The sequence below is a fragment of the Odocoileus virginianus genome, chromosome 31 (genome assembly GCF_023699985.2).
Source record: "Odocoileus virginianus isolate 20LAN1187 ecotype Illinois chromosome 31, Ovbor_1.2, whole genome shotgun sequence".
NCBI classification, from domain to species: domain Eukaryota; kingdom Metazoa; phylum Chordata; class Mammalia; order Artiodactyla; family Cervidae; genus Odocoileus; species Odocoileus virginianus.
This window is the reverse complement of record NC_069704.1, coordinates 38995009-39139187: the sequence shown is the minus strand read 5'-3', so window position 1 is coordinate 39139187 and position 144179 is coordinate 38995009. Positions and strand designations below refer to the sequence as shown.

The 144179-nt window shown below is 39.1% G+C and overlaps 1 protein-coding gene across 1 annotated transcript; it reads left to right on the top strand.

Annotated features, from left to right (window-relative positions):
* The first annotated feature begins 71360 nt into the window (after window positions 1-71360).
* Window positions 71361-133445, top strand: ADAM28 (ADAM metallopeptidase domain 28). The gene is made up of 18 exons (XM_020900956.2): window positions 71361-71472; window positions 79298-79401; window positions 84873-84949; window positions 86370-86448; window positions 87964-88040; window positions 89814-90003; window positions 94324-94395; window positions 95653-95724; window positions 101089-101258; window positions 103609-103693; window positions 108811-108941; window positions 112117-112294; window positions 114049-114138; window positions 123979-124174; window positions 126020-126122; window positions 128203-128362; window positions 129300-129380; window positions 132998-133445. Exons 1-18 carry the CDS (start codon window positions 71421-71423, stop codon window positions 133028-133030), a joined length of 1950 nt encoding a protein of 649 aa, XP_020756615.2. The 5' UTR covers window positions 71361-71420; the 3' UTR covers window positions 133031-133445.
* Window positions 133446-144179: the final 10734 nt, after the last annotated feature.

The following is a 144179-nucleotide window of genomic DNA, read 5'->3' as shown; positions in this document are numbered from 1 at the left end:
AAAATATCTATCTATCTATCTATATCTATATCTATCAACCTATATATGTAGGTATGTATCACCTATCTGGTGACTCAGATGGTAAAGAATCTGCCTGCAATGAAGGAGGCCTGGGTTCTATCCCTGGGTTGGGAAGATCCCCTGGAGAAGGGAATAGCAACCCGCTCCAGTATTCTTGTCTGGAGAATCCCATGGACCGAGAAGCCTGGTGGGCTACAGTCCACGGGGTATCACAAAGAGTTGGACATGACAGAACAACTAACACAACTGAGTGACTAACACACACACATCATCATCGTCATCATCATCTATCTGTTAACTGAATATCTGTATTCAGGCAAAAGTGTGTTTCTTTTTATTTTCTTTCTCCCTTCTTTGGAAAAGAAGTGAAGTGAAGTTGCTCAGTTGTGTCCGACTCTTTGTGACCCCGTGGACTGTAGCCCACCAGGCTCCTCCATCCATGGGATTCTCCAGGCAAGAATACTAGAGTGGGTTGCCATTTCCTTCTCCAGGGGATCTTCCCAACCCAGGGATTGAACCCAGGTCTCCCGCATTGCAGCAGACTCTTTAACCTGTGAGCCACCAGAGAAGCCCTCCTTTGGAGAGGGTATGTGAAATTGTGATGCAACCTCCATCTTAGCACTTTCAGAAGATGGAGAAAGTTTTTAAAATGACACACCTGTGTCCTAATATTTGTTGAGCCTGTCAACCCATCCTGAAATTGCCTGCTTCTAGGCTTCCTATATCAGACATAGTTCATTGCTTGAGAATTACTCTTTGGCAGTTATGCTACTTGTTAGCAAAAATATCCTAAGGGATGAATGTCATAAGTCCAACCCTTATTGCTGCCTCTTGGCCTTAGCAGATGTCATTGTTTCCTACTTTACTAATAAGGCCCAAACTATTCTGCAAGGGCACAGCTGGATCACCATCCTCCTATTCTCCCTTTCTTCTATTTAATAGGATGAAATTCTCTTTCTTGGCAAAATTAAATCATTTATCTTTCTGTTGGAATCCATCAGCTTATCTGTGCTCTAGGATATTGTTCCATCAATCTTCCATTTCACTCAAACCTTAATTTCTTTTTTAAAAGTTAATTTTTATTGGTGTAGTTGCTTAACAATTTTGTGTTAGCTTCTACTGTACAGCATATAATGGACCAGCTATACATGTACATATACCCCCTTCCTTCCCATATAGATTACCACAGAGCATTGAATAGAGTTCCCTGTGCTATGCAGTAGGTTCTCCTTAATTATTTATTGTTTTACATTTTAAGTTAGAGGATAATTGCTTTGCACTGTTGTGTTGGTTTCTGCTGCATAACAATGTGAACCAGGTGTAAGTATACATATACCCTCCCCCCTTCCTGAGCTTCCATCCCATTCCTACATCCCACCCCTCTAGGTTGTTACAGAACACCCAGCTGAGCTCCCTGTTGTTTCTTTTTTGTTGTTTGTTTGCTTTACTTGCCTCTTCCTAACCATATTGGTAAAAGAGGGATCCCCACTGCAGGGTTATGGGGATGGTCAAACACATACCATCTGACACTGTACAGGTCTGCTTGACAACAGTTTATTAGCCACATGTACTCACAGCCCAGAGGAGGAAAACACTGGCAATACAGGGTACATGGGGGTAGCAGTCAGAAGAGTGAATAACCAGAGGCTGGGGAAGGAAGGCTTTGTAACAAGAGGGTGAACATATTGTTTACATAGCAAAAAACTTAACATGTAAACATAAATTGCAAATATAGTCTTGATAGATTTTAAAACTTGTTTTCTTTTAACTTTTTGAATATTTTTCTGTTTACGTGTATTACTTATGATCATATTGTCTTTACCCAAAGGACAAATTTTAGATATTTGTTTCTGAAGTTATACTCTTATTATACTTTTTGAGGAATATTCTTATGGCTAGGTATTTACACATGTAAGTGATTTTTTTTTTTCTTTTGAATAAACACTAGGAGATAGAAAATTTGTCAGAATTGAAAAAAGCACTAGCTACATGTTAGTTAGGCAACCTAGAGAACAAATGTATGGACACCAAGGGGGAGAGAGGGTGGTGGAAGGAACTGGAAGGTTGGGATTGATGCATGTATCACTACTACTATAAATCACATGTATTTATACTACATATAAAATAGGTAAGTGATGAGAACTTACTGTACAGCGCGGGGAACTCTATACACTGTGATGACCTGGATGAGAAGGAAGCCCAAGCGGGAGGGGATAGATGTATATGTATGGCTGATTCATTTTGCTGTTCAGTAGAAACTTATACAACATTGCAAAGCAAATATACTCCAATAAATATTAAAAACTGCTATGCAAAAAGTTTATTCTAGTTTATACCCTCAAAAATGTACTAGAGTACACCTTTCCCAAACTTTTGATAATACCAAGTTTTGTACTATTTTAATTTACTTCAATATGATAAGAAAACTGTCACTCTGTTCACATCTTTGTTTCTCCATATGTTTTTGGATATTTATATTTCTTCTTTTGTAAACCAATGATTAATATTATTTCCTATTTTCCAAAGTTATATGTTCATATCATTTTCTGACTGAATACTTATGGGATATTCTTATTCTAGAAATATTTTTTAAATTTCCCTATAAAATGTTTAGTGACAAAAATATTGTTGGAGTGGGTATGATTTCATTAAAATTATCTAGTTTTTAGTTAGGAACCCTCTGCATCTAAATATCAAAGTTTTCTTATCCTTGGGCAACTCTCCCTTTTCTTTATTATGTCTTTTCCTCAATTCATTTCTTTAAAAACTCCTGTTATAAATATATTTGACCTCTTTGTTCTGTGATCTATGTTTCTGATCATTTCTTTCTGAACTTTTACATCCTTATTGCCTTACTCTGATTTTTCTAAGTAATTTATTAAAATGTCATCTCATTTTAAGTTTTATTTTTAAGTATACTGCCTCCCTTATACTTTTTTTGTTTAGTAATCATGTGTTTAACTTCTTTTCTGTTGGGAATTTCTTGTTTCTTTTTTTAATTCCATAGCTGCAGTGTTTGCTCAGATTTCTTTGAAAGTTCAATTAAAGATAGTCTAAAGTTTTCTTTTACTTCTTTCAGTGACTGTGTTCCATAAGATAAATTTACTTACTGATTTCTCCTCTATTTATAGTGACACTTCTGTTTACTAATCTAATAGAAAGAGATCATGTTTTTAGAGAGTTGAAATGGGCACTTTTGGATAACGTTTGGGCCCCTATTTAAGTCACTGATACCCTACAGGAGGTGGAAAAAATTATGTTTATTAGAGTTTAACTTTGCCACATCACATATTCAAGAACTTTGGATATTATGGATAGAGGACTGTATGTCATGGAAGCAGCTTCGATTCTGTGCTTAAAATTTGCCTTTACAAGGCTATTATCAGGACTTCCCTGAAAGTCCAGTGGCTAAGACTTCACCTTCCAATGCAGGGGTGTGAGTTCAATCTCCAGAGGAAACTAAGATCCTACATGGCTTGTGGCCAAAAACCCAAACATAAAACAGAAGCAATATTGAAAAAAATTCAATAAAGACTTTAAAAATGATCCATATAAAAAATCTTTAAAAAAAAAAGGCTATTATGGCCACCTATTTATATCTTAGCCAGTAAGATCTAATTATGTGCTAAGATGTTGGTGATGGCCTGGGAAGCCTGGTGTGCTACAGTCCATGAGGTTGCAAAGAGTTGGACAGGACTGAGCGACTGAACTGAACTGAGGATAACCCATAATTATTCTCTCTTCAGTTCAGTTCAGTTCATTTCAGTCTCTCAGTTGTGTCTGACTCTTGGTGACCCCATGAATCGCAACACACGAGGCCTCCCTGTCCATCACAAACTCCAGCTAACCCCAAATGTGACCAGTGGAATATTGCTACTACCCACACTTCATTTAACTTGTTCTTTCCTTAGCAAGTAAAAAGTGTGACTTTAAAAAAGGAGTCTCTAAAAAAGGGCGGGGGTGGGGACTCTACCTCTCCTGGCACTCAGACAGTCAAGAATCTGCCTGCAATGTGGGAGACCTGGTTTCATCCCTGGATTGGGAAGATTCCCTGGAGAAAGGAATGACTACCCACTCCAAATTTCTTGCCCGGAGAATTCCATGGGCAGAGGAGCCTGGCTGGCTATAGTCCATGGGGTCGCAAAGAGTCAGACGTGACTTAGAGACTAACACTTTTACTTTCACTTCATTTCCCTATAAAGGTCAGTAGGATACAAAATAGACTTCTACCAGTTCCACTGGAGACTTCTTTCCTTCCAGTGTGTTGTTTTCTGCACGAGGAGATGTTACTAGAGCTCTGTTTGGTAGTGAATTCTGTGTTCCTCAAAGACAGGCTTTTTCCATTCTGTAGTAAACAGCAGGCCACTCAGTAATTCCCTTGATCCTGTCTCACACCAGGTATATTTCAGATATTTTCCTTCAATTCTGTTCAACGTGTTGGTGTGTTGCTGGAACTGTTCTTTGTTTTTAGTGTCAATATACTTTCTCTCCCACTATTTTCTTTCCTATGCTTATTTTAAAAGAAACTTTGATAGGAATGAGAAGAGATGATTCTCTTCCTTTTGTGTAAAATATTTTAAATAGGTAGTTGGTATTCTTTGATCATAAGTTTTTTCAATAACTCATTATTAAGTTTTAAAATCCACTTCCAGTGTGGGAGCATGCAGTTAAAAATTCTGGTTATTTTAATCAGTCTTATCTAATAAGCTCTTATGTCTTCTTACTTTCTGTATCAGTCAGGATAAGCTACCTGTATGCTACGGTAACAAACACTCCCACATGTATGTTTTTAAACAAATGAGATGCATTTCCCTTTGTGGATTGGCAGGGGAGTCTGATGTGCACACACTGTTTCCTCACGCTGAGTCCCCAGCCAGTGAAACAGCCCTTATCCAAATCTTCCATTACCATGGTAAAGAAAACGAAAGCAAACATTGGGAAGTTCTCACTGACACTCAAAACTTTCAATGGAAAATAACACGCATCACTTACAATCACATTTCAATAGCCAAAATAAGTCTGGAAAACACAGTCTTTAGTGTACCATGAAGAACAAAAAGCTAGAATATTTATGGACAGTTCTAATAACTACCACATTTCCCATAATTTTTAACCTTTAACACTATTGCCAACCCAAACTTCTAAAAATTTACTCTTTATTTTCCATGACACAAACAATCCCTATCTGTTTGATTGTTTATCATATTTTCCTCCAACTTATTTCTTCACAATGACCTAAGTGTAGTTGATCCTTAAATTTCTGTTACTGTTCATTTTCCATTTTATCTCTTTTGTCTGTCCTTGAGTGACCCTATAGTAACATTTAGACATACAACATTTCAGCCTGATCTTTTATCATTCTTTTCAGTTCAGTTCAGTCGCTCAGTCGTGTCCGATTCTTTGCGACTCCATGAATCACAGCACGCCAGGCCTCCCTGTCCACCCCCAACTCCCGGAGTTTACTCAAACCCTTGCCATTCTTTTGCCCAGTACTTATTGCCAGTCTTACATGTACTATGTGACATAAAGATGATCAAGAAAAAGCTCTATCTTAATTGAAGACATGGATTAGTTACAATGGAAAATATCAAATAATCTTCTATAAAAACAAGCTGTATGTTTTATTAAATATATATTATATGTGATGTGTAGTAGTGGTAATGATGGTTTAGTCACTAAGTTCTGTCTGACTCATTGTAACCCCTTGGACTGTAGCCTGCCAGGCTCCTCTGTTCATGAGATTTCTCAGGCAAGAATACTGAAGTGGGTTGCCACTTCCTTCTCCAGGGGATATTCCCAACTCAGGGATCGAACCCACATCTCCTGCATTGGCAGGCAGATTCTTTACAGCCTAGCAACCAGGGAAGCCCAGTTCTAATGAGGATAACTAATTTGAAATCTGATAATATTCAAAGTTATTCATATAAAATTACACTTAAAATACGAATAACAGTGGCTAATGCTCTCAAATTTTGAATGAAATCTTTTGCTTAATCATTTTCAGGTAAGCATGTTGTTTGAACATTTACATGAAAGAACTCTAAAGGAAAACTATCTTGGAAAGGAAGTTTCAAGGACATGCTATTTTTAATTCAATGTTACATGTGGATTCTTCCCAGTGCTGAAACACTACTAATAAGGAAATTTAAATCTGCAGATGCCAAGGTTTATTTTTTCATTTTCTCTAAATTGATCAGAAGATGTAAGAAATAGTTTTGACTGGTTGAGAGTCAAACTCTACCTCTTGGTTTCCATGTGAAGCAAAACAGCATAAAGAGTAGTGCCTCAAAAATATTTATGAAATAAAATGGAATTTATTTTCCATCTTAGGAAAATGTAACTTTTTCATCCTACTAATTACCTGGAAATTAAAAATCCACATGGAATATAAAGATTAATGAAACAGTAAAGTAAGGGCTATCATAGAAGAACTAGATTGGAGACTTGAGCAAGTTATTCTCCCTTGCTGTGGTTTGGCTTTCTAGCTTCAAAGTTTGAGAAATCAATTATTTTTAATTGGAATGGGATGAAGATAAGAACAAGTCTGAGGCAGTACCACTTTTCTTTTTGTACCTTTAGATGTATGTGTATTTGAGCTGTTCAAAGATTCTGTGTGTTGTGTATGTGTTAGGCACTCAGTAGCATTCCACTTATCGTGACCGCCCGTGGACTACAGCCCACCAGGTTCCTCTGTCTATGGAATTCTCTAGGCAAGAATACTGGAGTGGGTAGCCATTCCCTTCTCCAGGGGATTTTCCCCACAGAGGAATCAAACCAGGGTCTCCTGCATTGCAGGAGGATTCTTTACCGTCTGAGTCACCAGAGATTCTAACTCCCTAAAAACCCTAACTTCCAGTTCAAAAATCTGTGTTATATATTGTGTTGAGAGTGGACATGATCTACAATTATAGGTAGTTTATAGAAGTCAATCTGTACCCATCTTAGAAAAGTAGACATCTGAGGTTAAGTGTCCAAATCAATAAAGCAAAAAATATTTTCCTGTTAAACCCAATAAATCATTCAGTTCAGTTCAGTTGCTCAGTCATGTCCGACCCTTTGCAACCCCATGAACCACAGCACACCAGGCCTCCCTGTCCATCACCAACTCCCAGAGTCCACCCAAACCCATGTCCATTGAGTCAGTGATGCCATCCAACCATCTCATCCTCTGTCGTCCCCTTCTCCTCCTGCCCTCAGCCTAACCCAGCATCAGGGTCTTTTCAAATGAGTCAGCTCTTCTCATGAGGTGCCCAAAGTATTGGAGTTTCAGCTTCATCATCAGTCCTTCCAGTGAACACCCAGGACTGATCTCCTTTAGGATTGGCATCTCTCAAATTTAGTATAATGGGGACCTGGGAAAGAGGTAAGTAAGGGAGAAAGAAGTGGTTTGATTAATTTCCATTTCAAGATATGCAAAGTCTCTGGATTGTAGATTTTCATAAAATGAAAGTCAGTTAATTTCAATCATATTAATCCTGTTACAGGCTTCCCTGGTGGCTCAGTGATAAAGAACCCCCTGCCAATGCAGCCGATGAGGTTTTGATCCCTGGGTCAGCAAGATCCCCTGGAGAAGGAAATGGCAACCCATTCCAGTATTCTTGCCTGGGAAATCCTATGGACATAGGGACTTGGCAGGCTACAGTCCAGGCGGTCTCAAAGGGTCAGACACGATTGAGCAACTGAGCACATATGCCAGTAATCCTGTAACAATTGGAGAAACCCTTTGTATGACAGACATGTGTTAAGATCATTTGAACTATTAACAAAGCCATACTCAAGCATCATCTGAAATTTAAAGACAAAAAAAAGTAGGGACTTGATGAAAACAGGTGACCCTGGAGGGTGAATCTATTAGGTTTAAACCTGTAATGGAACAGCCAGCCTCAAACACAGGGGTGAGTGAGTGAGTGCCCACGTTCTAACTCAAAGGTTAAAGGCATATGTTTAGTATTTGGAGAAAACGTGACACTTTTCAATGACTGCAGGAAGCTAACATATTAATCATGGATTACACATCAGCCATTAGTGGGAACTTTCACTATAGCAGTCTTCTCAGTAGATGACTAAGCCAGACCTCACTGTCTCTGTTAATTAAATGATCTGTCATGATGTTTCTTTACTAAATCATGTTGGAGTATTTAATTAACACATTAAAGTCTGTAATAATATTTTCTTATGTGGGACAAATATTTTCTTATGTGGAACAAGAGTTTAGTTTTTTTTTTAATGCGACTTAATTTTTTTTTTCTTTACCCTCTTTTGGTCATTTTTGGCAGAACATGGATAAAAGATACATGATTTATGACACAGATCTGGGATTAAAAGCGTAGTGGACAATTGAAGCCATATTACTTTTGTGATGTGCTTTAGAATCAATACATTCAACTTGCCACCTTTAATTACACTAGGTAGGTGAAAATGATTCTGTTTTGGTTCCCTCTTTGGCACTCAAGTATGCCATCCCTTTTCCTCATAGAATTTATGAACCTTTCCATTAAATCTGAGTTTGGGACTCTGATTTCTCAGCTTATTGTTTCTAAGGAAATGGCTCGGAAAGGTCACCCTCAGCTTTTTCGTGCAGAAATAATGAATGGACGTCTGAAATGAGGAGGAATCGTCCTCACCCTCTGTCCCGCCTAGGCCACGTGTTCGCCTTGTGCCTCATTTCCCACAACTGGAAGCTCCCAGCTGAATAATCACATCCAAACATGCTGAGCTAATTGAAGAAAGGTGCTATGTAAACACAAGGTACTATTATTATGGTCATTTTCCCAGGCCTTGGGCTCCCCCACCCACTTCCTTTAAACGTACAATGAGGTGGAAGGCATGGCTTCCTCCAGAGGCGGACTCTGAGAGTAATGCCTCTGGTGCCCTCAAGTGGTTTCCTCTGGTAGAAATCACTTAGCTGTGGAGCTGAAGCTCACCGCACAGAAAAGATTCCCTTGAACTGCCCGGTTTAAAGGGGGGATGATATGTGACAAAAGCATATAAGGCCTTTTAGGTTAATATTTTTTAAACAAAGTGATTTACATGTATAAAAATGCCAGGCAGTCTTCACTGTATTCCTCTGTCCATGGAATTCTCCAGGCAAGAATACTGGAGTGGGTAGCCATTCCCTTCTCCAGGAGATCTTCTTAACCCAGGTATTGGATCCTGGAGTCCTCCTTGCAGGTGGATTCTTCACCATCTGAGCCACCAGGGAATCTCATTTAAAAATAATATTAGTGGGCAGAAACATTTTCTAATAAAAATAAGAGAAGGGACTTCCCTGGTGGTCCAGTGGTTAAGACTCTGCACTTCCACAGCAAGGGGCATGGGTTCAATCCCTGATTCCATCTCTGGTTGGGGAATGAAGATCCCAAAAGCCATGTAGTGTGGCCAAAACTAAAAGAATTTAAAAAGTAATATTAGTATCTCTTCTTAAAGGAAAATATAGGTACAATAATTTTTTTTTCTTAATATCTAACCCCTCTAAAGGTTGTTGAGACAAATCTTTCTATCCCTACAGTGAAGGCTGCATTGTGGATGCATGAGGGCATGGGCAGATACTGAACCGGCAACCAGTTCTTCATAAATATTTCCTGAATCTCTCTTGTCTCAAATCAGCCACTATCTAGCTGGGTGAGGTAAGATAGTTACTTGTCCTAATTGACCTATAATTTCTTTATTCTTAAAAGAAAAGCACTTAACCAAATGAGTGGTTTTTGAAGTTATCTATTGGTTTAATCCACTGAGCCTCTCTTTATGAAAGACATATTCCTTATAACTCCAAAATGTCAAATAAATGGGGGTGGAACCATTCTGGCTTAGGCTTTGCTGAAGAAGCTGATTTTTACATGCTTAGTCTCCTTTCCTTTTGTTTCTCCCCAAAGTCCTTGATACACCTTAGAGAATCTCAGAACTCCAAGGAACACATTTTTTAAATCATTGTACTAGTCATCATTACTATTTATTGACTCTCCAATTTAAAAAATTTTCCAAAATATTATTTAATTATTTTCATTATAGTTTTCTACAGTTTTAACTTTTCTGCTGTTCTATAGTAAAACTATTTTCTCACTCCAGTCATCAACATGCACACAAACATAATAAAGTAGAAAAGATGAACTTCCAAGGTTCATGTCTATCCTCATGCTTTTGAGACTTTATGAATCTATAAATGATTCTATTTAATCACACACACTGTTGAGTATCAGATACTCAACTTGATGTTGGGTTTTTGTCAGGATAAAGAAACTGGTTGAGGCGTAAACTAATTGACAAAGCTTTTGAAAGCTATAAGGTACTGCATCATAAGTAATTGGATCATACTAAAATATATATGTGTTGACATTCATGTGATAAAGTTGTCTAAAGTTTATTGCTGTCCAGAGGAAAAGGGGGCAATTTTGGCAGGAGTCAGAAAAAGAACAAAGTGAGATGAGCTCAGACCAGAAGAAACCATGACTTTGGACAGACAGAAAGGAGCAGAGGTTAATGAGATCTTTGTACAAGTTTGGTGGGGGCACTGAATTCACGGAGACCAGCTGTGTGAGGCTGTGTGATATGCAGGAGGACCAACAGCAGGGGTCAACACCTCTGTTGCTGGGCCCTGACTTTCCTTCCTGGCCAGTGAAAGAATGTTTGTGAAGACATAAACAATATTTGGCACTAAAACCAATTACTTTCTGTTTCTCTCTTAAAGAGGGGTGTGAAGAAAAATATTAATCCACTCACTCTCCTTCCACTTACACATTATTTTTACCATGTGAAACTACCGGAAAATAACAACACATTTATGGCATAAGTACGCACCTTATACTTTGAAATGTATTTAAGTCATAGCCCTTACTCTAAGCAGATAATTCATTTTTTATTAAGCATGTCAACCAAAAGAAATTCACAACTTAAACATAGAGAGTTATGTTTTACTCAGTGGAGATTTTTAGGGGCTTCCCAGGTGGTTCAATAGTAAAGAATCCACCTGTCAAGGCAGAAGTGGATTCAATCCCTGGATTGGGAAGTTCACCAGGAGAAGGAAATTGCAACCCTCTCCAGTGTTCTTGCCTGGAAAATCCCGTGGACAGAGAAGCTTGGTGGGCTATAGTCCATGGAATGGGGATCACAGAGAGTTGGGCATGACTGAGAAACAACACACACGTGCAAGTCTAGGAGGTGGCATCTCAAGGAACCCTGAGAGAACTGCTCTGTGAAGGTGATGGAGGGAGCCAGGATAAGCAGCAGTTTTCCAACAAAAGGTGGGTAGCTGGGAACATTGAAAAATTATTGTTAATTAAAGAAAACCAGATATCCCAAGTTAAGGAATTTAGTGCTTTCCTGTGTATGGGAAAATACGAGAGCTTGGGCTCACAGAAATCATTTCTTTGAAGTACACCTCAGTTATCTGGGGCCAATATCTTGTGTTTGCATATCCGGAATTTCCTCAGGGCTCACTGTGGGGAGTGACTGCAGTCTGATAGCTGCTAGATGGCAGATGTCCTTTCCTTCCTGAGTTCTCTCAGGGCTCCTCAGAACTATAGGCTGTGGCTCCAAATGCTGATGACTGTGACATCCTTTGTTTACTGATAAGGCAAGAAACACCCTGTTTCTCATGTAGATCAGTGACCTTGAGAGTTGGTATAATATTTTCAAACATGAGTGCTTACAGTTCTGTGAAAATTTTCTCACTGTCAGGTAGTCAAGGAACTCAGCCTCCGAGGTCAGGGCTGCCTGAAACAGATGTCACAAGTCATCAGGTGCCAGCTGTCCCAAGAAGTGAGATAGGTTATGATGGAAATGTAGCTTTTCACATGTAAGAAGTGCAACATGACTAAAACAAAGAGTCAAGTGACAACTTCAAGGAGCAAAGCTCAGATAGATAAGGTAAGAGGTAACACAAATTTTGTTGTTGCTCAGAAGCGCAGTTGTGTCCAACTCTGCATCCCCATGGACTGCAGCACGCCAGGCTTTCCTGCCCTTCAACATCTCCTGGAACTTGCTCAAACACATGTCCATTGAATCAGTGATGCCATCCAACCATCTCGTCCTCTGTCGACCCCTTCTCCAGCCTTCAGTCTTTCCCAGCATCAGGGTCTTTTCCAAGGAGTCAGGTCTTCACATCCAGGGGCCAGAGTATTGGAGCTTCAGCTTCAGCATCAGTCCTTCCAGGGAATATTCAGGATTGATTTCTCAGTATGGAAGTTAGTTGATCCTTATAAAAACACTACAGATCCTATTTGGTGAAGGAACAATAAAAATCTACCCCTCCACAAAAGTTGGTGGTGTTTCTACTCTTAAATGGTTATTATTTTTCTTTTTCATTTTATACCTTGGCACATTGACTTTCTGGCCCTGAAACAGGTTGAAGTGAAAACAGGAAAACATCATTTCTCTTTTCTGTTTTCTGCCAGATCAGAGCTAGGAAGTGCTAAGGACCTGGAGGTGTGGACTTGAGTCAGTTCCTGAAATCTTCCTCAATCAATCTGGTTAATCCCCTGATAAGAAGACTAGCTGTTAATAAAATATTGTGACCCAGACCCAAGAAGAACATTGATAGAAAATCAATTAATGTATTATTTTCATCTTAATAGGCTAAACAAAAGAAAATTGGATGATCTCAAACAATGCTGAAAAGCTATTTGAAAATATGAAAAGCTCAACAATTATTCCAAAGTGGAAAATATTTTAGGACATTTGGAATTAAAAGATAAATGGGCTTCCCTGGTGGCTCAATAGTAAGAATTCACCTGCCAATGCAGGAGATGTGGGTTCAATCCCTGGGTAGAGAAGATCCCCTGAAGAAGGAAATGGCAACCTACCTCAGTATTCTTGCCTGGGAAATCCCATGGACAGAGAAGTCTGGCAGGTCACAGACCATGGGGTCACAAAAGAATCAGACATGACTTAGAGACTAAAAAACAGCAACAACAATAATTAGAACAAATGTGTAATATGTTTTCTAAGGATAATAATATATATGTAATGGAAAAGAGGACAAAGAATTATTATTATATGTAGATGGTGCACCAATCAGGAAAATGAATAAACTACTTTGACAATTATTTATTTATTTATTTATTTATTTTTAAATTTTTTTCCATTTATTTTTATTAGTTGGAGGCTAATTACTTTACATCATTACAGTAGTTTTTGTCATACATTGAAATGAATTAGCCATGGATTTACATGTATTCCCCATCCTGGTCCCCCCTCCCACCTCCCTCTCCACCCGATCCCTCTGGGTCTTCCCAGTGCACCAGGCCCGAGCACTTGTCTCATGCACCCAACCTGGGCTGGTGATCTGTTTCACCCTAGATAATATACATGTTTCAATGCTGTTCTCTTGAAACATCCCACCCTCACCTTCTCCCAGAGTCCACAAGTCTGTTCTATACATCTGAGTCTCTTTTTCTGTTTTGCATATAGGGTTATCGTTACCATCTTTCTATATTCCATATATATGTGTTAGTATACTATAATGGTCTTTATCTTTCTGGCTTACTTCGCTCTGTATAATGGGCTCCAGTTTCATACATCTCATTAGAACTGATTCAAATGAATTATTTAGAAACAAGAGATTTTAAGTGTGTAATTATAATACTTACATATGAAAATTATTAGATGTTCTCATTATAGCAATAACAAGTTGTAATGAGAAAATTTCATTTAGTATAAAAAATGAAAATATCATGAATAAAACATAAGAAATGTTTTAGAAAAAATTTGAAGGACATAATAATAGGAAATGATTTAATGTGGGTATAATCTATTGTCTTACTGAAACTTGCAAAGTTTATTTCTTTAGCTGTCCTTGCCTTCGGGTGCAAGAGGTAAGAGATTATAACTGTTAATATTATTAAAACTCTCTGTTTTTCAATTTATGCCTTGGGTTGAGAATTCTAGACTTGCAAATTGTTAATTCCTATCTTTAAGCTGTCAACTACTATTAGAAGCCACCAGTTCACCTCCAATCCCTTGAAATTCTTTTGCACTATATACTATATATTCTTCCATGCACAGGCCACTCAGACTTTCCTGTGTTGCCTGTTATGTACTGTTTATTACTTATGATCTCAGACAGCCATACATGCCTCTAGATGCCAGAGTTCTAGCCCTTAATTGCACCAAGAGTTTTCACTGCTGTCAGCATCAACTGAGCCAGTAATACATCCTAAATTTCACTGACTTCTTTGGTGGAATTGTTGTTGATTGCTTTAGTTTAGTTGTAAACATGAGAGTATAACTTATAATATTAAGAGTCCAAAAAAACATTGTTATAAACAAAAGGATGATAGGTTTATATAGATTGGGAAGGATTATTAAAAGGATGTTGGTAACAGATGGAATCTTTTGAGGTGCCATAGAAACAGGTGTACAAGTTACACAGGCAGGAAGAATGCTTCAAATCCTTCCCAGCACCCTTCTATTACTACAGGAACCTAGGTATTCAAACTTGGTACATGCTAAGTCCTTCAGTCAAGGACTGACTGTTTGTGACCCCATGGACTGTAGCCCACTAGGCTCTTCTGTCCATGGGATTCTCCAGGCAAATATACTGAAATGGGTTGCCATTCCAGGGAATCTGCCCAACCCAGGGATCAGACCCACATCTCTTATGTCTCCTGAAGTGGCAGGATGGTTTTTTACCACTAGTACCACTGGGAAGCCCCAGGGGATGTAGGTATTAGGTATGAGTAATGCTGACCACTCACTAATGCCCCCAGCATTGCTGTCACTGCAGCTAATGGAAACGACAAGTAGCTACTGTTTCTCCTCCTACCTATCAACACAATGTGAATTTCCAATTAGGACCTGAGGAAGAGTGTGTCTGACTGGCTTGGCATAAACCATGTGACTGCAACTTGAGCTTTGGAGGCTTGGAATGCAAATATTTCACATTTACAAGGCTTCTAAGGAAGCAGCACTGGCTTCTTCAGGAAAAGGAGCCCCTAAGCACAGAAAACAGTTCTGTTGCTGGGATGCAAAAACAGTGACAAATAGCAGGTAGGGGAAGTGCTTGCTCACGTATTCTTTCTGAAAAACAATTCTTCTCAACATTTCAATCTTACTGTTTCCAAAGGGATCATAAGGTCACATGATACATTTTGAAACTATTAAGTAGAGTTCAGATTTTCATCACAATAAACTTGAATCAATGAGATAAATTGAAAAAAAAATTGCATTTTATAATACTCAGTATTTCCATCTAGGACTATGGCATGATGTAACTGATTCACATATTCATTTATAATTTATAATCAAATGTGCATATATTTTATGTGAAGATAAATTACTAAATTTATTCCAAGGTGATTCTTCTGTTTCAAATGAGGTCTTTGTATGCTTTTAAACTTTAAAACTATTTACCAAAATATAGAAAATTCTTTGACTTGTAAAAATTGTTTTGTTGAAATACAATATGCATTTAGAAAAGTGTATATGTCATATGAATTTTCATAAATTGAATATAAACTCATAATCAGCAACTAGACCAAGGAACAAAAAATTACCAAGTTTACCACCAAAGGCAAAATCTTAGCATAATTATTTTGATCTCTATGTATGTATCAATAATTCATTTCTTTAGAGCTGAATAGTATTTTATTACATGTGTGTATCACAATATATTTATTCATTCATCCGTTGATGGACATTTGAGTTGTTTCTAATTTTTGATTGTTATGAATGAAACTGTTATGAATATTATGTCTAAGTCTTTGTATGGACATATGCTTTCATTTCTGTAGGATTAATACTCTGCACTGAAAATTTGCCTCAGATTCTCATCTCCATCTTCATAACTCAGGGAAAATACACATCTGAGTCTGCCTTCTTGTGCTTTGTCATAGAAAATCTTTCCAGGCTGGAGCAGATGTGGGATTTACCTCCATGTTTCTCATCTTTCTGGGATCACCGTCTTTAAATTGCTAAATAACCAAACACTTGAAAACTGTTGTGCAATAATTTTTTTCCAGTTTTTTGTGTCTGCTAGAAGGGTTGATTTTTATGTCTGCTAGGAGGTTTATGTCTGCTAGGAGGGTTGAGTCTATATTGTTCCATGCTGACTTAAGGTTGAAGTCCTGATAGATTTTCTTTTTTAAAAATAATAACCTTATTGAGAGATACTATTGTTGTTTAGTTGCTCAGTCATGTCTGACTTTTTTCACACCATGGACTGTCACCCACCAGACTCCTCTATCCACGGGATTCTCCAGGCAAAAATACTGGAGTGGGTTGCCATTTCCTCCTCCAGGGGATCTTCCCGATCCAGGGATAGAACCTACATCTTCTGCATTGGCAGACAGGTTTTTTACTACTGAGCCACTAGGGAATCCCATCAAGAGATACTGCACATGCTAAGAGGTTTATTATTTTGAAGTGAAGAATAATCATTCTGTAGGTTGCCTTTTCATTCTATGAAATGTTTTCTTTGCTGTGCAGAATCATTTTTTAGCTTTTTTTACTTTCTTATTTCTGCTTTCATTGCTTTTTGCTTTTGGTATCAGATTAAAAAATCATCACCAAGACCTATGTCAAGTAGTTTACCACCTATGTTTCCTTCTAGGAGTTTCATGATTTTAAGCCTTACATTCAAGTTGTTAATCCATTTTGAGTTAATTTTTGTGTCTGGTGTAGGGTTCTGTAGGTCTGGTATGGTTCAGTTTCATTCTTTTGCAGGGAACTCTCCAGTTTTCCCAATACTGCTTATTGATGGTGTTAGTTCTAAAAGGTCTTACAGGTCTTCATAGAACTGTTCAACTTCAGCTTCTTCAGCATTACTGGTTGGGGCATAGGCTTGGATTACCATGATATTGAATGGTTTGCCTTGGAAATTAACAGAGATCATTCTGTCATTTTTGAGATTGCATCTAAGTACTGTATTTCAGACTCTTATGTTGGCCATGATGGCTACTCCATTTCTTCTAAGGGATTCCTGCCCACAGTAGTAGATATAATGGTCATCTGAGTTAAATTCACCCATTCCAGTCCATTTTAGTTCACTGATTCCTAGAATGTCGATATTCACTCTTGCCATCTCCTATTTGACCACTTCCAATTTGCCTTGATTCATGGACCTAACATTCCAGGTTCCTATGCAAATATTGCTCTTTACAGCATGGCACCTTGCTTATATCACCAGTCACATCCACAACTGGGTATTGTTTTTGCTTTGGCTCCATCCCTTCATTCTTTCTGGAGTTATTTCTCCACTGATCTCCAGTAGCATATTGGGCACCTACCGACCTGGGGAGTTCCTCTTTCAGTATCCTATCATTTTGCCTTTTCATACTGTTCATGGGGTTCTCAAGGCAAGAATACTGAAGACGTTTGCCATTCCCTTCTCTAGTGGACCACATTCTGTCAGACCTCTCCAAAGTAATCTTCAAAATTCTCCAAGCCAGGCTTCAACAGTACGTGAACTGTGAAATTCCAGATGTTCAAGCTGATTTTAGAAAAAGCAGAGGAACCAGAGATCAAATTGCCAACATCCTCTGGATCATTAAAAAAGCAAGGGAGTTCCAGAAAAATACCTATTTCTGCTTTATTGACTATGCCAAAGCCTTTGATTGAGTGGATCACAATAAACTGTGGAAAATTCTGAAAGAGATGGGAATCCCAGACCACCTGACCTGCCTCTTGAGAAACCTATATGCAGGTCAGGAAGCAACAATAAGAACTGGACATGGAACAAGAGAATGGTTCCAAATCGGGAAAGGAGTACATCAAGGCTGTATATTGTCACTCTGCTTATTTAACTTCTATGCAGAGTACATCATGAGAAACACCAGGCTGGAAGAAGCACAAGCTGGAATCAAGATTTCTGGGAGAAATATCTGAGAAATATCTCAGATATGCAGATGACACCACCCTTATGGCAGAAAGTTAAGAGGAACTAAAGAACCTCTTGATGAAAGTGAAAGAGGAGAGTGAAAAAGTTGACTTAAAGCTCAACATTCAGAAAACTAAGATCATGGCATCTGATCCCCTCACTTCATGGCAAATAGATGGGGAAACAGTGGCTGAGTTTATTTTGGGGGGCTCCAAAATCACTGCAGATGGTGACTGCAGCCTTGAAATTAAAAGTCACTTACTCCTTGGAAGGGAAGTTATGACCAACCTAGATAGCGTATTAAAAAGCAGAGACATTACTTTGCCAACAAAGGTCCATCTAGTCAAGGCTATGGTTTTTCCAGTGGTCATGTATGGATGTGAGAGTTACTGTGAAGAAAGCTGAGTGCCAAAGAATTGATGCTTTTGATTCATGGTGTTGGAGAAGACTCTTGAGAGTCCCTTGGACTGCAAGGAGAGCCAGCCAGTCCATCCTAAAGGAGCTCAGTCCTGGGTGTTCATTGGAAGGACTGATGCTGAAGCTGAAACTCCAATACTTTAGCCACCTCATGCAAAGAGTTGACTCATTGGAAAAGACCCTGATGCTGGGAGGTATTGGGGGCAGGAGGAGAAGGGGACGACAGAAGATGAGATGGCTGGATGGTATCACCGACTTGATGGTCATGAGTTTGGGTAAACTCTGGGAGTTGGTGATGGACAAGGAGGCCTGGCGTGCTGTGATTCATGGGGTCTCAAAGAGTCGGACATGACTGAGCGACTGAACTGAACTGAACTGATTTATTGATGAGATTGTTCTTTTTCCACTGTATAGTCTTGGCTTCTTTGTCACTAATTAATAGACCATATCTGTGTGGGTTTGTTTCTGGGCTCTCTATTCTGTTTTATTAATCTATATTTTCTTGCCAATATCATACTCTTGATTACTCTAGTTTTGTAATATAGTTTGAAATAAAGAAGCATAATGTTTGAAGCTTTATTCTTCTTTCTGAAAATTACTTTGGCTATTTGGGGTCATTTGTGGTTCCATACAAATTTAGGAATGTTTGTTCTATTTCTGTGAAAAAATGACATTGAAATTTTTATATGAGTTGTGCTGAATCTGTAGATAGGTATTTTTTTTATTTAAAAAATTTACTTATTTTAATTGGAAGCTAATTACTTTACAATATTGTCGAGGTTTTTGCCATACAATCACATGAATCAGCCATGGGTGTACATGTGTTCCCCGTCCTAAACCTCCCCTCCTACCTCCCTCCCCATCCCATCCCTCAGGATCATCCTGGTGCACCAGCCCTGAACACCCTATCTCATGCAATAAACCTGACTGATGATCTATTTCACATATGATAATACACATGTTTCAATGGTATTCTGCGAAATCATCTCACCCTCGCCTTTTCCCACAGAGTCCAAAAGTCTGTTCTTTACATCTGTGTCTCTTTTGCTGTCTCACATATAGGGTCATTGTTACCATCCTTCTAAATTCCATATATATGTGTTAGTATACTGTATTGGTGTATTTCTCTCTGACTTACTTTGCTCTGTATAGTAGGCTCCAGTTTCATCCACCTCATTAGAACTGATTCAAATGCATTCTTTTTAATGGCTGAGTAATATTCCATTGTGTATATGTACCATAGCTTTCTTATCCATTTGTCTGCTGATTGGCATCTAGGTTGCTTCCATGTCCTGGCTATTGTAAACAGTGCTGCAATGAACATTGGGGTACACGTGTCTCTTTCAATTCTGGTTTCTTCGGTGTATATGCCCAGCAGTGGGATTGCTGGGTCATATGGCAGTTCTATTTCCAGTTTTTTAAGGGATCTCCATACTGTTCTCTATAGAAGCTGTACTAGTTTGCATTCCCACCAACAGTGTAAGAGGGTTCCCTTTTCTCCACACCCTCTCCAGCATTTATTGTTTGTAGACTTTTGAATAGCAGCCATTTTGACCAGTATGAGATGATATCTCATTGAGGTTTTGATTTGCATTTCTCTGATAATGAGTGATGTTGCACATCTTTTCATGTGTTTGTTAGCCATTTGCATGTCTTCTTTGGAGAAATGTCTGTTTAGTTCTTTGGCTTATTTTTTGATTGGGTCGTTTATTTTCTGGAATTGAGCTGCAGGAGCTGCTTGTATATTTTTGAGATTAATTCTTTGTCAGTCGCTTCATTTGCTATTATTTTCTCCCATTCTGAAGGCTGTCTTTTGACCTTGCTTATAGTTTCCTTTGTTGTGCAAAAGCTTTTAAGTTTAGTTAGGTCCCATTTGTTTATTTTTGCTTTTATCTCCATTACTCTGGGAGGTGGGTCATAGAAGATCCTGCTGTGATTTATGTCAGAGAGTGTTTTGCCTATGTTTTCCTCTAGTAGTTTTATAATTTCTGGTTTTACATTTAGATCTTTAATCCATTTTAAGTTTATTTTTGTGTGTGGTGTTAGAAAGTGTTCTGGTTTCATTCTTTTACAAGTGGTTGACCAGTTTTCCCAGCACCACTTGTTAAAGAGATTGTCTTTTCTCCATTGTATATTCTTGCCTCCTTTGTCAAAGATAAGGTGTCTATAGGTGTGTGGATTTATCTCTCGGCTTTCTATTTTGTTCCACTGATCTATTTTTCTGTCTTTGTGCCAGTGCCATACTGTACTTGATGATTTTAGCTTTGTAGTATAGTCTGAAGTCAGGCAGGTTGATTCCTCCAGTTCCATGCTTCTCTCTCAAGATTGCTTTGGCTATTCGAGGTTTTTTGTCAGTCAGTCAGTTCAGTCGCTCAGTCATGAGCTCAAAAACAGAAAATTTCTCACTGTTTCCATTGTTTCCCCATCTATTTGGCATGAAGTGATGGGACCAAATGCCATGATGTTAGTTTTCTGAATGTTGAGCTTTAAGCCAAGTTTTTCACTCTCCTCTTTCACTTTCATCAAGAGGTTCTTAAGTTCTTTTTCACTTTCTGTCATAAGGGTGGTATCATCTGCATATCTGAGGTGACTGATATTTCTCCTGGCAATCTTGATTCCAGCTTGTGCATCATCCAGCTTGGCATTTCACAGTGGAAGTGAGAAATAGATTTAAGGAACTAGATCTGAGAGACAGAGTGCCTGATGAACTATGGATGGAGGTTCGTGACACTGTACAGGAGACAGGAATCAAGATCATCCCCAAGAAAAAGAAATGCAAAAAAGGAAAATGGCTGTCTGAGGAGGCCTTACAAATAGCTATATAAAAAGAAGAGAAGTGAAAAGCAAAGGAGAAAAGGAAAGGTATACCCATTTGAATGAAGAGTTCCAAAGAATAGCAAGGAGAGATAAGAATGCCTTCCTCAGCAATCAATGCAAAGAAATAGAGGAAAAAAATAGAATAGGAAAGACTAGAGATCTCTTCAAGAAAATTAGAGATACCAAGGGAATATTTCATGCAAAGATGGGCTCAATAAAGGATAGAAATGATATGGGCCTAATAGAAGCAGAAGATATTAAGAAGAGGTGGCAAGAATACACAGAAGAACTATGCAAAAAAGATCTTCACAACCCAGATAATCATGATGGTATGATTACTCACACTCACCTAGAGCCAGACATCCTGGAATGTGAAGTCAAATGGGCTTTAGGAAACATCACTATGAAAAAAGCTAGCGGAGGTGATGAAATTCCAGTTGAGCTATTTCAAATCCTGAAAGATGATGCTGTGAAAGTGCTGCACTCAATATCCCAGCAAATTTGGAGAACTCAGCAGTGGCCACAGGACTGGAAAAGGTCATTTTTCATTCCAACCCCTAAGAAAGTCAATGTCAAAGAATGCTCAAACTACTGCACAATTGCACTCATCTCACATGCTAGTAAAGTAATGCTCAAAATTCTCTAAGCCAGGCTTCAGCAATACATAAACTGTAAACTTCCAGATGTTAAAGCTGGTTTTAGAAAAGGCAGAGGAACCAGAGATCAAACTGCCAACATCCTCTGGATCATTGAAAATGCAAGAGAGTTCCAGAAAAATATCTATTTCTGCTTTATTGACTATGCCAAAGCCTTTGACTGAGTGGATCACAAAAAACTGTGGAAAATTCTGAAAGAGATGGGAATCCCAGACCACCTGACCTGCCTCTTGAGGAACCTGTATGCAGGTTAGGAAGCAACAGTTAGAACTGGACATGGAACAACAGACTGTTTCCAAATCAGGAAAGGAGTACGTCAAGGCTGTATATTGTCACCCTGCTTATTTAACTTATATGCAGAGTACATCATGAGAAACACCAGGCTGGAGGAAGCACAAGCTGGCATCAAGATTTCCAGGAGAAATATCTATCACCTCAGATATGCAGATGACACCACCCTATGGCAGAAAGTGAAGAACTAAAGAGCCTCTTGATGAAAGTGAAAGAGGAGAGTGCAAAACTTGGCTTAATACTTAACATTCAGAAAACTAAGATCATGGCATCCAATCCCATTACTTCATGGCTAATAGATGGGGAAACAATGGAAACAGTGAGAGATTTTCTATCTTTGAGCTCCAAAATTGCTGCAGATGGTGTCTGCAGCCATAGATTAAAAGACACTTGCTCACTGGAAGAAAAGCTATAACCAACATATTAAATGACATATGACAGCATGTTAAAAAGCAGAGACATTACTTTGCTGACAAAATTCTGTCTAGTCAAAGCTATGGTTTTTTCAGTAGTCATGTATGGATGTGAGAGTTGGACCACAAAGAAAGGTGAGCACTGAAGTATTGATGCTTTTGAACTTTGCTATTGGAGAAGACTCTTGAGAGTCCCTTGGACTGCAAGGAGATCCAACCAGCCCATCCTAAAGGAAATCATTCCTGAATATTCATTGGCAGGCCTTGTGCTGAACCTGAAGCTCCAATACTTTGGCCACCTGATGAGAAGGCTGACTCATTAGAAAAGACCTTGATACTGGTAAAGACTGAAGATGGGAGGAGAATGGGACGACAGAGGACGAGATGGTTGTGACATCACTGACTCAGTGGACATGAGTTTGCACAAGCTCCAGGAGTTGGTGCACTGGAAGTAGACTCAAATTTCAGTTCAGTTCTGTTCAGCCTTAGTCGTGTCTGACCCTTTGCTACCCCATGGACAGGGAAGCCTGCCATGCTGCAGTTCATGGGGTAGCAGAGTCAGACACAACTGAGAGGCTGAACAGAACTGAACTGAACTTTGAGTCCAGTTCCAGTCCATGGATTGATTCAAACAAGCCAATCACATCCTCCCAGGTATCCTATTTTCTTGATACTATGAAGTCTGTTCCCTATAGTCCCAGGTTGTTCACCTTGTTCCTAAATGCAATCCCTGTGTGGCCCTTCATAGCAGAGTTCTCCTCTTACAGGGTGTGAGTATATATGGCTAATATGCTGCTATTGATCTCGTCTGTGCAGTATTATATGTTGTGTGTCTCATAACCCTATAGTAGGAATCTTTCCTGTATGAACTGGGGAAAACCATCAAAATTCAGATTGAATTTTTTATTTGCTATATGTGTATATTTATGTATAGAAAGTAAGACCCTTAATAGATAAAACTCTTATGAATTAGTGACAAAATAAAACAAATAAAAATGGGCAAAAATTTGAATCAACAGTTTACTGAAGGTCTTTAAAGGCTAAAATGCATCTTGAAAGATTCTCAACACCATTAGTCACAAGGAAAATATCAAGATGAATCTGTAATGGATACTACACAGCCTCTAGATGTTACTGACCAGGCTTCCCGGCCTTCTCTAATCAGTAAGTCTGACTAGAGGCCAGACAAGAATTCAGGCAAGGTTTTATTGGGGCTTCTGCTGCAGCAGCGGGGAGCAAGAACAAAAAATAGGTTCCCTTGTTTCTTGCTCCCTAGGTGGGGGCAAGTCCCCTCCTTATATGTGGTGAGGGTATGGGTGGGTCCAGGAGTCGGGCTGGAGGGACAGCTTAGGTGTTTTGCTCACCCCTTAGGTGTGCTGTATACAGGGGACATTCTCAGCAGCTTGCCTTTGCTTCCCGACATCTTGCTTTTGTTCCACACTCCTCAAAAGGGGCTCCTGTGTTCTCTGGTCTCTCTGTATCTCTAGGGTTCAGAATTTGCCCAGACTGCACATGCACGCAGCCATTCCTAGTCCCATGCAGTTTCCCAGTATTCTGCCACTCCAGGAGAGGTGTGTTCAGGTGCAAGCACTGCAACAAAGGGATCCAGGTCCCAGGCCTGTCTCATATGTAGTCTCCGTGTACATGCATGCTCAGTAGCTCAGCTGTGTCTGACTCTTTGCAACCCCATCGACTGTAGCCCCCCAGGTTCACCTGCCCTTGGAATTTTCCAGGCAAAAGTACTGGAGTGGGTTGCCATTTCCTTCTCCAAGGGATCTTCCTGACCCAGGGATTGAACTTGAGTCTATTGCATCATCTGCATTGGCAGGTAGACTATTTACCACTAATACCACATGGGAAGCCTCGTGATTACATTGTTATATTCTATATAAAGCAGATCTTGATATTAACAGAAATCGGATCACTAATTATTTAAGGCAATGGAAGAATATCTTTAGAATAATTAAAGGAGATAACTTTCCATGGTGAATTCTTTAAAAGCAATAACAGTCACCTGAATCTTCAGACTCTGCACTGTTTAAAATACATATATTCTCACTTGTTCAAAATATATCAAATTTGGAAGTAGCTGAGTTCACATCCCACCTAAATCACTAATTGTGTGATCTTAAGCAATCCTATGGGGCTTCCCCAGTGGCTCAAGCAGTAAAGAATACTCCTGCAGGCGACACAAGTTTCAGCCTTGGGTCAGGAAGATCCCCTGAAAGAGGAGATGGCAACCCACTCCAGTATTCTTGCCTGAGAAATCCCATGGACAGAGGAGGGTGGTGGGCTAAAGTTCACGGGGTCACAAAGAGTTGGACACCACTGAGCCCACAAGCAAGCAAGACTGTATCATCGCCGAGACTCACTTTTGTTAGAGTTAATTGTGTGATAATATAATGTCTTTCATAAAGGCATGGTGTGAGAATTATGAATATAATTTATTAAAAGCACAAATCCTGACACAGTGAAACTGTTCTTCACATGGTAGTTATTTTATTTGTTCCATTGTATTTGGTATCGAAAGAACCAAAGTAAGAGCAAACGTAAAGGAATTATCATTCCACTCACATTGTACTATTTTCAATTTTGTGAATCAGTCAATTTGAAGCTTTTAAAGAATAGGGCTTATGCATCTTCCATAGAACCTAGATGTATAATGAGTATGGAAGTTATTCAATAAACTTGACTCATTTCCTATTTTGCTGTTGGGCACTTACTGTGCTCATGAGTGTGTGTTAGTCACTCAGTCGTGTCCGACTCTTTGCGACCCATGGACTGTAGCTCTCCAGGCTCCTCTGTCCATGGGGTTCTCCAGACAAGAATCCTGGAGTGGGTTGCCATTCCCTTCTCCAGGGGATCTTCCCAACCCAGGACCAAACCTGGGTCTCCCACATTGCGGGCAGATTTTTTACCATCTGAGCCACCAAGGAAAAGTAAAGCTGAGTGTTTGGGTCTGTCTTGGGGCTTCTCAAGTGGCACAGTAGTCAAGAGTCCACCTGCCAATTCAGGGACCCTAGAGACTTGTCTTGGTGTGTCGCAGGAAGATTTGACCACTAGGGGGCAACAGCATACAGGGAAGAACATTAAAGACCTGACTGTCATATAAATTAGCTGGCCTGTGGAAGCATAAAGAGCATGTCAGCTTCCCTATCGTTGGTAATGGCCTGAGTTACTTCTTATGGTCACTATGAATGCATTTCACATCTGGTGTTAATGAAGCAAAGCCATAGTTTCCCTGTGGGACCACCTCAATAGGATAGAGTGATATTTGGGAATTACATTTTTTTTTAATAGTGAAGATTATTGCTAAATAAACAATATTCTCCAAAAAGGCTACCTCTCTTACAGCTCAGACTAGCTTGTCCTCCATTTTTTTCTGTAGCTGTGTCACAAGCCCCTGGTGAGAATATACATATATATTTTTACCTTTATAGGCTTCCCTGGAGGCTCGGTCTTAAAGAACCCACCAGCCAATGCAGGAGATGTGACTTCAATACCAGGGTCAGGAAGATCCCCTGGAGGAGGAAATGGCAACCAACTCCAGTATTCTTGCCTGGGAAATCCCATGAACAGAGGAGCCTGGTGGGCTACCATTCATCGGGTCACAGAAGAGTCAGACACAACTGAAGCAACATGATGACAGGTATGGAGCCCTATATCAAGGACACAGGTGCAAGGCCTTGTACCAGGCCACGGATGTAGAGCCCCACACCAATGTCATCTCTGGAACTGACCACGCCTCACTGTAACCACTACCAAAAGCTCCCTGCCTCCAATCCTTTCCAACCAGCTTCCTTGGCAAAAATACTTACCCTGGTGGTCACCATATAGCACCTTAACCAATCACCTAATGCCACGCTTCCAGCAGGCATTTTCTTTGTCTTGAGACTATAAAATCTGGCTACTAGCCCATGAGGAGTGTTGGCTCTCCCGAGCCTGTCTGCTGTTCTAACAGCGTCTCCGGCTCTAGTGACCTCCACTCTCCCTTCAGGTGGCTCTCCCTGGTCTGTCAGGAGTGCTTGCAGTGTCCGGGCTGGCTCTCTTCTTTGTTCTTAATGAGCACACTCCCTTCTGTAATGCTCTGTATCTTAAAATTCTTTTCCGGCCATGCTTGGGCCACTAAAACAGCAGGCAATATCCCATTTCTCAGGTTCAGTCATATGCCAATGTCCTGATGAAACCTGCATCTAGTCACTGTCCAGAGAAACCCACCGATTAAGAGGCACCCTTGTTTGCCCAAGACTTTAAACCAAGTTGTCTCTTACTGCCATTTCCAAACTCCTTTCATAGTCGCCTGTGTGTGTGTGCGTGCGTGCTAAGTCACTTCAGTCGTGTCCGACTCCTTGCGATTCTATGGACTGTAGTCTACTAGGCTCCTCTGCCCATGGGATGCTCCAGGCAAGAATACTGGAGTGGGTTGCTATTTCCTAACTCAGGGGATCTTCCTGACCCAGGGATCAAACCCACATCTCTTATATCTCCTGCATTGGCAGGTGGGATCTTTACCACTAGCACCACCTGGGTAGTCCTTTCATACCTGCCTATTTGCATTTTATTCCCAATTCTCAAATGATTTTAATGTAGTTGCTCTTTACTGCAAACTTTATGAATAGATGCAATAGGCATTACTCCGTCAAGTTTACAGATTTTTGCATTTTTACAGATCACTAAAGAGACAATTAGAGAGTTTAACTACACTAGACGTAAATCAGTGTAGGAATTTATACCTAAGAGTTTGATATTACTATTCTATCTTCTCTACCTCGTTGCTTTTACCTCTGTAGACATATAACAGATTTGTACGTGTGTGTGCTCAGTCATGTCTGACTCTTTGCAACCTCATGGGCTGTAGCCCACAAGTGTCCGTGGGATTTCCAAGGCAAGAATACTGGAGTGAGCTGCCACTTCCTCCTCCAGGGAATCTTGCTAACCTAGGGATCAAACTCACATCTCCTGCATCTTCTGCATTGACAGGTGGATTCTTTTACCACTGAGTCATGTGGAAAGCCCTTAAAGACCACTGCTACCGCTACTGCTGCTAAGTCACTTCAGTCGTGTCCGACTCTGTGTGACCCCATAGACGGCAGCCCACCAGGCTCTGCCGTCCCTGGGATTCTCCAGGCAATAATACTGGAGTGGGTTGCCATTTCCTTCTCCAATGCACGAAAGTGAAAAGTGAAAGTGAAGTCGCTCAGTCCTGTCCCACTCTTAGTGACCCCATGGACTGCAGCCCACCAGGCTCCTCTGTCCATGGGATTTTCCAGGCAAGAATACTGGAGTGGGGTGCCATTGCCTTCTCCCTTATAGACCACAGGGGCTGCTAAAAATTCTACAATGCAAAGGGCAGCCCCGGACAGCAAAAAATTATATACCTCTACTCAAAAGTATCATTGTAGAGTATGGGGCAAAAAAAATATTATTACCCTTCTTAGTGGATCATATCCTATAATCCGTGAGATTCGATGAGTGTCCTTCAGAAGGGGTGTGTGTGTGTGTGTGTGTGTGTGTGTGTGTGTGTGTGTGTGTGGTGTTTGAGTGAACAGTTACCTACTGATTAACCAGGAGGACACAGAGGTATGTTACCTAGGGCTAGACTGCATTGGATTTGTAATGTCACTGGCTTCCAGTTCCTTAAGCTCACTCTCTCTCTCTTTGTTTTTTTTTTTTTTTTGTTGTTGTTGTTAAGTTCTCTCATAGAAAAGGTTGAAGATCTTAACCAATACTTTCATGTGCTTTGTCACTCAAGAATTTCTGTGTTTTCTCCTCCACCCCACTCCAACTAGGGGCTTATATAAGATGAGGGCTCACAGTCTGGAGTTAATGATGAGGAACAAAGGTGTAAGGCTCTTGATTTCTTCCTCTTGCACTGTTTCAGAGTTATAGGCTGGTGTCAGTATCCCAGTAGTTGAGTCTGGCAGTTTGGGTGGCTCTGAGGCCTTCTTAGGCTCTGAGGCCTAACAGAAGCAGAAGATATTAAGAAGAGGTGGCAAGAATACACAGAAGAACTATACAAAAAAGATCTTCACGAAGCAGTTAATCACGATGGTGTGATCAGTCACCTAGAGTCAGACATCCTGGAATGGGAAATCAAGTGGGCCTTAGGAAGCATCACTAAAAACAAAGCTAGTGGAAGTGATGGAATTCCAGTTTACCTATTTCAAATCCTAAAAGATGATGCTGTGAAAGTGCTGCACTCAATATCCCAGCAAATTCGGAAAACACAGCAGTGGCCCCAGGACTGGAAAAGGTCAGTTTTCATTCCAATCCCAAAGAAAGTCAGTGTCAAAGAATGTCCAAACTACTGCACAATTGCACTCATCTCACACTCTAGTAAAGTAATGCTCAAAATTCTCCAAGCCAGGCTTTAACAGTACATGAACTGTGAACTTCCTGATGTTCAAACTGGATTTAGGAAAAACAGGAACCAGAGATCAAATTGCCAACATCCACTGGATCATTGAAAAAGCAAGAGAGTTCCAGAAAAACATCTAGTTCTGCTTTATTGACTATGCCAAAGCCTTTGACTGTGTGTAACACAACAAACAGTGGAAAATTCTTATAGAGATGGGAATCCCATACCACCTGACCTGCCTCTTGTGAAATCTGTATGCAGGTCAGGAAGCAACAATTAGAACTGGAAATGGAACAACAGACTGATCCAAATCAGGAAAGGAGTACGTCAATGCTGTATATTGTCACCCTGCTTATTTAACTTCTATGAGAGTACATCATGAGAAACGCTGGGCTGGATGAAGCACAAGCTGGAATCAAATTGCCGGGAGAACAATCAATCACCTCAGATTTGCAGATGACACCACCCTTATGGTAGAAACCGAAGAAGAACTAAAGAGCCACTTGATGAAAGTGAAAGAGGAGAGTGAAAAAGTTGACTTAAAGCTCAATAATCAGAAGAGTAAGATCATGGCATCCGGTCCCATCACTTCATGACAAATGGATGGGGAAACAGTGGCTAATTTTATCTTTGGGGGCTCCAAAATCACTGCAGATGCTGACTGCAGCCATGAAATTAAAAGATGCTTGCTCCTTGGAAGAAAGTTATAACCAACCTAGACAGCATATTAAAAAGCAGAGACAAACAAAGTACTTTGCCAACAAAGTAATAGTCTAGTCAAAGCTAAGGTTTCTCCAGTGGTCATGCATGGATGTGAGAGTTAGACCATAAAGAAAGTGGAGACCTGAAGAATTTATGCTTTTGAACTGTAATTTTGGAGAGGACTCTTGAGAGTCCCTTGGACTGCAAGGAGATCCAACCAGTCTATCCTACAGGAAATCAGTCCTGAATATTCATTCGAAGGACTGATGCTGAAGCTAAAACTCCAATACTTTGGCCACCTCATGCAAAGAACTGACTCTTTTGCAAAGACCCTGATGCAGGGAGAAAGATTGAAGGCAGGAAAAGAAGGGGATGACAGAGGATGAGATAGTTGGATGACATCACTGACTCAATGGACATGAGTTTGAGTAAACTCTGGGAGTTGTTCATGGACAGGGAGGCCTGTTGTGCTGCAGTCCATGGGGTTGCAAAGAGTTGGACACAACTGAGTGACTGAACTGACTGACTGAGGCCTTCTTTCTGATATGTAACTACAAGGGGATGGGTGTTGTAAAGGTAAACACCAGATACAGGATGTATTTAGTGTAGAGTCAAAGGAAAATAGGTGCAGCTCATGGAGAGTTAGGGGGCAGAAAATAAAGTTACTTATAGACATGCAGAATTAGAGCAGTTAAAGTTAAAAAAAAAACAACCTAGGAATGTTCAGGCCTGCTCACTCTTCTCTTTGTTGTCAGAAAAGGAAAAGGAAAAAGAAAAAATTCACTCCTCTTTTTTTTCTTTTTCACTGCAACAGATTTACATTTCTAGATTGATCCAAGGTCTGAAAAGCAGACCTGAGGATCGAGGTGCACCAGGCTTTAGGAGAAAGAAAACCAAAAATATGGAAGTCCAAAGAACAGATCTGGGGTGGAAGACCTTAATGCAGTATGCTCTCACACCTGGCTGGTCATCATATTACCTATAAAATTTATAAAACATACATGTCATGCCCCACCACAGATATGATCAGTGAGAAGCATCCATATTAAGATTTAAGGATCTCAATTGATCTCAAGGATGTGTATTTTTGGAAAGCATCCCAGGTGATTCTGAAGACTGATCAAGTTTAAGAAATTGGGTTCTGTAGATTTCAGGTGAAGAGCTGCCTTGCAGGTATGATTACATTTGTGAATCCTGTGATACCGGGGAGAGGCTTACAAAGTTTGTGAGATGCAATATTGTTAGCCCCAGAGTTCTGCTTGGGCCCAGCCTAATTTTTATCATGCACTCTCCTGTACTCCAACCTTGGGCCAGGTCCTCACTGCCTGTGTTCCTGAATTTAGGTGGAGCACTGCTTTATTGTACAGATTCCATCAGTTTGGACTGGACCTTACTGTATTTCTCTTGGCTTACACTCATGGCATAAAAAAGAGATGAGAATAATTTGTTAGATTAGCCACAATTCCTATATATATTATTTTTCCATAAAATCCATCCCACAAAGAAGGAGCCATTTCAGACCTGGGCAACCTCTAACAGTTGGCATATGTGGTTCTGGTACTGAATTCTGGTACTGCTCCTTCTGAGTGCTTTGGCTCATCTCACTGCTTGCTGTTGGAGATTTTTAAGTTACAGGATATTAGTGTATGATTTTCAGGGAATTGGCACAGTTATGCACAATGGGACATCCTATTATAAAAGATCCTGCCCCCATATAGTATGTCCCCTAATCTTACACTCAGGACTTCTTTTAAAAATTTAAACATCTCATTTGTTTTTCTGTTTACCACACTTTCCTGTTTTTTAACTATCATATGATTAAGAACACTTTCCTGTTATTAAAAAAAATCAATGATTATAGATTATAGTAATGTATGACTTAAAAGTACAGTCCTCCCACAGTCCGTTCTGATTTAGACATGTTTAATATTCTTCATCCGGGACCCTGTTGTATAAGTGTCATGTTGCCTGGAGAATCCCATGGACAGAGGAGCCTGGCAGGCTACAGTCCATAGAGTTGCAAAGAGTCAGACACAAGTGAAGTGACTTAGCACGCGTGCACACGTACAATGTTTGGGATTCCCAGGTGACCCTAGTGGTAAAGAACCCATCCATCAATGCAGGAGATATAAAGATGCGTGTTAGATCTCTGGGTTAGGAAGATCCCCTGGAAGAGGGCATGGCAACCCACTCCAGCATTTTTGCCTGGAGAATCCCATGGACAGAAGAGCCTGGCAGGCTGCAATCCATTAGGTCACAAAGAGTTGGATGCAACTGAAGTGATTTAGCACTCACACGCATGTAAATATGTTTATAAAAACACAGAGACTCATAATTTGAAAACATGAAAATAAAAGCTAACATGGTAAAAAGAAGACTTAGAGTGGGTATTATTGAATGGGTTCTAGGATGATATGTGTCAACAAGTAAAAGGATTGGCTTACCCGCAACATCTCAGTATTGTATCTTTGGAGTTTGGTATAAAAAACCAAGATTATATGAGATTACAAAGAAATTCAGGGATTCTGATAGTATTTTATATTTGGTGAATTAGTGCCTTTATAAAAGAAGCCCCAGAGAGCTTGTACCCACCAGTCTAGCAACCTGAAACAGGGCCTTCACACTACCTGGCTGGCCCCTGATCAAGAATTCTAGCCTAGAGAACTTTGAGAAGTACAGTCTATTGTTTATAAGCCACCCAATCTGCTACTTTCTTGTAGCAACCAGAAGGGAGTAAGACACTTAATACAGTGGTCAGTGCCTGGTCCTTATTGTATCTTTATATCATGTCCTTGCTCCACCACTGTCTTTAGTTCCTCGTCATCCATGGGCAAAAATTAAAATTATCTAGTTTCATGCTCTCAATAATTTCAAACATCTAGCTATAATTAATCCAAGTCCCATTTTCATCCAATTTTCTCTAAGAATCTTCTATTTCACCCAGACTACACAATTTCCTCATTCTTAGGGAAAATATCTTTGTTCAAGATTTCCTACTCTTCAGAAAGGTCAGTCTAACTTTTCCCATATGTCTGAGTCCTACTTAGAATTTAACACCTAGTTTGCATTGGACCCCAAACAAAAGGACTTTTGACATCCCAAGACCAAAATATTCTTTTCTACCTTTGAAGGTTCATTTCATTCTTCTGGCCATTAAAATATGCTGTCCTGCACTGTCAGAGAAATTTAAAGCTATGTTTTTATGTTGTAATCTTAGTTATGTTGAAAGTCCCTAAGGATAGAAATTTGGAGATGTCTTCTTTGTAATCTCTCATAGCATACAGAACGGTGCCTCTCATATTGCATTCAAATACATATTTAATTATTAATATACCCAACCGAAGTAGGTATAAGTGCTATTGAATTTCTAACTGCTTGTTTATAACAGTATTTTCCCTACCTATGAAAAATGTGTTAGTATTCGTTCCAATCACTTATTTTTTTATTTTCATAAATCTTTGGATAGCATGTGAGTTTCTTTTTCAGTTGTTTTTGACAACTCCTTATTTTAAATGTTTAAGCACAGTCTTTAAAGATGTTAAATGGTAATTCTGGCTAAAAATAATTCTCATCGAATGGGTCTGTTTTTGGACCAAAATTTGAAAGGAATAAAAATCCATGGTTTTTCCTTAGAGTTTCTTTTTAAAAGGATAATACACATTCCCAGAATTGTGGAGAAGTTATAGCACAGTTCAGTTTATTTGCCTGGAAGCCAAAATTTCAAAAGAACATATGTTTGGCAAGTTAGTGGACTGTCAGAAGATGGGTTTAAATAATCATAGGATAATTCTGTAGCTAAGTTTTTCAGGATTTGGACATTTTAGATGAATGTCACTGGGACTGGGGGACTGCGGGAATGAGCAGAGCCTATAATTGTGGTCATTTATTTTATATTTTATTACACTTACCATGATTATGTGTGCCTTTGCCACAGCAAATAGATGTCTGTTCTGTAATATTCCATTACTCAGTTGGAAAGTAGAAAGCTCCATATTTCCAGGTTTGTTCAGTAACACACTATATCATGGCCAACCAGCCCAGCTCGTTCTGTCTTCAGAGATAATTACCATTATGAGACCATTGTATACATCACCAAGTCAACACACTGGAAATGACTGAGCTGTTTTTCCAGCTATTCATACCTCACCTAAATAACCTGAGAGAACCAAATAGAAATAAGGGGACTTGACTTTCTTGTTCAAGTCTTCAGAGAGTAACTTGGCATTTATTTGTTTCACTCTCAGAAGAAAAAAAAGGAAAAACCCCATAGCTTTATTTTAAAATCTAATACAGACTCATAATAGATAATTTGGAAACAAAAGACTAGAGAACAAAGAAAAGAAAATTTTCTTGTATTTTCATCCATCTGTCATGATCCACTGAGAGCATTTTGTTGCATTTTCTGTTTGTTCTTGGAATATACATCATATTTTTAGATAAAATTAGAATCACACCACACTATTTTACAATTTTCTTTTAAATTTCACAATATGATGTGCATGTTATATCATGATATACATTATTTGTCTTCTATAGTGTCATTTAACATGTCATTTAAATATTTTTGTAAGTGCAAGCACTTTTCTTCTAAATACAGGACAATTTCTCAAGTTTGCTTTCTAATTCTCTCTAGTATCCAATCTAATGTATTCTGCCTCTTCTACACAGTAGTAGACATTATATTTTCCATCCCTAGAATTTTCCTTATTTGAGCTTTTCTCCTCCCATAAAGGTCTGGCCTAATTTCAAGATGTAATAGTTTCTCAGATAACTTGATGAGCAAAAATCAAATATTTACTAACATTTCTTCTATTTCACAATTTTTCTGTTTCCTTGAAGGCTATTTGTTAACATCTTAATCAACTCCTTTCTTTGAATATCTGCCTTTTCATATGTAGCTAATTCTTTCCCACATGATGATCCTATGTACTAAGCCATAAAATGACACATGATCTGAAAAAATAGTTTGATGCAACTGCTGGTGACAAAAAGCATGTTAAGAGGCATACCCTAAATGTTAGAATATCTGCAAGGTCTGGTCTCTACTATAGAGACTGTCCATCAAACAGTATTCTGATAATAATGTTTTTCCTAAAAAATGGACAGGGTTAAAGTTTATAGAGGAGACCACTGAAATTGTTACAGCAGGAAAGTAGGTGAGTGTGAGCAGAGAACTGGGGGCAGGGGCCAGAAGGCAGGAAAACAAGCATCTTGTGAACAACAGGATTCCACAGGGCTTCCCATGGTGGCTCAGTGGTTAAGAATCTGCCAGCCAGTGCAGGAAACCCGGATTTGATTCCTGGGTTGGGAAGACGCCCTGGAGAAGGTAACGGCAACCCACTCCAGTATTCTTGCCTGGGAAATCTCATGGGCAGAGGAGCCTGGTGGGCTACAATCCACCGAGTACAGGAAGAGTTGGATACAACTTTGAGATTAAACAGCAACAATAACAACAACACAGGCAGACAAGGGAAGCAGAAGGAGAAACCTCCAGACTGGCAAGAAATTGGGAGGTAGAGGTCTGAGTAGAAGACAAGGAAACATGGGGAAAGGCGAGAACCTTCTGCATCCAAATGCAATGTCTTGCTCATGATGTTCTCACTGCTATGAAGTTCCTTAGAGACAAGAAGTACTCATCATACACTGATGCCTTGACATTTCTGATCCAAGCTAAATAGGGACAGAAATCCCCCCTTCTTTTTGGAGCTGGGAGGAAGAGTCAGAGAAGTTGACCCCTGGGCTCCTCCTTCCCCAGTGAGTATTCCTCCCCTTCATTTGTACATCCCTCATAACAGCCTTGACAAAGAAACTCAGAACACGGCTCCTAACCTGCCTGCCAGCTCTTCCTCCTCCTAATCTTTGCTTGAATGAAACTCTCACTTTACTTTCTTAACCTCTCTGCTTTGTCTCCGAATTCTTTCCCGATGAAGAAAGAATCTCAAATTCACTGGCAACAAAATCAATGAAAGGAAACATAATTGTTAATGCATGCTGCTAATTACATCAGCAAATTTTTGTGAAGTTTTTTATTAACATGGCTGGTAAATACAACATTAGGGATATTTCCAAGAGGCAGAGCTTCTTACAGAAGCAAGGTAGAAATCCATGGTTTATCACATCAGGAGAATTTTTTTTCTGGTTTCAGTTCTGTCTTGTCTTAATTTCAAGACAGTGCTTTTTTATTTTTTAATTGGAAGATAATTGCTTTACGAAGTTGTGTTAATTCCTGGTGTACAACATGAATCAGCTATATGTACACATAAACCCCCTCCCTCTTGAGCTTCTTTCTTCCCTCCATCCCACTCCTCTAGATCAGCACAGAGCACCAAGCTGAGCTCCCCATGCCATAAAGCATGGGATCTTCCCTCCCTTCCCCTGGAGGGAAGCTCCTCTGGAGGATCTTCTCAACCTACACATTAAACCCGTGTCTCTTGTGTCTCCTATATTGGCAACCAGGTCTTTACCACTAGTGCCACCTGGGAAGCCCAATACTAACTTTAGGTGCAGGGCAAAACATCTCATTAATGTCTATTTCTCATTGGCTACAAATTTTTGTTTTGTTTTTAATGTTTTGGAGGAAGAGCGTCAGAGGGTATGTGTCTTTGTGTGTGGGGGTGGGTGTGCTTGCACAACCTTAGGAGGCAGTAGAAGAGAAAAAGAGAGATGGGGGGATTGTTAAGAGATGCTCTAATAGAGAGGATCAATAAAAGACGCTTTGCATTGAAATCACCAGGAATGGTACCATCTAAAACAAGTGAATAAAGAGAATAAGAAATGACTTGGTTAGCATTTGTAAGAGAATGAACACTCATCAAATTATAACCTTTGAGGGAGGGTGGATTTGATGCAGACAACTGGAGAAGCATGTTATGCTGAGGCACTAGATGGCTGCTGACAGCTTATGACTTAACAATGAATGACAAAATTATTTTCAAATTCTATTAAAACTGATTTGAGAAAAACAAACATTATCTCTCTATGTTACTATGGTATTGTGTTATCATATTACAAGTTGTCGGGGCAAGAAATAATTGCTTTATTTGGAGACCAAGAATTTTTTAGTGGACTAGGATCCCAGAAAACCATTTTGCCTAGGTTTGGATGTTATTATACATAGTTTCTCTTACAGAACAAAGAAGGGGAGATAAGGAGGTAAAGTTTTTAAAAAAGAAGGCGATAAGGTGTTGCAAATATTTCCTGGTTCTGCTAGGGAAACACACTGATCAAAACCACCCCCACCCCCCACCCCCCTTGCCGGGCACCACAGAAACAATTTGCATAAGCTGTTCTATGATAGGAGGTCCTGATAAGGAACACAGAACTAACAAGCCACAGCCATTGGGAAGAGTTCCGGAAAAGTCAAAAGGAGACGCCACGTATCCTACCACGTCCCAGAATCCTTCTCCCTGGCAGCCATCTTGGCTGAGAAATGTGTGTGCCACCAGGAAGGACCTTGAGTCAGAATTATTGGCCAAAGCCATCCAGAAACTGACCCCGTCACCATAAAACCCAAGACTGTGACCCATGAGGCAGAGTAGTCCTCCTGGATTCCCTTACGTCCTGCTCTCCACCCGGGTGCCCCTTCCCAATAAAGTCTCTTACTTTATCAGTACATGTGTCTCCTCAGACCATTCATATCTGAGTGTCAGACAAGAGCCCACTCCTGGGCTCTGGAAGGGGTCTCCCTTCTTACAACAGTTCCAGACAGCCTTTGGTGGGAATGTGTTAATTTCTTTCTTGAAGCCATCCACAATTTGGCCTGGTCAGGATACTTTCTTTGGCATTAAAGAAGGGTATTTTAGCTTAAGGCTCAGGCCTGGAAAGTAGAATTCCCATAGATGGACCATTATATATACTTTAAGTTATAGGCAACCTTCCTTTCAGTTAAGTTCAGTCATTCAGTTGTGTCTGACTCTTTGCGACCTCATGGACTACAGCACACCAGGATTCCCTGTCCGTCACCAACTCCCAGAGTTTACTCAAACTCATGTCCATCAAGTCGGTGATGCCATCCAGCCATCTCATCCTCTGTCGTCCCTTCTTCCACTTTCAATCTTTCCCAGTAGCAGGGTCTTTTCCAGTCAGTCAGTTCTTGGCATCAGGTGGCCAAAGTATTGGAGCTTCAGCTTCAACATCAGTCCTTCCAGTGAATATTCAGGAATGATTTCCTTTGGGATTGATGGATTTGATCTCCTTGCAGCCCAAGGGACTCTCAAGAGTCTTCTCCAACACCACAGTTCAAAAGCATCTATTCTTTGATACTCAGCTTTCTTTGTAGTCCGACTCTCACATCCAAACATTACTACTGGAAAAACCATAGCTTTGACTAGACAGACTTTTGTTCGTAAAGTAATGTCTCTGCTTTTTAATAGGCTGTCTAGATTGGTCATAGCTTTTCTTCCAAGGAGCAAGCATCTTTTAATTTCATGGCCACAGTCACCATCTGCATTGATTTTTGAGCCCCCCAAAATAAAGCCCTTCACTGTTTCCATTGTTTACCCATCTATTTGCCATGAAGTGACGGGACCAGATGCCATGATCTTAGTTTTAAGCCAAGTTTTTCACTTTCCTCTTTCACTTCCATCAAGAGGCTCTTTAGTTCTTCTTCACTTTCTGCCACAAGGGTGGTGTCATCTGCATATCTGATGTGATTGATTGTTCTCCCAGCAATCTTGATTCCAGCTTGTGCTTCATCCAGCCCAGAATTTCTTGTGATGTACTCTGCATAGAAGTTAAATAAGCAAGGTGACAATATACAGCCTTGATGTACTCCTTTCCCTATTTGGAATCAGTCTGTTGTTCCATGTCCAGTTCTAATTTTTGCTTCTTGACCTGCATACAGATTTCTCAGGAGGCAGGTAAGGTGGTCTGGTATTCCATCTGTTTAAGAATTTTCCACAGTTTATTGTGTTCCACATAGGCAAAGACTTTGGCATAGTCAATAAAGCAGAAGTAGATGTTTTTCTGGAATTCTCTTCTTTTATTGATGATCCAACAGATGTTTGCAATTCCTTTAGTGAACAATTTACAGCAAAAGGTATGGAATACAAAGTTTAAAGTAAAAGAAACAAAACCAATGTGGAATCAGATTTGTTCTTCCCTATTACAATAGTAAGAAATATATATCTTGATCTTTATCCTTGGCCCCTGGCCAGACCTCTCCAAACCCCTGTAATTTCTTAAATAATAAGAGCAAAAGAAGCATCTTTAGTTGCATTTCCTTTTTGTCCCTAGTTCTTGAAATAACTTTGGAGCTATAAATGAAATTTCAGCTACTTAATTCATAATAGGCCCATTTCAACCTTTATTATGTTAATAAGGTGACCTTTATAAAGCCTCTCAGGATACAGAGCTGGTTGCCAGGAGAATCAACCACATGATTAGAGGATTGGAGCTTTTAGTCCCACTCCCTGACACCTGGGGAAGAAAGAAGGGCTTGAAGTTGATTTAATCACTAGATCAAAAAACAGGCAGATGACCTGAATAGACCTTTTTCAAGAGAAGATATGTAAGTGCATGAAAGTGTTCATCAAGGAGATGGAAATCAAAACCACTGTGAAATATCACCTCACACCTGTTAAGATAATTATTGTCAAAAAGAGAAGTAACAAGTATTAGCAAGGGTATGGAAAAAATGGAAACCTTGTACATGTTCACAGGAATGTAAATTAGTGCGGCCTCTATGGAAGACAGCATGGAAGTAAGTTCCTCAAAGAATTAAAAACAAACTACATATTATCCAGCAACTCCACTCTGGGAATATATCCACAGTAAATGAAACAATTATCTTGAAGAGATATCTGTATTTCCCTGCTCATTGCTGCATTATCCATAATAACCAAGTTATGGATATAATCTAAGTGATCATCAATGAAATGGAAAAGCAAATCATACATATTATTATAATATATACATACATATGTATATATACTCAATGAAATATTACTCAGCCTTAAAAAGGGAAGAAATTTTGTCATTTGTGACAACATCTAAGAGGTTGGAGGATGTTAAACTTAGTGAAATAAGCCAGACTGAGAGCAAATACAACATTGTGTTACTTATATATGAAATCTAAACCCCCCAAAAGTCAAACTCAATGCAATAGAGAATAGAGAAATGGTTGCCAGGGTGGGAGAAATAGGGAGAGATTAGTAGAAGGGTACAAAGTTATAAGATGAATAATGTCTGATAGTCTAATGTATAATCTGATGACTATTACTTATAGCTTTGTATTATGTAGTTCTATTTTATTTGCTAAGAGAGTAGAATTTAAATGTTCTTACCAAAGAGAATAATTATAATAATAATGAGGTAAATATGTGGGATGATGGGCAGATTAATCAGCTCAATGAAGGCAACCCTTTTACAATGTATACATACATATATCAACTCATCAAGTTGTATACCTTAAATATCTTATAATTTTGTCAATTACACCTCAATAAAGCTGGTTGAAAACACCCTTAATGACCAATGATGTAATCATTCATGCCCATGTAATGAAGCTCTTTATAAAAACTTTAAAGGAATTTGGAAACCTTCTGGGTTGATAAACACATTAATGTCGTGGAGGGTGGGGTGACACATTCAGAGAGGATATGGGAGCTCTGGGGTCCTTCCCTACACCTTGCCCTAAGCATCTCTTCCTTTTGACTGTTCTATCTTTTGGGAACTTCCCTGGTGGTCCACTGGTTAAGACTCCAAGCTTCCACTGCAGAGGGCACAGTTTCAATCCTTGGCCAGGGAACTTCCCTGTGCAGCACGGTGAAAAAAAGGAGAAAATGAAGTACAAACTCTAGGTTTCATCATTTATGATAAACAGGTAATAATAAGTAAACTTCTTTCTCTGAGCCATTCAAGAATTTCTTTGAACCTGAGTAGTGGTTAAATCGGTGTCTATTTATAGCTGATTGGTCTAAAGTATGGGAAACCTCAACCTGTGGATGGGATCTGAAATGAGAGTCATTTTGTGAGACTGAGCCCTTAATCTGTGGGATTTGAAGCTAACTCCAGGTAGATAGTGTCAGGATTGAATTGTAGGACACCCAGCTGCTGTCAGAGAATGGTCAGTGTCAGAGGAAAAAACCCCATGTGTGGTGTTAGAAGTACTGTGAGATGAAGAAAGATTTTTTTTCTGTGTAAATCTGCAAATATGCATTAGTTATCCACATATGGGCTCCTGGGTGGCTCAGTGGTAAAGAATCTGCCCACAATGCAGGAGACACAGGAGATGTTGGTTCTATCCTTGGATTGGGAAGATCCCATGGAGGAGAAAATACAACCAACTCCAGTAGTCTTGCCTGAAAAATACCCTGGCCAGAGAAGCCTGGCGGGTTAAGAGGAGTCAGACACAAGTTGGTGACTGAGCATGCATGCATACCTCCACACTGTAATAATCTCTATGGCTTGATGTAATCTCTTTAAGAGAATTCAGTCTGAAATACTGCCACTACTATCACTGCTAGGATGGTTTGTGCCAAGCTCTATGTGCCAGACACTGTTTTGAAAGCTTGACATATATTAAGTCATTTACTTTTCACAATAATCTAGTAAGATAGGTAACATTATTACATCTGAGACAGGTAAAGAGAAGTGCCATAAGCATAATTTGTATGTGGTGGATCTGAAATAAGGCACACAGTGGAAAAATTATTGATGTTAAAAAAAAAAAAGAAATCACACTAAATGTCACATCAGTGTTAGAGGCAGTAAGTACAATAGGTGTTCAGTGGAGCAAGAAATCCGCGTGGGTTCTGTATGGTCAGAGCGTGTGTCTTGGAAGGTACAGGATCATAAAAGATAAAAGTATCTTTTAAGCATACTCTGAGCTTACTGGAGCATAGCTAAGACAATGTCAAGCTCCATGATTTTTACCTAACCACATGTTTGCAGTGTGAGTTCAAAAATGAGGACAGAGGTGGGCACCAGTGGCATTTGGTCACTTCCTGTATTTCTTATCTATTCTGCTTTTTTCAGAGGCAATATTCTGTTTTGTGGTTTGGGAAATTTAAGAAAATTGTAGAGCAGAAATCAAGGTGAAATAGATTAGGTTTGAACACTAGGAAATTGTTTATAAGACTCAATTGTTTTGTTTCTCTTCATTCTCTTTTTTTATTTTTAAATTTATTTCTTAATTGATGGATAATTGTTTTACAGAATTTTGTTGTTTTATGTAAAACCTCAACATGAATCAGCCATAGGTATACATATATCCCCTCCCTTTTGAACCGCCCTCCCGTTCTTTTTTTTAAGTCACTAAATAAATCTGAAATAGCTTTACCCAGGTCTCTTAAGATTACCTGAGATTAAAGTGACTGAGTCAACTTTGGAATACACTCAGTATGTGGACCATTTTCAGTCTTTACTGTTGTTACAATACTCTTTCTGTTTTATATTTTGTTTGTTTGTTTGTTTGTTTTTTTGGCTGGGAGGCATAATCCACATTCCCTGTATTTGAAGGTGAAGACTTAACCACTAGACACCAGGGAGACACCAATAATTATTATCCAATAATTCTTTTATTTAATTTTTGTATTCTCTCTGTTGCATTATCTAAAATGGCTGTTTCAAACTTTTTTAATTTCCCTCAAATCTCTTCTTCTGTCTCATTTCAGCTCCTGTGAGTAGCTGATAAAGACCATGATAAAGTCTGTAACTTCTTGCTGCTCTTGACTCTTATTATGACGGATGATTAGTTGTTCAGTTGTTAAGTCAGGTCTAACTCTTTGAGATCCCTTGGACTGTAATATACCAGGCTTCCCTGTCCTTCACTATCTCCTGGAGTTTGCTCAAACTCATGTCCATTAAGTCGGTGATGCCATGTTGGGTCCATCCAATCGGAAGCCCCGTGAATATTTTTGCATTTTATCTGGATATTTCCTTGGATTATCATATTTTCTGTCCCTCTTTGATCCTGCCCAAAATTCCTTCCCAAGATCAGGTTGACTGAAGCCCATCTCCTCCTTCTCCTACTAAGTCCTAAGTCATCTCTCTGCCCAGCCTCTTCCCTCACTCCCTAGTCATTGACTTATTGCCTTCAGGCATGTTGAGGTCTTGCCACCTCAATATAAACTCTCCTTCATCCTAGATCTACTTATATTACCAAGATATCGTCCTCTTTCCTAGATCACAAATCTCCTAAATGAGCAATCTTTCCTCAGTTCAGTTCAGTCACTCAGTCGTGTCCGACTCTTTGCAACCCCACGGACTGCAGCACGCCAGGCCTCCCTGTTCATCATTAACTCCCAGAGCTTGCTCAAACTCATATTCATCGAGTTGGTGATACAATCCAACCATCTTACCCTCTGTCATTCCCTTCTCACCATCTCATCCTCTGTCATCCCTTCTCCTCCTGCCTTCAATCTTTCCCAGCATCAGGGTTTTCTCCAACGAATCAATTCTTCACATCATATGGCCAAAGCATTGGAGTTGCAGTTTCAGAATCAGTCCTTCCAATGAATATTTGGGACTGATTTCCTATAGGATGGACTGGTTGGATCTCCTTGCAGTCCAAGGGACTCTCAAGAGTCTTCTCCAACACCACAGTTCAAAAGCATTAATTCTTTGGCACTCATCTTTCCTTATGATCCAGCTCTCACATCCATACATGACTCCTGGAAAAATCATAGTTTGACTAGATGGACTTTTGTTGGTAAAGTAATGTCTCTGCTTTTTAATATGCTGTCTAGATTTGTCACAGCTTTTCTTCCAAGGAGAAAACATCTTTTAGTTTCATGGCTGCAGTCACTATCTGCAGTGATTTTGAAGCTCAAGAAAAGAAAGTCTCTCACTGTTTCCACTGTTTCCCTATGTATTTGACATGAAGTGATGGGACTGGATGCCATGATCTTAGTTTTCTGAATGTTGACTTGTAAGCCAGCTTTTTCACTCTCCTCTTTCACTTTCATCAAGAGGCTCTTTAGTTCTTCACTCTCTGCCATAAGGGTGGTGTCATCTGCATATCTGAGATTATTGATATTTCTCCCAGGAATCTTGATTCCAGCTTGTGCTTCATCCAGCCCAGCATTTTGCATGATGTACTCTGCATAGAACTTACATAAGCAAGGTGACAATATACAGACTTGATGTACTCCTTTCCCAATCTTGAACCAATCCATTGTTCCATGTTTGGTTCTAACTGTTGCTTGTTGACCTGCATACAGATTTCTCAAGAGGCAGGTCAGGCAGATTGTTTACCATCTGAGCCACCAGGGAAGTCCAATAATAATAATAAAACCAAATTGAATACATGAATCTCTTTTACAATAACAAATGCATACTGCCTTTGGTGTATTTTAAAAGTTGTCTCATTTTATATCCTCATTTGGAATGTTAAGTGACAGCAGAAAGTATATCCCATTCATCTCTGTTTTATCTGTGGTGCCTAGAATTTGCCCACATATAGTAGGCAATCAATAAACATTTACTAAATTTACAAAGATATTCATGAAGTTCTTGAGGTATACAATGCCAAATGCTGTTCCCAATATAGGATGGTTGGTGGAGCAGTTGCAGACAACAGAGTAGAAAGGTTGCAAAAAGCAATCTTTGCATATTTGTGTATTTTTCCCTAGGTCCAGACATTACTGTGACCTCTTCAGTAAGAAACAAAGGAAAGTAATTTAAAAAATGGATACATTTCTACCCATATAAACACTTTGTTCTTTTTAAATCCCTTTGTTTTCTTTGTGATTGGGGAGCCCTACATATTTAGATTAATGTCCAGTCTGGGTATACATCCAGAAATATTATGGGATTAGTTCATGTATGAAACTTAAGAAATTTTTGTATATGATTATTACTACTAATAATAATAATTAGTTAATAAAGAGAACATTGATTCAAGACCAACAGAGCTCTAAAAACCATTCAGTGTTTGCCATCCAAATAGAGGTGGTACTTGAAGAGTCAATGAGTGTGAGCCAAGAATTACAGAAACATAAACTTTAGGGAAACTAGCTTCCAACTTCGTAAATTTCCTCTTTAAGTTTCAAAATTGCTTTTTTAAAAAAATTATAAACTACCAGCACTTTCCATTTTATTTTGGAACTAAACTCTCAGAATCGAGCCACTGCTGTTCTCTGGGCTTTGGTTGGTTTAATCCTGCCTTTTCATTAGTGTGTCTGGCGCTGGCTCTAGCATTATTCCTAAAAGTGTGGGCTCATCAACAAAATTCAATTTTTTGTTTTTGTTGCCAACATGTTACTTGTATCCTCACTGAATACTTACTGGGTAAATGGAGTAGTCTCCATTCTCTGTGGCAATAGGAATTATTTTTGAAAGAGTCACTTGCTGTAAATGAATGTGCTGATGTGGGCTACTGCTCATACCAGCAGTATGTAAAATTAGAAACATATTTTCAAAGAAACCTTAATATGAGGACATGATTTAAATCTTGGAAAGGTTTTAGATTGATATTTGACTTCTTAGACTAACACATGATGTATGGAGTATTTACCAGGGAAGAAATAAGGAACAGAAAGAAAAAAGACTCACAAAAACCTTTTCTTTGACTTTTATTTTTTCTTTTAGCCTATACAGACACAAGAAAGTTCAGAATTTACTGCTAAGCACTTGTCCCACGAGTTCAAATTAAATGAAGTCAAATTAAATGAAGACTAGTTAAAAACAGCACTTTGTAAAGTGATAATTAACTAAATAAATGAAAGGTATTATTATATTGCAGATCATTTAAAGTAATATTAGACAATATGGAGCAGTTTAGGAAAGATTTGAATTTATGAAAGATTGTAAAGTCCTCAATGCTAGGAAAGAAATTCTGCTTCATTTTTGCATCTATTCAGAAAAGTGGTATACTTTAAATGAAGATATACATGTGAATGTATTAATATAGGATTTTATATGTGTATATAAAATATATCAATATTTTAATATTATAAAATATTTAATTAATATTGAAAAATATAATATGCACATATGATATATATGCAGAGTCACAAGCATATGCTTCTATTGCTTTATGGAAACATAAAAAGTTAAATTCAGGAAAGTAAGAGAAAAAGAAGCCCAGAATTCTCCAATGTGACACATTAGAAATATTCCTACAAAACAGAAATGTCTATGGATTGACGGCCTGATCTGAGAATATGGCCCTACAAAGATAATAGAATGAAGAAAACAGTTTGTTGACTCATCTGTTTTCAATAGATGTTCCTACATAGTATGGTGAATGAAAGGCATTCCCACTCCAAAATAACACACCCAGACTCATTCAATAAAGTCAACTTCATAAGTCCATTTCTTTTTTTTTTTTTTAGTATTTTTTAAATTTATTTATTTTAATTGGAGGCTAATTACTCTACAATATTGTGGTTTTTTCCCTACATCAACATGAATCAGCCACAGGTGTGTATGTCCCCCCACGCTGAACCCCCCTCCCCCCTCCCTACCCACCCCATCCCTCTGAGTTGTCCCAGAGCACCAGATTTGGGTGCCCTGCTTCATGAATCAAACTTGCACTGGTCATCTGTTTTACATATGGTAATGTACATGTTTCAATGATGTTCTGTCAAATCATCCCACCCTTGCCTTCTCCCACAGAGTCCAAAAGTCTGTTCTTTACATCTGTGTCTCTTTTGCTGTCTTACATACAGAGTCATCATTACCATCTTTCTAAATTCCATATGTATGTGTTAATGTACTGTATTGGTGTTTCTCTTTCTACTTTACTTTATTCTGTATAATAGGCTCCAGTTTCATCCACCCCATTAGAACTGACTCAAATGCTTCTTTTTTTATAACTTTGAGTGATATTCCATTGTGTGTATGTACCACAATATCTTATCCATTCATCTGCCAATGGACATCTAGGTAACAGTGCTGCAATGAACATTGGGGTATTTGTGTTTCTTTCAATTCTGGTTTCCTCGGTGTGATTGCCCAGCAGTGGGATTGCTGGGTTGTATGGCAGTTATATTTCCAGTTTTTTAAGGAATCTCCACACTGTTCTCCACCGGGGCTATAACAGTTTGCTTTCCTACTAACAGTGTAAGAGGGTTCCCTTTTCTCCACACCCCCTCCAGCATTTATTGCTTATAGATATAAGTCCATTTCTTTAGAGAAAATTATAAAGCCAGTTGTTAACACACTTTGGAGACCTAGTAAAGATTCACTTAAAGAATAGAATTGGCTCAGATGGTGAAGAATCTGCCTGCAATGCAGGAGATCTAGGTCAGGATGATCCCCTGGAGAAGGGAATGTCAACCTCCTCTAGTATTCTTGCCTGGGAAATCCCACAGACAGAGGAGCCCGATGGGGACAGAGGAACCTGTGTCCATGCGGTCACAAAGAATCAGACATGACTGAGCAATTAATGTTTTCGCTTTTGTCTGTTCATTAATCCTAACAGACCCTCCAATCCCAGGTCTCACCTTCTCCTGGAGACACCCACTCTGCAGAAAGGAAAATTAAAAGCCATCTTATTTGACTGTGTTATTTTACAGGCTAGAGGACTGAGCTGGGGAGAGGTGAAGTGAATTGCCTAAAGTCACAGTCTGTTGTTCTAAAGCCAGAATGCAAATCTTCAAGTCCAAGTCAACTTCATTTCCCCACTTCCTCACCATCTTTAGTGAATTTCTCAGGCTTTGAAAACGACCAATAAATACAGCTTAGGGATGTGGTGTTCTCGGAAATGGGTAAAATGTTTCAGGGCCAGCTCCCTAGAGGGTGTCGTCCTGACAAAGGGAATAGATATAAGAGGCTTCTTAGAGGCCAAACCTCACTTTTTCCTGGCTGATGAGTTGGAGTGGGTGATGACGGCAATTATAACAGAGTTGGGACAACCTCCTTGCCAAGTTATGACAGCTTACCTTTGATATCAGGAACTGGTGTACGTTCTAGAACACTGACTTTGAAAATGAATCTATCAATGGACTTCACAAGCTCAGTACCTCTCCTGAGAATCTATGCCAAATTTTGTTAATTTTTTTTTTTTGCACTTTCCAAGGGTAAGTCCAGAGATTTCCTCATATCATCTAAGGATTTTGTGAACCAAAGAAGATATAAAAATTACTGACCTAGATTGTCAAAGAAACTAAATCTCACTCTAAAACTGCGAAGTTGATCCAGCCTCTGTTTTCTGTAATATTTTGTCTCCATTAACAATATTCTGTTCTAGTCATTCTCTGCTGTTTCAGTACTTTGTTCTTATGGTTTCCCCCCCACCCCACTTTCAAAGACTGTCTTCAAGGAAAAAAAATTCGAAACTCTTTACTCCCCACTGTGATGTTTGTAACCATAAGGTTAGCATTCACCCACTCTCTTCTGTTTAGTTAAGCTGGAGGTTTAAGTGTCTCCAACCACTTTCTGCTTTGGTAATGAGAGGATGTCCTTGACATTCCTTGGCTATTTGCCATCCTCTTTGTCAGACCAACTTTAATGGTTCTGCTGCTGCTGCTGCTAAGTCGCTTCAGTCGTGTCCGACTGTGTGACCCCATAGACGGCAGCCCACCAGGCTCCCCCGTCCCTGGGATTCTCCAGGCAAGAACACTGGACTGGGTTGCCATTTCCTTCTCCAGTGCATGAAAGTGAAAAGTGAAAGTGAAGTCGCTCAGTCGTGTCCAACTCTTTGTGACCCCATGGGCTGCAGCCTACCAGGCTCCTCCGTCCATGGGATTTTCCAGGCAACAGGACTGGAGTGGGGTGCCATTGCCTTCTCCTTAATGGTTCTAGGTGGGATATAATTCTTTTCCTGTGTTTATCAATTTAATCTTCTAAAGAACATGGAGTTTTTTGTGAAATGATTACCAAAATCAAACTCATTAATATATCCAATCATCTCCCATAGTTATCATTCTCTGTGTGTGTGAGGTCTGCTATCTTGGCAAATCTAAAGTATACAATAATGATGTATTGTTAATAATTTCAAGAACAAAACTCCATGTTCTTAAGGAGATTTGCAATACCAAGACAGAGACACAGATGCAGAGGACAGACATATGCATACCAAAAGAAGGGTGGGAGAGGAGGGTGGGATGGATTGGGAGATTGGGATTGGCATGTATGTACTACTGTGTATAAAACAGACAGCTAATGAAAACCTTCTGGATACCACAGGGAAATATTCCATGCTCTGCGGTGACCTAAACGGGAAGCAAATACAAAAAAGAGGGGATATCTGTATGTGCACAGCGGAGTCATGCTGCTGGACAGCAGAAACTAACGCAACGTTGTAAAGCAACTCTATTTCAGAAAGGATTAAAAAAAAAAAAAGTGTACAAAAGGCATCAGGCTTCCCAGGTGGCCCTAGTGATAAAGAACCAGCCTGCAAATGCAGGAGACATAAGAGAAGCAGGTTCAATCCCTGGGTCAGGAAGATCCCTTGGAGGAGGCAGTTGGCAACTCACTCCAGTATTATTGCCTGGAGCATCCCATGGCAAAGAATCCTGACGGGCTACAGTCCATAGGGTCACAGAGAGTGGGACATGACCGAGACGACTTAGCATACAGGCACACATTCATCAATATTAACTCTGACTACCATGTTTTACCTCAGATCTCCAGAATGTATTCATTTTACGACTGACAGATACCATTTGATGAATTTCTCCCCTCTTCCCTTTCACCCTCATTCTCTGTTTTCTATCATTCTATTCTCTACTACTCTGAGTATGACTTGCTTTTTTAAAGATTCCATTTATACATGAAGAAAGGGCTGCTCGACTAGCCTGAAGAGAAAGGATTTGCTTTGGGAATTATAGGAAGTAAGGCTGAGCACCTACCAGAAGATAAGTTATGTAGGGTTTTCTATTCTCTGATGAATTTGAATAGTGTTATCTTTACAGATTTAGTATGGAACATGCCCTCTTTATGGGGACTTATGGCAAAAAAAAGATGCTCAGAAAAGTGACTTACCTGCAAGAGTGACCCTATAGGTGCAGATGGGTGGAGGGGACAGTGTAAGATTTGGAAAATAATTTAGGTGACCAGTGAATCAGGTATTCAGAACAAAATAATAGGGAATTTAGGCAGAGGTTAGTTTTCAGATTTCAGCAGAAAGGTCAGGAAGTAGTTGTTATTTGTGAAAATTCTTCATGGATGGCGAGGTTCTTCACACTGACTTGGGTTGAGTATAGAGCTCAAAATTTAAGGTGGGACTATGAGTCACATCAGGATCTCTCTTTACAAACACACGTGTGCACACACATACACACACTTGCACATTCACAAACTTGAATGGACACAGCCCTAGATCAAAGACACAGAATAATAGGCTAGGCCAACATTTTGGTCAGACAGGAGAAGGAATTATATCAGTTGTACAACTTGTATCCAGAACTCTTTTCTGGGATTGCAAAGCTCTGCATTAACAAAAGGGTTACAGAGAAAATGGCAACCCACTCCGGTATTCTTGCCTGGGAAATCCCATGGACCGAGGAACCTTGCAGACTCTCAAAGAGACAGACACAACTTAGTGATTGAACAACAACAACAAATATTACAGAAGTCCAGGTGTGGTAATGGTAATTGAGAAGGGGATGGTAAACATGATATAAAAACTGCAGGTGAATTGAAAGTCTAGCAGGTATCAGATTGAGGGCTTGGTTATAGGCAAGTTAGTATGGAACTTATCATCCAAATCAAGACATCTCTGAGAGTGAAAGAGCAATAGTTAGGCTGGGACAACAGGAGTAAACTAGGGTTGTCCCAGGCAAGCTGAGATGGATGGTCACCTTGGGTATGGAATCCAGGCAAAAGAAGGAGTCCAAGTGAATTCTCAGATTTGATCAGCTCAAGGGAAACTTCCACTCAGCCTACAGGGAAGTTCAGTTCAGTTCAGTCACGCAGACGTGTCCGACTCTTTGTGACCCCATAAATCGCAGCACGCCAGGCCTCCCTGTCCATCACCAACTCCCGGAGTTTACTCAAACTCATGTCCATAGAGTCAGTGATGCCATCCAGCCATCTCATCCTCTGCTGTCCCCTTCTCCTCCTGTCCCCAACCCCTCCAAGCATCAGGGTCTTTTCCAATGAGTCAACTCTTCGCATGAGGTGGCCAAAGTATTGGAGTTTCAGCTTTAGCATCAGTCCTTCCAATGAACACCCAGGACTGATCTCTTTGGGATGGACTGGTTGGATCTCCCTGCAGCCCAAGGGACTCTCAAGAGTATTCTCCAACACCACAGTTCAAAAGTGTCAATTTTTCAGTGCTCAGCTTTCTTCACAGTCCAACTCTCACATCCATACATGACCACTGGAAAAACCATAGCCTTGACTAGATGAAATTTTGTTGGCAAAGTAATGTCTCTGCTTTTTAATATGCTATCTAGGTTCATCATAATTTTCCTTACAAGGAGTAAGTGTCTTTTAATTTCATGGCTGCAATCACCATTCGCAGTGATTTTGGAGCCCCCCAAAATAAAGTCAGTCACTGTTTCCACTGTTTGCCCATCGTATTTCCCATGAAGTGACGGGACCAGATGCCATGATCTTAGTTTTCTGAATGTTGAGCTTTAAGCCAGCTTTTCACTCTCCTCTTTCACTTTCATCAAGAGGCTTTATAGTTCCTCCTCACTTTCTGCCATAAGGGTGGTGTCATCTGCATATCTGAAGTTATTGATATTTTTCCTGGCAATCTTGATTCCAGCTTGTGCTTCATCCAGCCCAGTGTTTCTCATGATGTACTCTGCATATAAGCTAAATAAGCAGGGTGACAATATACAGCCTTGACATACTCCTTTTCCTATTTGGAACCAGTCTGTTGTTCCATGTCCAGTTCTAACTGTTGCTTCCAGACCTGTATATAGGTTTATCAAGAGGCAGGTCAGGTGGTCTGATATTCCCATCTCTTTCAGAATTTTCCACAGTTTATTATGATCCACACAGGTAAAGGCTTTGGCATAGTCAATAAAGCAGAAGTATACGTTTTTCTGGAACTCTCTTGTTTTTTTGATGATCCAGCGGATGTTGGCAATTTGATCTCTGGTTCCTCTGCCTTTTCTAAAACCAGCTTGAACATCTAGAAGTTCACAGTTCACATACTATTGAAGCCTATTGGAGAATTTTAAGCATTACTTTACTAGCATGTGAGATGAGTGCAATTGTGCAGTAGTTTGAGAATTCTTTGGGATTGCCTTTCTTTGGAATTGGAATGAAAACTGACCTTTTCCAGCCCTGTGGCCACTGCTGAGTTTTCCAAATTTGCTGGCATACTGAGTGCAGCACTTTCACAGCATCATCTTCCAGGGTTTGAAATAGCTCAACTGCAATTCCATCACCTCCACTAGCTTTGTTCATAGTGATCCTTTCTAAAGCCCACTTGACTTCATATTCCAGGATGTCTGGCTTTAAGTGAGTGATCACACCTTTGTGATTATCTGGGTTGTGAAGATCTTTTTTGTGCAGTTCTTCTGTGTATTCTTGCCACCTCTGCTTAATATCTCTGCTTCTGTTAAGTCCATAGCATTTCTGTCCTTCATCAAACCCATCTTTGCATGAAATGTTCCCTTGGTATCTCTCATTTTCTTGAAGAGATCTCTAGTCTTTCCCATTCTGTTGTTTTCCTCTATTTCTTTTACGTTGATCGCTGAGGAAGGCTTTCTTATCTCTCCTGGCTATTCTTTGGAACTCTGCATTCAAATGAGAATATATTTTCTTTTCTTCTTTGCTTTTTGCTTCTCTTATTTTCATAGATATTTGTAAGCCATCCTCAGACAACCATTTTGCCTTTTTGCATTTCTTTTCCATGGGATGTGTGTCTTGATCCTTGTCTCCAGTACAATGTCATGAACCTCTGTCCATAGTTCATCAGGCACTCTGTCTATCAGATTTAGTCCCTTAAATCTATTTCTCACTTCCACTGTATAATCATAAGGGATTTGATTTAGGTCATACCTGAATGGTCTATTGGTTTTCCCTACTTTTTTCAATTTAAGTCTCAATTTGGCAATAAGGAGTTCATGATCTGAGCCACAGTAATCTCCAAGTCTTGTTTTTGCTGACTGTATAGAACTTCTCCGTCTTTGGCTGCAAAGCATATAATCAATCTGATTTTGGTGTTGACCATCTGGTGATGTCCATGTGTAGAGTCTTCTCTTGTGTTGTTGGAAGAGGGTGTTTGCTATGACCAGTGCGTTCTCTTGGCAAAACTCTATTAGCCTTTGCCCTGCTTCTTTCGGTACTCCAAGGTCAAATTTGCCTGTTACTCCAGGTGTTTCTTGACTCCCTACTTTTGCATTCCAGGCCCCTATAATGAAAAGTACTACAGGGAAGTGTTTCTTTGCTTTCATTCACTCTTTGTATGATATGAGATTACAGGGTGTAACAAATCTTCTGTTGTTGTTGTTTAATCAGTAAGTCATGTCCGACTCTTTGCAACCCCATGGACTGAAGCCTGCCAGATTCCTCTGTTCATGGGATTCTCCAGGTAAGAAGACTGGAGGAGGCTGCTGTTCTCTTCTCCAGGGGATTTTCACCACCCAGCGATTGAACCCAGGTCTTCTGCACTGCAGGCAGATTCTTTACCACTGAGCCATCAAAGAAGGCCAAAAAAATCTTCAAGTACATGCTATTTTCTCCTTTTTCAGACTCATTTTGTTTTAACAATTTTTATGTCTAGTATGTGACGTCCTCAGTATGGTAATGCTCCAGGCTTTGGATGCATTAAAACTAGCTCAGGAAATATCTAAAAGAGTTTCCCAAGCCATATTCTGAGAAACATTGCTTGAAATAATGTGATGGTTTTAAAACTTGTCCTCAGATGATTCTCCTTCCATGAAGAGGAATCTAATTCTCCCCTCCTTAGTGACTTGCTTCCAATGATTAGAAGTTGGTGGAAATTGTTCTGTGTGATTTTTAAGGCTAGATTTTTGAACTTCTACCCCCTGAGGCTCTCTTGGGACACTTGTTTTTGTTCTGTTTTGGAACTGAGATGACTTGCTCTGAGGGGTGCCTGGCCACGTGGAGAGACCATATGACCGGTCAGTTGCTGTCTGGTTTGGATCTCGTGCAAAGCCAGTGCTCACCTCCAGGCACATGAAAGGAGGTATCTCCAGGTGTGTCAAGAGCCAGCCACTGACAGATATCTCAAGAACAACCTAGCCCGGGCAAATTCCAGAAATACGAGAAATATTTGTCTATGGTTTGAAAAGATTTGTCTATGGTAGTTTATAAGTACTAGAATGTGTGGGGTGGTAAGGTATGCATCAACTGGGCTTCCCAGGTGGCTCAGTGGTAAAAAGCCTGCCTGCTAATGCAAGAGATGCAGGAGACATGTGTTCCATCCCTGGGTAGGAAGGATCCGCTGGAGGAGGGAAATGGCAACCCACTTCAGTAACCTTGCCTGGGAAATCCCATGGACAGAGGCGCCTGGTGGGTTACAGTCCACGGGGTCACAAAAGAGTCAGACACGACTTAGCAACTGAACAACAACAAACAAATTACTAGAACAGATAGTAATCATTCTTCCACCAAAAATATTTCAGTGATAAATATCTTCTGGCAATTCTACAGTGTCTCGTCATGTATGAGGGATAGTATGGTTTCTGATATGTCTTACAGTAAGGATAGTTTGTCATTGCCTAACTCATGAAGTCAACAATCATCCCCACCCCACTTCTTTTTTTATATTATTTTACTGATTCATTCATTCATTTTTAGCTTTGGCTCTGCTGCCAAAGGGTTAGGGTTAGGGTTAGGGTTAGGGTCTTCTTTGCTGCGCTGGTTGTGATGAGTTGAGGCTACTCTCTGGTCTCAGTGTGTGTGCTTCTCATTGAAGGGACTCCTCTTTTGGTGGAACACCGGCTCTAGAGCACTTTTGAGGCACCTGTTTGGGCTCAGCAGCTGCTGTTCCCCGGCTCTAAAGCGCAGGCTCTAGTTCTGGCTCACAGGCTTTGTTGCTCCACGGCTTGTGTGATCATCCCAGATCACAGATCAAATCCATGTCACTTGCATTGGCAGGCAGATTTTTTACCACTGTGCCACCAGGAAACCCTGCATCCCCACTTTTTCTGGAAACCCTGCATCCCCACTTTTTCTGATAGAAATAGCTTTTAATATCTAAAAAAAATTCACAGTGTATCAGAGACTGTATTGATAGTATCGAAAACCACCTAGAAAACTCTGTATTTCTACTAGATATTTTAAATTGTTGCTGAAGTGTCTCACTAGGAGCTATAATTTTGCTTTTAGGTGCATTGCTATCTTTCTAATTTTGCTAAAATGAATTCTGTGCAATGAATAAAACCTTTTGCTCCAAGCTATCCAGTGTCCTTTCTGGCCAGTAAAGATCATCATTTCAAGAATGGGCTAGACAATAAAAAAGAATGAAACAATGTCATCTGCAGCAACATGGATGGGCCTAGAGATGATCATACTAAGTGAAGTAAGTCAGACAGAGAAAGACAAATATCATATGATATCACTTATATGTGAAATCCAAAAACGAAAATGATATTTGAGAACTTGTGTACAAAATAGAAATGGAGTCACAGACTTAGAAAACAAATTTATGATTATCAAAAGGGAAAGGTGGAAGAGAAGGATAAACTAGGAGGTTGAGATTAACATATGCACATTGCTATATATAAAACAGATAACTAATAAAGACCTATTGTACTCAGGCACTACTCAGTACATAGTGTACTAAGGCACTCTACTTAATACTCTGTAATAGCCTATATGGATAAAGAATCTGAAAAAGAATAGACACTTCTTTGCTATACACCAGAACTAACACAACAGTGTGAATCAACTATACTTCAATATGAAAACAAATGGGCTAGACAGAACCCAGGGATGATAAAACAGCTTATTAGGCTGGAATGGAATAAAACTCAGGTTTCTTGGTAAACTGAGCTCAAATTTTATTGTTGTTTAGTAGCTAAGTTGTGTCTAACTTATTGTGATCTCATGGATAATAGAATGCCAGGCTCCTCTGTTCTCCACTATCTCCGAGAGTTTGCTCAGATTCATGTCCATTGAGTTGGAGATGTTATTTAACCATCCTATCCTCTGTCGTCACCTTCTCCTCTTGCCTTCAATCTTTCCCATCCTTCCCCATCATCAAAATGTTGGAGCTTCAGCATCACTCTTTCCTGTGAATATTCAGGGTTGATTTCCTTTAGGATTGACTAGTTTGTTCTCCTTGCAGTCCAAGGGACTCTCAAGAGTCTTCTCCAGCACCACAATTTGAAAGCATCAGTTCTTCGGTGTTCAGCCTTCTTTACATTCATTCATGATTATTGGAAAAACCATAGCTTTAATTATAGGGACCTTTGTCAGCAAAGTGATGTCGCTCTGCTTTTCAATACACTGTCCATGTTTGTCATATCTTTCCTTCCAAGGAGCAAGCATCTCTTAATTTCATGGCTTCAGTCATGATCAGCAGTGAGTTTTTGGAGCCCAAGAAGATAAAATCTGTCACTGCTTCCACTTGTGCCATAAAATGATGAGACTGGATGCCATAATTTTAATTTTTTTTTTAATGTCGAGTTGTTTCAAGCCCTTTCGCCATGACAAGGCTGTGATCCATGAAAGAGGAGCTCAAATTACCTACCTTGTATCTCCTGAGTGTCTCATTCTGATCTAGAAGATCATGTTTGCTTAAATTCCATCTGAAGTTTTCCTGAAGTAAACATGAAAGGGTTGAGAAAAACTAGTGCAACAGTAAAGAGCACAGAGCCAAGATTAATATGCATGTAGGGCTTTGGGGGAAGACTTAAGTGTTACACCATTTACTCTGGGATCAAGTATTAATGGGACATGATAAAGAGAAGGAGAAAGTAATTATGACTCATGTTGTCATTTGGTACAAAACACATCCTCTGGTGTGCAAACAGGTCCCTGTTCCCCTCCAGAAATGGTAGAAAAAATGGCTTTGGAAAAATCTGTTTTGCAAGATGAGTTTCTGAAGGGCCTAGTGGGTTTTTTTGTTTTTTTGTTTTCTCCATGATCCTCACCTCCAAACACAAGGCCATCAAGTCCTTTATTTTTTATCAGGCTGTGGAGAATGCCAGCTTCTCTCAGTTCATGCTGACAAATCTCTTGCCCTGGCACTGGTCCATTTCTGCCTAAATGAATTCATGAGAAATGCTATAACTGGAAACAAGGTTTGCAGCCAAAACAACATTTGACTGAGAGAGAGAACTAACTTTATTCCCACTTTGGTATGAAGTGATACTGGGATTGTTTTTAAAAAGTAACTTAGTCTTGTTGATCCCAACTTTCTTTTTCTTTTGTTGTTGTTGTTATTGTTGTTTTTAATGTTTATTTATTTATTTGACTTTGCTGAGTCTTAGTTTCAGCATGTGGGGTCTTTTATTTGCAGCTTTTGGGATCTGGTTCTCTTACCAGAGGTCAAATCTGAGTCCTCTGCATTGGGGCATGGAGTTTTAGCCACTGGACCACCAGGGAAGTCTTGATCCCAGCTTTCTTATGAGGAATGGAATGTTTGAGTAGAGGTAGGTTTGGGTAGAAGGCCCACCTAACAAGATCTTCTGTAGCTCAGATCCCTGATGCATTCAGTTTCATTTGTGTTAGGGTGAAGAATGGTGTGTTGTGCAAGCAGGGTTGGTTTTCACAGCTCAGTCTTTCCTTTGTCTGGTTCTGTTTTCTCCCTCTTCTTCAAATTATTTTCTCACCACGCATATTATCCATTCACTGATAATGAATGGATGCCTCAAATAGCATCCCCAGCCTTCCTGTCCCTTAGACCTTCCATTAGTTCAAATTCTAGATGTCTTCTCCTCATTTCCTCCCAGACTCCTCTCTCTCAGCCTTCACTCTCACACCCAAGTCATTAACAATCATTGCAATTGTTCCCTTTATGTGTTCCAGTTTTTTCCTCTCTGCATGCATGTGTACTCAGTCACCGCAGTCCTTTCTGACTCTTTGTGACCCCATGGACTGTAGCCCGCCAGACTTCTCTGTCCATGGAATTCCCCAGGCAAGAATACTAGAGTGGGTTGCCATTTCCTCCTCCAGGGGATCTTTTTCCCAACCCAGGGATCAAACCCACATCTCTTGTGTCTCTTGCATTGCAGGTGGATTCTTTACCCACTGAGCCACCTAGGAAGTCTAGTTTATCCTTACAAGAAGTTGTTCTGCTTGGACAGAAAGAATAAATAAAACAGGACCAATGAAATTTCTGCCTCTTCCCTGCCATCTTTTCTCATACACTGTGTGCTATTTAACCATTGGTTTCATGATATCAGGTCTCCAGTTCTTGATTATAAATTCTCAAAGAAGAAAAATGTTCTCTATTTGAGCAGTGGGGATGGGAGAACAAAATTCTCATGCTTATTTTATTTGCTGTGTGATCTTTGGCAAGGGACTGCTGTATGATAAATGCAAATTCATGTTAAGACCTATCTCATGATCTCAGCGTGTCATCGTGCAGTAAATGAATTGCTTTCTTCCTGTGCTCCACTTTTTTTTTCTCAGAAATGCTCCCATTAGGAGCTTATGTGAGCCTCCTACAGGTACTTTCTTTAGTGTCTGCTGTGTGTGTGTCTGTGACAGAGAGAGAGTGAGTGGAAATGTGAATATATAAAGAAGGCAATGATTAGTCACTTATGGAATGAATGAATGAAAGTAGTTAAAAGAAATCAATGGGTTGTCATTTCTATTAGTAAGTATAACAGAGAAACACAATCACTTACTAATTGCATTATACTTAAGAAGGAAAAGCCAAAGTTTTCAAAAATTCAATGAGATTTTTTTTGGTAGCTCCCATTATTCATGTCCAACTCTTTGCAACCCCATGGACTGTAGCTTACTAGTACTGGAGTGGGTTGCCATTTCCTTTGACCCAGAGATCAAACCTGGATCTCCTGCATTGTAGGCAGATGCTTTACCGTCTGAACCACCAGGGAAGTCCCAATTTATTTCAGAATTTTCCAAACTCCACATCTTCTTAGAAGGTGTATTTTAAGGTTTTTAAATGTAAATAAAATAAAGCATGCTTCCAGGAAAATGCCCCTGTGTGAACAATTAGTTGTTCAAATTTTCAAGTGACTATGACTATTAATTCTTGGTTAATAGAGACTTTGTGAGCACACTATACTCAATAACGTGAGATTTGCCAACAGTAGGTTTTTTTTTTGTTTCCAGTGAAAGGCGTTGCCCATTTTGGCAAAAGTAGAACAAATTAATAAATCACTAATTTACAGTCATGTATTTACATATGGGTGACTCAGTGGTAAAAAACCCACCTGCAATGGAGGAGACGGATTCAATCCCTGGGTCAGGAAGATTCCTTGGAGAAGGAAATGGCAATCCACTCCAGTATTCTTGCCTGGAAAATCCCATGGACAGAGGAGCCTGGTGGGCTACATACCACAGGGTTGCAAAAGTATAAGACACAACTGAGAGACTAAACAACAATATACTCTCCCAGTAAACAGCCCAGTTATTCAAGCCTGCATTCCAATTTGCCAGTATAAAAAAAAAAATGGCTGAAATACCAAAAGATGTTCTAATAAACTTGTATATCTACCTGCAAACTGTGAGAATGTTCACATGTTTCTGAATGGGTATATTCTATAACTCTGTGACAAAAAAATTTTGGGAGCAATCCCAACAAAAATGCATTAGTTAAATTGTTGTATATCCATCCAGTGGGGTGCTGGGCAGCAATGCAAATGCTACAAAACTGTATCTATTAATTTAAAAGATTTTCATGGCAAATTTTTAAATGAAAAGGAAAGCTATAAATCTTAATATCATGATCTCATTTTGGAAAAAGTAACACACATACAAACGTGTAGAAAATTTCCTAAATGATTATACCCTGGAGTGAGAACTTGTCTCTCTTGTGAGGAAGTTAGATCTTTAAAACTAGGTTTTTTTCCTTTGTTGCTTCTTGGTACTTTCTGCTTATCTATACTCAGCATGAGTTAACATGATAATAAGGAGAAACACTTTCAGGATGGCTATTTGGCCATATATATTAAAGGCCAAGAATCATCATGCCCTCAGCATAAGAAAATTTTTATACTTTGGAATATAATGCATGAAAATGATTAGCAATGTATACAACATATTCAAAATATTGGACTAGTTTCCCTGCCTTTCAGCAGTGGTATTTTTGGCAATATTAAGCAATATCATTTTAAAAAATTTGTACCAATTTTGTGGGTGATAAGAGGTGTTTATTTATATTTATATTTTATATATTAATTTTTAAGCAATGTGAAATTAATATATCAGACAGGCATCCTAAGTTGATTTTTTTCTATGTAGTTAATTAATTAGACTTACTAATTAGTAAACCTACTAATTATTACCATTTATTGAGGACCATAAACTGGTATGAAAATTTAACCTTATTATTTACTAAATTTTATAGATATATTTCTGTCTATTTCTGGATTATCTAGTTTATCTCATTTAACAGTCTATTACTCTGCCTGGGCAAGACCTTTAAATACTGTAGCTTCATGATTTAACTCTGGTGAAAATTCGCCCCTCCTTGTCATCAATTTAATGAAAGTTTGTTTACTAAAATAGAGAACTGTTAGTCATGAAGCTCAAGAACATGAATAGGACTATTTGGGGGCCCTTTACAAAGTGCTTTGCTTTGTTTTTGTTATTTTGGCTTTTTGTTGTTGTTGTCATTATGCTGGGTCTTCCTTGCAGCAGGCCACTTTCTCTAGTTGCATCTCGAGCTTTTAGTTGCTTTGTAGTATGTGGGATCTTAGTTCCCTAACCAGAGATTGAATCCTTGTCCCCTGAATTGGAAGATGGATTCCCAACCACTGGACCAGCAGGCAAGTCCCCCTTTACAAAGTTTTGACAGATAAATTGGTGGTATATTTCTCTAGGTATCTGGGTAAGTGATTTCACTCTGACTTGTTAATACGCATAGACAGGTTTCATGTGCCCATAAGTACTTCTAATCAGCTTTTCTACTATAAGTTTTTTTACTCCTCACCACCCAGTTTCTTTCCTAGGGACAAGGAATAACCATGTAGAAACTTCATACAGCAACTTGAGTTCTGTGGGTCGTATTTCATTCTACTCATCCTACTCCCCTGACCCCATTCACAAGGGATCACTGTTCCTTATAAATACATTTCCGACATACAGTAAGGCACCTGCTAAGGTCTGTATCCAAGAGTTCTGGTAGGTCAAGCAACTCTGGCTGTGATTCATTAGATGATTATGCTGGAGACATTGGAGATTGTTTTTGTAAATCTCTGTGATCTATGAAGATAGTTCAAGACACTGTGCATGAAGGTCTCATCTCCCATTTCTGCATTCTTTTTATCCTTTCAAGTATTTTCTTCTAGAACTGTACCTTTTTAGAAAATTTTAGTTTTTGTTTTATAATGGAGTTGAGTTGACTTAGACTGTTGTATTACTTTCAGGTATATGGCAAAGAAATACATACACATATATACTCTCCTTTTCATATTCTTTTCTCATATAGGTAATTAGAGAATATTGAGTAGAGTTCCCTGTGCTATGCAGTAGGACCTTGTTAATTATAGAACTGTAACTTTTGTTTTTCAAGTCCTGTCATCCGTGGACATCTTCCAGATGAAAACTACTCTGGTTGATTTGTTTCTATAGTCTTATCTCAGAATTTCTCTGTGCTTCCTTTGCCAGCTTGTCACCATACCAGTGCTCTCTCTTTCAGACTTTCCATTGTGCCTTCCAGAATGACTGTGTTATTGTTTACAAAACCTGTGTCACTTTTAACATCATTCAGCTTTAGCAAGGATAATGCATATCTGTAGCTTTTTATTAGACAGTCTTCATTCAATTACCTTCTAAGAATGCAAGTAGTGTTTCATTTTCCTAAGTTTCTCACTGTTCTTTGCATCTCTCCTCTTCTACATGTGTGACATCTTTTTTCCTATGAAGTTCTATATTTGCTTAGCCTCCAAACTACTCCATTTTCATCTAGAAGTTAGTACACATTTCACAGGTTTTCCTCTTTCAAACCCTAGTTTCCGCCATAGTCCCAAGTAAACACATTCATAGGATCTGATAGAAGTATCTCAACTTATCTCTCAGTTCCTTGACATTCTGTTGTATTTATCTTCTTATGTCATTCTCAGAAAAGATCTTCATCCTCAACCTGTTTATTATCCTAAAATTTCCTGGTTTTGAAACATTAAAAGGTTTTTGATGTCTAATTTATTAAACTAATCATGTGCTCTTTAGAAAAATTTTGAGAGATTTTAAGAATTAAAAAAAATACAACTCACCAGTAAGCCCATGATATTGGTGATTTGTATGTTACATATCTATCTCTGTATCTATCTATCTCCATATCTATCTATCATCCAGCTATCTATCTGTTATTTTTTGTCTATCATATGGACCTGATGCGAAGAGCTGACTCATTAGAAAAAACCCTGATGCTGGGAAAGATTGAGGGCAGAGGAGAATGTCAACAGAGGATGAGGTGTTTGGATGACATTAGTGACTCAATGGACATGAGTTTGAGTAGACTCTGGGAGGTAGTGAAAGGCAGGGAAGTCTGACGTGCTGCGGTCCATAGGGTTGCAGAGAGTCAGACACAACTGAGCAACTGAACAACAATATGCACGTTATCTAGCTAGCTAGTTATCATCTAGTAGATAATTATTGATCTATAATTCTCCCTCTTCAAACCCTTAGCCAGGGACTTCCCTGGTAACCTAGTGGCTAAGAGTCCACCTTCCAGTGAGGGACACAAGTTCAATCCCTGGTCAAGGAACTAAGATTCCACATGCTGTGGGGTAACTAAGCCCGAGTGCCACATCTAGAGAGGAGCTTGCGCACAGCAACTAGAGAAGCCTGTGCACTGCAATGAAAGACCCCGCATGCTGCAACAGAGATCCCACATGCTGAAGCTAAGATCCCACGCAGTCAAATACATAAATAAATATTTAAAAATTAAAGGAAACCCTCAGCCACACAGTGACACTTAACACACAAGCTAATCCCAGTATATGTGTGTGTGTATATATATGTGTATATATATGTCTGTATATATATTTTTTTTTCTATGTCTACATGAAGTGGCAAGTGAAACCCATTCTGGTTCAGACTGCTATGAATGTGCACATGCCCTGAAAATATGTCCATGTGGATGAATTCTCAACATCATCACGTTGCGATTCAAGCCAATTTGAGCAAAAAGGAATACAGTTTCAGCCTTATTGCCTCTCCTGGTCTAAAGAGAAGACCTCTTTAACTCCCTATAGCTCTTAAATAATCATGAATAATGTGACCGACAACAGTGCAGCAACTGTCCTGCAAGCCATGCAGGTTTCACTGTGTTCTGCGTATCTCCAGGGGACTTGTAGTGCCTGGAGCAGAAAGATTATGATCCTAAACTCATATGGCCATCTGATATAGACATTCTTCTACATGCTTTTTTGTTTGTCTGTTTTTTCATTACAGGTAGCTCTCTTTGCACATTAAGTGTGTTTCCTTTTTGTGGCTTTCTTCACCTGTTATACAGAAATTAAAAATAACATGTATTTTGTTGGGGACAACATATGTCCCCTAAACTGCTAAATACACCTATGTCTCCTGTGTCAGCAGGTGGATTCTTTACCACTGGGCCACCTGGGAATCCCAAAATTTCAGTTATTTGAGGTACATAAGTTCTAGAAATCTACTGTACAGAACAGTGCTTAGAGCTAATAATGCTGTATTATAAGCTTAAAATTTACTAAGAACGTAGGTCTTAGGTTAAGTGGTTTTATCACACAAAATAATAATGATAGTGAAAGTAAAACAATAGCTTAAAAAGAAGTGGGAGGAAACCTTAGGAGAACTTAGATATATATATGACCTTGATAATGGTGATGGCTTCTTACTCCCAGACTCATCAGCTTACATACAGTGAGTTTGCACAGCCTTTTAGATATCAATTGTACCTTAACAAAATGGTTTTAAAAAAGAGTTTGATGATTTAAATGTTAATCTCATCAAAAAACCATCATAGAAACATCCAGAATAATATTTGATCAAATATCTGGGTAGGGTATCATGGCTTAGTCAGGTTACCACATAGTATTAATCATCATATATTCATGAGTTATGTCAATTAAAAAGATGGTCAATGTGAGAATTGTAAGTTAAGTTTTATTTGGGGCAAAGTGAGGACTGGAGTCCAGGAGACAGCACCTCAGATAACTCTGAGAGAGACTGCTCCAAAGGTGCAGTGGGGGAAGGTCAATATATAAGATTTCAGTGAAGGGGGTGCTCAATGCAATCAAGTACTTAGTTTACAAAAGGTTTTCTGCTAGTCACAAGGAACTGATGTCACCATGAAGGGATTTAGTGCTTTTCTAGATATGAGGAGATGCAAGGATTGGGATCATAAAACAGGTTCCTGAAAATATCTAACTATCTAAAGACCTGTTCCACCACTTTCCCTAGAGCACAGAGTGCCTCACTGTCGACCCTGAATTCCACTCGGGGGATGTTGAAGGTCTGCAGCTGCAATAGCATAGGGTTCAATCCCTGCAGGGGCAGATGACAAATGCCCTTGTTGTTCAGTCCCTGGCAAATGCTCTTGGCAAGTGCCAATTTGTAGTTGACAGTTAAATTCTAAATCTTAATTTCTTCAAGCTCTCTTTTCTCATTTCTTTAACTTTCAGTTGCATTTATCTTTTCTTAAACCACACTCAGAAATGGTTTTATTCTTTACCTATTAAGCAGATCTGTTTAATACAATATTAATTTAATCTGTGAATAATTAGGTGATTTTCATTCATACATGTAGTGCCTAAGTGATCACACATTGATAAGAGCATGGGTTAGCAGCTTTGCTTGGTCAAGTACAGAGAGAAATCAGAAAGGATCATTCAATCATATATTTTTATCCTATCGACCTTACAGAGCACTTCTTATCAACCCAGAAACATGTGACACAGGACTAGAGTTTGTAGAATGACTCAGTTATAAATAAATTTGTTGAATGTTATTCCTGGAGAAGGAAATAGCAACCCACTCTAGTATTCTTGCCTGGAAAATCCCATGGACAGAGGAGCCTGGCAGACTATAGTTCGAGGGGTTGCAAGAGTCGGACACGACTGAGCGACTGAGCACACACACTCTCCTGGAACAATGTTTTTCCACGTAGTTTGTACGAAAGTAAGGTCAATGCCTTCAGTCTCGGGGGGGGGGGGGGGTTGGTTCTGGTTTATATCAGGTTAAAAGATGAACAAGTCTGAGAACATACTCAGAAGACATTTACTCAGAACTTGCAATCAGCTTTCACCTCTGGTTTTTAAAGTTCATTCTAATTAACCCGTCACAGTTTTGGGCATTGTTACTTATGTGGGTATCCCTTCTTTGTACAAGAAGTCCAAGATTTCCAATCCTGGGTTGATCTTCTTTGTCTGGCAAAGGATCCCTTGGAGAGCCTTCTTTGATATGCAGATAGAGGGCTAGCAGGAATACATTTTTTTCTGGGATTAGAGGATTAGTGTATAGCTAGTTCTGTTTAAAAAATAATAATAATAATTAAAAACCTGCAACACCCACTTGACATGCACAAATACATCTCTGTAGGTTTTTCTGGAAGGAAATAAATAAATAAAATTTAAATTTAAAGCCCTGGATTCTCTGGAAGGAAAGAATCAAATTCCAATCTCTATGTTCAGCATATGGCCAGCAGGCTTGTGAAAAAGTCTCCTCCTGCCCTCAATCTTCACAAGCATCAGGGTCTTTACTAATGAATCAACTCTTTGTATCAGGTGTCCGAGTTATTGGAGCTTCAGCTTCAGCGTCAGTCTTTCCAATGAATATTCAGGATTGATTTCCTTTAGGATGGACTGGTTTGATTAGGGAACTCAGGGAATACTTCATGGTGAGTGTTGGACCATAAAGAAAGCTAAGCACTGAAGAATTGATGCCTTTGAACTGTGGTGTTGGAGAAGACTCTTGAGAGTCCCTTGGACTGCATGGAGATCCAACCAGTCCACCCTAAAGGAAATCATTCCTGAATATCCATTGGAAGGACTGATGCTGAAGCTGAAACCCCAATATGTTGCCACCTGATGCAGAGAACTGACTTATTTGAAAAGCCCCTGATGCTGGGAAAGATTGAAGGCAGGAGAAAAAGGGAACCACAGAGGATGAGATGGTTGGATGGCATCACCGATTCAATGGACATGACTTTGGGTAAACTCCGGGAGTTGGTGATGGACAGGGAGGCCTGGCGGGCTGCGGTTCATGGGGTCACACAGTCAAATACGACTGAGCGACTGAACTGAACTGATTCATGGGTATTGGCTGATTATAATAGTAAAGCCTAAGCAAGAAAATAAAATCCTCTGTAAATATAGTACCTGAAAAGAGATAACACAATCTCCTGGCTTTCTTATGTAAAGATATATTTACAGAGCTGAAAGCAAACGGCTTTCTTTCCTTTGAGCCACACTCTAGGTCACCACAAGTGGGAACATGATAAGTTAGAACAGGACACCTTTAAAGCTTTGGCTTTGTTCTGGTTTTGACAGACTAACAGCTCTTTTATCTCTTTTCTTCTAAGCCTCAGCTGCTCCTTACTTGTGGTTCAGGGGCTCTGCTTGTTTTTTGAATGATCCTCCTTCAAATCCCTAATTAGGTATCAGTAGCTATTACTTTCCAAGCACTGTGTTGGGGTTTTGGGGGTGCAATGATGACTAATGTGTATCCTAAAGGAGAGCTCAGTTTAGAGGAGAAAAGGTCTGTCTATGGTTTTTGGAAAATAATCTGATTTTTGTGTTTATTTTATGTAATTTTTAAATTACAAGAATAATAGTAAAAAATAACAATAATTAAAAAATACAAAAAAGAAGAGTAGTAAAAACACTCACTTTCCCAGCATATACAGAAATGCCTCTCTAAATATTTGGGAATTTTTTTGCTTCTTTTTTTTTAAACTTCAAATAAGTTTTTAAAGTTTTTATTTAGCTGTAACCATTTTGTATATACATTTATGGCTTCATTTTTATTCCAATATTATAATGTTAAGATTTCCCATAATATTAAATGTTGTTTTAAGTGGTTTAATAGTTCATTAATTAAGTATGTTAAAAAAAATTAAGTATGTCATTGACTATATACCTATCATTTTACTTTTGGATATTTAGTTTCAGTTTTATCTTTTATAGATACTGCAATTAGCATCTTGATGCATATCTGAATTATATTTCAGGCAATTTTCTTAGAGTGGTCCTCACTCTAAGAAATTATTTGTTTAAAATATAGAAAATATTTTAAAATCTTGAATTTGACGACCAAGCTGTCTAAACCTCTAAGCTTGTATTTTTGTTTGTTCTTTTCTAGAGATGTGATCTGATAAATTTTCAACATGTATGCAGTATACTTGCCTGAACAATCCCATGGACAGAGGAGCCTGACAGGCTACAGTCTAAAGGGCGACAGAGAGTCGGACACGACTGAGTGAGTGAGCAGGGAATGTACAGCGTGTCTATACGGCAGACACAAGGAATGCGCTCAGCCGCCTTAAAACCTGAGTTCCTTATGCCCTACCTCATTCTTTTAACAGCATCTCTGGAAGCTGTTTATTTACTCAGTGCCAAATCTGTGTAGTTCATTTCTGGGCACAGGGAAAACAAACTTGCCTCAGTGTTTGATGACCCTATAGTCTGTCTCTGGGTTAAAGGAATGGTACTTTTCTGTCTGTTCCAAAAGCAACTAACTCTAAGAGTGTAGAAGTTTAAGAACATTTTAATTAAATAAAAACATACTGAAGATCCTATACCCAGTGGTCCCAAGATCTGCCACACATGCTTAGAAAAGATCAATGTCAAGTTTTTGATATTTTAATGACACTTCCTTTTCTAGGTTGTGGTGAAGATGATACATTTGATATAAAGCAACTGGCACATTCTAATCACCCAGGAAGTTTTTGCACCCTTCTCTCTTCCTACTGAGAAGACGTTGCATCCCCTTGAGTGGGGTCAAATAGGTGGGGACTAAATCATCCTTTTTTCCCAGTTCCGATACTAACATCATTTGCTTTTCTTTTGATGTGATATTCTTTGAAATAATCAGTATGGAAAGCAGAAAGAATAGTGAGAATTCTGGACTGAAGGGATTTTTGTGAAGTCGCTTTGAGGAAGAATACAGTCTTCCATATGTACTATTTCTCTTTCACCCCAAAGTGAATAGGAACAGAGCTATAATGGTCCAGAGGGATGAAACTGTGATGATAAGGTCCTCCTAGAGCTTCAGTGAGAACATGCCCACCTCAACTCTACCCAAGGGGACAGAGTTCAGGAGATGATTTCTCATTCACATATCTTGATGGGCTTCCTAGGTGGCGCTAGTGGTAAAGAACCCACCTGCCAATGCAGGAGATGCAGAAGATGTGGGTTCCATCCTTGGGTAGGGGAGATCCCTTGGAGGAGGGCATGGCAATCTATTCTAGTGTTCTGCCTGGAGAATCCCATGGTAGGGGAAGCCTGGTGGGCTAATCTTGATGGTTCTAAATAATTATTTTTGAAGATATTTTGAAGGCTTTGAATGACATAAGCATACAGAGAACACAGCAGAACTATTATGATTATTTAATCAGATACAATCTAAGAGTCTTAGTAACCTACCCATAATTGGGTCCTTATTTTCCCCATCACAGCACTCCCAGTTTTAGGTCCATCTACTCCTAAGAGGTAAGGATAAGATGTTTGAAACCTTGAACACCTCTCCAACCCATTTATCTGTGTCTGTTCCAGGAGTTTCTTTTTTGAGGTGTGCAGCAGGGAAGAAGGAGCCTGGTGGGCTGCTGTCTATGGGGTTGCACAGAGTCGGACACGACTGAAGTGATTCAGCAGCAGCAGCAGCAGGGTGGAGAATGAGAAGAAAGGGTATCCTACTATGATACAGATACTCTGCTCCAAAATACACATCCAAAGCGCCAATGAAAAGCCAGAGCTCAAGACAGATGCTCCCTGGTGCATTGATCCTCACTGTTTCCTGCTTGGTGCTAGATCCTCTCACTATCGATCTGTTCCCAGCCAGCATGCCTAAAGGATTTTCTTTTTCTGGCAATCATCTCCCAGTGAGCTGTGCTCCTGAGGGGCACACACTACTCTTTAAAATGATAATGAAACTATTACCTAGTCCATAGAACAATGTGAAGATAAAAAGTGTTGATTCACATATGAAAGTTCAATATATGTAATCCATTATTTTCTGAAATAGATCTCTGAAATCTGAAATCTGAATCTATTTTTCTGATTAACAATTGGACATTCTGCCTCTGAGTTTCCCTGGTGGCTCAGACAGTAAAGCGTCTGCCTGCAATGCAGGGGACATGGGTTCAATCCCTGGGTGGGGAAGATCCCCTGGAGAAGGAAATGGCAACCCACTCCAGTATTCTTGCCTGGAAAATCCCATGGACAGAGGAGCCTGGCAGTCTACAGTCCATGGGGTCGCAAAGAGTTGGACACGACTGAGCTACTTTACTTTCACTAATATGTCTTAGTAGCTTCGTAATGATTTCTTCTTCCATTTCCTGATGTCTTTCTGATTCCATTACTCTCTTTGCTGTATGAATAATCTTTTAGAAACATGCAGTAACATGTATTGCCCTCTGCTCAAGCACCACCAAGATCTTCCTGTTGCACTTGAAATAAGATTCTTAAAAGCCCAACATTATTTGGCCCTTGGCCCACATACCCAATTTCCTCTTTTCCCCTCTTTCGGTTCCTCCGGCTACGTCAGCTCACTTTTTTTTTCTTGGATGTGTCAGCTATGCTTCAGCTTGAATCCTTTTGCATTGCCTCTTCCTTCTGCCAAAATATTCTCCCCTCATATTTTTCCATGCCTGGGTTCTCATCATTATGTTACCTCCTGAATCAATTCCTGTAGGCTGGACTTTAAAATAGACAGGTGAGACTTCTGAGCCACCTGAGAAAGAAGATAAAGCTAAGGCAGATACTGACTAAAACAGCTTCTTTATAATTGATTAAAGTGAATAAGGTAAAGTGAAAGAAAGAGAAAGTGTTAGTCACTCAGTCATGTCTGACTCTTGTGACCCCATGAACTCTAGACCGCGAGGCTCCTCTGTCCGTGGAATTTTCCAGGCAAGAATACTTGCGTGTGCAGCCATTCCCTTCTTCAGAGGATCTTCCTGACCTAAGGGTTGAACCCACATCTCCTCCACTGCAGGCAGATTCTTTACTATCTGAACCACCAGGGCAGCCCTGAAGGTAAAGGCGACATGTGGAATAAGCATGTTTGTCAGTGCTTATCCTGAGGATTCAGAAGACTCACCCCTGTCCCAGAAATTCCACAGGGCAAGCATCTTCTGACCCACGTGAGGACTCATCTGCACAGCACCTGTACACTGAAGGTCTTGAGAACAGAGACTCCTAATCCTGATGGCTGACATATTCAATAACTAGATTCAAAAATTCCCTTATGATGGGCTTCCCCGGTGGCCCGATGGTCAAGAACCCACCTTACAATGCAGGGGATGTGGGTTCGATCACTGGTCGGGGAACTAGGATCCCACATGCCACAGAGCAACCAAGCCTGGGGATTGCAACTACTGAGTCCAAGGGCTCTGAAAGATCTCACAGGACACATGACATCTCACATCTCACACTGTGCTGCAACTGAGATGCAGCACAGCCAAGTAAGTAAGTTTAGAAAGAAAATCCCCTTATGGTTGTTAGCCAATAAGTGTATGATCATTTGGACATGTCTTTTTTCATTGCAATCACTAGTATAAGCATGTGCTTCAGAATCCATAAAATGATGTATATTTTTAGTGGACCAGAAATGGGTTTTGTAATAATACTTCAGGATTTTTAAAAAATGGAATTGTATATTTATTTCTCAATAGAAATATAACTGGGTGTTTAAATCAGTATAAGTCAGAAAGCATGTAAGTAAGTGATCAGACGACACAAGTTCAAATCCCACTTCTGCCCCTTACTAGATAGGTAACTTTGAGCAAGCTGCTTAATTAATCTTTTTATTCTATAAAGTAAGGAAAACTGAGTCACAGTCTCTTGAATTTTTAAACTTTTAAAGCCCATTTTTTTTTCTTATACAAAATAGAGGTAAGATATTTATTAAACAGGAATATTATAAGAATCAATATGATAATTAACATAAAGGACCTGGAATTTAGTAAGCGGCTCTAATAAATGTTAGCTGTTTAATTAGCTATACAGTGTGAGAGCTGGACATGCCAACTTGGACTCACTACCACCTGTGACAACTCCTGATATTTTTCTGGAAATTACATTCTTTGAGTCTTAAAGCCTTCCCCTTAACCCCTCTTTCCTGGTTGTTATGGATGATGTGAATACCCTTGGGGAGCTCAAAAGCCTTGAGCTTATAGAGTCATACATTCTTATTTCATGATAGTTTAAGTTCCCTGAGATCACAATTGGGGAAGAAGAGGCTAAGGATATTAGATAATGGAAAAGAGAATTTTACATAAATTCACACTGTTGGTGCTCCATGGTACCCTAAATGGGAAAGAAACTACTATCTCATGACCTGCTTCTTTTTCATATTCTCGTCCCTTATAGGTTATCACAAAATATTGAGGAGAGTTCTCTGTCCGGTACAGTAGGTCCTTGCTGGTGATCTATTTTATATATAGTAGAGTGTACATATGAGTATATTTCTTATACAGATAATAAATACACATATATATTAAGCTACATTGAAGCCGTTCTCCTGGTGGCTTCTGGGAATATAGAATTTTATTGGACATGGACTGCTTTTGAGTGGGGAACGTGGGGAAGGACCGAGAAACAACAGCATAGGATAAAGGGATCTTGGAGCCAGGCAGCAGCCAGAACTTCCCCTGCTGTGCCGTTGTCACAGGACCACAGCTCCAAGGTTGTGCAACACCTTTAGTAAACACTTCCTGAAGCGGAGACAAGAATGAACCCTGGGGTTTCAGCCTGTCTCACTTAAAAGGAGGAAGGGGCAGACCAGGAGGGTAGTCTGCTTGAGTGAGGAGAGTGGATCCCAGGCTCCTGGGAGCAGCCAGCATGTGGCAACGGCTTCTTCTGACGGCCACCTTACTCCTTGCTCCACTTACAGGTAGGCATTTAACTCCTTTACAGATTCTATTAAATACCTGCTTGCTTTTCATCTTCTCCCAGTAGTTTTTTTCACCAGCTTTACTAACCAGCTTGGCAGGCTTAATCTGTTGTTTTTGGGGGCTCTGACTAATATAAATAGTGTAAAGGAGAAACAAGGAGACTTCTTGACCACTATTTACACATCTGATCTGAGAACAGGGAAGTCAGAGGGGAGACTTCATTCACCATCATTTAACCAAAGAATATGATCTTTGAGTCAAAGAATGGAAGGCCTCAAAATCAACCTTGTCATTTTTAGAGTAGTTAAGGATGAGGCAGATTTGACTGGTTATTACAGTGTAGGAGGCTTCAGAAGGTATCTGTATTATTGTTGGGGCCTGTTTGACTCTATTCATTTTGATCACATTTTTGTATTTGTTGTTCAGTTGTTGAGTCATGTCCCCGACTCTTTGTGACCACATGGACTGCAGCAGGTCAGGCTTTCCTGTCCTTCACCATCTCCCAGCGTTTGCTCCAATTCATGTCCATTGAGTCAGTGAGGGCATCCAACCATCTCATTCTCTTTCGCCCCTTCTCCTCTTGCCTTCTTACCCCTTTTTATATTTAGTCCTCTCATTATTGGTGATAATAAAGACATTGAATTAGAAGTAAATATAATGCATTAGGAATAAACATTTTATATTTATAAAGCACTATGATATTATTTGATCAAAACAATGCTGCCATTAAACTTAAGTTGATCATTCACTTCCATTATTCTGGTTAGATCAGACATTTGTTGATTGAAAAAAAGGCACAATATGAAATTTGTGAATGAAGCTTTATTTGGGACAAAATGAGGACTATAGCATGAGAGACAGCCTCTCAGATAACTGAGGAATTGCTCTCAAGAGGTGGGGCAGGGAGATCAGTATATAAGTGATCTTGTTGAAGGGGATGCATGCAATCAACCATACATTTGGGCAGATGGTTGATCACAAGAAAGTTGCTGCTGGATGTCTCCATTAATGATTTTAGTGCTTTTCTAGATATGGGAAAATGCAAGCAATTAGGCTTATAATATCTTCTCCTAAAAGTATCTAACTATCTGAAGGTCTGTTCTGCTAGTTTCTCCCAGAGCCAAGTGTCTCATTTCTCAACTTTTCCCTGAACTCTTGTTTCAGGCTGTCTATTGAAGATCAGTTACTACAGTGGCTAGTGACTTCATTCTTGTAGTACCAGATGGGAAGCAACAATTTTCAGTTTAAGAATTCAAAAGTAGGGACTTCCCTGGTGGTACAGTGGCTAAGACTCTGCACTCTCAACGTAGGGGAACCCTGGTCAGGGAACTGGATCCCACATGCTAAAAGTAAGAAGTTGGGATGCTGCAACTAGAGATCCTGAGTGCTGCAAATAGGACCTAGCACAGCCAAATAAATATATTTATAAATATATGTGCATGCATGCTAAGTTGCTTCAGTCCATGAGATTCTCCAGGCAAGAATACTGGAATAAGTTGCCGTACCCTCTTCCAGGGGGTCTTTCTGACCCAGGGGTTGAGCCCAAGTCTCTTACATCTCTGGCACTGGCAGGCAGATTCTTTACCACTAGAACCACCTGGGAAGCCCTTGTATGTTAGATTGGACAACACATTTCCTTTGGTTATTTCTGCTTCTAGACCTTATTGAAGTCAGCACATTAGCTTCAGTGCCTGAGACTCCTTCCCTGGTAAACATTTTCTTGGGTTTTAGAATGTTTGTTGGGACCTAGAAATGAGACTAACTTATCAACAAGAAGGATGAGGTTAGGAAGGGAAAGATTCTCTTACCCCTTGCACCCACTCAGTACTTGTCACTAAAAATTATTTTCCTTTTACCCTGGTTTCTGATTTCTTCTGTAGACCTGGGAAGGTTTTACATTACATCTTTTAGTATAGAACAGTGCTAGGCAAGGAAAAAAAAAAGAAGGAAAGAAATTTTAAAAAGAAGGCATATATATTTACATATAGCTGATTCACCTTGCTGTGAAGCAGAAGCTAACATATTATAAAGTAACTATGCTCCAATAAAAATTAATTTAAAAAAATGATTGTGCTAGATATTTAAATTATTGACTTAAAATTCTTATTTTTAAAAAATCAATCTTACTAGACACCTTCTTTTCCCACATTTTCTGAAAATACAATCACTAAAAACTCTCTGAGGCCCTGCTTGGTTGAAATATAAGAATTGTTTGTGTACTAGCCTTATCCAACAGCATAAAGTTCAAGCTGGATCCACTGACAGAATAGCATAGCTGACACTGGGTGCCACTCACATTATAGCCTTTTTGATGAAACTGGGCATACCAACTGGTTCTGTTCCCCTGTTTTTGCATTCACAACAATTGCCCCAAGAGACACAATATTTTTAGAAGTTGTGTCTAAAAGTATGATATCTCTGAATCCTTGGTGGTGGGGGACCAAGGTTCTGAAGTGGCTTTTGTGAGGATGGGGAGGACAGTCCTTACAGAAAGCTCACCTGCCCCCCGTCTTCCATCTGGGACAGAAAGCTCCCTCTCTTCTTACCTTCCAATGTGTATTTTCAAGAGTGTTTCTATGGTCGCTGAAATACCCTGATATCATTCCCATATTAATTTCTTTTCCAGCCAAATGTAAGAAGTAAAACAATTTTCATTTTCCCATCTCCCTTTTTTTTTGTCTGCCCTCATCCCCCAGAGAATAAACAAGAGCCACTCCCAGCATACTTTTGCCCAGTTCTTAAATATGTGAAATTTAAAAGAAGAGATAAGTCAGGCCAACTGTTCGTAATGAGCTTTACAATCCCTCAAGAAAAATAACTTATGAGATTTCCTTGTGGAAAGGGGGAAAAAATTTAAAGAATGTGGCAGGTGCTTGGGGGTGAATAACTGAGACCAAGGAGAAAGGTCTTTATTTCAGCAGAATACCCAGGGAATACAGTACCTTTTGAAATCACTTTACTTCAAATTAGCAATTTCTTATTGCTTTTGTCAGGTAACTAGAAGACCGACAAGAATATCTGTAATTTAATCTTAATAATCAAAATAATAGTCTTAATTAGGATGTATTTTTTCCATTAGTGTCTGTACTTTTTTTTTATTACATAAAGTTTAAAATCATCAGATAGTTTGATGGGGTACAGAGAATTCCAGAACTTAAGTCAATGTCATTGCATAAACCCTGATTTGGGGCTCAACATCATGTGTTTAGTTTGGAAAGATACTTCTTTAAACAATATCTTTGAAAAAAAAATGAAAATACATGTAACTCCATGGCTGATTCATGTCAATGTATGACAAAACCCACTGCAATGTTTTGAAGTAATTAGCCTCCAACTAATAAAAATAAATGAAAAAAAAGAGAAAATATCACTATTACATACAAAAGGGCTAAACTCCAAAATGCTCCATGCATATTAAAAAATAAAGTAGCCTTCCAGATTAATGTCTGTTTAAGATTGTAACTTTTTCTAGAGATAGAGAAGAGCTTCCCAGGGGGCGCCAGTGGTAAAGAACCAACCTGCCAGAGACAAGACAGGGCTTTGACCCCCGGGTTAGGAAGATCCCCTGGAGGAGGGGGTGGCAGTCCGCTTCAGTATTCTTGCTGGAAAATCCCATGGATAGAGGAGCCTGGCAGGCTATAGTCTATAGTGTGGAAAACACTCAGACATGACTGAAGTGACTTAGCATGCACACAAGTAAAGACAGAGAGAGGAAGCAAAAGACAGAAACAGGAAGGAAGAAGGAAGGGAGGGAAGATTCTAGACTAAAAAAGCTAGAGAGACATGACAATTAAATAAAATACCTGATCCTACACTGGACCCTACAATGGAATGAATAAAATACCAAAAAGGATATTACTGGGTCAATTGAAAAAATTGAAATATAGATGATAAAGTCTGGGTCAGTGTTAAATTTCTTAAATTTGATTGCTGGGCTATGGTGGTATAAGAGAATATTCTTATACTTAGGAAATATTGAAGTTTGTAGGACTAAAGATTTATGGTGTATCTAATGTAACTACTCATCCTCAAATGTTTAGAAAGAAAGTTTGTGTACATGTATATATACACACATGTATATAACATATGTATATATGTGAGAGACTGAGAATATGCAAAATTTAAGTAAGAACAACCTCAAAACATTGGTGGTTTACAAGAATACTTTATTCCTCACTCATCAGGATGTTTTGAAAAGGGTGAATCTGTGAATCAGGTAAATCTGGGCAAAGGATATAAAGATGTTGTTTGTACTATTCCTATTCTTGCAACTCTCATGTAAATTTGAATTTATTTCCAAATAAAAAGTGCTTAACAGTCCAAAAATAAAAGATTTAACTTTTCTAAAACTATTAAACACTGAAAATAATGAGCCAACCCAAACCCAAATAACAATTTTCTTTTTTGATCCAGTTCTGCTAGTTAGAACTAATCTAGTTTGTGAGTTCTGTGGGAGAGAAAAAAAGCAAGTGTTGAAATGAATTGGTGGAAACATATTGTGTTTTGTCTCAGATTTGTGGACTCCCTGGATGGCAGTTAGTTGTGATCATTCCACAGGCTTCAGAGCAATTAGCCTGATGTTCTCCAGCTGGGAGGAGACTGCAGTATCTCCATCACACTTAAGGATGAATGAGCCAAATAGCATTTGGGCCCATTGGCTCTCTTTTCCTGCTGCATAATCAGTTATATCTCAAGTCTCATTCTTTCAGGGGCTTTCTGGGTTTCAGAGAAAGAAGGGCCGTTAAGAGAAATTCTGTTTTCCTTAGAGCTGTCCTGTGTTGTAAAAGCATGAAGAGCTGGAAATCTGTTCACTTCAAGCTGAGGAAAATACGAGAGGTTGCTGAAAGCTTTTGAAAAACTCTGCTAGTTTAGTTTATTCATTGATTTAATTTGGTTGTCCATTGGAAGTGTTTGGCCATCAACTAAAGAGCTGGAAAGACATTTCTCCACAGATTTACGTATTTAGACTTCACATTTAAGAGTCAGTTGGTGATTTCTGATTTCATGAAATGTTAGAATTTGGATTATGAACTGGGTGCATGGAGATCAATGTGGACATCAGAGAAAACTTGTGTTGGGTGGATTTGCCTGTTTCCACTCACCACCTCTAGTGGGGAGCATGTGAGCATTATCACCCTCTGCTTTTATAAAAAAAAAATTAATTGAATAGTTATTTTTTTTATGATCTGAGGGCAGCTTGGACTAATATTCCCCATCAGAATAATGTGTATTATGAATGAAAGCCATTTTTCATGCAGCATTTTTAGAAGAGTTACTTTGGTTGCAGCATTGATGGAACGTATGGCTTCATGAGCTCCATATTAGTGGGACTAATTGTGTCGATTGGACACAATCACCAGATAGCACGTGGGTGCCTCTGGTGTATTTATACACAGAGTAATGGGAGGCTATAGGGAATAGTTTTGCTACCATCATTTAATTTCTGGATAGAGTAATGTCTCTGATTTTTAATAAGCTGTCTAGATTTGTCATAGATTTTCTTCCAAGGAACAAGCATATTAAAAAGCAGAGACATTACTTTGCTGACGAAGGTCCATATAGTAAAAGCTATGGTTTTTCTAGTAGTCATGTATGGATGTGAGAACTGGACCATAGAGAAGGGTGAGTGCCAGAGAATTGATGCTTTGAACTGTGGTGTTAGAGACGACTCTTGAGAGTCCCTTGGACTGCAAGGAAATCAAACCTGCAAGGAGATCAATCCTAAAGGAAATAAGTCCTGAATATTCATTGGAAGGACTGATGCTGAAGTAGCCAATACTTTGGCCACCTAATGAGAAGAGCCAACTCATTAGAAATGACCCTGATGCTGGGAAAGATTGAAGGCGGGAGGAGAAGGGGACAACAGAGGACAAGATGGTTGGATGGCATCACCGACTCAATGGACATGAACTTGAGCAAGCCTGGTGTTCTGCAATCCTGGGGTCACAAAAAGTTGGATACGACTTAGCGACTGAGGGACTGAACAACAACAACAATGACAATTTTCACCAGATGGAAAGAAAATGATTGATTTAATATTCCTTTAAGATCTTGAATTTCAGTTATGAGCTTTTAATACTGATGCTATTATTTTCCTTTACCAAAAATTAACTAAATAAAAATAGAAGATGCCCACACTGCTTGAACTGTCCTTAGAGATCATTTAATTTGACCACATTTCCTGAACAATTAAAAAACCCAAACTAAACCCAAAGTTAAGGTAAGTGTTGATGTCATGGCTTTAAGTGTTTTGGGAATGTTTTTAAGGGTAAATCTTCAGTCAGTGAAAGAGAAGCCATTTTATTACTTGAGCACTCCATTTTGAAACCAATGAGCTCTTTGCCAATTTAATCACTTTTTCTATCCTTCAGAGTTAAATGCAAATGACTCTAAGAATGGTCAGATTAATGAAAACCATCCTAAAATGATAAAACAAAAGCAACATCACTAGGCAATTTTGGAAAGTTTCTACTTTAGTTTCTGAAGAAACTTTGAAAAAATAAACATTTTTCTTCTCTGGAGCATCACTGGGACAGGTGTACATTCATGCAAGTTGATTAATGAAAAATACTGTTTTCTTTGCTATAAGACCAACCACAGTCACATAAATTTGTATTATCATAGAATTTAGGTTTGCCTATTTTATTTATTTATTTTTATTATTATAATTTTTAAATTTCTGGCTGCCTTGGGTCTTTTTCCTAGTACACAGGCTCTCAGCACATGTGATCTTAGTTCCCAGGCCAGGGATGAAACCCTTGTCTCCTGCTTTGGCAGGCTGATTCTTAACCACTGGATCACCAAGGAAGGCCCTAGATTTACCTATTTTAATAAGCTAAGAATACCCTCCAGTCATTCAAAGCCTTTGCAGTCACAGTTAGGACCTAACTCTGGGTTGGCCAGAAGTTTCAAACCAAGTTATGTACCTTGATTTCCCTGTACCTACATTCTGTCCTGAACCATGTGGGCAAATAAAAGAGAAAATAGAAAATTTTGTGTTAGCTTTGGGAAATCTGAATTTCTCTTAAAAAAAAAAAAAAAAAACATGAAAACTTCTAGAAGCAACATTGATATGAGATCTCAAGATGCAGATAGAAAGTTGAAGCCTTCCAATTCTCTTTCAACATAACTGCAGGCTCAAAAATTTTCCTTCCTGACCAGTCCTAGTGTTCTAATTGTCTCCTTCTCCAATTTTCTTTTTCTTTTTTGGTATCTGTTTGCAAAAACATGGGTTTGTCTGTACTGCAAAAGCTGGCCCAATCCATGGAGCTGGTACTGGAGACTTTTCCTACTGATTCAGTTTCTTTCACTAGTAAAAAAAATAATGCTGTTGGAAAACCCAACAGAGATATACTTGAATCTGAAATGGCATCCATTCATTATTTAATTTTTATAATACTGTGTAGTTTCAGAGTGCTTCGATTTGATTATTCTGACGCTGATTAGCTTTCTGGAGCATTAGTTTGATTCCTTCTCTCTTGTCCTTGTTTTTGTCTGTACTGTTTGCTCCATTCCTCTAGGGGATCCTAGAGGCAAAGAGAAGTGGGAAAATTCCAAAGAAACATATTTACTAAGCTGAAAAATTATGGTAAACTTTCAGTGGGTAAAATATCTGAAGATATAGGTTAAAGATGTGAGAAAAAGAGCAGGTTTTTTATTTTGTTGGCTGTTTCTAAGGGTGGCACTTGTATAACTCTCTCATATAACTCAGTTAAAGCCCCTGCATGTGGCATCATTCATCAGCAATGCCATCAGGAAGGCCATTACCAAGTAGCCTATGTTAGTTCTGCTTAGCTGAATCTTCTCCAACTTTTTTTTTCTCAGTAAATTCTATAAAAGAGCTTCCAGGAATGAAAAACTATGAAGTTGTTTATCCCAAAAGACTTCATCCACTACGTAAAAGAGAGGTCAAGGATCCCGGTCAACAGGTACAACTTTTGATTTAATAAAGAATTTTGAATATATATATAGATACACACACACACACACACACACACACACACACACACACACACACAAATATATGGGCTTCCCAGGTGTTTCAGAGGGGAAGAATCCACCTGCCAATGCAGAAGACTCTGGTTCTAGCCCTGGGTTGGGAAGATCCCCGGAAGAGGAAATGGCACTCCACTCTAGTATTTTTGCCTGGGAAATTCCATGGACAGAAGAGCCTGGTGAGCTTTAGTCCATGGGGTTGCAAATAGTCAGATATGACTTAGCAACTGAGCATGCCCATGTATCTCTCTCTCTCTCTCTGATATAGATAGATATAGATATAGATATAGATATAGATATAGATATAGATATACACACTTCCCTGGTGGCTCAGAGGGTAAAGCATCTGCCTGCAATGTGGGAGATGTGGGTTCAATCCCCAGTACTCTTGCCTGGAAAATCCCATGGATGCAGAAACCTGGTAGGCTACAGTCCATGGGGTCGCAAAGAGTCGGACATGACTGAGCAACTTCACTTTCACTTTCATATATATATATAAATATATTTCATATGTAAGTATATACATTTTTTCTAGATAGACATATACACATTTGTGTATGTTTTTGACCAATATCTTTATTAATCTTCATGATAACCCAACATTCTATTATTAGATTTATTTTGATGCTAAAATTCTGACAGTTGAAATAAACTATCCAAAGTCACACAGAGAGTAAACTTTAATTACTTATGGCAATTCATAATTCATTCTGTTACTTTTAAAGAATTTTATACAGTATTTTTTATCTCTATCTTTCATCATCTTTAGATACACAGTGGTGGTGGTTTAGTCAGTAAGTTGTGTCCAACTCTTGCAACCCCCATGGACCCTTGCCAGGCTCCATGTACAAACAAAACTGTGAACACTAAAATTGAAGTAAAAAAATAAAATATTGTGGGTGAATGCATGCATAAATGTGTAGTAAATTAGGATTAATTACTGTAATTAAACACAAAGCTTACCCTGCTTTTTTCAAAAGAAGTGATTATTAAAATTTGTAGAATTCTTACCACTTGACGAAAAACACATTCTCAGTCAAAAGACGGAAGCTGAAACATGATGATGCACTCCACAGAAATTTTCTAATTACCTACACCTGCGATTCTTCTGCTGAGAGCCAGGAAAATACAAATATATGAGATGAAAATAACTTTTACATCTACCTACTGTTAAGATGAAACTCATGGGAAGTTCATATTCCCCAACTGGACAAAGTTCCTCACAGGTTATTCTTTCTGATACAAGCACATGTGTCACAACTAAAGTCAGAGAAGACTCTGTTTCCCAAAATAATAGTCTCTCAACAAAACATTTCTGCTAAATTTATATAGGACCCATATGTATTGGCTTTTGAATCAATATTACTTTCTTCAAAAGCTCTCTGGCAGTATCTAAAAAATGCCAGCTACCTTTCTTACTGAGTATTTTGAGGTGGAAATGATCTTGGTGATTTCTATATTGAGACTTTTGGTTTTCCTTGTGCAAATAATTAATTAGCAATTACTTGAAACATTGAGAATTTCTAATGCCTGACTTACGGGATCTACATAGATCTCAATCTGAACTGATCACTTCTCAAGGCAATCTGCATGCAGTGCAGGAGACACAGGAGACGTAGGCTTGATCCCTGTGTCAAAATAATCCTGTGGAGGAGGAGATGGCAACCCAATTACAGTATTCTTGCCAGGAAAGTCTCACAGACAGAGGGGCCTCATGGGCTACAGTCTGTGACTTTGCAAAGAGTCAGACACAACTGAGCACTCACTCAGGTGAAATAGAGGACTCTTGTACTTATTATTATACAACTGTGCCCCCTGCTGGGCCAGAGCACTAAGGCACGAGCATTACCTGTCACGTGTGCCAAGAACATGGCCCCATCTCTCTGACTTCATTACACTTGTCCAAGTCACTTAAGATTTGAGCTGGAGTCAAGTAATCCTTTGAAAACGTTTCTGGAGGAGGCACTAATAGCCAAGGTAGAATTTTGAAGATTTTATTCATGATTGTATTCTTGATTGTATGTTACATACATGGCATAAAGAGGTTTGAATAAGCTTTTGGGGGATAAGTGAGCAAATAAGTAAGTAAACAAATGGATGAATGAATAAGTGGAATACATTTCCTATATACCTCCAGAGATGCATATTCAGCAAATACTTAGCCAAGGTCCCTGATGTTGAAACTTACATTCTAAAGTTGATCACTATTCTTCCTAGGATTCTGCCTTTGGATCACACACTTCCTTAGAGGCCAAACCCATCCTGCTGTCAGCCTATGACCCAAAGTAGGATATCTGGTACCACACTGTGCTGTGCTTAGTCACTTAGGCGTGTCCCACTCTGCATGACCCTGTGGACTGTAGCCTGCCAGGCTCCTCTGTCCACTGGGATTCTCCAGGCAAGGGTACTGGAGTGGGTTGCCATGCCCTCCTCCAGGGGATCTTCCCTACCGGGACTGAACCCAGGTCTCCCGTATTGCAGGCGGATTCTTTACAAACTGAGCCACCCGGCAAGCCCGGCACCACAATGCCCCCCCTATAGTGTGAACAGTTTCAGACCTTAACTCGGTCCAACAGGGTTTCTAGAGCTAAGATTACCATATGTTGTGATCACAGCTGTGCTACTAGAATTAAGAAACTCCCTGGACTTCTGGGGTTTCCTTGGTGAGATCGCTTGCCATTATCTGGCTCTGCTTCCATCCCAGAAGCATCCAGAACCATGACCTTCCCAATCCACCCAGTAGTCCTTACCCATGGTGTTTCCTAGAGGGAAATTTTATTTATATATCCCTGGGCCCAGCTAATCTTACTCAGTGGGCTCCAAGTCATTTCCTTCTTGTAGAATCTCTCCAAATCAAGGTGCCCATTTCCTCTCCCAACTCCTCATTCAGACACACTTCTTACTAGCAGGCCTTGTCCTTCACCATGAACTTCTACTTGAGAAGTGCAGTCGCAAGGTTGCCCAGTCCTCACTCTCCAGCACTCAGTCAACTCAGTCGTGTCCGATTCTTTGCGACCCCATGGTTGGTAGCCCATCAGGCTCCTCTGTCCATGGGATTTTCCAGGCAAGAAAATGGAGTGGGTGCCATTTCCTTCTCTAGGGGATCTTCCTGACCCAGGGATCAAACCTGTGTCTACCGTGTCTTCTGCCTTGGCAGGTGATTCTTTACCACTGAACCACCACGGAAACTCTCTTTCTCATAGTCTCTGGTTTTCTTCTTTGCTGTTACCTTTCATCCATACCCTTGATGCTAATGTCAGCTAAAACTTCCATTCCACAATTATCCTTTCTGAAATAACCTCCAACTAATATTGGGTTGGCCAAAAAGTTCTTTTGGGTTTATATCAGAAAAACCCAAACAAACATTTTGGTCAACCCAATATTTTAGCTTACTATCCACCACAAACCTTTCATGACAGAAAATAGATATTGGGAAGGCTCTTTTGTATGGAATGTCAAATCTAGCATTCTCCTGATGTTTTCATTCTATCTGGCCTTTCTTAAGCCTGAACAAAAAGTGGTGACAATGATTCCCCCATGACATTTGTTTTCAACCTTCAGGCTTTTTGAAGCTCCTGTTATTCATGAAAATGAACTGAATTGCAACAGCTTCCCCTCATTTAGACCCACAGTGTAGGATATTTATAGTCCTGGATTTTTAACACCAGATGAGCCTTCAAAAACTGATCACTTAAAGGAAATTTGGGCTGAGATAACTGACTTTGGAGATGGCAAATCCCTGTACAATATTTTGAATGGATGGCTCTTTCTTTTTTTAAAAAAAGTTTTATTTATTTTATTTATTATTATTATTTTGGCTGTGCTCAGTCTTTGTTGCGGTGCACAGGCTTCTCACTGCAGTAGCTTCTCTTGTTGTAGAGCATGGGCTATAAGGCTTGTGAGCTTCAGGAGTTGTGACATCATGGGCTCAGTAGCTGTGACTCATGGGCATAGTTGCAGCTACAGCATATGGAAACTTCTCGAAGCAGGGATCGAACCCGCGTCCCCTGCATTGGCAGGTGGATTCTTATCCACTTCACCACCAGGGAGGTCTAGATGGCTCTAACTTTCTGTTGTCCTTGGATGAGCTCAGGTCCTATTCCCTTTCTCAGGAGAGGGAAGAGACAGGAAAGCTTGACCTTAAGCGCAACACAGCAGTGGAAACGGCACTCAGCTCAAAAGTGGTGCTCCATTGCATTTGGTCTGCCGTATTGGATCCCTTTAATAATAACAATGTCCTGGCACTCCCCAGAGAATTGGTAGATATTATATGCCACCATGGCTTATAACCCTGCTTTGTAGAACAAAGTAAGAATTCAGTACTTGATAACATCTTTTTAAAATCCTTTGATAGACACCTGTCTCCTCCTGTATATATAAATCTAGACTTAAAATAGTTCTTTTTACACAGTGTACTAGAAGTGACATTTCTCTTTCTGAACACCTGAGACTGTATTTTCTTCCTGATGACCTCTTCCTGCCTTCAGGTACAAATTTGTGTTATTTTTCCCATATTCTGCCCTCCACTTAGCCTTGAGAAGAGCTATAGACCATATTAGTGAGGGCTTTCTTGGTGGTACAGTAATAAGAATCTCCCTACCAATGCAGGAGATAGGGGTTCGTTCTATCCCTGGTTGGGATGGTTCCACATGCCATGCACACCACAACTACTGATCCCAATCTCCAGAGCCCTTGGGCTGCAACTACTGAAGCCTAGGTGCCATGGAGCCCATGCTCCTCAACAAGAGAAATCACCCCAATGAGAATCTTGTGCACTGAAATGAAAAGTAGCCCCCACTCACCACAACTAGAGAAAGCGTGCACAACAACAAAGACACAGCACTATCAAGAAAAGACGTTAGTGAGAGGCTTGCAGGTCTTTGGGTCTGTGTGCATACTAGTTTTTCTTCTCAAACCACTTCCCCATGCCGCATTACCTGTTCAGTTCATATCTTATCTTTCATTATTTCCTCAGGAAAGCCTTTCCTGCCCTTAAAATATCAGACATCCTACCCTGCTTCCATATTTATGCCCCTTATCACAGGCAACTCACTTTTATTGTGTCTTTTTCACAAAGCTATAAGTTTTCTGATAGTAGGTACCAATTTTTCCTGCTTAGAAGCCCATTTCCAGAATCAAACGGTGTCTGGCATGTAAACTGCACTCAGTCTTTGTAGAATGACCAACTGGGTGGATGGATAGATGACTTGGCGTAAAGATCTCAGATAATTTGTCTTTTCAGTTGGCAGTCGTTTGATTTGTTCAAAGCAACAGAAGTAGACATTTGGGATCACAGCAATTACTGGGGGAAAAAAGCAGGCATTGTTTCTAGTGATGAACATAGCCAAATGAATATGTGTATGTGTGTTTTTAATTGTCAAAAAATGTTTGTGTATTTTTGCAGGAAAATTTTGAAACTGAGTTGAAGTATGAAATGACGGTTAATGGAAAAATTGCAGTACTTTACTTGAAAAAAAACAAGTAAGTGCCTATACTTCTGATGTTATTCTCACTGACAACCAGTTAGCATATGGAAAGTGTGCTAATTGAGTCTGTCACTACCTCGGGGCTCGTGGAAATCTTGGATATTCAGCTTTTACTCTCAGTTGACCCAATGGGTTCCTTAAATATTTGTTCCTACTGAAGTAGTAGAGACACAATGTGTAAAACCACCATTGACTAGCATTCTGATAGTTGGAGTCATAAAACAAAATGCAAGCAGACATATATTTTAGCCATTTCTATGAAATAGCAGAGAGTTTTAAATCTTCCCATGCATTATTGCATTTTATTATTTTAACACTGAAAGATTAGAAAAAAGACATATATGTGTTAAATTCTAGAGCCAAAATTTGAGTCAGTGGTAAAATCAAAATCGGGATCCCCTAATTGCAACACCAATTTGCTTTCTACCCACATCCACCAACCTTCCGTCTTCTCAAACATTCCATTGTCTCTGATTCCTTCAGTCAGTTCATCTAAATTCAACATTGCTTTTCAAACTTCACTGCCTCAGCTCCCATCCAGATCTTGATCATCCTATGTCTACACTATTTCCAAAGTAGTTTTACCTAGTCCTACTCCTTCAAGCTTTTTGAATCTCTAAGCTGTTCAATATAGGAACAGTGAGATGCTTTTCCCCCCTCAAATATTTTACAAAAAGTCACAACTGACTAGAGTATGGAAATAGTTTGATGCAACAGAAATTGTACAGACTTTGAATTCAGGCAGACCTGGATAGGTTCTTTGTCACTATTTAATCTCATCTGAAATATAAGGAAGGTAACACTTATCTTGTTCGGACTGTTGAAATGATTAAACATTACACATAATTTATCTATTCCAGCGGCCAGGATAGAGACAGTATCTAATACATGTTAGTTACTCCCTTTTCTCCTTGCCCTGCCTCTTAAAAAAAAAAAATATTCAGACTCCTATTTGCTGGTGAGGCCTTGAAAGAATTTTAAGAAGCTCAGTGGAAATGCTGAAAAGTCCCTAACTGCCAAGTGCAAGTCAATTTTCAATACACTTTCCACTGCTGCAGTCGTTAACTGTTAGTTGTAACTGACAAGGACTGGGTGAAAAAGGCAGTCATCCGAAGCTGGTGGTGGGGTGAACCTTGCTCTTCTCAGTCATTTTTATCAACCTTTCAGTTCTATTTCTTCCTCTAATCACCCCTCCGACAAGCATGCAAAGTTTGATGAGGAAACAGACATTTTTGCACACTACTCAGGAATTTCCCTGCCCTTCTCACTCCCTCCACTTTAAATACCTCTTTCATGTTGGATTTGTCTTGGGGGACTAGGAGGAAAAGCTCACCACATCCAGGAAAATCTCTCAGTTGAATCACTGGACTTCGCAGTTTGCATGAATAAAAATGACATTTCTTTTTCTCCCCCAGGAATCTCCTTGCACCAGGCTACACAGAAACATATTATAATTCCAGTGGAAAGGCAGTCACCACGAGCCCACAGATCATGGTAAAGCAGACTATCCTAGATTCACTGTTAATTTGGGGTGTGACCCACATACCCAGAGGCAGTGTCTTTGCCAGACAATTAGTGAAAGTGAAATATATGTTGCTTTTTTCAGCTGTAATAATTCATAATTTTTTAATTTTTTTACTGGAGTAGAGTTGATTTAGAACTTTGTAAAGCTGTTCAGCAACTTTCAGGTGTATAACAGAAGTGATTCAGTCATTCATATACATGTATCTGTTGTTTTCCAGATTCTTTTCACATATAGGTTGTTACAGATTATTAAGTAGAGTTCCCTGTGCTATAGTTGATTATTATTATATATATAGTAGTAGGTATAAGATGTGGTACATATATATAATAAAATATTACTCAACCATTAAAAGAATTAAATTATTCTAATTGCAGGATTTGGGTGGACCTAGAGATTAAGTGAAGTAAGGCAGACAAAGATAAATGTCATATGATATCACTTTGTGGAATCTAAATAAAAATGATTCAAATGAACTTACAAAACAGAAGCAGTAGTAATTCTTAATAGATCCTCCAACAATTTTACAGTTGGACAAGAACAAACCCATTCCTTGACCACCTTGGTAAGGCTTTCCAGCCTTCAAGCACTCCCTATAGGAGAGCAGGCAGAAGGAGCCTCTTGTTTTCATTAGAAAAATTAAGAATTATGTGAGTCTGGTGTTTTCACTCAGCGCCAATCACCTCTCCATGTCATGTAGCCTCTCAAACTCAATCCTATATCCTCAACGTTAGAATTGCAGAATTCTGTATTTTCCCTAAATAATTTCCACTTTGGACTCTTATTCAGAGAAGACAGGATGGAGAGGTACGAGGGATGTTTTATCTTTGCCATCTTTTCTGAGAAAGCTCTTCAAGAATTCTCTTCCATAGCAATGCAGAGGTTTATGTTGGCCAACACACTGCCTGTCCCAAAGTAGAAAGGTGAATTTGACTGAAGGACATCCACATGAAAAAGCATTAAGGTTGAGCATTTTGCTTCAAGTGGAGACAGAGTTGTTATATTAATATTAACCCAGTTAGCCTGGTGGCACTCTTTGGATAAATCAAGAAACAACAACACGATCCGAATAATCCATTCATTGAAAAGAGCTTGTTGGTGTTAGGAAAACTCAATGAACAATTAATTATCCAGGGAAAGAATGAATGTCTGGTATTTCAGGGACTCAGGTTTTAAACTTACATCTATGAGTTTGTTTTTTCCCAGACTCTATTCATCCCTGGCATTCTTCTTCTGCAACAATAAAATTTGCAACAAGGTATAGTTAATGCCTCCTAGGCATTTGGGATCATCAACTAAATGATGAAAATTTTATCCACAAATGGCTGGTTAAAAAATTTTTTTACAGCTCTAATTGACTGCTGTTTAGCATAAAATGGTTTGAAAACAGTTTTGATACCATTTCAAGATTTCAAATTCAAATTTAGTTGCTGGTCTAAAATCATGCACACTTGTCCCTTGTCAACCCCCTTTCCCCTTTTTCCTAGGATAACTGTTATTACCAAGGACACATCGTTAATGAAAAAGTTTCTGATGCTAGCATCAGCACATGTAGAGGTCTAAGGTAAGGAAGGCTTCATGATGGTTTGTATGTTCCTGTGATGATGATGATGATGATGATATGTGTAAATAATCTAAAGAATCTCAAATATAATGAATTGTACTATAGTTGAGTTTGAATTCTAAAGACTCAAAAATTTTGAAATTTGAAGGAAACATGGCTTTTCTTGATAGCAGTTTATAAATTACATCCCTGAATTACTTGCAGAGTTGTTTTTGTTTGTCTGCTTGCTTTCAATATATAGGTTATGGAGTCCTAGTTTTAGAGTCAGAACCTAGAGGGAATGAAATCTTCTCTCTTCACTCTAAACTTTTTCTAGTGTGTTCTATCCATTCCTATGACATCCATTTCTTTCTGGATGTTTATGACTTGCCATGTATCTGTCTACAATAAGATATCTCTTCTGATGCCCAGACTTGATTTTCTCATTTCCTCTTCCATAATTCTATATCTCCCCACATCTGGAGATTTCAAGGAAATCTCAATCTTAATATACTACAAATGATTTTCTCCCTAATGTGGTATTTTTCCAGTGATTTCCATCTCAGTGAATGTTATAGTCAACCAACCACTTGCCTAATCCGGAAACCTAGGTTCTTTGATGACTTCTTGCCTTTCAAATACACATTTTCAATTCATTTAATGAACCCTGTTGATTATATGTTCTAAATATTCCCTGATATTATTCACTATGGTCTCTCTCTGCTGCCACATGCTAGTCCCAACTGCCATAATCCTTTATGCAGACCACTGCAATAAATCACCTAAGTGGAATTTCCCTGGTGGTCCAGTGGCTCAGATTCCCTGTTTCTAATGCAGGTTTCTAACCCAGGTTTGATCCTCGGTCAGTAAACTAGATCCCACAGGCCACAACTAAAAATCTCACATGCCACAACTAAGACTGGCACAGTCAAATCAACAAAGTGGATAAATATTGAAATCGTCTAACTTATCTCTCTACATCCACTCTTCTAATTCCATGTACACTTAGTTCAGTCTCCTTACTACTGTATGTTCTTAAACTTTTCCTTCTTAGCAATTATCTGCTATAATTGTATATATTACATATACATCATATAATTCTGTGTATTTGTAGATCCAATGTGATCATTTGATTCACTTCCATCTTCCTCATTTTAATATAAGCTCCCTGAGATGAGAGAGTATGACTCTTTTCTTTTTTACCTTTTGCCCTTGCTCCAATGTCTAGTGAATAATGGGTGCTCCCTAAATAATGGTTAAGTGAATCCTAGCTCAGGATTTCAGCAGAGAGAAGTGAGGAGAAAATGATAATATTCATTGACTGTGTGCTTTGCATCTTATCTCCTTCAGACTTTGCAACTATACTCTTTGGTAGATATTATCATTCTCATTTTGTAGATGGATAAACTGAGGTTATGTGACTTTAAGTCATAGACCGAGAATTTTAACCCTTGCTATAAGACTCCAAAGTCTCTTTCATTGTCAGTGTACCTCTAGAGCAGACAATGCATGGAAATTGGAAGACCATTGGACTGAGGGTCACAAAATTTCCTTATAGCACCAGCTCTGACATAGCAGTCTGATTGCAGTAGTCACTTCTCCCCAACAGGTCCAATTTCCTCATAGAGAAAACAAGTTTAGGTGATCTCTAAGGGTGTCTTCAGCTGTAATGTTATTCTATATTCTACTGCCCTGAGTTTGGAGTCCTTTGGTGATAGTTACTTTTTAGAATCTACAAGTCTTTAACACTCAAAACTGGAATATTTTTAGGAAGCTTACTCTTCTGTTTTTCAGGGGTTACTTCAGTCAGGGAGATCAAAAGTACTTCATCGAACCACTAAGCCTTACAAACCAGGATGAACAGGAACACGCACTCTTCAAGCACGATCCTGAAGAGCAGAAGACTAACAGCTCCTGTGGGTTGACTGACACAATCTGGGCACCTGGGATTCACCTGAAGGCAATCCCATCTACCAGTCTGGCTGTATGCCTACTTTTATGTTTTATTTTCAGTGTTCTTATATATCTTATCCTGGTTGCTCTGGGTTCCAGTCCTATTAAATCCAATTGACTGAAACTTTACAGTCATTGTTGAAACTAGCAGGTTACAGAGACATTGAAACATCATTGTACATTGATGATTTATTTAATAGGTACATATGGATCTGGAGAAGGAAATGGCAACCCACTCCAGTATTGTTGCCTGGGATATCCCATGGACAGAAGAGCCTGATGGGCTACAGTTCATGGGGTCGCAAAGAGTTGGACATGACTTAGCGAATAAACAACAACAGTGACTATTATTAGCAATCTGTTGTGTTCAAGGGTTAAAAAGATGAGTAGATATAATACTGGTCTCCTAGAAGCAGACAACTTTCACAATGCTGCATCATACAACAAGGGGATAAAGTATTATTATTGTTTTGAGATAAAATACCCTATTGTCTCCATGAATGAATTTATCCAACAGATCTTTCTTAAACTACTGCTTTAAGTCTTGGGGATATGGCAGTGAGCAAAATAAATATGGGATCTGCAACTTAGAATATTCTGTTATACCTGGAATTCAGCTTCTGGTCACACAAGAAAATGAACATGGCTTGTGTGGAAAGTGTTAGTCGCTCAATTGTGTCCAACTCTATTTGACCCTATGTACTATTGCCTTCCATGCTCTTCTCTCATGGAATTCTCCAGGCAAAAATACTGGAGTGGGTAGTCAGTACCAGAGGATGAGTCCAACCCAGGGAATGAACCCGGGTTTCCCACTTTTCAGGCAGATTCTTTACCTTCTGAGTCACCATGAAGCCAGCATGGAAACTTTAAAATGTATACACAAAAACTTTTTCATCATTACCTTCATTTCCTTCAGGATACACTTCACATCCAATCATCTCTTATACATGTTCTCAGAATCCGTAAGACCTGGACAGAAGAGGTCTGAATAAAATAGAATCTCTGTTGGATTCAATTTTCTGTGGGTTTAAATTCTACCAGGCTTCCCAGGTGGTTCAGCAGTAAAGAATCCACCTGTTATTGCAGGAGACATGCGTTTGATCCCTGGGTTGGGAAGATCCCCTGGAGGAGAAAATGGCAACCCACTGCAGTATTCTTGCTTGAAAAACCCCATTGACAGAAGAGCCTGTCGGGCTGCAGTCCATGAGGTCACCAAAAGGACACGACTGAGAGCCTGGGTACTGAGCACTACGTTCTACCAGTGCTATGATATCTAAAAGCCCAGGAAAATCACTCTGAGCCATAAATTTCCATGAATGTTGATCTCCTGGTTAAGCTTGATACAGGTCCCTAGTCTTTCTGTCTCAATTCCTTGGTAATCATGTGCAAATATCCTCACTCTCATGACATCTTACTGTTTCATTTTGGTACTCCTCTTCAGATCTTCTCACTGTTATCCCACCTCTGCTGGACCACTAAATATTAGAGGCCTCATGTAGCTCAATCCTGCATCCCATTCTTTGCTTTTTCTACATATCCTTCGTGGATAAACATATCCAGTGCTGTCTTATTTAAATAGGAACTTTGCACTAATTACCATCAAATGCATATCTCTAGCTTTGGCCTTAAGAGGCCAGACTGTTACAAGTAACTGCCTACTTGTTGCATCTAACTCTTATCTGAATTTTTCATCTGGCCTCTTATAAATTACTACTGATTAAAGAGTTCAAAGACTTCCCTGGTGGCCAGTGGTTAAGACTCCTTGCTCCCAAGGCAAGGGGCATGGGTTCAACCCCTGGTCAGAGAATTAAGATACTGCATACTGCATACCACACACACACACAGAGTTCAAGAACTCAGGTCAGTAACAAATCTACTGTGAAGCATGGTTTTTGCTTTGTTTTGTGGAGAGAAAGAAACTGAAATGAGGGAAGCTTGGAATGTGCAGAGGAGATGCAGCTCTGTTTGAGAAGCAAAGGACAGACTAGGTGCTGTGGTGATTCCTGGCTTTGAACCGTTGGTAAAGGAGGGGCTACTTATTGGGATAGGAATACAAGGAAACCAAAACAAAACCGGACTCTAAGAGAATGCTGAAGTTAACGTGTCTATTTCATGGCAGACTAGTGGAGAAAGTCCACTGTTCAAAAAATCTGAGGACTTTAGTTTTATTTTTAGCATTTCTATTAATTATTGTGTGTGCGTATATAAGTGATAAGTGAAAGTCATTCAGTCGCGTCTGACTTTTTGCGACCCCATGGACTGTAGAGTCCATGGAATATTCCAGGCCAGAATACTGGACTGGGTACCTTTTCCCTTTTCCCGGGGACCTTCCCAACCCAGAGATGAACCCAGGTCTACTGCATTGCAGGTGGATTCTTTACCAGATGAGCCAAAAAGGAAGCCTCATTTTAGAAAAGGCAGAGGAACCAGAACATTTCATGCAAAAATGGGCAAATAAAGGACAGAAATGGTATGGACCTCACAGAAGCAGAAGATATTAAGAAGAGGTGCCAAGAATACAGAGAAGAACTATACAAAAAAGATCTTCACAACCCAGATAATCATGATGGTGTGATCACCAACCTAGAGCCAGACATTCTAGAATGGGAAGTCAAGCGGGTCTTAGGAAGCATCACCATGAACAAAGCTAGTGGAGGTGATGGAATTCCAGCTGTGCTATTTCAAATCCTAAAAGATGATGCCATGAAAGTGCTACACTCAATATGCCTGCATATTTGGAATACTCAGCAGTGGCCACAGGACTGGAAAAGATCAGTTTTCATTCCAATCTCAAAGAAAGACAATGCCAAAGAATGCTCAAACTACTGCACAATTGCACTTATCTCACATGCTAGTCAAGGAATGCTCAAAATTCTCCAAGCCAGGCTTCAATAGTATGTGAACCATGAACTTCTAGATGTTCAAGCTGGTTTTAGAAAAGGCAGAGGAACCAGAGGTCAAATTGTCAACATTAGCTGGATCATTGAAAAAGCAAGAGAGTTCCAGAAAAATATCTATTTCTGCTTTATTGACTATGCCAAAGCCTTTGACTGTGTATCACAATAAACTGTGGAAAATTCTTAAAGAGATGGGAATACCAGACCACCTGATTGCCTCTTGAGAAATCTGTATGTGGGTCAGGAAGCAACAGTTAGAACTGGACATGGAACAACAGACTGGTTCCACATAGGAAAAGGAGTACATCAAGGCCGTATGTTGTCATCCTGCTTATTTAACTTATATGCAGAGTACATCATGCGAAATGCTGGGCTGGATGAAGCACAAGCTGGAATCAAGATTGCCGGGAGAAATATCAATCACGTCAGAGATGTAGATGACACCACCCTTATGACAGAAAGTGAGGAAGAGTCTCTTGATGAAAGTGAAAGAGGAGAGTGAAAAAGTTGGCTTAAAACCCAACATTCGGAAAACTAACAACATGGTATCTGGTCCCATCACTTCATGGCAAATAGATGGTGAAACATTGGAAACAGTGACAGACTTTATTTTCTTGGGCTGCAAAATCACTGCAGGTGGTGATTGCAGCCATGAAATTAAAAGACATTTGCTCCTTGAAATAAAAACCAACCTAGACAGCATATTAAAAAGCAGAGACATTACTTTACCAACAAAAGTCCATCTAGTCAAAGCTATGATTTTCCCAGTGGTCATGTACAGATGTGAGAGTTGGACTATAAAGAAAGCGGAGTGCCAAAGAATTGATGCTTTTGAACTGTGGTGTTGGAGAAGACTCTTGAGAATCCCCTGAACTGCAAGGAGATCCAACCAGTCCATCCTAAAGGAAATCAGTCCTGAATATTCAATGGAAGGACTGATGCTGTAGTTGAAGCTCCAATACTTTGGCCACCTGATGGGAAGAACTGACTCATTTGCAAAGACCCTGATGCTGGGAAAGATTTAAGGCAGGAGGAGAAGGGAATGACAGAGGATGACATGGTTGGATGGAGTCACTGGCTTGATGAGCATGAGTTTGAGCAAGCTCTGGGAGTTGGTGATGGACAGGGAAACCTGCCATGCTGCAGTCCATGGGGTCACAGAGTCAGACATGACTGAGTGACTGGACTGAACTGATTAATTAGTTATGCAATCCTTTACACTCTGGTAAAAATGAAGGGCCCAGACTAGAATATCACCAATGTCTCTTTTACCTCTGACATTCTGAGTCTAGTATAAGATGATTCTGGTGGTTAGTTAGAGTCAAAATGGCAGTATTGTCTTCCTTCTTTCCCAGGTACCAACCAACTCATTAAATTACACATTTCAAATTTAAGAATGATTCTTGCAGAGAGAGACATTGCCTTAGTAAGTTTCCTTTTTTTTTTTTTTACAGAGATCCAAAGACCAGAAAGCTTGGGAAAAAAAGAAATATGTAGAATATTATTTGGTCCTGGACCATGGTGAGGTAATTATATCAGATAAATGAGTCTTTTAAAATGCTATACTGCATAATTTTATTATGCAAGATATTAAATAATGGATATGTTCTTAAAATAATGAATATGAACTATTCTTTTTTATAAATTTAGAAATTTGACATGCATTTAGGCTGATATGATTTTGCCTTTTAAGGAATGAGTACCTAATGTAATATGCCTAAACTGATCTTTTTGCACTATAATACTCCTTTCTTATTGTCTCAAGAACTCCAAACTTATTTTCTAATTAAATTCTTTGGTCACTTGTTTTATGTTAAGTAGTTAAATCATCGGTAAATTAAAGTTTATGCTTATCAGGGAGTGGTAAATTTTTAAAAGAGCTAATAGAATTTTCTGAAAAAGGCACTTTTTGGTAATGTTCATTCTTAATCTTTTTTTAAAAAATTTGAAAATAAAGCCTTATTTACAAAAGCATGTCATGGGCCACATTGGGTTCTTAGTTTGCAGATGCCTGACCTAAAAGCCAGAATCCAAAGTGAAAGTTAAAGCTATTCGTTTGGCAATACCAGCCTATAAAAGAATTAGGACCACAAACTGAGAAAAATCATTTGTAGCATGTGTGACTGATGAAAGCCTAGATTCTTAACTTGGAAAAATGTTCATCACAAAGAAAAGAAGACAAGGACTCTGATAGAAAACTCTATAAAGAACTTTTCATTTAGTTACATAACACATGGAGCTTTGGTTACAGTTTTGAATGCATTTTAATATATTGATTGTTCTAAACCTGAATTCCATATATGTTATCACAAAGGAAAACATGTTATAATAATATGAGTAAGTTAATTCATTTTTTACCTCTCTTATTATATAAAGTTCTGAGCCCCTTATTATATAAAGTTATATATATATGCTTATTACATAAAGTTTTGACATTTTGTATTATGCTAAATTCATTTACTGCTCATATTTCTTTAAATGAATAGACTCTTCCTTGCACTAGTTCTACACAGTATAGGAAGCCATGGTATTTAACTGAAAATACTTCAGGAATAGTTCCTTAGAGTTTTACACTGAGCTAGTACTTTACGGGATGAAACATCATCTTCTAAAATGCTTTCATTTAGCTAGAGAAATAAGGAAGTGTTTTGTTTTTAATGTTTAAGGGCTAGCTTTTATAATTGATCATTAATTATAAGTAAAATTAGTGAAATTGCTATTTTTAACCTTCTAATTTCATTCATTTCTATTGATGTCTATATTTTGTCTGTGTTGTTTTTTAGTTTAAAAAGTACAGTCAAAATCAAGAGGAAATAAGAAAGACGGTATTTGAGATGGTCAATTACATCAACATGGTATGATATATTATATTGAGTGTTGTTTTAACAATTTGTTAGGTGGTGTCACTGGTCATTTCATGAGACAGGGAAGAAACACCAATACTTCTAAGCATATGGCTGACTGTCTCTTGAAAGGTGACCATAACTTTGGCTACTTCATTGAATATTAATATTACATGATAGAGAAGTATGTCACCTACTTGCCACATTATTCACAGGTCCATCAAGATTTAGAAGGTGGTCTTGTTTCATGGTCATTGTTTTTCTAAAGCCCAGTAAGAAAATCCTGACATACAAATCCCAATGGAAAACCAAATGGAAAAACCAACTAACCAACCAATGAGATAAGCCAAACTCTGGTACAATAGCAGCTTTTGATACATTATCTCATTTAAACCTTGAACAACTCTAACATATTATTAAATCTAGTTTTTTTTTTTTTTAATTTTTATTAGTTGGAGGCTAATTACTTTACATCATTACAGTAGTTTTTGTTATACATTGACATGAATCAGCCCTGGATTTACATGTATTCCCCATCCCAGTCCCCCCTCCCACCTCCCTCTCCACCCGATCCCTCTGGGTCTTCCCAGTGCACCAGGCCCGAGCACTTGTCTCATGTACCCAACCTGAGCTGGTTATCCGTTTCACCCTAGATAATATACATGTTCCAAAGAATTAGCTTCTAAAACACAAAATAATTTGCCTAAAATCACAAAGTTAGATAGCAATAGAGAGAAGATTTGATCTTAGATTGGTTAGATTTCCAAGCCTATTTCCATTGTACAACTGTTAGTTCAATCTTTAAACATGATTTTATCATCTAATTTCCATTAAAATTATTCTTATATCCCTTCTATTCAAACCTTGTTAGTTGAACGCATAGTTAGCCTACTTAGTTGAAATGGCTGAGTCACCTGTGGTCCTGCAATTACTGTAGCAGTAGAAATGAAATGAAGGTGGACTCAGTGACCAAGGTCATATTTCATTTTCTCACCACAGAGAGTATGCTGACTCCTCTTAAGAGACCTCAAGAAGTGGCCATGTTTACTGAGCACTTATTTTGTACCAAGTATTTTTCTAGATTATGGAAATAAAAAGGGGAACAAAACTGACAAATATCTCTTTCTTCAAGGCATTATTCTTCCCTTCAGGAAGTTAGCATTCTTGTTCAAAGAGGCAAACAGGTCAAATAAAGAGTGTGTAAGATGATGATATGTACTATAAAGAATAATAATTTTAAAAAGAGAGAGAAAGGAAGAGAAAGATTTACATGTATGCAGTGTGGCTTGGTGGTTTTGTTTTGTTTTGTTTTTCTTCTTTTTTGGCTATGTTAATTCTTCATTGTAGCACTCAGGTTCTTCGTTGTGGCATGCACACTACTCTAGTTGCAATACATCGGCCCTCTGGCTATGGTGTGAGGGCTTAGTTGCCCTGCAGCATGTGGGATCTTAGTTCCGTGATCAGGGATCAAAGTCAAATTCCCCTACATTGGAAGATGGTTTCTTTACCAGAGAACCACCAGTGAAGTCCTGCGATAAGATATCTTGGGTGCTGTGTTAATAGGGAAGTCATCTTGGATAGGGTAATATTTGAGCAGAGACTTGTAGGAAAGAGACAGATCTAACCCTAGGAAGAAAAAATGACCTGAGTGTAGAACCTAGATTGCCTTGCTTGAGGAGTAGGTGGAAGGCCAGGGACAAGAGAGGGAGATGACATCTAAAGGTAGTGGTGGCCAAAACTTGAAGGCCCTAGTGAGCCTGGGTAAGGACTTTGCTATTTTTTTTTAAATTAAAACATAGTTGATTTACAATGTTGTATTAATTTCTGCTGTACAGAAGTGATTCAGTTATACATTTATGTGCATTCTTTTTATATTCTTTCTCATTATGGTATCTCAGGATAAGCCATTTCAAAGTATGTATGGTTTACACTGAGTATAGTTCCCTGTGCTATACAGTAGGAGCTTGTTGTTTATCCATCCTATAAATCATAGCTTGCATCAGCTCATCTCAAACTCCTAATTCATTCCCCCACACCACCCTCTCCCCCTTGGCAACTACAGGTCAGTTCTCTATGTCTGAGAGTCTGTTTCTGTTTCATGAGTAAGTTCATTTATGTTATATTTTAGATCTCACAGATAAGTGATCACAGATGGTATTTAGGATTTTGTTTTTCTTAATGAGTGAGGAAGACATTAGAAAGCCTGACCTGAGATGTGACATGTTTAGATCTGTGTTCTTAAAAGAAGACTTTGGTGTTCTGTTGAAGATAAACTGAAGGAGCACAAGAGCAGAAACAAGGCCAGGTAGGGGAACTGTGTCATAATTCAGGCTGAGATGGTGGTGGCTTGAGAGAAATCAGTGATGGGTGACCTACTGAGAAGTTCTGATCTCTGGATAGAGTGACTTGAGTTTATAAGGTGGATGGGATATGAGAAGAATTAAAAAAAGAGAGAAGTCAGGTGACATCAAGGGTTTTGACCTGAGCAACTTCAAGAATGTAAAGCAATGGTGGGGGAAACAATGGGAATATTTCAGAGAAGAAATTTTGGACACATCAACTTTGAGGTATCTTTTTGTACAAAGACTTCTATGTGGAAATCCTGAAGATTGGAATTCAGGGCAAGGTCTGAGTGGAGATATAAATCGATACCTTTTTTAAGGCATTATTTATTTATTTTTAATTTATTTTTTAATTGGATTCTAATTGCTTTACAATGCTGTGTTAATTTCTACAATAGTGTGAATTAGCTATAATGTGTAGCACACATAGGTGGCATAAGATGGGTCAGCAAACTGTGCCATGAGGACCAACTGTGGCCTGTTGCCTCTTTATAAAATAAAGTTTTATTCAAACATAGCCATGCCCATTTGTTTACATTGTCTGTGGTTGCTTTCTTGGTACAATACCAAAGGTGGTAAGTGATTGCAGCCAAGACCATGTGGCCTCAAAGCCTAAAATATTTTCTATCTGGATCTTTACAGAAAATATTTGTAAAATCACCAGGGAAATGGGTGTAGGTAAGCAGGAAAAAGACACAAAAATATATCCTTGAAACACTTCTTTGAGGATGAGTAAGAGGGGAGGAGGTGAGAGTGGAGGTGAGACCAAGGAGTAGACAGTAAAGAAAAGAAAAGGAAAAGTTGTGGTTGTGGAAGCTACTTGAAACAAATATCTATCAAAGAAAGACATAATCAATGATGTGAGATGCTTCTGAGGACCAGGGACTGGCCATTGGCTTTAACAAAGGAGAAATTATTGATCTCCTGGATGAAGCAACAGACTGTGAAAATCATGATTTTAGGGAGTCCAGAGACCATGAGAGACGTGAACTTAGAAACAGCAAATACAGATTTGTTTTTTCTGGAAGTTTTTGTTATAAATGAGAGCAGAGAAATGGGGCATAACTCAAAGGAGGAAAAATCACAAAAAGAAATTCCCCCCGCCACAATGAGGCATCCTTTTTATGCTGATGAGAATCATTGCACAGAAGGCTAAACACTGACAATGCAAAGAAGATGGGAGAATTGCTAGAGGAATCTCTTTGATATGGGGTGAGATGGCAGGTCTGGTGCATAAGTGAGGAAGTTGGCCTTGGGCTCACAGACCTGTCATTCATACAGTGAAGAAGGGGAAGTACAGGTTGGTTGAACAGGTGTAGACCAGTGTGGGTGGATGGGTGGAGCTTGTGGAAATTCTCTTCTGGTTGCATCTGTACTTTTCAATGAATCTGCTCAAAGTGAGGACTTGAAAGAAAGTGCCAGAATGTTTAAGAAAGAGTGGCATGTGCAGAAAGCTGTGAGAGTGAATGGACTTTGGAAATACAAGAGGTTTGCTGGAGGGTGGTTCAGACCACTTGAGGTTAGTAGTCATGTCTTCTGAGTGAAAGCAGTCAACATCATTTGCTTTCCCCTGTCTGAAATCAGAGCTTGATAGAGGAGAAACAGAAAGGAGAGTTTGTTTTAACCAGGGCTGAAGTTTTGTCAGGTGGGTGAAATAAAAGGAAGAGAGAAATACGAAAGTTGGAAAACAATCAAAGCAAGATTTTAATCCGGTTAGATTTTTACTTCCCTTTTTTGATGATAACTGCATACCTCAACAGTTTTCTTGTTTTCTTTTTTAAAAAATGTCTTCTCAAATTTCTTAGCAGGAAGTTTCCCCAAGAGAAAGTCTTAACTGTGGTTTTCCCCAGCTTTATTGAGATATATTTGACATATTATATTGGACAGATTTAAGGCATTCAATATGTAGATTTGGTATACTTATATATTGCAAAATGATTAGTTTTGCTAACTTGATGGGTTCGCTAACACCTCCATCATGTCACATGATTCCATCAGGTTTTTTTTTTTGTGTGTGTGTGATGAGAACATTTAGAGATCTACCCGTTTTGCAATTTTGAAGCATAGAATACAGTAGCATTAACTGTAATCCCCGTATTGTACATTAGATCCCCAGAACTTACTTATCTTCTAACTGGAAGTTTGTACTCTTTGACCAACACTGTGCAGTTTTACAAACTATAGTAGCAATATAAGTTTTTATCTTTAAAGTAAGTGTATTGTCTCATAAGCTTAACTGGTTATTTCTAAAGGTATCCTATGTGTGCTGTAGATTCTTTGGTTCAATCCGGTTTCAATAACAGAGTCCCTTACTTTATTGTAACTTATATATGCAGGACTTTTCCATGTAGCCTTTTCCTTTTCTGATGTTCAAATCAGCACCAAGTCAAGCTTGCTAATTCTTTTTAAAACTTTATTTATTTTCCATAGCAAGATTTTTTTTTAACTTTTTATTTTGTGTTGGAGTATAGCCAATGAACAATATGGTAATAGTTTCAGGGGGACAGTGAAGGGACTCAGCCATACATATACATGTATCCATTCTCCTCCACACTCCTCTCCCATTCAGGCTGCTACATAACCCTGAACAGAGTTCTCTGTGCTATACAGTAGGTCCTTGTTGGTTATCCATTTTAAATATAGCCAAGCTTGTTAATTCTGAAAAATTATGACTCTGAGAAAGTTACATAGCAATTGAGGAAATACATTTATAGTGAAGTCATAGTCATGAACTACTAGCAGGATATTATAGTATTTCTTGAGGTTGCAAGCAGGAAAAATTTGTTTCAATAGACCCTTTGTCACAGAAAAAAGGAGTTTATAAACCTGAACTAAGAGTGTGTGTCTTGCCTACAAACGGGAATGCTAGCATCTGCCAAAAGAGATGGTGACTTCCATTACACAAGTATGTTTGGAAATAAGGTTTTACAGTGTAATTGTAAATAAGTTTGAAAATCTGGAGTACATAGAAAATGTTAAAAGATAATAGCACCATTATGAATAGTTGCTTTGCCATTTTTTTCTTTTTTAACAGCTTTATAAAAAGCTCAATACTTATGTGGTCTTAATTGGGATGGAGATCTGGAATGACAAGGATAAGATACATATATCTTCCAATGCAAGCCTCACTTTAGAAAATTTTTCTAAGTGGAGGACAAATGTCCTCCTGAAGAGAAAGCACCATGATGTTGCTCAGCTACTCACGTACGTATAGACTTTCCCCCCTTTTGCATTCTGTGGTATTTGGCATAGACATCTTTCAAAGCCTTGGCAAAGCAAATGGTATCTCAAAGCATTACAGATTTACACATAGGGTGCTAAAAGTTTAAAAAATATTCTTTTGGATCTTACGTTGCATATGGTCTCCTTTTCTTTTTTTCTTTTTTTTTTAAAGAGAGAGAAGCTGTACGGGAGCAATGATTCATCAGAAGCTTTTTTGATTGTTATTTGGTCTATAAAAGAACAGAAAGACAGGGTTTAGATAACGGGGGCTTCCCTGGTGTCTCAGCAATAAAGAACCTGCCTGCCAATGCAGGAGATGCAGTTTTGACCCCTGGGTTGGGAAGATCCCCTGGAGGAGGAAACGGCAACCAACTCCAGTATTCTTGCCTGGAAAATCCCAAGGATAAAGGAGCCTGGTGGGCTATAGTCCATAAGGTCACAAAGAGTTGGATATGACTTAGCGACTGGACGACAGCAGCAGCAGCTACGCAGGATGTGAATACTGCAAAGCTGGTTCATTGGGGTTATCTTTGAAGGATAGCCACCCACAGTCTCTTAGTTTGGAAAGATGAGTTCCAGACTCAGGGACTCAGCACAAGACTTACCTCATTTGAACAGCAATATAGGAATTAAACTTAATGACTAAGCTACAAACATAAGAATGTGGGAATTAAACTTTTACTAGACTGGCTCCAGGACCATGCTCAAATTGTAGTAGAATCTAGTGTTGTGAAATAATTAAGGCAGAGAGATATAAATCATGACCAGGATGACAGATTGTACAGATAAGGCATGGTAATCCAATATCAAGAGTAGATTTCCTGAATAGACAAGAATAAACAGGATAAAAGGACTAAAAAGATAATGGTAGAGGAAAGAACTGTGCTATCATGTGTAAATTGAAAGTCTTACCATTTCTCTGACAAATTAACAAAATACACCTATACTTGGGCATCATCAGGTAGGAATCTAATATGGACTCTAAGATTCCAAATGAACTCTCTCCACTGGAAAGAGAAAGCAAAATAGTGAACTCCATAATGAAGGAGAATTTTATTTTTATAAATGAGCTACGAGCAAGGATTAAATCCACAAAAATGTAGACTTGAATATAAAAATTTTCTAATATAATTTTAAAAGACAATACAAATGCCGTAAATCTTTAGAGTATCATGTGTGACACAAAGTATCATTTCAAAATAACAGATAACTCCATAAGGAATGGAAAGTGAAAGGAAGTTCTCTAATTTCTTCATTTTTTATGCAAAAGTACTCTCTCCATTCTTGATGTTGATAAGTGGGAAAACATAGGTTCAACTTTTTATGTAAATGCATCTACTAAGGTAATTTGAAAAATAATGCATACTTTGCAAATTTCTGGAGACAGACCAGAGTGACCATCTTGAACAGATAGCACAATAGTAATAACCAAAAAAGCATTTGGAATAATTACAAATTGAAAGGAAAACAAAATGGAATAAAATTTTAAAAAAGAAACTAAAATGACTGAAGACCAAATTTATTATCTATGTGAACAAATGCAAGTAGTTAAAATATCTCTTAAACAGGACAGATATTTCAATTGCATAAGTACTTCAATAATACAAAAGCTTTCAGAATGGGCCCAGATTCCAAATCCAGCTACAGCTATAGCAGTGCTAAAAGAAAATTAAACCAAACATATATAAAAATTATAAGGAATATATAAATTAAAATGAAAGATATTTCACTTTAATATATATATTTATATACATTTATAATTTATTTTATATTTATAAAGCCAAAAGATTAACAGTGATTACATCTAGATGCCTGGATTTAGATGGTATGACAACCATCATATAAAAAAAAGTGTCGTGAGTTTCTCTGTTAATCAGCATTCTAGAGGACTTGTCTATAGAAAAATGTCTATTATTAGAATCATGAGTGCCTGCCAAGTTGTTTCAGTTGTGTCCGGCTTTTTGCAACCCCGTGGTCCATAGCCCATTTCATGGGATTCTCTGTTCGTGGGATTCTCCAGGCAAGAATACAGGAGTTGGTTGCCATTTCCTCCTCCAGGGGATCTTTCCCATTCAGGAATCGGAGTCTCTTATGTATCCTGTATTGGCAGTCAAATTATTCACCACTAGCCCCACCTGCGGAGAAGGCAATGGCAGCCCACTCCAGTGCTCTTGCCTGGAAAATCCCATGGATGGAGGAAGCTGGTAGGCTGCAGTCCAGGGGGTCGCTAAGAGTCAGACACGACTGATGTGACTCAGCAGCAGCAGCAGCAGCCCCACCTGGGAAGCCCAATTAGAATCATCAGTTGTATCAATTTCTTTCTTTTTCACAGGACAGTAGCATTTTCTGGAACAACTGTGGGCCTTGCTTACATGTCTACAATGTGCTCTCCTGATTTTTCTGTGGGCATCATTAAGGTTTGTTTAAAGATAAAATTGTTGGTTCTACAGTTCAAGTCTGTCAAGGGCTGTTGTGCTGAATCTATGGAGAAAATATTGTTTTTCTCCTTTAATCTGTTGATGTGGGAAATAACATTGATTGAATTTGAAATATTGCCTCAATCTTGCACATTCACCATAAACCCAGCATGGTCATAATGTATTATATCTTGTATATATTACTAAATTCAACATGTTAACATATCATGAGAATTTTTGCATCTATATTCAGAAGGGATATTAGTCTGTAGTTGTCTTTTCCTATAATGTGTATTTTTCAGGTTTTACTCTTAGGGCAAATATCAGTATAAACTTAACCATATACAATGATGTGCAATTTTCAATTTTCTGGAATATTTGAATAAAATCAGTTTGTTTTTTTCTGGAATATTTGAGTAAAATCAGTATTACTGTTGTTTAGTCACTAAGTTGTGTCTGACTCTTTTGCCACACCATAGACTATAGCCTGCCAGGCTTCTTTGTCCATGGGATTTCCTAGGCAAGAATAGTGGAGAAGGTTGCTATTTCCTCCTCCAGGGGATGTTTCTGACCCAGGGATCAAACCTACATCTCTTACATCTCCTGCACTGGCAGGTAGATTCTTTACCACTGAGCCACCAGGGAAGCCCCAAATCAGTACTATAACATAGTAAAATGTTCAGTACAATTCATCACTAAAACCATACAAGCCTGATATTTTTTGTTGCAAGGTTTTTAAGCATGCAATCAATTCTTTAATAAATATAGAGCTATTCAGGTTATTTATCTTTTCTTAAGTAAGCCATGGTAGTTTGTGTTTCAAGGAAAGTTGTCCATTTCAGTTAAGTTGGCACAAATTTGTTGATGATATTCCCTTACTATCTTTTTAATGTATGAAGAATTTATAGTGATTTCCCCTCTGCCATTCATGATATTAGCAATTTATGTGTGTGTGGAGCAGGGGAGGGTTTCCCTATGATCAATTTGGCTAGGGTGTATCAATTTTATTGATCTCAGAGAAACAGTTTTAGCTTTACTGATGCTCCTATGGTTTTTCTGGTTTCTATTTCATTGATTTCAGTTCTTGTCTTGACTATTGATTCTTTTCTTGCTTTCTCTGTATTTAATTTGTTCTTTTTTTAGTTAAGTAAGGAAGAATTTTAAATCATGAACTTGAGACTTTTCTTCTTTTCAAATATGATAATTTAATGCTATTAATTTCTTACTATTCACTGCTTTAGCTGCATCTGAGATATTTGGATATGTATGTTTTCATTTTTATTAACAAAATTTTTTCTACTCTTCATTTTTTTTCATTTATTTTTATTTGTTGGAGGCTAGTTACTTTACAATATTGTAGTGGTTTTTGCCATGCACTGACATGAATCAGCCATGGATTTATATGTGTTCCCCATCCTGAACCCCTCTCCCACATCCCTCCCCACTCCATCCCTTTGGGTCTTCCCAGTGCACCAGTCCTGAGCACTTGTCCCATGCATCCAACCTGGGCTGGTGATCTGTTTCACCCTTGATAGTACACTTGTTTCAGTGCCGTTCTCTCTGAACATCCCACCCTCACCTCCCACAGAGTCCCAAAGTCTGTTCTGTACATCTGTGTCTCTTTTTCTGTTTTGCGTATAGGATTATCGTTACCATCTTTTGTAAATTCCATATATATGTGTTAGTATACTGTATTGGTCTTTATCTTTCTGACTTACTTCACTCTGTATAATGGGCCCCAGTTTCATCCATCTCATTAGAACTGATTCAAATGACTTCTTTTTAATGGCTGAGTAATATTCCATGGTATATATGTACCACAGCTTCCTTATCCATTCGTCTGCTGATGGGCATCTAGGTTGCTTCCATGTCCTGGCAATTATAAACAGTGCTGCAATGAACATTGGGGTGCACGTGTCTCTTTCAGATCTGATTTCCTCGGTCTGTATGCCCAGAAGTGAGATTGCTGGGTCATATGGCACTTCTATTTCCAGGTTTTTAAGGAATCTGCACACTGTTCTCCATAGTGGCTGTACTAGTTTGCATTCCCACCAACAGTGTAAGAGGGTTCCTTTTTCTCCACAGCCTCTCCAGCATTTATTGCTTGTAGACTTTTGGATAGCAGCCATCCTGACTGGCGTGTAATGGTACCTCATTGTGGTTTTGATTTGCATTTCTCTGATAATGAGTGATGTTGAGCATCTTTTCATGTGTTTGTTAGCCATCTGTATGTCTTCTCTGGAGAAATGTCTGTTTAGTTCTTTGGCCCATTTTTTGATTGGGTCATTTATTTTTCTGGAATTGAGCAGCAGGAGTTGCTTGTATACTTTTGAGATTAATCCTTTGTCTGTTGCTTCATTTGGCATTATTTTCTCCCATTCTGAGGGCTGTCTTTTCACCTTGCTTATGTTTCCTTTGTTGTGCAAAAGCTTTTAAGTTTAATTAGGTCCCATTTGTGTATATTTGCTTTTATTTCTAATATTCTGGGAGGTGGGTCATGGAGGATCCTGCTGTGATTTATGTCGGAGAGTGTTTTGCCTATATTCTCCTCTAGGAGTTTTATAGTTTCTGGTCTTACATTTAGATCTTTAAAACATTTTGAGTTTATTTTTGTGTGTGGTGTTAGGAGGTGTTCTAGTTTCATTCTTTTACAAGTGGTTGACCAGTTTCCCAGCACCACTTGTTAAAGAGGTTGTCTTTTCTCCATTGTATATTCTTGCCTCCTTTGTCAAAGATAAGGTGTCCATAAGTAAGTGGATTTATCTCTGGGCTTTCTATTCTGTTCCACTGATCTATATTTCTGTCTTTGTGCCAGTACCATACTGTCTTGATGACTGTGGCTTTGTAGTAGAGCCTGAAGTCAGGCAGGTTGAGTCCTCTAATCTTCATTTTGATTTCTTTTTGGGTTCATGTATTATTTAGATATTCAGGTCAATTTAGATTTGATTCATTTATCATATTATGTTCCTCTTTTTCCTGAATTATTCCTGTTGTAAAGTTTACTTTATCCAATATGAGTATAATACTTTGTGGATGGTTTACTTGATACAACATTTTCCTTCCTTTAATTTTTAACATATAGATTTCTTTCCATTTAAAGAAGATTTCTGCTAGACATTATACACATGGGTTTTTTTTTTAATCTAGTCTGCTAATCTGTATTTTACATTGTATGCTTAAGTAATTTATATGTAATACATTACTGATACTGTTGAACTAAAATCTGTCATCTTGCTAGATGTTTCCTATACCATCTCTTCTATTTTTTCTGCCTTTTTAGAATTGAATATTCAAAACATAATTTCATTTACCTCCATTATTAGCTTTTTATTGGCTTTTCTTTTTAATGGCTGCTGGGATTTATTATACATCTCTGCTTATCTGTTTTATCTTTGTTATTGCTGTTGTTCAGTCACTCAGTTGTGTCTGACTCTTTGCAATCCCAAGGACTACAGCACACCAGGCTTCCCTCTGTTCTTCCTCTGTTTCCTTGCATTGTTCACTTAAGAAGGCTTTATTATCTTTCCTTCCTATTCTCTGGAACTCTACATTCATTTGAGTATATCTTTCCCTTTCTCCTTTGCCTTTCACTTTTCTTCTTTTTTCAGCTATTTGTAAAGCCTCCTCAGACAACCATTTTGCTTCTTGCATTTCTTTTTCTTTGGGATGGTTTTGATCACTGCCTCCTGTACAATGTTATGAACCCCTGTCCATATTAGTTCTTCAGGCACTCTATCAGATCTAATCCCTTGAATCTATTTGTCATATCCACTGTATAATCATAAGGAATTTGATTTAGGTCATATCTGAATGGCTTAATGGTTTTCCCTACTTTCTTCAACTTAAGTCTGAATTTTGCAATAAGGAGCTCATGATCTGAGTCACAGTCAGCTGGAGGTCCCATTTTTGCTGACTGTGTAGAGCCTCTCCATCTTTGTCTGCAAAGAATACAATCAATCTGATTTTCGTATTCCACCATCTGATGAAGTTCATGTGTAGGGTCATCTCTTGTGTTGTTGGCAGAGGGTATTCTCTTGGCATTCTCTTGGCAAAACTCTGTTAGCCTTTGCTCTGCTTCGTTTTGGAGAAGGAAATGGCAATCCATTCCAGTACTCTTGCTTGGAGAATCCCTTGGACAGAGGAACCTGGCAGGCTACAGTCCATGGGGCTGCAGAGTCAGACATGACTGAGCAACTCACACACACATGCAAACACACACACTTCTTCATTTTGTACTTCCAGGCCAAACTTGCCTCTTACTCCAGGTATCTCTTGACTTCCTACTTTTGTATTCCAATCCCCTATGATGAAAAAGACATCTTTTTTTGGTGTTAGTTCTAAAAGGTCTTGTAGGTCTTCATAGAACCATTTGACTTCAGCTTCTTCTTTGGCATTAGGGGCATAGGCTTGGATTACTGTGATGTTGAATGGTTTGCCTTGGAAATGAACCGAGATCATTCTGTCATTTTTGAGACTGCAGCCAAGTACTGTATTTCAGAATCTTTTGTTGACTGTGAAAGCTACTCCATTCGTCTAAAGGATTCTCACCCACAGTAGTAGATATAATGATCATCTGAATTAAATTCACCTATTCCCATCCAGTTTAGTTCACTGATTCCTAAAATGTTGATGTTCACTCTGCCATCTGTTTGACCACTTCCAGTTTATCTTGATTCATGGACCCAACATTCTAGGCTCCTGCGCAATTTTGTTCTTTATAACATTGGACTTCACTTTCACCACCAAATTCATGCACAACTGCATCTGCACAAATGCATGATGCATTTCTGCTTTGGCCCAGCCTCTTCACTCTTTCTGGAACTATTTCTCTGCTCTTCCCCAGTAGCATATTGGACACCTACAGAAGATGAGGTGGGGGCCTCATCTTCTGGCATCACATCTTTTGCCTTTTCATACTGTTCACGGGGTTCTCAAGGCAAGAATATTCAAATGGTTTGTCATTTCCTTCTCCAGTAGACCACGTTGACAAGGTGAGGAGGCTGAAGCTAAAATCAGACTCTCTACTCCACTTAGCTACAGTAAAAATACGTAATTATTTCCTGAATGATAATTCAGTTTGCAAACCAAAGGATCTGTCTCTCTATTCTCATCCTCAGGATCACAGTCCCAATGCACTTCAGGTTGCAGGAACCATGGCCCATGAAATGGGCCATAACTTCGGAATGTTTCATGATGACTACAATTGCAAGTGCCCTTCTATAGAATGTGTGATGGACAGATCATTAAGGTGAGCCTTTCTGGGAAGATGATACTTATTCTTGTTCTGGGTTCACTCTGGGCTATGCTACTCTTTTCTGTCATCTTCAGCAACCTGTTAAAACTTTCAAATTATTAAATAGCAGCATCAGGACATGATCATGGATGTGGGTCTATACCAATCTACCTATACTGTCACACTCTTTGTGATGCCAAGGACTGTAGCCCACCAAGCTCCTCTGTCCTTGGAATTCTCCAGGCAAGAATACTGGAGTGAATTGCCATTTCCTTCTCCAAGGGGTCTTCCCTCCCCAGGTATCAAACCCAGGTCTCCTGCATTGCAGGCAGACTTTTTATCATCTGAGCCATTAAGGAAGCCTCATACCATCACACGGTACTATCTATATCATGTAATGTTTTTTGTTAACTGAGACATAGTTTAAACATATTGTCTCTTTGCTGTTGGGGTGATATGTCACTCTATCCTCATCTTAGCTGCACAAGATCTGGGTTCAGAAGATCATTAGCATTTACCACAGTTTCAGTGAATTCAGATTGGTTGCTCATAAGGGAAAAGTTTTAGAAGAAAAATCTAATTATAGAAGAAGGAAATTAAAACACTGCCTAACACCATACACAAAAATAAAGTCAAACTGGACTAAAGACCTAAATGTAAAGTGTAATACTATAAAACTCTTAGAGGAAAATATAGGTAGAACACTCCTGACATAAATCACAGCAGGATCTTTTTCTATCCACCTCCTAGAGGATTGAAAATAAAAACAAAAATAAACAAATGGGATCTAATTAAACTTAGAAGCTTTTGCACAGCAAAGGAAACCATAAAATGAAAAGACAACCCTCAGAATGGGAAAAAATATTTGCAAATGAAACAACTGACAAGGGATTAACCTCCAAAAATATACAAACAGCTCATGTAGCTCAATATAAAAAAAAATCAGACAATCCAATCAAAAAATGGGCAGAAGATCTAAATACATATTTTTCCGAAGAAGACATACAGACAGCTAAAAAGCACATGGAAAGGTGCTCGACTCACTCATTATCAGAGAAAGGCAAATCAAAACTACAATGCGGTGTCACCTCACACTGCTCAGAATGGCCAACATCAAAGAATCTACAAATAGGGCTTCCCTGGCGGTTCAGTGGCTAGAAGTCTGCTTTGCAATGCAGGCAACAGCAGTTCTGTCACTGGACTGGGAAGATCCCATACGCTATAGAGCAACTAAGGCCATGTGCCACAAATACTAAACCCCTCTAGAGTCTGCAAGCCACAGCTACTGACACCTAGAGACTGCGCTCCATAGCAAGAGCGGCCACAGCAATAAAAAAAATAGCCCCCACATGCCACAACTAGAGAAAATCCACATCTAGCAGCGAAGACACAGCACAACCAAAAATAAATAAGTAAAACAATTATAAAAAAATAATACATTTATTAAAAAAAATAACTACAAACAGTAAATGCTGAAGAGAGTGTGAAGAAAAGGGAACCCTCCTCAACTGTTGGTGGGAACATAAATTGGTGCAGTCACTATGGAGAACAGTATGGAGGTTCCTTAAAACAATAAAATTAGAGCTATCATACCATCCAGCAATCCCTCTCTTGGGTATATATATATGAAGAAAACCATAATTCAGAAACATACATGTACCTTAATGTTTATTGCACCATTATTTACAATAGCCAGGATATGGAAGCACCTTAAATGTCCATTGATGGAGGAATGGATAAAGAAGATGTGGTACATATGAAATATTACTTAACCATAAAAAGAATGAAATAATGGCATTTGCAGTAATATAGAGGGATCTAGAGATTGTCATATTGAGTGAAGTCAGACAAAGACAAATATATGATATCACTTATACATGGAATCTAAAAATAGGGTATAAATGAACTTATCTATAAAACAGAAATAAAGTTACAGATGTAGAAAACAAACTTATGTTACCAGGAGTTTAAGTGGGGAATATATTGGGAGATCATTTTTGACATATACACTCTACTGTATATAAAATAGATAACTGATAAAGACCTACTGTAGACCACAGGGAACTCCACTCAGTACTCTGTAATGGCCGATATGGGAATAGAATCTTAAAAAGAATGGACTTGCATATAGAGCTGATTCACTTTGCTGTATGCCTGAAACTAACACAGCATTATGCATCAGCCATACTCTATAACAGAATTTTTTAAAAAAAGAATGTTCTCACAGGAAGATGAGGAAGGCTTTGAAAAGAGATTACACATTCCTTTGTGTGTAATCTCTGAGGCAAAACTGCTCTGGAATTTTATCTTGAAAAACTCCACAATTCCTTTGATGTGTTCATTTTCTCTTGTATTTCCCTCTCTCAGTTCACCTAAGCTAAAGTTAAGTCTCCCATGCCCTTCCACAAAATAGAATATGGCTTGCAGGCCAGTTACATATCTTATGCTATCTCTTCCAGATATCACTGCATTTAAAAATTTTTTTTAAATTTTTATTTACAGTTGATTTACAGTGCTGTATGCTTATGTACAGCAAAGTGACTCATATATATATATGTATATATATACATATGTATATGCACATGAATGTATATATATTATTTTTCATATTCTTTTCCATTATGGTTTGTCACAGAATATTGAATATAGTTTCCTGTGCCATACAGTAAGACCTTGTTTTTTTTATCCATTCTATATATGAGAGTTTGCCTCTGTTAATCCCAAACCCCCATTCCTTCCCTCCTCTCCTCCCACCACTGCCTTTTAAAATCTCATCCTTATTTGTGGAATGAAGAGAGGCTATCAATTTAACTTCCTCTGAAGGAAAGTGAATTCTTAAACATATAAGTAAACATAATTTTAGTGCCTTTAGGGTTTCACAACCAAAATGACCTAAGGCTGAATGAATGAGGTTATCAGGATAAATCAGAAGAATTTTCAGTTTTTTAAACAGCAGCCTGGATGCTCTACTTTGAGATGTGGCCATACTTGCTCATTAAGCTGGAGGTGTTTATACTTGCCCAGGTGAGCTAATTCAGGCACAAAAAAATGAGCTGATGATTTAGCAGCTGCTGAGTGGATTCCAATCGTTCTTTCAAGTTGTGTTTTGAGTACATCACACTCAGCATCTGATATTTCTCCCTATCTACTCAGTGTGATTGTATTGGTTTCTCTTTCCTTACTTTTACAGCAAAAATGTACCTACAGACTTCAGTTCCTGCAGCCGGGCCAGCTTTGAAAAGTTCTTTGAAGATAAATTATCCAATTGCCTCTTTAATGTTCCACTGCCTACAGAAATCATATCCACCCCGACCTGTGGGAACCAGTTGGTAGAAATGGGAGAAGACTGTGATTGCGGGACCCCTGAGGTACCACCAGCTCTTTTTAAAATGATCTAGTTTGTTTTTCAATTCCGTAAGAGATGAACTATAAAAGAACATGTGTGTGCATGCTAAGTCGCTTCAGTCATGTCCGACTCTTGGGGACCCCATGGATCGTAGCCTGCCAGGTGTCTCTGTCCATATGCTTCTCCAGGCAAGAATACTGGAGTGGATTGCCATGCCCTCCTCCAGGGGATCTTCCCATCCAGGGATTGAACCAGAGTCTCTTACATCTCCTGCATTGGCAGCCGGTTCTTTACCACTGGCCCCCCCTGGGAAGCCCAATGAACCTTGTGTTTCCTGTAATTTTGTATATTCGTGTTTGTAGACAGTGGTCAGGTCAACCTTTCTCACAAAAAACCCTGAATTGCTTAAGATCTTCCTTGTTTCCTTCTCAAGATTCCTTCCCCATCTTCTGTTTTATAAGGTCCACCCACCAGCTTGAGCTTCCTATCCTCAAACCTCCTTTTTTGGGAGAAATACCTCACATTTCTTATGTGCCTGAGACTTACTTGGCAGTTACTTTAGACCCAGTTCTATGATAGGTCTCAGAGAGTGGAAATAGCTTGCTTAGGGTCATTGGGCTGGTAAATGGAGGAGCCAAGATCTGGATTCAGGTGTTAGGTGTTTGTTTTAGCAACCCTGGAGCCTCCCTGCCCTGGGATTCAATCATTTCTTACCGCTTTGGGACTCAGAAATTGTTATCGCTCGAAGTGCCTGGCTTGGTCCCACCCTCTTGACAGGGCAGCCAGGACTCTGAATGGGACCTTTGCCCCTATCTTATTAACATTCAAGTGAGTACCATGCCAAGCCCGGTGTGAGCCTTTAAGTAACTTGAAAACCGTGCATGCTTGCTCAGTGTTCAACTCTTCAACCCCATGGACTATAGCCCACCAGGCTCCTCTGTCCATGGGACTTTCCAGGCAAGAAGACTGGAGTGGGTTGCCACTTCCTCCTCCAGGGGATCTTCCTGACCCAGAGATCCAACTCTGTCTCCTGTGTCTCCTGCACCGGCAGGTGGATTCTTTACCACTGCACCACCCGAGAAGCCTAACTTCAAAATAGGATTACACATTTATCTTTTCTGTGGGAGAAAGGAAACTTTCCCAGATGATGTTTGTTTGAAATAAGGTTAAGAGTTTCAACACTAAAAATTTGTGACTCTAAAAACATCCCGCCTTTTGGCTGAATCTGAACAGCTACGAGGGGAGTTTCCCCAGTAGGATTACCCCCATGCCTCGTGTAGGTGCCTGATTTCCCAGAAACAAGGAGGAGAGAAGAAGACAAAGAATAGTGCCTTACAGAGAATTGAGTTAAATGTCAAACTTGAACAAAGAACTCTATTTTTAGATTTTCTGTACATGCTCTAGAGCTTAAACTTACTGCTGGATAGATACAAAACTGATGAGCTGAACTAATTATGTTCATTAGTTAGAAGAATTTGATTTTCAAAAACTATACCTTTCTTTTGTTTTCTTTCATATTTCACCAAAAACAGACCATGCTCAGTATTAATCTGGTAGATTGGAGAAGTTAGAAAAGATATTTAAAAAAAAAAGATGTAAGTAGAATTCAGATAAACTCAATATTTCTAATGTTAAGCTTGTGTTTCTCCCCCCCCCCAAATTAGTTTCAGACCATATCAAAGAAATGTCTGTGTGATGAATAAATTATATTATGAATAGTGCAAAAATGAGACCAAAAGCTAATCTGGCATTTACATTTGTTTTTGGATTTCTTAGGAATGTACCAACGTTTGCTGTGATGCAAAAACATGTAAAGTGAAAGAAAATGTTCAATGTGCATTAGGAGAATGCTGTGAAAAGTGCCAGGTAAGATTATTATTTATTTATAACTTAATAATTATGTTTGCTCTTTGTTTTCTTTTCTGTACTAAAATCTTATCTTAGAGATTATGTTAAATGAAATAGGCAAAGTAATATTTTTCTGCCTGTAAAATAATGTTAGCTACTATCTCTCAAGTTCTCACTGAACACTTTGGAAACATGGGCCCTTTAATTCTCTGACAGCCCTTTGAGGTAGATATTATATTTAATTTTGTTTTTGAGGGAACAGAGTCTCAGAACAGAAAATGTACAAAATAATACAACCACTAAATGGCAAACTCCAAATATGACCAGTTCTAAAGCCAATGTTTGGTTATTCCTACCTCCTGTTTCTTCTGATGCCATGGGATCTTCTGGGACCAAGTTCAGGAACTGTTTACATATATCCTTTGTCAACAAAAATGAATCAGTTGATCTAAGAAAGAAATGGAGAATTTTATTCTAGTCAAACTGAGGATCATAAATGGGGAAGAGCATCTCAGAATACTCTGGAAACCAGTGAGTCCATTAGGAGTCAAAGCACAGTTGTGTAAGTTTTTCAAGACAAGTACATTAAATAACATATTATCGATAATTCATACAATCCAGATCTAAGTGCCATCATGGTCCCTTACAAGCTCAAGAAGGATTGTTATTTTTAAGGAGTTTTCTTGTTGGTGCTGGGAGGATGTTGCTCTTTATGGTTGAGCAGGTGTTTCTACCCATGGGGAGGTTTGGCTCATCCTGATGCAAACGCACAATGCAGTCAGGGGAAAGAGGAGGCCATAGGGTAGAGATACTTTTTCATGTTTAAATTTTTCTTGTCTTGCCATAAAATATGAATTTTATTTCACAGTTTAATAATGGCTTAGTGGGAAAGTTTATTTTGAAGAATATAGGGGTTCCTTTGTCTTCATCCTTTGAAGTGGCTTCCGGCTGAAATTCTTAGGAAAAAAGACTTAGGATGAGGATGCTCTGTCAATTTCTCTGTGGGGCTTTTTTGAACTTCTCTTCCACTTAAGAGTTCAGCATGTTACATTCTACTATGGCACAGAATTCTGTATTATGATTATTTATCTGTTTTCTTAATTAGACTGATTGTTAAGGTCCAGGATCTGATTCATGCTCACTTGACAAAGAATTGCATACATTTTAAATACATGGTAATCATGTGGAAAAGGAATATGCAGATGGCATGCTGGGTTATAGGTAGTGTTTGGGATAGATTTTTTTTTTTTTTTTTTTGCTTTTGGTTTTGTTTTGTTTTGATGTTGGAGGGAGAGGAAAGAAATAAAGAAGCCAAAAGGAAGAAAATTGGAGAATGTAAGTAGTATTCAGCAAGTATTTATTAAGTCCCATTTGTTAGAGATTATGGGTGATTAAAAAAAAAGTAGCTTGTTTCTAAGAAGCTGTGTGTGCAGTGCTTAGTCACTCAGCAGTGTCTGCTTCTTTGTAATCCTTTGGACTGTAGCCTGCCAGGCTCCTCCATCTGTCAGGGGAGTGTGTAATTTCCTTGGTTCTGTCTCATGCAACAATGATTTGAAATGGCTGGCCAGTGTTACACCTCTGTTACAGCTCAGCTTATTCAGCAAGCAAAGGATAGTACACCCTCAAGGGGTGAGGGCAGGCCGACCCCAAAGGAGAGCCTCAATCTGTCTTGACTTCCTCCTTTTATTCTTTTGTTTCCTCCCCGCTGAGCATGCCCTATGCAAATTGGGCTAGCCAAGAAGCCGGTATGTTTGTTTCACCAGAAGTTCTCACTCCAGTCCACAGGGTTTCTGTGTTCCATATTTGCAGGCTTTTCCCTTTCTTTTTTAGCCACTGCCATTTTAGACTCATTTTTCCTATTCTAACTACCTAACATTCCCCCCTCAAGAGATGGGAGGCCCAATTCTTTGGGAATAGGGGTGTCAGAGTCTCTCTGGCTACTTTCTGCTGACCTGGGACAGTGAGGTGCATTGGACCTCCCCCTCTTTCTAGTCTCAAGTCTCAGAGTCCTTATAGCGGTGTCCACCTAAGGGTCAGTGATATTTTTCATGGTTGGGTGTAGTTTCATATATCCTTATTGTACTAGCACTGGATTTTATAGCTTGTTGACCCGGGCAAAGACAAAATGGGTTAAACAATTGGTAACGCGTGGAACAATCATAAGCAGCATCTATATGCTGATAACAGGGATTAGTAGGGGCATTAGCCAACTCCAAATCCCCCTTCGCCAAGAGAAAGATCCCCAAAGAGAGATTGAGCTCATTCTTTGAGATCCCATAGGATTTGAATGTTTTTCTTGAGGACTGTGAGACTTTAACTTAGCTGTAGATATTTACCCAGAAACAATACATCTCATTCAAGATGGCTCAAGTCCCTTCTTGTTCAGCAATCAGGAAATCTATCTTCTGGATTTTTCTGTATTTTGGAGTATAACCCCTGCCAAGCTGTGTTGGCTCTTTAGAGCTATCCTGAGAAATCTTATCCCCAGAAACTTAATTTTGGGGGTGTTCATTAGAATGGCACTCATCTGTAGTCCTGAATAGGTATCTGAGATCTCCCAGGGGCTCACAGGTGTACTGAGTGTCCTCTTCTGTTTTCTTCCACAGCTTGACTCATGAGTAGTAAATCCAGGAGTTGTGTCCTGGTACCTTGACTGTTGTGGGGGTAGAAAGGCTTATAGGATAGGAGGCCCTTCCATTTGGGCTGGAGTTGAGCCTTGGGGGACCCATCTTTCCAGACTTTAATTTGAACTTGAGTCCCTGAAGCATATTGTGGTAGGTCTTTAGAATCTTTTGGGTCCTGGTTGACAACCCACAAACGTATATCTTGTTGGAATTTCCCAAAGGCCATGGATTAAGGCTGGAGGGTCTGAACCTCTGGATCTAGGAAGAGGTCATTGACATAAACAAAAAGTCTCCCATACAGCATCTCATAAGGACTAAGACAAGCCTGTTCCTTAGGGGCAGTATGGGTACAGAGGAGGGATATTGGTAAAGCCTCCTTCCATCCCAGGGAGGTCTCCTAGGTTATCTTTTTTATCACTGATTGTAAGAATTGGTTGACTCTTTCTACTTTTCCTGAAGACTGAAGGCTCCAGGCACAATGAAAGTAATAAGTAATGCCCAATGTTTTAGAGACCCCTTGGGTGGCCTTAGAAGTAAATGATGTCCCACTGTCACTTTGTAATGAGCTGGACAGACCAAATCTTGAAATGATTTCATGGAATAGTTTTTTTTTTTTTTTTTTTAACCACCTCCTGAGCCTTCTCAGTGCAGGTGGGAAAGCCTTCAATCCATCCTGTGAATGTATCTATCATGACTAGTAGGTATTTATATCCTTAAGAAATTGGCATCTGGGGGAAGTCGATTTGCCAGTCCTCTCCTAGGTAGGTCCCACGCCATTGGACAGGCTGGGCCAGGTGGGATCGTTGAGCTCCTTGGGTGTTGTTTAACTGGAAAGTGGAACAGAGACCACTTGCCTTATAGTCGTTTGGAGGCCTGTTCCTCTGAAGGACCTTTCTAGTAATCTTTGGAGGTCCTTCTCCCCTAAATGAGTGGTGGCATATAAGGAGTTAACCAACTATCACTGGAGGTTCCCAGGCAGGAAAAGGAGTCCCTCCTTTTGGGACCACCCCATATGATCTTCTTGAAAACCCTCACTCTTAGCTTTAAGAGTCTTACTTTCAGAATATGAAGCAGTTTCTGGCAAATTAGTCTGTGGAACTAAGGTGGCAACCCCTATTAGGTCATTGTTTTGTAATGCTGCTGTATTTTTGGTGCCCTTTACAATGGGAGACTGAAACCTAAGCAGGCAGATGGACTGCCTCCAAGAACCTAAGGATTTGGTCACCATATTTGATTGGGGATACTTGTGTGGTCTAGTGGCCTCTTTCTTCCTAAAACAGCAGCATGTGCATGTAGCACCAGAAAGGCATACTTGGAGTCATTGTAAATGGCTACTCTTTTTCCTTTTCCCAGCTGTAGAGCTTGAGTCAGGGCTATGAGCTCAGCCAGTCGGGCTGAAGTACCTGGTGGCAAATGTTTAGCCTCTACGGTCTCAAAATTGGAGACTATTGAAGATCCAGCTCTTCTTTTTCCATCCAAGACAAAGCTGCTTCCATCAGTGTACCAGATTTCCTCAGGATTGATCAGAGGATCTTCCAGCAATCCCTCTTGGGGTTTTGTCCAGTGATCCAAGGTTTCTAGGCAAGAGTGAAAAGGGAGAGAGCCCTCGAGGGTAGGCAGGAACATAGCTGGGTTAAGAATCTTACAAGGGGATATAGTCAGGCCTGAATTGTCCATCAGCACTATTTGATATCTGAGGATCCTTTGATCAGACATCCCTAAATGGCCTCTCCCATTCAGGAGTTGTTTCACTTGGTGGCTGGTCAAAATAGCTAGTTTGCCCCCAAAAGAGAGTTTTAAAGCATCTTCTACCAGGACTGCAGTAGCTGCAAGATTTTGAAAGCAGGGAAAGGTCTCTTCCCAATAAAGAAGTAGGACACTCAGGGACCACCAGAAACTGGTGGGAAAATATTTGTCCATCCCAGCAACAAAGAAGTGCTTGGATGAATCTTTTTGTTATTGCTTTTCCTGTAGCAACAAAAATGGCACAGGTTTGGGAGGAGAATGCTCCAGAGTAGGAGGTCAGGAGAGAGTAGGTAGCCCCTGTATCAACCAAGAAATTCTTGGGCCTACCTGCCACATCCAGGTGCACTCTTGGCTCCAGCTCCATGATGGTTATCTGTGACAGGTGGGCTGGCTGGAGCAGGCCACTTCAGTCCTGTTGAACCATCAAGAGGGAAGGCTTGGCACTTGACCTTGAGGCTCTTGGATCCCAAGGGCAGAGTGCTACGCAGTGTCCCAGTTGATGGTGTTTGTAGCAAGACATTTTAGCAGACTTGTCACAGTTTGGACACTCTTTGGCCCAATGCCCTGCCTATCTACAGATTAGGCATTTGCTTCATGCCTTGTCCTTCAAGGACTTGGAGTTTGCCACAGGGCTTCCCTGGAAGGTGGCCAGGATCTGGGCATGCCTTATTTCTTTCCTTCTTTCCCTTTCCTGGGCCTTGGCCTCTCTCTCCTGTTCTCTGTTATAAAAGGAATTGATGGCTGTCTGGACAATCTCATCTAAAGAGGCAGCAGGGTCCTGCTGCTGTAGCTGTTGCAACTGTATCCTGATGCCTGATGTACACTGGGACAAGAATTTGTCCTTTAAGATCACCTGTTCCTTGTAAGAGTCTAAGTTATTAAACTTCTGGAGGGCCTCTTTTAGACTTTCCAGAAAGGCAGTGGGGTTCTCGTTGGACTCCTGAGTTATTGCTGAGACCCGGCACGGTCCCACAACTAATAGGCTTCCTTCTATTTCCTTGGGTGGACTTCCTTAGGGGTGAGCCTATCTGAAGCTTATCCTACTCAGTACTGTTGCAACCTGAGAGCTAGGTGTATCTGGGTCAGGGTGCAGATCCCCAGGCAGGTTGAGGTGTGACAACTTCCTGGAGATTGAATCCCCGGGCAGGTCGAGACATGACAACCTCCCAAGGACCAGATTCCTAGGCGGGTCAAGGCAGGTCGATCTGGGACCCCCAGGCAGGAGTTGGGAATTCCCAATGACTCCAGTGTGACTAGTGCTGGGTAGGATTAAGGGGCTGTAATCTTAACTCATTGCTGGTTTGTCCACCACAGATGGGAATAGATACCATGAGGTAAAGTAATCCAAGCCTGTGCCCTGAGACTGGGAACCTGAGGAAATAGCCATAAACCTTATCCTCTTATTTCTCTGAGGGAATGTAAGTCACTGATTTCCTCCCCTAAGTTAAGTTAAAGTTAAATCGCTCAGTCGTGTCTGACTCTTTGCGACCCCATGGACCGTGTGGAGGACAGGCTCCTCCATCCATGGGATTCTCCAGGCAAGAATACTGGAGTGGGTTGCCATTTCCTTCTCCAGGGGATCTTCCCAACCCAGGGGTCGAACCCAGGTCTCCTGCATTGCAGGCGGACGCTTTAACCTCTGAGCCACCAGGGCAGTTTAGGGTGTCTCCAATGGTAAACATTTCATTGTCATAGACCCACTTTAGGTAATAACAGAAGTAATGACAAAGGAGTGGGTTATCTGGTCCTGTTAGGGGCATTAAGAGTGCTTTAATAATAAGCAGGGTGGAGCAATGTTGCCTGCAGTAGGGGCAGGTTTATGGTTGTAGGAATTAGTAAGTGGGACAAAATGATTAGTAAGGACAAAATGATAAGAGGCAACAGATCAGATGTTCCATAAAAGTGGAGTGGAGATTTGATCCAGGGGTATGTTTGTAGCTGTAGGAGAAGGGTGGTAAGGGTTTGGGCCGAAACAACCTGCAGGGTTAACTCCCAAAGTGGCAAACATTGTCCCTGGAAACCCAGTTGCCCTTGAAGGGATGCCACCAACAGATTAACTTCTAGCAGGCATTTGTGCCTGTCACCCACCCTAGCAGGTTCACTGAGAGGTGCTGTTGTGGGAAACATGGAAGATGAAGGTGTGAACCTCTAGAGGGATTGGATATTATACAGTATTTCCCTCCCAAGGGCTAGCTGTTTTCTGGTTGTCCTGCCAGAAGATTGTAGAGGCAACATTGTGAGCCTGGACAGGGCTCATGAAAAGAGCATGAAACAGGACTGAAGCAGGCAGGGCACAACTTTTGAAAGACTGATATAGCCCAAGGGCATAACATAAGCCAATTAAAATCAAATGGGTCCAAGATGCAGACAAGTCAAAATCAACTAAAAGCCTTCAATCTGCAAGCTAAAGACACACCTGGAGGCGCCATGAGAGTTCCAAGGCACTGTCGAAAGACCAAGGAGTGAGAGTTTCCCCAAGTGTTGGAAGGACCCTCCCACTCATTAGCGTATGAAATCACCCAGCCGGTAAAAACTAACCACACCACATTTCATGGGCACCGTATATACCCTCTGTGATGGCACACACTCTGTGGACTGTGCTTCTCTGTGAATTCAAACAAATCTACCTCTTACTTATTGCTGTGTCTCTCACTGAACTTTTTTGCAATGAGACATCAAGAACCTGAGCTTCATTAGGTCCTGAAACCAGGCACCATGGGTTTTGGCCAGGCTCAAGTCCTGGTTGGACATGACTGAGTGACTAAGCATAGTGCAGAGTCCCTGCCACATGGGTTTGAGTCCCAATCTTAGGTAAACAGTTTCAAACACAGGTTTCAGAAATGGAAAGATGATCACCTGCCCAATACTTTGTAAACAGAGGCATAGATGGAGAGAGGAGCTAAAGGACAGTAGAAAAAAGCAGTGGGAAAAACATGCCAAGGAACCCCTTTCAAAACTTGCTGGAAAAACTGCTAAATGCCTGACTTGTGCCCACAGTTTTCATTGGCCTGATCCTAGGCACAAAGGAGATTAAGGACCAAAGAACCCTCACCCACCTGGGCAACAGCTACTAGGGCACAGCAGATAGTGGAGCCTTCAGGACACACTTGGGAGTAGCCCCAGTCAGAGTCCCTCAGTTGCACCCACGGCCATTCATCTGTTCACAGGGGGTTCAAGGAAATAAGAAACAAGAGATTGTAAAGGAATTAAGATTCTGTTAGCCATATGTCCATCCAGACAAAGGGGCGAGGACCTCCTACCTAAACTGGAGGTCTTCTGGAATCTGAGACTGAGCATCATGAACTTTCATCTGAGTTTGTTTTTGCTGTCCCAGTTTCCAGCACACGGGCTTCTTGTCATTTCCACTGCACTGGGTTTCCTTCACATTCAGCTTCCAGCATGTGAGCTTCCAGTAAGTCAACCTTCTGCTGTGCTTGCTATCTGCCTCGCTGAGGATGAGCTGAAGTTGTTTCAGCCAGGTTACATCTGGGTCACGGCACTGGATATGTCGGGGGATTGTGTAATTTTCTTGGTTCTGTCTCACTGCAACAAAGATTTGAAATGGTGGATCAGTGTTACAGTTCAGTTACAGCTCAGTTTTATTTGGCAAGCAAAGGATAGTACACCCTCAAGGTGTGAGGGTGGGCTGACCTCAAAGGAGAGGCCTTAATCCGTCTTGGCTTCCTTTTTTTATACATTTATTTCCTCCCCACTGAGCCTGCCCTATGAAAATTGGGCTAGCCAAGAAATGGGTATGTTTTTTTTTAACCTGAAGTTCTCACTCCAGTCCATGGGTTTTCTTTTGAACCACTTTTGCAGGCTTTTCCCTTTCTTTGTCTTTTAGACACCACCATTTTGGACTCCTTTTTCCTATTCCAACTACCTAACGTGCCCATAGGATTTTTCAGGCAAAAATACTGGAGTGGGTTGCCATTTTCCTCCTTCAGGGAATCTTCCTGACCCAGGGATCAAACCCGCAGCTCCTGTGTCTCTTGCATTGCACACACATACACACACACAAAAGTGGTATTTTTCCTCAAAATATTTGCTGTTTCCTTAGGGTGAGGATATATTCATACATACCTGAAACAGATTAAAATATTGTACATGATTAAATGCCAGGCAGATATTATAATGATATTTGACCTTTGGGTAATATTACTTTCCACACATTTTTTCACTTAATTTTCATAATGGCTTATAAAGTTAAGATTAAACTCAATTGCTAAGGGTACACATCTAACCACTGGCAGAGCCAAGTATGTATCTTTCATATCCAAAGTATGTGTCTTTCATATCCAAAGTATGTGTCTTTCATAATTATCCAAATTCTGGGCTATTTTCCTACTACATGTGGAAAAGAGGAGCAGTGATCCACATTGAAGGGATCAGAGGAGTTTTCATGGAAAAATTAGGCTTTCAAATAGTTTGGGAAGTAGAGCAGATTTTATATAAACAGAAAGAAAAAAAAATTCCAAACGAGGAAAGAATAAACAGAAGGTAAAGCATGGTTTGTGTGACATCTGATAAGAAAGTTAGTCTGACTGAAGCAGAGGATCTTTGCAGGGTCTCATAGGCCCCAGTGAAAATTTTGATTATATGCTCTCACCAGTGTAAAGATGTTAAAAGTGTCTTGATGGTGTGAAGTGGTGGTGGTTTAGTCACTGAGTCATATCTGACTCTTTGCGACCCCATGGACTATAGCCCACAAGCCCTCTCTGTCTGTGGGATTTCTCAGGCAAGAACCCTGGCGTGAGAACTCCCCTAGTTGCTTCAGCTAAGGAAGGAGTTGCTTCCAGTTTCCACACAAGCCTCTTGAGATCTGCCTGAATGGCAGGATTTCTTTGACTAACATTCTCTGAGCAAATAAGAGCAAGATTTGCAGTAATAGATTTTAATGGAATTAACACAGCAAATGAACATTTTTGGTTTGTTTCTCCCTCCTAATAAATCACTCCATAGGAAGATGTGAGTGAAAAAAAAATATCTAAAATTACATGAAAAGGAATTCAGGTTCAGGAAATTCGATGCCTGGGAAAATCTCAGAGCATGCTGCTCGGGGCTTCAAAGCTTATCTTCCCTATTACAGAAGATTCACTTCACCAGTAAATTTCTGGAGCTGCAGATTTAAATCTCCTTGAAAAGCTTGAGAAAGATGCATTTAACAAAGGGAGAGTTAACTTCCTTCTTTGCATCTATAATATTGCTTGGTGTTCTAAAGTATTTTTTCATTGTTATTTTTATAGCAGTTTCTCTACAAATTCAGAAGTATTGATTGCTTTAATGACTCAGGATTTGGCCAAAGTCAGTAGAAATGGCATTATAGGAGATGGTTTTGACTTATACAACTGTAAACTAAAATAGAATGATGCCTGTAGGTATGCATTGCTAATTAAAGGCCACAAGTAAAATATAATTTGCATCAATTTGAGACACTATGGTAGGTCAGGTGGAAAAAGCCCATGTCTACATTTTTATTTCCCTACAGTTAAAAAAGGCTGGTGAGGTGTGCAGACCAGCAAAAGATGAGTGTGACCTGCCCGACATGTGTGATGGCAAATCTCCTCTTTGCCCCAGTGATCGGTACCAAATCAATGGCCTCCCTTGCCAGAATGGGACGGGCTACTGCTGGATGGGAACGTGCCCCACCCTGGAGAAGCAGTGCACTGACCTCTGGGGACCAGGTAGGAGGACAAGCCCAGGGTCACTGGCACGTCTGCCTCTCTCCATGTCCACACGCAGGAAAACCCTATCATCCCAAGGGACAGTGTTTCATCGTGGCTGAAAAAGCATTCTGTCCCATCCATCTGTCTTTCATTTATGGTTTCCTTTGCTGTGCAAAAGCTTTTACCTTTAATTAGGTTTCACTTGTTTATTTTGTTTCTGTTTTCATCACTCTAGGAGGTGGGTCAAAAAAGATCCTGTGATTTATGTCATAGTGTGAACTGCCTGTATTTTCCTTTAAGAGTTTTAAATCATCTGGCCTTACATTTAGGTCTCTAATCCATTTTGAGTTTATTTTTGTGTGTGGTGTTAGGAAGTGTTCTAATTTCATTCTTTTGCATGTAGCTGTCCAGTTTTCCCAGCACTACTCACTGAAGAGATTGTCTTTTCTCCACTGTATATTCTTACCTCTTTGGTCATAGATTAGGTGACCATAGGTGTGTGCGTTTATCTCTGGACTTTCTATTCTGCTCCACTGATTAATCTTTTGTTCTGATCTTTTGCTGTGAGTGTATAGGTATGCAAGATTTCTGTGTATTAGTTTTGTATCCTGCAACTCTCCCAAATTCATTGATGAGCTCAAATTCATTGATGAGTAGTTTTCTGGTAGCATCTTTAGGATTTTCTATATAGTATCATGTCATCTACAAACAGTGACAATTTTTTGTATTTCTTTCCATTATGGTTTATTACAGGATATTGAATGTAGTTCCCTGAGCTATACGATGGGACCTTATTTCTTAACCATCCTATAGTAGTTTGTATTTCCTAGTCCTAGATTCCATAGGCTTTTTATTATTTTTAACTTCATTGTTGTTTTTTCAAAGGCTGGATTCATATTTTCCAGGTCTTCATATTGATCTTTAAGGCTGGGGAGAGAGAAGGAGTAGAGGCATTAGAAAAAGAAGGATAGAGGCATTTGACTCAATAGAACTCGATTTGAAGTCTGATTTTTCATCTCTCTTTGTGGCTTTAACAAATACTACCCTCTATACCTTTATTAGAAAAATGAGAATGCTAGTAAGAATGGGTAATATTTTTACACCATGTTCTACTGACCAGGCATTCTTCTCAGTGGCTCACATAGATTAACTCATTTAATCTTCTTAATAGTGGACTTCCTTGGTGGTTCAATGGTTAAGACTCTGTCTTCCAATGCAGAGGGTGTGGGTTCAATCCCTGGTAGGAAAGCTAAGATCTCACATGATGCGAGGAGTGATCAAACATTTAAATAAATAAAGTTTGTTTTTTAAAAAAGACATAATCCTAAAAACTTAAAAAAAATAATCCTCATAATAGCATTACAAGGGCATACTATCATAGAGTCATCATTTTCACACAGAGCAAATTGAAAGTTTAAGGCAATTAACCATACCATACAGCTCTTAACCACTGATTGCCCATCTGATGAAGATTGCATGAGAAATTAAACTTGTGATGCATATTACTTCCTGGCAGAGTAGAAGTCTGACTAAGCATAGGGTGTACCTGTCACATGAATACCCTCCAAAAGAACAGCATTCCAGGATCTGCCATTCTATGGCTCTTCTAGCTAAGTCTTCAATCTTGCAGATGTCCCCAAATATTTAGATAGCCATCATTCAAAAATAGGCCATCCAAAATATTATTTTAATTCCGGACATCTCTCTTGATATCATATCAAAGCAAACTATATTTCCAAGAAGAGGTATGATGCTAAAATCGTATTCTTCATGCTGTCTTTCTGTTTCATGAATCCTTTGTAGCACTGAACTACTTACTCTCTTCGGTCTATCTATGACCTTACTGACCTTGCTTGATCCTAGGATCCCGGGTTGCAGATAAGTCATGTTTTAGACGAAATGAACGTGGATCAACTTATGGATACTGTCGAAAAGTGAACAACACACACATTCCCTGTAAAGCAAAGTAAGTGGTCCTGCTATTTGAACTTCCTGCTCATTTTCACACATGTTGATTTATCCCATTTAAAGAGAAAATAATTTGGACATCATTTATTTGATAAACAATCATTGAGTGACTATTACTTGCTTTATTGTAGGTTACGCACCGAGTTAAAAAGGTAAATAGGGAATGATTCCCATTTTTCAGTCACTCATAATGCGTCCTTCAAAGGACACCAAGTATAGCTGCTGTTAAATAGAATAAATGTTTGAGAAGGAATATACAAGAGTAACTGGGCCTCATTGGAAATGTGTAAACTGATTCTCCAGTATGCTTCAGATGCTTTTCCATCTACTGCATTTCATGATGATTCTATGGTAGAAGTACATATCTTCTCAGAGGAATAAGCAACACAATGATTGTACAGGTTTTTTTGAACTTGCCATGGCATTCCATAAAGAAAAGGTACAGTAAGGGAAAAGACTGACAACTGACCTAAAGAATTTGTTTTCCATAAAAAAATTGATAGTCTGAAAAAAGAAAAGATAAAACACTGTAATCAATGAACTTGAGATTTTTCTATATATTTCCCTTGGATTCTACAGTTCTAAGATGATTTTTAAAAATTAAATGATAATAGGTGAAATACCTGTTCCAAACTTTGCATGTGCAAACTAATGTGTAACAAGACACTGAATGAAAAAGATCAGCATTTATCCAAGTTTTTTCTGTTGAAATAACACTAATATTTCTTGATGATGGTTATTACCAAAAACAAGCTATGTTGGACAGAATATCATCTCTTGGGGAGTCTGAGCCTCAAAGATGGTCATGCCTTGTGGGATCTCCTTTATAGGAAATCAGGGGAAAATATATTAATAAAAGGCAATATGTGTGTGGGAGTAGGTTGAGTGGGTAGTAATATTTAGTATTAGAGGTTGTGATAGGGAAAAGAGGCTAGGGTAATTCCATCTTTCCTCTGTAAAGTGTACACACAATGCTTGTGTGAATACTGGATAATTTCTGCAACCAATGGCATAAGCATTTAATTTCTTCCCACAGACTGGCCTTCTGATCACTTCTTAGTAATTTTTGCTTGTAGTGAGAAGTAAGCCTGAAATTCCCTGGGTCCTAGAGCCTTCCTAGGGCTTCCTTGGTGGCTCAGAGGATCAAGAATCTGCCTGTGATGCAGGAGACCTGAGTTCAGTCCCTGGGTCAGGAAGATACCCTGGAGAAAGAAATGGCAACCCACTCCAGTATTCTTGCCTGGAGGATTCCACAGATAGAGAAACTTGGTAGGCTACAGTCCATGGGGTTGCAGAGTCAGATATGACTGAGCAAGTTTCACCTTTTTAGAGCCTTCCTCTTAAAGCTCTACCTAAATTATTCAAGAAGAACACCTTCTCAAGTCTGGAAAGAACGCATGCCTTTCTCTGCTCCTCAGTGGTATTTTTTCTAAAAACCACCAGAGTAATCAGAAGAATCTGATTCTAACACTCTCAGAAGAGTTTTTTTTACAACTTTCCTCTAAATTTTGCATAAAAGCAATTGATTCCAATTTTGTTGGCATTGACTTTCTTCCCCTTGTTAGTGAATGTAAGGCTTTAGTGAGACCCTAGCAGTTTCATCTGAATTTGCAGGGGTTCTTTCAGGAACCCACATGATGCCTTGGAGTGTCATCCAAGGGAGATAGTTGCAGTCCATGGGGTCCCAAAGAGTCAGACACAACTTAGTGACTGAACATCAACAACAACACATACCCTCACATGAGGCCACATTCAAGAATATGAAGTTAAGGTTATGCATCCTTCCCACTGGCCAGAATTTAGGTTAACTGGCCAAAATTAGGGAATCTGGGAGACAAGGGGTTTTTTGTTCTTGTTTGTTTTTTTTAGCAACACCAGGCCTTGCAAACCATTGAATATGGTGGTTCTGTTACTTAAGAATAAGGGGAAAATTGGTGTAAAGGAGAACTAGGAGTCTCTGCCTTAGGGAAAAATGCCACTAGTTAAATATTAATAGTCTAGGAGGTGATTTACGTTTGCATAAAAAGGCAGTTTGGGTCCTGGTGTTTCAACTGCAGCAAATTTTGGCTTTTCCTCAGAGATGCCATGTGTGGGAAGTTGTTCTGTAGGGGTGGCTCAGATTATCTGCCCTGGAAAGGACGTATAGTCACAATACTGACATGCAGACTATTTGATCCTGAAGACAGCAGTGAAGAAGTTGGCATGGTAATCAATGGAACCAAATGTGGAGACAAGAAGGTGAGTTGAAATTGCAGCTTTTACTCAGAACGTTCTTTCTGTTTGGTTTTTGTTTTGTTTATTTTCTTCTCAGGGCTTCTCTGTGTTTCATGGAGCACAATTTTCAAAGTGATGTTTACGCCATTCATGTATACATGACTGTGTTGTTCCCTTCAGTGTTATTTAATAAGTAACTATTATGTTCTTAGCACAAGGATGTTAAATTCAGGCAAGTTTTATTGCCCCTAAATTGGTAGGTTCTCAGCAAATGATAGCCACTGATAATAATAAATATAATCATAGCAATACTTCTTATTTTTACACAAAATTTTATTTTAATCTTAGAGATGATATGATGTTAACTTGTTTTCCATAGTATTTTTGCTTGGAATGAGTACCTTGTATCATGTGCAATGCTTAGCTCAATGCTAACTATCAGTCTACAGAGCTGGACTAAAGAGGTGGATTAAGGGAATAATCCATGAGGATTGAAGTAAGGAAATTTTCTTTAGAGAAGACTTCCTAAATATTTTATTACAAAAATTACCTAGATTCCATCTTCCTATTTTCAAAAGGATGCTGTGATTTCTCTAATAAAAAGCAAGTTTGATAACAATATGTGCATGCATGCTTAGTCGCTTCAGTCTTTTTGATTCTTTGTGACCCTGTGGACTGTAGCCCACCAGGCTCCTCTGTCCATGGGATTTCCCAGGCAAGAATACTGGAGTGGGTTGCCATTTCCTCCTCCAGGGGATCTTCCAGATCCAGGGACTGAACCCACGTCTCCTGCATCTCCTGCATTGCAGGCAGATTCTTTATCCACTGAGCCACCTGGGAAGCTCTTGATAGCATTAATAGTAGCTAAAAATAGAAGATTAACTCCTGAAGAGTCATCAGTTTGCATAAGTGATATCTTTGGATGTTCATGTTGGCTTTGTGTTTTTCACATCACTTTCAGGTTTGCATTAATGCAGAATGTGTGGACCTGGAAAGAACTTACAAATCAGCAAATTGCTCCTCTAAGTGCAAAAGACATGCTGTAAGTAATTCTTGACAGTGTTTCCCAAAGCGTACCGAATCTTATGTCATTTTAGGTCAGACAGTTTGGGTGATATTAATGTAGTGTTTCGGTGTTGAATGATTCAAACAACTAAGTTTATCTAACTCTTCGGTACTTTGATTCAATGAAAACTTCATTCAAAGAACTTGGTACTGAAATTCCTGTTTTTTTCTTTTTTAACTTTTTATTTTGTATTGGCATATAGCCAATTAACAAATGATGTTCTCATAGTTTCAGGCAAATATCAAAGGGACTCAGTCACACACACACACACACACACACACACACACGTATCCATTCTCCCCCAAACTCTCCTCCCATCCAGCCTGCCACATAACACTGAGCAGAGTTTCCTATGCTGTAGGTAGGTCTTTGTTGGTTATCCATTTTAAATATAGCAACATATACATGTCCATCCCAAACTCCCTAACTATCCAGTCCCCCCAAGAACCATAATTTCATTCTCTAAGCCTGTGAGTCTCTTTCTGTTTTGTAAGTTCATTTGTATCAATTCTTTTAGATTCCACATATAAGTATGTCATATGATATTTCTCCTTCTCTGCCTGACTTACTTCACTCAGGATGACGTTTTTCTAAGTTCATCCATGTTGCTGCAGATGGCATTATGAAATTCCTATTATTGATGCTTAAAATATGTAGGTAGTTGAAAGGCTGCCGAGCAGGGGGCTATTCTTTTTTTTTTCTGAGATGTACTTAATTATGGATGAATAAGCCCGTGTGTTGCGCGTCAGTCCAGTGAGAAAACTAACAGAACCATAAGTTCTCTAGGTGTGTGACCATGAGCTTCAGTGTCAGTGTAAAGAAGGATGGACTCCCCCTGACTGCTCTTGTTCTTCCACAGTCTTCAGTACGTAAACAATACATGTCTAACCAGAGAAAACTGCTCACCTCTTCCAAGTGTTTATTTCCTATTAAGTAAGATTCCATGCCTTTCTCTCTCTCTTCTTGGAATTCCTGTTCTGTAGGTAACGAATCCACGATATTAATCTCCAAAGTCTCTCCAACAACTTTAAAATCACATTTCCCACCTTCTTATGTTTCTATATTCTACCAAAAAAAATCCTTGAAATTTTATATTTGTCGTTTCATTTTAATTTTCTGAGTTTTCTTGCTTTACAATTGTCCCGTTTTCCTAACAGCCTTGACTGAATGTATACTAGGTATAATATCCTCATAAAACTCTCTAAGAACATGACTTATTATTTTTGCAGGTTGTCTCTTCTCCAGATTACCTCTATTTCTTTTGAGGTTTTTTTTTTCACCCTCTCTGATGTTTCATTTTGCTATTTTTACTTCAAGATATATGATCCTTCATTGAATGTGGGATTAGGTTGACTTGAATTAGCTTACAGGGGTTTCTTGGCATGTGTTCATGCTTGTTGGACCTTACCTCTCCTGATGGGAGATCTGGCTGAGAGCCAGATCAGTAGGCAGATCTTCCTATAGACCTCAGACCTTCAATGTGGAAACAGCCAGAGTAGAGAGCCTCACCTCCAGTTGCCATGGTGATGAATATCTTGCCCTGAGGACAGAGCTCTTCATTACATTTACTTTTTAGAAACAGCTGCTCTTCCTCAGGACCCCTTCCTAGTGCTTTACAACCTTTAAGCCATTTGGCATAAATAGAATTGTTATATTTTAGCAACTCATGTGGGTCAGTAGTGATAACACATTGAAATTTTTGTTTAAATTCTTTTTATAGCTAGTAATAATGATAGAATCTTTTCTTAATTTTTTTTTTTGGCCATTGGTATTTTCTCTTTTATGAAATATTTGTTCACACTATTTTGTGTATTTTTCTATTGGGTATCTCCCTGACCCCCTATTAACTTGTTTAAGTTTTAATATACTTAATATAAGCTATTTTTCAGTTATATGTGCTACAAATAACTCCCTTCATTCTGTGTTTTCTCACTCTCTTTGTGATGTCATGTGATTAAAGAAGCTTTTAATTGTAATGTAGTCAATTTGTTTATCATTTCCTTGATGATTAGTTTTTTTTTTTTCCTTTTTGTGTCCTTTTTAAGGAATTTTTTTCTATCCTGAAGTTATGAATGTATATCCGTATATGATCTTCTGAAAAGTATTGTAGTGCTTTTTCAAATTTAAATCTATAATGTATCTAGAATTATTTTGTGTATGATGCAAGTATTCAATTTCACTTTTATCCCAGATAGGTATTCAATTGTCACACCATCATTTATGTAATAGATCTGTGCTGTGCTAAATCATTTCAGTAGTGTCCAACTCTTTGTGACCCCATGGATTGTAATCCACCAGGCTCCTCTGTCCATGAGGTTCTCCAGGCAAGAATACTGGAGTGGGTTGCCATGCCCTTCTCCAGAGGATCTTCCTGGCCCGGGGATCAATCCCTTGTCTCTTGTGTCTCCTGAACTGGCAAGTGGGTTCTTTACCACTAGCACCACCTGGGAAACCCATGTAATAGATCATCCTTCCTTAATGCTTTATAGTGCCAATTTTCTAATAAAACACATGTGTCTGCATGTGTGTCTTTCTGGGATATTTCTACTTTTCTGGGGGTTCTATTTGATTATCCATATGCCAGTATAAGGCCTTCCTAGGTGACTCAGTGATAAAGAATCCTCCTGCCATTGTAGGAGATGTGGATTCGGTCCCTGGATTGGGAAGATCCCCTAGAGGAGGAAATGACAACCCACTCCAGTATTCTTGCCTGGAGGATCCCATGGACAGAGGAGCCTGGCAGGCTACAGTCCATGGGGTCACAAAGAGTCTGACACGACCGACCACACACATGCCAGTATAATATTCTTTTATTATTGTATCTTTAAGATAAGTTTGTTATCTTAGAAGCAGTCCTTGAATTTTGTTCTTCAAGAATGTGTTGGCTATTAGCTTTTGTACTTCCACATATATTTTACTGTCAGATTCTCAAGTTACACACACAATTTCTGTTGGAATTTGCCTCCAACTAATAAAAATAAATGGGAAAAAAAAATAATAAAGTTAGTCCAAACTGTATCTATAGATTCACTTGGGGAAGAATGAGCATATATAAAATATTGAATTCCAAACCCATTACATGAAATAAGTATCCATTTACTTAGCATTCTTTAATTTTGCCAAATAATATTCAACGATTTTCACCATAGAATTTTTACAATATATATTGTTTAACTGGATTTATAAGAAATTAACTTATATTGTATATTTTGAATGGTATTTTTAAACAAATATTTTAACTATAACTAGAATATAGAACTTCAACTAATTTTTATATATTTATTTTTATATGAAACACCTCTGCTAACCTGTCAATAATTTTAGTAACTTATAAATTCTTTTAGATTTTCTACATATTCAATCATACTCTTTGAGAAAAATGACAGTTTTGTTACTTCCTCTCTAATATTCACGATTTTAATTTCTTGTACTTTTTTTCCTTGTACAATGTTGAACAGAAGTAGCAAGAGACAGCAAGTCTCTTTATTTCTTTCCCAATCTTAGGAAAGACTTTCAGTATTTTGCTCTGCTATCTAAAGTTATTCTTTCATATTAGCTCCTCTTCATCTAAGAAAATTCACTTCTATTCCTAGTTTACTAGAAGACTCTTGAGTCCCTTGGACTGAAAGGAAATCCAACCAGTCCATCCTAAAGGAGATCAGTGCTGGGTGTTCATTGGAAGGACTGATGTTGAAGCTGAAACTCCAATACTTTGGCCACCTGATGTGAAGAGCTGACTCATTGGAAAAGACCCTGATGCTGGGAAAGATTGAGGGCAGGAGGAGAAGGGGACGACAGAGGATGAGATGGTTGGATGGCATCACCGACTCAATGGACATGGGTTTGGGTGTACTCCAGGAGTTGGTGATGGACAGGGAGGCCTGGTGTGCTGTGGTTCATGGGGTCGCAAGGAGTTGGACATAACTGAGCAACTGAACTGAACTGAACTGAAGAATTGTGTCAAATAATTTTTATTTACTGTTCAAGATTTTTAACTCTTTACTCTGTTGGTATTGCAAAATAAACTGATTGATATTTGAACATTTATCTAATTTTGCATTCCTTGAATAAACCCAACATGGAAATATTTAATAGCTTTTATAGATACTGATGGGTGATGTTTGCCATTACTTTATGTTCATGGGTGAGGCCTATAATTTTCTCATAGCATCCTTGCTAAATCTGAGTACAGGATTATGCTAGTCATGTTAAACAAAGTGGAGTGTTTTCATTTACTTAAATTCCCTGGAAGAATCTGTATAAGAATAGAAGACTCTCCTTAAACATCTGGTTAGAACTTGTCAGTAAGCCAAGTGGGCTTATAGTTCTGCACAATATTTTAATTAAAGATCCATCTTTAGTAGTTATAAGAACCTTCAGGTTTTTTATATCTTCTTATGCAAGTTTTAGTATATTTTACTAGACATTTTCCTCATTCACTTGAATTTCAATGTTTTAGTTTAAGATTCCTCATAACAAAGGTTTAACCTCAAAAACATACAAGCAGCTTCTGCAGCTCAATTCCAGAAAAATAAATGACCCAATCAAAAAATGGGCCAAAGAACTAAACAGACATTTCTCCAAAGAAGACATACAGATGGCTAACACACATGAAAAGATGCTCAACATCACTCATTATCAGAGAAATGCAAATCAAAACCACAATGAGGTACCATTACACGCCAGTCAGGATGGCGGCTATCCAAAAGTCTACAAGCAATAAATGCTGGAGAGGGGTGGAGAAAAGGGAACCCTCTTACACTGTCGGTGGGAATGCAAACTAGTACAGCCGCTATGGAGAACAGTGTGGAGATTTCTTAAAAAACTGGAAATAGAACTGCCATATGACCCAGCAATACCACTTCTCGGCATACACACGGAGGAAACCAGATCTGAAAGAGACATGTGCACCCCAGTGTTCATTGCAGCACTGTTTATAATAGCCAGGACATGGAAGCAACCTAGATGCCCATCAGCAGACGAATGGATAAGCTATGGTACATATACACAATGGAATATTACTCAGCCATTAAAAAGAAGTCATTTGAATCAGTTCTAATGAGATGGATGAAACTGGAGCCCATTATACAGAGTGAAGTAAGCCAGAAAGATAAAGACCAATACAGTATACTAACACATATATATGGAATTTAGAAAGATAGTAACAATAACCCTATATGCAAAACAGAAAAAGAGACACAGATGTACAGAACAGGCTTTGGGACTCTGTGGGAGAAGGCCAGGGTGGGATGTTTCCAGAGAACAGCATTGAAACATGTATATTATCAAGGGTGAAACAGATCACCAGCCCAGGTGGGATGCATGAGATAAGTGCTCGGACCTGGTGCACTGGGAAGACCCAGAGAGATCGGCTGGAGAGGGAGGTGGGAAGGGGGATCGGGATGGGAATACATGTAAATCCATGGCTGATTCATGTCAATGTATGGCAAAAACCACTACAATATTGTAAAGTAATAAGCCTCCAACTAATAAAAGTAAATGGGAAAAAAAAATTAAAATTCCTCATAATACTTATCTTTGTAATATCTATAGGATCTGCAGCATGATTTTTCTTTTTTTGTATTATCCTAACAAAATTTTAAAACTTTAATTATTCTTTATGGTTTGTTTTTTCTTTTTCAAACTTTTTTTTTTTGCTATTTCAATTTCTGCTTTATACAATCCCCTTTCCTTAAGCTTATTTCATCTTTAAAAAAAAATTATTGAAAGAAATCTTTGCCTCATTACTTTTCAGTTTGTAGCCCATATGGTAATGGATATTTTCATTATCATTTGATTCAAATTCTTTTCAATTTTCCATTTGCTTTATTCTTTGGCCCTTGAAATTGTTACATGTATATTTCTTAATGTATATGCATATACAGATTATCCAGCTATTGTTAACATTATACACAGCATAATTCCATAGGGATCAGAAAATCTACAGTTTTGAGAATGTGTTGAAATTTATTGACACTTTCTATGACTCAGCATATGCCCATATTGTAGGTGTTCTGTCTGTGCACAAAAAATACATAGTATGCAGTTATGTGCAGTGTTTTCCATGTTTTTTAGTCCATGTTTGTTAGTTGTGTGTAATATATTAATCCTTATTGATATCTTGTTTGTTTGTTGTATCAGTTACAGAGCCACAAGTATTAAAATCCCCACTATAATCATGAACTTGGCTATCACTTCTCGTTCTACTCAGTTCATTTCAGTTCAGTCCAGTCACTCAGTCAAGTCTGACTTTTTGAGACCCCATGGGCTGAAGGCTTCTCTGTTCATCACCAACTCCCAGAGCTTGCTCAAACTCATGTCCATCGAGTTGGTGATGCCATCCGACCAACTCACCCTCTGTCATCCCCTTTTCCTGCCTTCAGTCTTTCCCACCATCAGGAGCTTTTCCAATGAGTCAACCCTTTGCATCAGTTGACCGAAGTGTTGGGGCTTCAGCTTCAGCTTCAGTCCTTCCAATGAATATTCAGGACTCATTTGCTTTAGGATTGACTGATTGGATCTCCTTGCAGCCCAAGGGACTCTCAAGAGTCTTCTCCAGCATCACAGTTCAAAAGCATCAATTTTTCAGCATTCCACTACTGGAACAATCATAGCTTTGACTAGACAGACCTTTGTCAGCAAAGTAATGTCTCTGCTTTTTAATATGCTGTCTAGGTTTGTCACAGCTTTTCTTCCAAAGAGCAAGCATCTTTTAATTTCATGGCTGCAGTCATCATCTGCAGTGATTTTGCAGCCCAAGAAAATTCTGGGTCTATTAATGCCTATATATTTTGAGACTTTGATATCTTCTACAAAAAGACTTGGAATTGTATGTCTTCCCAGTGTATCAACACTCTTGTCATTATGAAATGCTTGTGTGTATCTCTAGTTTTCTTGCCTTTTAAAGTCTACAGATCCTGGAGAAAAATAGAGCTGTATCATATTTATTTTGGTCTATATTGTTTTGCTTTAACTTTTTTCTTACTTTTATTTTCATCCTTTCTGAAACCTCATGTTTTACATCTGCCTCTCATTTAAAAAATACAAATATGTTTAAAAATTTTAGATTGATAATAATTTTTTAAAAAATGTGATCCATTCAAATTAAATGTAATTACTGATATACTTGGGTGTATTCTTCCTATCTGGTCTCTTCCTTTTTCTCTTCTTTCTTATCTTATGGGCATCATAAGGATTTTAATCATTCCAGTTTTCTTTTTATTAATTTGGAGATTATGCATTGCATTTATTTTGTATTCTTTTAGTGGCCATCATAAAAATGTCCACTTTATTATTTTTAATATAGACTTTACTTTTTAGAGCAGTTTGTAACTCCACAGGAAAACTGAGTAGAAAGTACAAAGGTTTCCCATATATCCTGCCCCACATGTGCACAGTCATCCTCACCACTAACATCCTCCACCAGAGTGGAATGTTTGTTACAGTTAAGGAACCTACATGGAGGCATGATTATCACCCAAAGTCTACATTTACATTAAGGTTCAGTCTTGGTTTATTTGCTCTTCATTCTTTTGTGCATTTCTGGGCTTCCACCCAGAATCATTTTCCTTTCTGTCTTTCTGGGTTCCTGCTCTCTCACTCCAAACTAATTTTCTCTCACTCCAGAGTAATTTCCCCCTATTCTTTAGCACTTCTGTGTTTTTAGGAAGCTTTTTTTTTTAAATTCAATTTGCTGTTTTTAGTGAGAGAGCTGATTCCAGTTTCCTAGACCTACGTTTCCAGAAATAGAAAAGGCTGTGTTTTCTGTTCAGACACTGCCATCTTCAACTATAAAACTCCTTCCTGTTATAATACTCTCCATCTGTCATGCCCCAGCTTTATCCCTAGACCACGACCTTTCAAATTATGGGTGTCTTTATGAGTTTGTCTTTATTTCCTCTGGACCATGTCACTCTTTTGAAATTAGCTACAATGTTGTTGTTAGTGCAAGTACATTAAAAAAATTCTGAACATATCTATACTATTTCTAACACAAATGCCTTAGAATTGTATTTCCTTTGGTTTTTTTGGATAGAAAGTTTTATGGAGGGTAGAGAGTTTTCAGTATTTGAACAATTATTATCTTACCTAGAATCCTACTTCTGAGGTCTCTACCTTTCTGCATCCATGTGTGTTCACGTTTGTGAGCTTTTTTTGCATTTATGCAAAAAAAAAAAAAAAGCATCCTTATTATTGATTTAGTGATCTCTGTAATAAGAGAGCAGTCCGTAGCTGTTGGCGTTGCTCTTCAAACTTGTACCCCCTGGTCTTTGTGGTTTCAGATTATCATGAGAAATTAATATATGAGATAACAAAAGATTAAAGTTTCACTCATTAACTAGGCTGTAGATAAAATAGAAAACATCTTATAACCCACCAAATATAATTCTAATATAGAGCAAACATCAGTAGAACACTCACTTATGTCCCATCTATCTATCAGTTATCAATTATCCATCTGTTCTCTTTTTTATGTCTCAGCTTCTTACTTGCTCCTGAGAGGAATAGGATTTCAAAACTTCAGGTTATTTTTACTTGCTTTATTCCAAGGTTGAATTTTCAAAAGTGTTTCTCTCCTCTTCTGCCATCCCCCTTACTTCATATACTTTCTGATCTTCCAGCCTTTTGTTTTCATTTTATTCCTTCTAAGAATTCTCAGTCATTTTGATGCTTTACCAATCTCATGTAAAATGTTCTGCATAAATATCCTCCTTAGCCCCTTTATGTAAATAACATTATGATAATCATTATCAAGATACATTTTCATTTTACTGGCTATGAGTGATTTTCCAGGGAACACATGTTCTTTGGAAAAAGGATCGATGACATTTGTGATAAAGAAATCAGGACCAGTGTGATGTGTATTTGTGAATTGATCATATTTTCATGAGGCCCTTGTTCTCTTTGCTGCAGACTTCTCCATTGTGGTTGGGGTGCTGCTCCCTGTGGCCGTCATATTTGTGGTGGTTGCTATAGTAATCCGATGCCGAAGCTCCAGAGAAAAGCAGAAGTTAGCCCAGAGGTAGGCCCTGCTTTGGGGACAGCTAATTCACTGTAAATGTAAGGACCCAAATTATCAAATTTCATTTCATTTTAGTTTGCTTCAAATACTCAGAAATAAGTACAGATACATTTTTCTCAGCCCAGATGCTTGGTATTCTGTTTACTGGGACATTTTTCACAGGAAAACTGGCTTTTTTTCTTCTGTTCATCACTGTTTATAATTCATAATAAGAAGAACTCTCATTATTAAAGATTTTAACACTCATTAGACAAATACGGTCTTTAAAATGTATTGATGACAGCTTTATGGCAAGCACCTTGCTTAGCCCTTTTGCATATATATCATAAGAACATTTAATCTTCACAAGGAAATAAGATTTACTTGTTAGTATTTCCACTTTATAGATGAAAAGGTATTATATATTTATCCTCACAATAGCCCTGCAAGGTTAGGGACTTCACATTTTTACTGATGTGGAAACAGAAGCTCAGGGAGGTAAGCAAGCATGTTTAAAGTCTTACAACCTAAGTAATGGAATCTAGATTTGCACCTACATCAGTCAGTCTTTCAAACATAATTTTGACACTGCAGTATCTTTCTAGTATTTTCAAAAGACTGACTTATTCACTCAGAATGGGCTTCTGATAAATATTGAATGAATAAAATAAATCTCTATTTATTTAAAAGACATAATTTAGATAAAAGTTGGACTCAAGACCATCATTACTAGATATCATGGCTCAGTAGAGAATCAAAAAGAAAATCAGTGGTGATGATTATGAATTACATAAAAGGGAAATCCGGAGGATGTCCTAGGGAGCAGATGAAAAGCCCGTCACTTACCAAGAAGGACACAAAAGGGCAAAGGAAAGCAGCAGACTTCTCTCAAATCTCCCTCTTGTGGTAAAGACACTGCTAAGTCACTGTAAATGCTATGCTTTCACATACAGGCCGCTGTCTACCACTGATGCCGGCCCACACAGTCAGAAGAGGAAACCACAGATGGCGAAGACTGTTCAACCCCAAGAGGTGAACCATAGTCTGTAGTATGTTTGCTGGGGAACCCAGCTTATGATCCTCTCTCTCTCTTTAGTTGTCATTTCTACTCAGCAATGTTTTACAAATCTATCTCACTAGCATGTAGTACTAGTATGTAGCAAGGACCACAGGCTCTGTAACTACATATTCAGAAAGTTCACCTTTGCCTTTTGTTAAATGCAAAAGAATCTCTCTAAAATGTAGAGGCCACTTTGCTGTGGTTTACAAAAGGCAAAGAGAATAAGGAAAAAAAAGAAAGGCAGATGCCAGCTTCCTCTCCCTCTCTTTGTCTCTCTCTGTGTGATTCTAGGTCGATTTCTTATTCCTTTTGCAGTATCCTGATAATGACAACAATTTGTATACTTGTGGGCTTCCCAGGTGGTGCTAGTGGTAAAGAATCTGCCTGCCAATGCGGGAGACACCAGACGAGGTTTCGATCCCTGGGTGAGGAAGATCCCCTGGAAGAGGGCATGGCAACCCACTCCAGTATTCTTACCTGGAGAGTCCCATGGACAAAAAAGAGTCTGGCTGGCAACAGTTCAAAGAGTTGGACATGACTTAGTGACTATAACAACAACTTGTATGCTTGTATGACAATACATGTAATATGTATAACCCTTAATGCCCTAGTTGTGTCCTGCAAGTTTAGAAATTTAGATAACAATTGCTTAATGATAACGACATTGATTACAGTGTTTTTGATGGAAACATAACCATCTCTGATAGCTCTGTACTCAGCAGAGTGCAGAGACTGGGTCACTATGATCGTCCCTCTAGTCTCTTGGTACCATCTTAGTTCTGAGCTCACATTATCAGAAAAGGTGCTTATTTGGAAGCTGAAATTAGGAAACTTATTATTTCATTTTTAAAAATTTATATATTTTTATCAAATGAAAGATTCTTTAAATTCTATTGTGCTTTACAATTTTCAAAGTTTCATATAACTATTTTATGGACATATGATGAACATAGCTTTCTATGTCTGTTGGCGTTGAGTTTATTTCTGAACTGTATGTCCACACCTAAATGAAAGCAGTAAACATATGTGCATGCATGCTAAGTCACTTTTGTCATGTCTGACTCTTTGCGACTCCATGGACCTTAGCCTGTTGGGCTCTTCTATCCATGGGATTCTCCAGGCAAGAATACTGGAAGGGGTTGCCATGCCCTCCTCCAGGGGGTCTTCCAAACTGAGGGACTGAACCTGCATCTCTTGCATCTCCTGCATTGGCAGGCAAGTTCTTTACCTTAGCACCACCTGAGAAGACCTGGGAAGCCCATATGTAAATATACAGGTTTAGATTATTCCTAGTTTTCCATACCTGAAAATGATTTAGTGAAAGTCTCTCAGTTGTGTCTGACTTTTTGTGACCCCATGGACTATACAGTCCATGGAATTCTCTAGGCCAGAACACTGGAGTGGGTAGCCTTTCCCTTCCCCAGGGGATCTTTCCAATTCAGGGATCAAACCAAGGTCTCCCTCTTTGCAGATGGATTCTTTACCAGCTGAGCTACATAAGCCTTTCTTTTAAGCACACTTATTTTTAAGGCCCCATTTTTTAATTAATTTTATTTTAACCTTCTTGCAGCTGCTGCTAAGTCACTTCAGTCATGTTCTACTCTGTGCGACCCCATAGACAGAAGCCCACCAGGCTCCCCTGTCCCTGGGATTCTCCAGGCAAGAACACTGGAGTGGGTTGCCATTTCCTTCTCCAATGCATGAAAGTTAAAAGTGAAAATGAAGTCGCTCAGTCGTGTCCAACTCTTAGCGACCCATGGACTGTAGCCTACCAGGCTCCTCTGTCCATGGGATTTTGCAAGCAAGAGTACTGGAGTGCGGTGCCATTGCCTTCTCCTACCTTCTTGCTAGCTACCTACAAATCCAAGTTTTCCTCCACCACTGATTTCTACATCTGTATCATTCTCTTTTCTTGTAAGTATCAGATGGTCACTGGCAACGTTTGAAAGAACTCTTGTGCCCAATGTGAATGATGTCTTCCAAACTCTGGGTTCCATTTTAGGATACTTTAAACCCACTCCAGTATTCTTGCCTGGAGAATCCCAGGGACGGGGGAGCCTGGTGGGCTGCCGTCTATGGGGTCGCACAGAGTCGGACACGACTGAAGCGACTTAGCAGCAGCAGCAAGCTAACTTGAGAGATCGTAGCCCAAAGGAATATTGGAGAAAGCAAGGCCTCCTCACTATCTATAAATTAGTATGGCTATTATTTTTGACTGTTAAAAATAATTCTGTTGTGTAATTATTAAAAAGGGATACATGATTCTGCTGTAGAAGATGAATTGTCTCCTTCAAAGGATAGTCTCTAGATGCATAGTTTGGAGGGCATAAAACTGTGTTATAAATTAGATTTTGCTTCCTTATTCTAGATAAAATAAGGCCTCTACTAGTGACAGTTTTCTAGAGGAGGAAGTGTATAAAAAAGAGTCCATAAAGGCAAATCCAGAATAAAAAACAACACCCATGAAGAGGTAAAGTCATTCACTCAACTGGATCCTGAGAATCTTGCCTCCTACTTGGTACTCTATTGTGAGTAAATGAGAAGGAACTAAGATTTAAGGTCATTTTTTTTCAATGAGTTTTACATTTTTGCTGGGAAAGCAAGTCGTATGCACACAGAGCACCTGTGCTGTGTGTGCTCCGTTGCTCAGTCATGTCTGACTGTTTGTGACCCTCTGTCCATGGGGATTTTCCAGGCAAGAATACTGAGCTGGGTTACCATGCCCTCCTTCAGGGGGTCTTCCTGACTCAGAGACTGAACCCAGGTCTCCCACATTGCAGGCAGATTCTTTACCGTCTGAGCCACTAGGAAGGCCCTGGAACACCTAGCTCCTCATATGTGATGGGTGCCAAAGTAGATGATGCTAGAGAAAAGTATGGTGAAGGGATAAGGAATGGGGTGCAAATGGTGCAGTAAGAGGAAGATCTGCTAAGTGGTTGGAATCTGTACTGGACCCTGAGAGTCAGGTAGAAATTAAAACAAGTGGCCGAGACTTCCCTAGTGGTCCAGAGGTTTGGACTTCACCTTCCGATGTGGGGGTACAGGTTCAGTCCCTGATTGGGGTCCTAGGATCCCACATGCCTCATGACCAAAGAACCAAAACATAAAAACAAAACAAACAAAAAAAAAAAAGAAGCAATATTGTAACAAATTCAGTAGTCTCTAAAAATGGTCCACATCAAAAAAAAATCTTTTAAAAAAAGTAAGTGACAAGGAGGTAAGGAATGACTAAATAAGGAAATGAGTAAAGATGAGAATTGAATAGCATTTTTAATGCCGACCATTATTTTTGTTTCTATTATAGCATAGAAACATAAAAGGACTTTCTTCTACTGTTTTTAAGGATAATCCAGTGTCTAAACCTAAGGTTAGTGATACATAGTCAAACTGTTACTTGCAGCACTTGTAGATCTTGTAGCACTCCTAGAATCAAGGACAGAAATTCCAACCATGTGTTCCAAGAAGATGTTCAATGAGGACAGTATCTCTATAACTGTGCAATAGGCTTTAGCATCTGTCCACCCTCTAGTTTGGACAATAACCAAGAGAAAGAATATGTAAGGGTCTTTACTAGAAAGTGATGACCCCAATATTCTTTGTTTTCTCAGAAATATTACCCAGGGATCATGAGATGGAGAAAACTTCCCACAGAAAAACACTCAGCATGACATCACTGTTCTCCTGATCCCCACCTTCTTTTCTATAAGTACCCATATGGATAGTTGGATCCAAGTGTGATGTTTTTCTTTTTTTCTTTCTCTACCCTCCCGTGTTTCCACTCCTTCATTGTGAAGTATCACAGAATCTATAGAAAATGACACGTGACTACAAATAATTCATTTTAACTCCCTAATAGTTAAAGGTCATAGAATATCTACATTTTTAGGAAAAATTCATTATTTAAGAGTTTTCTCTTTCTTTAGGATTTCAATCCAAAAATCTGAAGTAACACCTAAGCAAGTGTTGCCAGGTAAATGATCAACTTGGAAGACTGGGCAATCTGGATGGAAGAGAAATGTACTTACTTCCTCACTATTTTTTTGCCATCTATACCCAGCAAGGCTACTATTTCTTGATTATACTTTAATGACACAACATTTCAAGAGAGACATACTCTTAATAATCTTTGTATGAATTAAAATGTTCTGTTCTCCATACTTACAGGAAAGAGGATGATTCTAAAGAATGAGCTATGAAGCTGATATCTCTAATTAGGTGAATTTCCTAATCTTTTCCACAGCCCATTTTTTACCATGATGCTGGCTAATATTTGTTAAAGGACTTGTGCACCTTTATTTTCTCACTCACTAGGAATTAATTCACCCTCTAATGAAGATAGGAAATCACAGGAAACTAGGAAAAAATTGCACAGTCATCATTAGATAGCAACATCTTAACTGTTTGAACCATGAAACTGTTAATTAGAACCTTTAGTTACAAAAAAAATTATATAAATCTTCTCTGGCTTATATATCTTTTTCCTATGTTATCTTCAGCAGTCCTTATTAGCTGTGTAATTGGAAGTTCACTACAATTGATTAAGACTTTATTAATTAAATTTTTATAGAAATTTGTATAATTCAGTTACTGGCAAGCATAAAGTGAACATTACTAAGTAGAAAAGTTTTAGTTAAATAAATTAATAACATAAACCAGAAATAAATTACTAACATAAACCAGAGTTTGTAAATTGGTGATTTGCAGGATGTTTTTG

Coding starts and splice junctions, on each gene's coding strand:
- ADAM28 (XM_020900956.2), top strand. CDS start 71,421: ATGTGGCAACGGCTTCTTCTGACGGCCACCTTACTCCTTGCTCCACTT. Junction 108,942..112,116: donor GTGATGGACAGATCATTAAG/GTGAGCCTTTCT, acceptor TTACTTTTACAG/CAAAAATGTACCTACAGACT. Junction 128,363..129,299: donor CCAAATGTGGAGACAAGAAG/GTGAGTTGAAAT, acceptor CATCACTTTCAG/GTTTGCATTAATGCAGAATG.